Source organism: Nomia melanderi, chromosome 7 (assembly GCF_051020985.1).
Source record: "Nomia melanderi isolate GNS246 chromosome 7, iyNomMela1, whole genome shotgun sequence".
Classification (NCBI taxonomy): domain Eukaryota; kingdom Metazoa; phylum Arthropoda; class Insecta; order Hymenoptera; family Halictidae; genus Nomia; species Nomia melanderi.
Genome location: NC_135005.1, coordinates 150,591 through 294,769, shown reverse-complemented (window position 1 = coordinate 294,769; position 144,179 = coordinate 150,591). Strand labels below are relative to the sequence as shown.

The 144,179-nt window shown below is 34.1% G+C and overlaps 7 protein-coding genes and 7 long non-coding RNA genes across 22 annotated transcripts in view; 7 read left to right on the top strand and 7 right to left on the bottom strand.

Annotated features, from left to right (window-relative positions):
• The window catches only part of LOC143174675 (uncharacterized), a 5,247-nt gene extending 588 nt beyond the window's left edge, over positions 1-4,659 (top strand). The window contains exon 3 of the long non-coding RNA XR_012998890.1: positions 3,171-4,659. This is a non-coding gene — a long non-coding RNA (uncharacterized LOC143174675). The remainder of the gene's footprint in view (positions 1-3,170) is intronic.
• A 10,130-nt stretch (positions 4,660-14,789) lies between these two features.
• LOC116428891 (uncharacterized) lies at positions 14,790-18,186 on the bottom strand. Of its 2 annotated transcripts, none has more exons than XR_004235380.2 (5): positions 17,965-18,186; positions 17,266-17,846; positions 16,983-17,144; positions 16,594-16,723; positions 14,790-15,536 (listed from the first exon to the last, which is right to left on the bottom strand). It is a non-coding gene; the product is annotated as an uncharacterized LOC116428891 (long non-coding RNA). The 2 variants fall into 2 exon arrangements; XR_004235379.2 differs by having other exon boundaries at positions 16,594-16,720.
• Positions 18,187-30,600: 12,414 nt separating this feature from the next.
• LOC116428892 (monocarboxylate transporter 9) lies at positions 30,601-54,283 on the bottom strand. The gene is made up of 4 exons (XM_031981095.2): positions 54,132-54,283; positions 51,646-54,008; positions 42,031-42,316; positions 30,601-35,307 (listed from the first exon to the last, which is right to left on the bottom strand). The coding sequence occupies exons 2-4, from the start codon at positions 53,956-53,958 to the stop codon at positions 35,129-35,131; spliced, it is 2,778 nt and encodes a 925-aa protein (XP_031836955.1). The 5' UTR covers positions 53,959-54,008; positions 54,132-54,283; the 3' UTR covers positions 30,601-35,128.
• Positions 54,284-76,038: 21,755 nt separating this feature from the next.
• On the top strand, positions 76,039-79,179 carry LOC116428901 (uncharacterized). The gene is made up of 3 exons (XR_012998975.1): positions 76,039-76,439; positions 76,700-76,933; positions 78,996-79,179. It is a non-coding gene; the product is annotated as an uncharacterized LOC116428901 (long non-coding RNA).
• A 14,301-nt stretch (positions 79,180-93,480) lies between these two features.
• On the bottom strand, positions 93,481-97,853 carry LOC116428898 (hydroxyacylglutathione hydrolase, mitochondrial). 6 transcript variants are annotated; one of them, XR_012998973.1, is made up of 6 exons: positions 97,665-97,806; positions 96,980-97,095; positions 96,558-96,900; positions 96,386-96,489; positions 95,437-96,306; positions 93,481-95,344 (listed from the first exon to the last, which is right to left on the bottom strand). XR_012998973.1 is itself a non-coding variant. In XM_031981104.2 (5 exons), the coding sequence occupies exons 2-5, from the start codon at positions 97,025-97,027 to the stop codon at positions 96,034-96,036; spliced, it is 768 nt and encodes a 255-aa protein (XP_031836964.1). In that variant the 5' UTR covers positions 97,028-97,095; positions 97,702-97,851; the 3' UTR covers positions 93,481-96,033. The 6 variants fall into 6 exon arrangements, 5 of the variants coding, with proteins under 5 accessions (XP_031836964.1, XP_031836961.1, XP_031836962.1 ...); XM_031981104.2 differs by having other exon boundaries at positions 93,481-96,306; positions 97,702-97,851; XM_031981101.2 differs by having other exon boundaries at positions 93,481-96,306.
• LOC116428899 (uncharacterized) lies at positions 94,808-95,913 on the top strand. Its single transcript, XM_031981106.2, has 4 exons — positions 94,808-94,956; positions 95,031-95,101; positions 95,253-95,598; positions 95,692-95,913. Exons 1-4 carry the CDS (start codon positions 94,858-94,860, stop codon positions 95,800-95,802), a joined length of 627 nt encoding a protein of 208 aa, XP_031836966.1. The 5' UTR covers positions 94,808-94,857; the 3' UTR covers positions 95,803-95,913.
• LOC116428894 (ATP-dependent DNA helicase Q1) lies at positions 97,732-100,317 on the top strand. 2 transcript variants are annotated; one of them, XM_076369260.1, is made up of 2 exons: positions 97,732-97,883; positions 98,206-100,317. In XM_076369260.1, exon 2 carries the CDS (start codon positions 98,265-98,267, stop codon positions 99,945-99,947), a length of 1,683 nt encoding a protein of 560 aa, XP_076225375.1. In that variant the 5' UTR covers positions 97,732-97,883; positions 98,206-98,264; the 3' UTR covers positions 99,948-100,317. The 2 variants fall into 2 exon arrangements, with proteins under 2 accessions (XP_076225375.1, XP_031836957.1); XM_031981097.2 differs by having other exon boundaries at positions 97,864-98,014.
• A 158-nt stretch (positions 100,318-100,475) lies between these two features.
• TBC1D16 (TBC1 domain family member 16) lies at positions 100,476-104,446 on the top strand. The gene is made up of 6 exons (XM_031981096.2): positions 100,476-100,697; positions 101,418-102,371; positions 102,468-102,807; positions 102,886-103,311; positions 103,388-103,681; positions 103,777-104,446. Exons 2-6 carry the CDS (start codon positions 101,489-101,491, stop codon positions 104,198-104,200), a joined length of 2,367 nt encoding a protein of 788 aa, XP_031836956.1. The 5' UTR covers positions 100,476-100,697; positions 101,418-101,488; the 3' UTR covers positions 104,201-104,446.
• Positions 104,447-104,585: 139 nt separating this feature from the next.
• On the bottom strand, positions 104,586-109,140 carry LOC116428896 (transmembrane protein 104 homolog). The gene is made up of 6 exons (XM_031981098.2): positions 108,720-109,140; positions 108,429-108,550; positions 108,226-108,355; positions 107,496-107,870; positions 107,238-107,415; positions 104,586-107,172 (listed from the first exon to the last, which is right to left on the bottom strand). Exons 1-6 carry the CDS (start codon positions 108,756-108,758, stop codon positions 106,466-106,468), a joined length of 1,551 nt encoding a protein of 516 aa, XP_031836958.1. The 5' UTR covers positions 108,759-109,140; the 3' UTR covers positions 104,586-106,465.
• A 726-nt stretch (positions 109,141-109,866) lies between these two features.
• On the bottom strand, positions 109,867-114,742 carry LOC116428897 (actin related protein 1). 2 transcript variants are annotated; one of them, XM_031981099.2, is made up of 2 exons: positions 114,598-114,742; positions 109,867-111,952 (listed from the first exon to the last, which is right to left on the bottom strand). In XM_031981099.2, exon 2 carries the CDS (start codon positions 111,931-111,933, stop codon positions 110,803-110,805), a length of 1,131 nt encoding a protein of 376 aa, XP_031836959.1. In that variant the 5' UTR covers positions 111,934-111,952; positions 114,598-114,742; the 3' UTR covers positions 109,867-110,802. The 2 variants fall into 2 exon arrangements, with proteins under 2 accessions (XP_031836959.1, XP_031836960.1); XM_031981100.2 differs by lacking the exon at positions 114,598-114,742 and adding an exon at positions 113,219-113,387.
• On the top strand, positions 114,627-115,912 carry LOC116428900 (uncharacterized). The gene is made up of 3 exons (XR_004235382.2): positions 114,627-114,759; positions 114,954-115,247; positions 115,773-115,912. It is a non-coding gene; the product is annotated as an uncharacterized LOC116428900 (long non-coding RNA).
• LOC143174728 (uncharacterized) lies at positions 115,841-118,361 on the bottom strand. The gene is made up of 2 exons (XR_012998974.1): positions 117,384-118,361; positions 115,841-117,313 (listed from the first exon to the last, which is right to left on the bottom strand). It is a non-coding gene; the product is annotated as an uncharacterized LOC143174728 (long non-coding RNA).
• A 4,121-nt stretch (positions 118,362-122,482) lies between these two features.
• LOC116428904 (uncharacterized) lies at positions 122,483-124,044 on the bottom strand. The gene is made up of 3 exons (XR_004235385.2): positions 123,854-124,044; positions 123,273-123,515; positions 122,483-122,936 (listed from the first exon to the last, which is right to left on the bottom strand). It is a non-coding gene; the product is annotated as an uncharacterized LOC116428904 (long non-coding RNA).
• A 15,781-nt stretch (positions 124,045-139,825) lies between these two features.
• On the top strand, positions 139,826-141,738 carry LOC143174693 (uncharacterized). The gene is made up of 3 exons (XR_012998899.1): positions 139,826-140,145; positions 140,618-141,574; positions 141,638-141,738. It is a non-coding gene; the product is annotated as an uncharacterized LOC143174693 (long non-coding RNA).
• Positions 141,739-144,179: the final 2,441 nt, after the last annotated feature.

Below are 144,179 nucleotides of genomic sequence, written 5' to 3'. Positions count from 1 at the left end.
TCTTCTGTAATCCTTATCTCCAGATTGACCTACTAATTAAATATATGCTTGTCATATATATTTTAACTATTATATGTTTTATTTAGACTTATTCGTTCTACGGTTACTTTTTATTTCTCTCTACTGAATCTGTCTGCTTCCTTCTGGTTTACTTATGCTATTTTTTTATAGTTTATTAAGTCATAATGTTACTTACTTCTAAATCCCTGAATGGGAATCTATGTCTTACTTTTTGATTTTGTATTGCACTTAAATAATCATTATATTATCCAGTAATGGATTGTTTTGGAATTGTGTGTTATAAAATGTTTTAGCTGTTTTTCTTATATACTCTTCTAGATATTCAATTCATGTCTTCATGCAAATCTTTTATTTTTGTGTATATATCTTTATTTAATATTAATCTTAGATATTTATTTTGAAATCTTTGTAGGCTTAGTATATTTGTCTTAGCTGTAGTCCTACATATGAGTGCAGCGTACAGTATAATTGGTGTTATTACGGTACCGGCCGCTGTCACGTACGCGTGATTATCATTCCGATGCTTGTATAGGAATACATATTGATGCTATTTTTAGAGAAACAATTGCTTTCATTGTTCTCCCTTCCCAATTTACCAAATCGTCTTTTGTTAAAATCTTTTAAGCGGATACCTCTTCTATTAGTTTGAAACTGTCTTTTGCTGCCTTCCTGCTTAATCCTCGCCCGCGCCAATCTAACGGCGATGTGATAAATGTGCAGCCGGCAAAGTGTTATACTTTTATAGATTAATTTTCTTGTTTTTACTGTTTAGTTTTGAGGTTTTAACCATTAATGGGTACAAATTTTTTACTACTGCATTATCCTTTTTTATAATATTTTTCTGACTGTGAAATGTGTAATTGTACTTGTCTAGCTGCAACTGTTGCATGCAACAACTGCACATATATTGCTGTATCATCAGTGTATAAAGTGTTAACTGGGTTTTTGCAAATGTTGGCATATCGTTTATATATATAGTGAAAAGTATTGGCCCTGGTATTGAATCTTGTGATACTTTGGCATTGATTGTATTCTCTTTTGTTTTGATTCCATTAATAGTTACTTTGAATTTTCTGTTTGTGATGTATTTATATATTAATGTTATCAATGTATTTGGATATTGGTATTTAATAAATATGTATATTAATCCATCTATCCAAACTTTGTCAAACACTTTTTCGATGTCCAAGAGTATCATAATTGTAACTTTGTTGTTATTAAATCCTGTGATAATATCATTTACTGTATTTATGTATTCTATTCAGAATTATTTTTTCTGTAACTTTGGCTAGTGTGAAAATTAAACTTATGGGTCTATAGCTTTTGGGTTTAGATTTTGGTTTACTTGGTTTTGCTATTGGTATAATGTGTGCTGTCTTCCTTTGTTGTGGAAAATGGGCTGTTTTAAACATTGCATTAACTATATATGTGAATTGAACTATTGCTTTTTTAGTGAGATTTTTTAGAACTATATTTTAAATTTGATCAGGTCCTACTGCTTTTATAGATAGTACTTTTTTGATTATTTTCATTATTTCCCTTGGGGATGTAACTAATTTTTTCCAATCTTCTGTTGTTTCTTAGTTTTCCCATAAGAATTCTGTTACTTCTTCAATTATTTTTTCTTGTTCGTGTGTGTTGTGTTTATTCTATGGTGTGTGTTTTTTTAAATTGAACTGCCAGCACATTTGCTTTTTCTTTGCTTGTCAATGCTGTGGTGTTGTTTTATTCTAGTGTGGAAATAGGGTTAAATAGCTTGTTTAAGGCTTTTGTCATTTTCCGCAGTGAATTGTCTTTCGGATTTAGAGCGCTGCGTATGTATTCACATGTCCTGTTTCTGTGCTTGTTTATCTCTCCTCTAATTGGCTGTGTCATTTTATTGATTTGTGTTCTAAGTTGTGGTTGTCTTGAACTTTGCCATATTTTTCTGATTTCTTCTTTTGATGAACTCACTTATCTCTATTGGTAGTTCCTCTTTGATTGTGTTTATTTTCTTCTTTTTGATGCTCTTATTCATGGTGTTTTGTATGGCTTTTGTGAATTCTTGTACAATTTTTTTTAGCTTCTCGGTTGTGTTAATTTTATTTTTAATTGTTAAGTTTTTATCCAGTGTCTTTTTGTATTTTTCTCAGTTGGTATTCTTATATGCATATACTGTCTTTGTGGTCTGCCTATTGTAAATACTATTGGTCTGTGATCGGAGTTCAATTCATTTAATACTTTAAGTTGGGACACTAATTGTACATTTTTGTTTAGTGCTATATCTATTGTTATGGGTGTCATTATGTTTGGTGGGTAATGTGTTGGTTCATTTGTGTATAACAAAGTACAATTATTATCCTGTGTATATTTGTGTACTACTCTCCTATTTTTATTGTTGATATGACATTTCCATGCCCTGTGCCGTTCGTTTAAGTCTCCAGCTTTATTACCTGTGCTCATTTTTCTAAATCTGTTCCTTTTATTATGTTCCTTGGGTTATTGTATGCTGTGATTATTGTAATATTATTTTCTAACGTTATTATTAATTTTGTATGCTATGTCTTGTTTGATCAGAAATGCCACTCGTCCTGCTGAATAATGCCTGCATTTTTTTATTGTGGTATTTATTGTGGTCTTTTATTTTTAATTTGTCTATATCTTTGATTTTTGTCTCATTTATGAGCATGATATCTATTTCTTGTTTCCGTATGAAATTTATTAATTCCTCCATTCTGTTTCTGATTCCATTCACGTTCCAACTGTATATTTTTATTGGGTTCATCAATCAATACTATTACATAATTCTACAAAACATTGGATTTAAACATGTTGTTGGTACAATTCGTCAAGTGCACTTTTAACTGTTTAACTGCTTCTAATATTTTTGTTATATTTATGAATTCCTATAGCTTATTTATTTCTGTGGTGAGCTCTAGTAGCTGTGTCATTTCTGTTTTAATTTCTTGTGTGGTATGGCCTTGTATGCTTTTTATTGGTTTTTGTTGCCATGCACTGCTTATTTCTGCTGGGATTTGCTGTGTTGTGTTCTATTATTTTTATTGTAACCTGTTTTTTAGTTCTGAAAATTGTTTGGTATTATTAATGTCTATTTTTAGGATTCTAATCTTGTTACTATTGTTTGAATTGTTTGGTTGGTTTATTTTTAGGTTTTCCAGCCAGGAGAGCCTGTTCAGATATGCCACAGATGTGGTGGAATTTTAGTTGGGTGTGCTTCACCGCAGTTCACAACACATCTGGCTGGTTCACTTTCTGGTTTGGTACAGTCCTTTTGTGTGGTGCCTTGCTGCGCATTTTAGGCATGCTAGTTCCGCATAGCAGTTGTTTGTGAAGTATCCCCACTCCTGACATGTGGCACTGTGTGATTTTTTATTTAGTGATATAATTGTTCCATGTGATTTTTGTATAACATATGTGTTTTATTTTTATCTGTAGCGTTTTTAAGTTTCTTGTCGTTGGAACTGTTACCATAATTCCTTTTATTGTGTTTACTAGAATTATTTTTATTCCCTGTCTTTCTGGCACAGTTTTTATATTTTGTTTTGTTATTTTATTGTGCAGTCCCATTTAACACATATACCCTTTTCTTTTCATCTTTCCTTGTGTATGTATGGAAACTGATTCCTCTTTCTCGTCAACGTTTTTTTCAAACTTTTACAGCCTTTATTGTTTGCAAATTATACTACCACATTGTTTTTCTTATACTTAATGTCAAATTTATCGTTGGTTATATCTTTTATTAAATGAATGGAATTATCTATAATCTTGTACATTACCGTGCATTCATTATCAGTGAGTCTGTTTTTAGTTGAATGCCCCGATTTTTTAGTTTTTTCATTGTGTAATTGATTTTTGTGTGCTCTTCCATTATCCTCCTTTTTCTTCCCTGATTTATGATTATTGTGTTAAATGTAGGGTTGTTAGTAGTTATTAATTCCCTCATCGTTTAAGGTTGTTGCGTTATTTTTCAGGTTATTCTCTTCTATTTTATTTGTTTTGTGTACATTTAGATCTGTTCTTGTTGCTTTCACTTAGTAATACTTGTGTATTTATTTACTACCGGACACACTTAGCCAATTGCGCCATGGAAGCTGCTTTTTCCTTTCCTGTCTCTTGAATTCTCTATCACAGCCGAACACGCATGTGAAGCACAATGTTAGGCGGATGTGATAATTAGATGAGTCGTAAGGCATTCTGGTACATCCATGCCTTAGACGCTAGGATGAGTGGAAGGAGGTTTAACGGACTTATGTACAAATTTATGGAATGGAGCTAGTAACGGGAAAGGCCTACTAGGGCGTGTTGGCCCTCTGTTAGCGGATGACCTCCAGATTTTTCTTCTTTTTTTTTTGTTTAACATCGAAAAAATCTGCAATCAGAAACAACCGACCATCCGGGGAAGCGGTTCCTCCAGGCCCGGCCGGCCAGTTGCAATAACCTTAGGTTTCCCCAGTACCTGAAATTTTATTATACTATTATGAGTAGACAACAGAGGTGACAACATGTCTTACCGTTCCCTTTGGTTTTACTGTTGTGTTATTTTTGGCCGCAGTCGCGTACGACTGGGCCATCGTTTTCTTTACCTCTTTCCTTTTGTTTTTATTCGTTACTTCGGAAGCTACCTGCTTCGAGTTTGGCGAGTTCCTCCTTGAGGTTCTCGTTTTCCCTCTTTAGTTCTGTGTTTGCCTTCGTTAGTTCTTTATTACATTCTTCAAGACTACTTATTTCGTCGTCTTGTTCAACAAGCTGTACTTTTCGCTTGGCTCTTATGGCCGTTTCGCTCTCGTATGTTTTCTCTGCCTTTTTGATAAGGTGTTTGAAATAGGCATGGTCTAGACCTGCCTTTCCAAACGCGAACTTCATATGCTATGCGATTTCCTCGCAGTACTCTAACAGGGCAATTACATTGCCCCGTCCTTGCCTTTTCACTCTGTTTGTGTACTCTCGGTACTCGACTTCTTCATCGGAGAGATCCTCCTGTTGCCAGTTTCTTGGACGGGCACTCCTCCGAGTCGCTCCCTTTTCCATTTTCGCTCCTCTGTAGGCAGCGTTTCCTGCCTTTCTCACTTTGATCCAACATTTCTCTGTCGTGTAACTCTTCTATGAGCACGAATGCATCCTTAACACTTACACTAGTGTCACTCTCGCTAGTGTTCTCCTCCTCACATCTTGGGCTTTTGTTTTTGATTTTACTTTTTGCCATATTTTTCACACGGGTAGGGACGATAAAGAGGTCGCTCTCCCGGGTGACGCCCTTTCCAGGAGGGAAGGCTAAATACAACGAGGTGCGCCAAGTGCCTCGAGGTTGGTCGCTAAGGGTTGGTGCACTCATCAGCCACAGACCATTGCAAGGACGGCCCGCACCCCATCGCCGCGCACCATAACTTAAGGTTTCGGATTTATTAGAGAGGTTTATCTCCTGGTGGACCGGCCGGTTAAGGCAAGCCCTCCGAACGGTTATGCTTCGCGTACCATCGGGTGGATGTCCCTGAGCGGGAGGCAGCAAGACGCAAGAGCGTCGCACCCTCAGCTGCCAGGGCTACTGGGTCTCGGCAGAAAGCAGCCGTCAGGAAGAGGAGAACGGCCGCCAAAATCGCTGCTGAGGAGGAGCTGCGAGCGCAATTTAGGACCATAGCGACAGCCGACCTGGCGGAAGGAAGGCGGAATCCCCCCGATCATCAGGGGGAATTCTGCGGGAGCGGGGAAAAGGAGACGTGGGAGTAGCCGGCGCCTCCTCATCCAACAATCTCGGACCGGACCCAGAAATGGACGGAGGTCTATAAGAGAAAGATGCATAGGTACCGTGCTGAGAGGGAGACAGTGTCCCCTTCTGGGCAAGTCCCCTCAAAGCGTACCATGCATGCATTGGGGAAACGTGGAGAATTGGCGACCCGATCTCGGCCGACGCCGGCCGCCCGGCTCGCAAAACCCCCCGTATTACCGCGGTCATAATCTCGATCGCGCCGGGGACGGAGCTTACCTATTCCGTGGTTGTTGCGAAAGCCCGGGAAGCAATCAGGCTCGAAGAGCTCGAGATTGCTGACGGGCATTTCCATCTCCAACGCGCCGTTACCGGGGGCCTCATTTTTGAGGTAACCGGGGATAACGGGAGAGATAAGGCCAAAGCGTTGGCGGATGAGCTGGCCGATATCAATGATCCGGCTGGCCCCGTCAAAGTTGGGCTGCCGGTGAAATCCGCTGAGATACGGGTCACCAATTTGGACGCCTCTGTTCTGCCAGCGGACATAATGGCGGCCGTTGCCTGGAAGAGGGCTGCCGTGCAGGCGAAGTCCGCGTGGGAGAGATCCGCTGTTCTCTACGCCGCCTCGACTCTGCCTGGGTACGGTACGGGGGGACGCCTCCAGGTAGGATGGTCTGCGGCGACGGTGAAACCGTTCGAGCAAAGGCCACTACAGTGTTCCCGCTGCCTGGCATTTGGCCATGTCAGCCAGCGGTGCACTGCCGCTGTGGTACGTGGTGGCATCTGCTACAGATACGGCGCCGCGGATCACCATGTGACGACTTGCAGGGTTACGCCCGTGTGCGTCCTCTGCAAGGACAAAGAACTTGCGGCCGGTCACCGTATGGGGAGTCCGGCCTGTGTAGCGGCCCAGAGAATGAGTGAGAGCCGGAGCGCAAAGCGTCGGCGTCAAAGGAAAGCGAAAGCGCGCGAAATAGCAGCTGCGGCTCCCGCCGTGGAGGTGGCTACCGCGCGGTACTGGCAGCGGCGGTGCTGCTACGTCAAGGAGGGAGGCTGGTGGCGGTCCATCTGACCACACCAGCAGTTTAGAAAAAGAGACTCCATCGCTTGATGCTGGCAGGACGGAGTCGGCTGGTGTGGAATGCTCTGGTGGGCCCCTGCCCAGGGGGGAGAGCGTAGGACTTGCTTGATGTGGCAGTCTGCCCGGTTTCCCCCCTTGCTCCTTCCTGGGGTGGGGAAGGGGATTCGTGGGGGCCCTCTGGGGCGACATTCTGGTGCTACCTGTGCATACCTGTGCTACCTGGCCTAGAGCATCCGCTCGGCAAGAAAACCTTTTCTGCGTCCCGTTATGCTGCCACAGTGGCCCTGATCCATCGTCCAAACTCTGCTTCCTAATTTTCTCTCACCCCGCCTCCAAGTGGTGGTCCCCGGGATTTTTCCCTTTTCTGGGGGATGCTAACAGAGTGAGGAGTCACTAGGGGAAATAGTTCCAATGATGTGTCAGGCTATATCAATAGGTTCAACTATGCCGGGTTGGCTGACACGGAGGAGTGAAACCACCAAGCGAATCAGTGGTCTTGGTGGTTTGGTTCCTGACTCCTAATACGAAAGGCCGGGTTTTTGATTCCCGGTGAGGCCGATTTTTCCGAGTTGGTTTTTTCTCTCATTGCAATGATGGAGCTTGATCACCTAATCACAGGGAGGATAATTTCGGCGAGTTTCGAGGTTCCTCGGAATTTTAAAAAATTATTCTCTCAAGTCGACCATCCCTACCGTACTGGTACTCGCCACCCTACCCTACAAGCGGGACTAGGGTAAAAGGGGATGGTCGGACTAACACATATGTATGTATGTGTCTGCCGCTTGTGTGGCGGAGGACCTGGCGCAGCAAATACTTGATGTGTGCCCCGACATCATAACGCTACGTCAGTGTCAAGGCGTTGGTGGGGTGTGGCGGCCCACCGAGCGGTGGTCGGGCACCCGCCTAGTGAAAAAGAAAGAGGCATGAACATCAACCCCTCCCTATAAGCGGCCGTGAGTCCAGGGTGGGCTTTTCCCCGCGGTTTCTGAACCCACGCACTGTAAAGAAAGGGAAGTATTCATGTAAGGGAGGAGGATTCATCCTACTCGGGAACGGTGCCGGCAAGCCGACTGAGTTTTGGGGGAGCCGCCGTTGTGTTCGCAAAGAAATCCCGTAGCTCCCCCAAAAAAGAGCCTGTGAAAGGTCGTTGCTTCAGGGCTTCCAAAAAAATTTTTTTTGGAGTGAAACCACTCCTAGTGAGGATGGGACACTGGTACTGACTTTGACGACCTTTTGCATAACAAAATATAACAGACACACCAAAAAAGAAAAAATGTTACGGTGCAAGGGGTGTCGGTACCCCCCGTACCGGTGCGGACTAGAGATCTCGCGCAGGCCCCACCGCATCGTCATCAATCGACTGCGGGCCGTCCGGGATTAGCCACTATGCCCCAGCGGCGGAAAATGCAAATAGTGTGCTCAAAACGACTGTCAGCCACCGCAGAAGCCACTCACGAATTGTTCGGCTGGCCCCCGCCTGGTGAAGAGAATCGCCGTATTGATGAGCAGTTATGACATCATCGGCTGATACCTCTGCTGGCCAGAAAAGGAGAGCCGATCCAGATTGGCCCCCAGAAGGAACGAGAATTAAGTGGAGCGAGGACGACGTGATGATGGACGAAGCCATGCACGTCTTGAAAATAAAAAAGAAGAAAAAATGGGATACCCTATCTTCAGAGCAAGATCTGCGAGAGGATATTCGTGACATGAATCGGGGATACCTTCTTGCGAGAGTACACGAATTACAAGATAGGGTGAAATACGTGTCGGACCACTCGCACAATCTCAAGGACACGTTCGTACGCGATTTGAGACTCTGCAGTCGTATAACGAAGATCGCGTGCTCCGAAATGCACGATCGTTCCGTTGGGCCGTTGGACATCACGAAACTCCGATCCGAAAATGCCAATTTATTAGCGCAGGTGGCGACCCAGGATCACACGATTTAACAACTGAAGGAGACGATCGAGCAATTCAAGACAACAGTGGATGCCCTGCGGCAAGAGGTCCGGAAACCGTGGCCTCCGCAACGAACTGAAGGCCATGGAGGACCGGATATTGGAACAAGTGAAGGGAACCATGGAGGTTCTCTTCAAAGAATATGCTCAGGACAAGAGCCAGAAGGACAAGGTTACACCACAAATAACGGCGATAACCACATTACCTAAAGTGATGGACATGCCATCCCCTAGGAAGAGATTAGCGGTAGCCCAACAACGGCAATTTCGCGGTAAGAGCAGGGAATCCGCAGCGAGAAGTCTTTCATTTGCGGAGATCGTCAAAAGGTCTGGGTCAAGTAATGTCATGGTTACCTCCACTTCACTGGAGTCAAGGTAGAGAAGACAGGAAAATAGAAGATTAAAACCCCTGGAAAAACGAAGAGAAAGAAAACGAAGAACAAACCCTTGCTTCGCCCTTTTGAAGAAAAGATAAAGAACCCGAAGTTGGGGAGGGTTCCCTCGACTGCTGCGGTCACCCTAAACATCCTACCAGAGGGGAAAATCAGCTTCACCGAAGCAATAATTAATGCGAGGCAAAATATTGACTTGGCGAAGGTCAACATTGCACCAGGGGAGATGAGGGTTAAAAAAGCCATTACGGGTGGTTTGGTCCTCGAGATTCTTGGAGAAAACACGAAACGTAAGGCCGCCGAGTTGGCCCAGAAGATGAAATCTGTACTCAAAAAATACAAATGTATTCTGTGCACTGAAAAAGGGTTCCCTGTGGAATACCGAATGTACGGCGCCATTTGCAAGGCTTTGGAGGAAAGCAGGAAAAGAAGAAGCGAGAGAACAATAGTTCCTAGTTCTCACAGGATTACTAGCACAACGGGCGAGGCAGGAGTCTTTAAAAAACCTCATCTCCCTGATAAAACGGCAAAGCTAAAAGAATCTGGTCGCATTATATGGATGAAAATGGTCCCAGAAGTGATGGAGTCTTCATCCGGCGGTGATACCACCGTTGATGGAGTTATTGACATGTCTACATGGGGGGGGGGGTGTTGACCAACAAGCTACGGCTTTCTGTCGGGGGTTTCCCAACGGAAACCCTCCACACCACAGTTTCTAGGCCAAGGCAGCTCAACTTCAAGGTCAAGGGAGGACGCGTAGCGTGGTGTTCCCGCCACGCGTCTTGTACCGTAAGGAATTAATGCATGAAGTCTTTTCCATGCACATTGTTGCGAATGAACAAGGGGGTCGAGTCCTTGTAGCAAGAAAATGCACGGAAGGCCCCCTGAATTGTCCGAGTAGGAACACCGTGGGGGTTTAGCCGGTAAGAATCCGGCACTGTTCCCCGTCCCCCCAGGGGAAAATTATCACACGTCTTAGAACAAAGCAGGGTCTTTTCTGTTTTTCAGTATTCTGTAATTTCATCATTTCATAATTGTCGTTATATTGCTAATAAAGTATTTAAATTTATCTCCAATTATATGCAAGATATGTAACTAGACTAGTGAGGTTAAAAATTATATCTAAAGTTAATATGTATAAATAATAGATATTAAAAGAAGTAAATAAATCTACCGTGAGTCCAATTCTTCGGAAAAGAATTCAACTATATCACACTATAAAATTGTTCTCTTCAGATATTTCATAAGATGCTTCCGTAATGAAAGCACAGAAAATAATGATGTACAGATGATTTCCCGCACATTTGGATAGTTCTTATAACAGCCACCACTGTACCGTGGCGCGACCGCGGTCGCTGCCGGGTGCTCGAACGCATCGTGACGCGGTACAGAAAATATTCTCCAGAAAAAAGGAGGAAATTGGGGCAAGATTTTTTTGTATAATAAAGAAAAATCTTTGCTAAATGTGGCAGTGTTTGAAACAAGGCCGGATCTCGCCGTACAACATATCAAAATCATTCATGAAGTATTATACTTATAAATACTATCGTTGCTCATAAATAATGCATAAATATAAACAATTAAAGAAAATCCTGTGGTTCTAAAGTAAAAAAGGCAGAAGGAAAATCTTTTACCTCCTTGTACCCGCCGTGAAGGCCCAACAAGGAAGGCCCCTATGAACGTAGGATAAGGCCCAATCAGCTGAGGCCGAAGTCTTACCATCGTTGTCTCCTAAGGATGACAAGTCCCATGGAAATAGACTGTTGGTAGCGCCGAATTTCCGTCTAAAGCTCCTCTAGCTCCCCAGGCTACTTTCGGAGCACGCCACATCTATAGAATATTTGAATTCTATTTATTTTTATTTGTGATTAAACAGATTTATTTCCAACTATATTTATCGGCTTCACAGTATACAAATGGTAACTTGGAATGTGTAAATTGTGCGCGGCAACTCGTGCTGCAGCCTGCCTTACTGGTATATGCATGGTGTACTTCCTTCGGTGGTCGGATGGAGAAGAAATAGAAATCCGCGCGTGGAATAAGCAGTTGTTTCCTCAGGTGGCATGGCGATCTACTCATTACATTGGCACGCCGTCTAGTGAATGGTGACGAAGGTTGCAAGCTCCCGGTGGACAAATCAGCCGCGTCGGTAACTCGTTTTACCGTTCACCGTAGTGGAGACACCACACATCTATTCAGAACCGTGACTACGCGCTGTATAGATCTGGACCCCGGTCACTTTTTATATGTACGTATAAAGTTTAATTGTTTTATTAATTTTCATAATAATTATAAGAAAGCTTTTCACGACCGTTCTGTTTTAAATAATTTGCTGCATCCGTTACCTTGCTACCATCTGTTTTTTCCTCCTGTGCGATATGGTCTATTGCCCTTCCTATCTTTGCTCTTACTAGTCGCACCTTAAAGTTATAATCTATTACTTTTTGCTTTATCGAGGTCTTTGCATTCTTTGTCTCGATCATTTGAACATTTATTTCGGTGCCCATCTTGTAAACCTCCTCTAACATTTTATATACGCTTTTTAGTTCTCCTAGGGTAGTAAGATCGCTCTTTGGGAGGAACAGGGCGCCTTTACTTTTGGTGTCCAATACAGTCTTGTTTGTTGTTTCAGAGTTTTCCTTCTCAGGACAGCCCCTCTTCAGTATTTCCCCGACAGATTTTTTACCCACGGTCGATTTGTATTCCTCCTCTATTGTTGAGTCTCTCCCATCGTTTGTAATTTTAATTCGATTACACTGTGGAACAAATTTTGACCTATGTCAGTTTTTGCAATAACCACTATGTGATTCTTATAGAGTTCCTTACCTTAAGTACGAATCCGAAAACCAAATTCAGATCCAGTTTTCGAAAAAACAGGGGTTTTGTAAAAACGGTCGAATTTTTCAGAAAACCAAGTGTTACGTGAAAACTAAAAACGATAGGCAGTTAAAGTTTGTCGCAAAAAATAAAGGAGACTTGCTCGATCACGTAGCTATAAAAATTTTGAATTTTGCGTATCATTAAATGTTTGTAAACGATGATCAAAGTTTAAAAAAAGGTAGATGCGATATCTATTACCTTCAAGATATTAATAATCGAAAGATAATATAATTTATATCGGCAATCTTGTCTGATTCGATAGTTTTAGTGTTAATCATCGTAAGAATATTACTCGTACATGTGTATTCACATATTAAACAGTAAATTATTTAAAACAGAACGATCGGGAAAAGCTTTCTCATAACTATGATGAAAATTTATAAAATAATTAAACATTATATATACATATAAGAAGTGACCGAGGTCCAGGTCTATACAGCGCGTAGTAACGGCCCTGCATAACTGTGGCCGGCGAGCGATGGCCGTGTGGCGCGAAAGTTCCTTGCACGCGCTATTCGCGGACATTTTCTTACCCTGTCCCAAAGAAAAACGGATCTCACGCTTCCCACAGGGGGGTTCCTCTTCAGAAATGTCTGCAGAATCCAATGGTGCACAGCAAATTCGTGCTGGCCAACCCACTTATCGTAGAAATGTAACAGAAGTGCATATAAAGTACGCGCATCTACCCTTTTTTAAACTTTGATCATCGTTTACAAATATTTAATGATATGCAAAATTCTAAATTTTTATAGCTACGTGATCGGGCAAGTCTCCTTTATTTTTTGCGACAAACTTTAACTGCCTATCGTTTTTAGTTTTCACGTAAGACTCGGTTTTATGAAAAATTCGACCGTTTTTACAACCTGACCCAGCAATTTGGTTTTCGGATTCGTATTTAGGGTAAGGAACTCTATAAGAATCACATAGTGGTTATTGCAAAAACTAACATAGGTTAAAATTTGTTCCACAGTGTTATCTCTTCTTGTGGCCCCTTTCATAGGACTTCTCCTCAGAGCTTTAGAAATCCCAAATGGGTCTGAAGGTTCTGCTCCAAGCCACTGATTTCTCGTACTGTTTTGTTGTGTTGGGTCAACGCTTGTTCGCGACTCGAATGTTTTCACGATTTTACGTTGACCGCACATGTGATGCCCACCAAATTAATATTAGGCACCGGAATCCGTCGGTGGAGCAGTGGTTGCGTGTTCGGGATACGTTTTTGTTCGTAACGAATGATTCGAATGGGCGACTTTACCCTTAAACTTTTCAGTAGGGAGATTTTCGTGAGCGAGTGTTTCGAGCGAGTGTTCGAATCCAGAACGATTGATTCAAGTGAGTGTTCGATAGGAAATAATCGATGGTAAGTCTTGGTTAGGTTAGATTAATGTTCTTGTTAGCAAGTGTTCTTCGTCCGCATTCTTGCACCCACAAGTCAACATTTTACCCCTCTTTCTGACGTTTGGAAGGAGGTGCTGACGGAGTGGGAGCAAGAAACCGACCAAGTTTTCGGGAAAAAATGAAGTCTGGCAACAGCGGAAAATCCCGCTACTTGACCCACGTGCGAATGTGTACTAGGTACTGCGCGAATGTTCGGTGAATTTGTGATATCGGGGCAGTGAATGAAAACCCGCTATTTGGGCCCATGTGCACGTGCCAACCTAAGTACGGGACGCATCCAGGGCCGCGGGTGATCCTCGATGCTGCGCGAGAATTTATCTGGTTTATGACAAGGGCATTTTTTTACGGTACACCTTATCCGAAGTTTTATCTTGTTTTTGTGTTTTGTCCATGTCTTCGTCATATTTCCATACCTGCGTTTTGTTTTTTTGTAAAAGTCATCATATTCATATAGGGATGAGGTCGATCTTCTGGACACAATAATCTCCTAGCGATTGTCCCGGCTTCGTCTCATACAGGTCCGCCTCGCGCAGCAATCGCGAAAACAGCATCGCCTGTCGAAACTGCACCACCAACATACCTTTCATTTCGCCTCGCGTAGACTGAACGGCGTGTCCACATAGATTTGTTGCTAAATGCCAGTCACATCACGCAGCGGTCATCCCACGCGAATCGGTCCGCCAACTCGTCCACGCGTCAGACCTAGTTCCCAACCGCGATGTTCTCCTTCGTCAGGTCGTAGATGGGGATCAAGTGCTTATTCCTTGGTCGTGCGTAACTCGACGACTTCGCGCGCGAGTTTGTACTGTGCGAGCTCAGCGATTCTAGGATCCTCTCCAGACGATCCCGTCCGTTATCGCGACGCGGACTATACGATCGGTCGCGAAAGTCTCCTTCACGCGTGGAGCCTCGTCGAGAGCTCGCTCTTCGCCTTTCCGGTGTTTGCGAGCGCGTCTTTCGGCATCGCGGTGTACGTGATCTTGTTTTGCGTTCTCACCTTGCAACGCTCGAATGCACGCGACGATGTCTGTGATCGCCGCAGAACCTCCAACTACAGCCTTCAATCGTTGAAAATGCGATTTCGACGGGTCTTGCGGTTCCGAGACTGCATTCTTCGATTCACGATTCACCGACGCGTGATCTGCCATTTCGTTCACGATATGAATGTTCTAAATCGATAAAACTAGTCCAATTTGAGTCATGTTCGGACTCATTTTAATTGAAAGATGTAGGAAATACTACACAGTACTAAAAGAACAGTACTAAATAATTGTTATAATAACTTACATTTTAAAACTATTTTATACAAGTGTTTAGACTTTATTTAGGGGTTTACTGCTGGTCGGATTATGACAAGTAAATTGCTATAATAAATACAACCGTTCAAAATTGTAAACCTGAACGCGTAAACATGTATAGGTCAATATAGTTTTAATTTATTGCAGTATCTTTTAAAACAGCGCCAAAAACAGGATTTTTTGGAATTTCCGAATACGTCACGCCACGACTGAAGATGACCGTTACGTTAGAGGTGTGAAAACCAGAATCAACCAATTAGAAATCATCACTCCGCCAAGCACAGCTTTAAAGAGAGCTGTCTTGGGCCGAAATGCCAAATATTCAAGGTCGTACCGACGAACAATAGAAATTTCTCCAGATGATTCATGTAATATTGACGAGACGATTCTTGTATATTACGTGGTCACCTGTATACACGTATTCTGGACGAGAAACTTTCGATACATCAAATCAACATCCACACCATTGTTATCCTTGTGCTGCTGTTAAGTTTGTTATACTTAGAATTATATTGATTCATTACACAGTATACCACGGGTTATTTATTTAACATTCCTTGTGTACCAGCAAAAGATTCTTCGAGCCGGATCTCAAGAAACAAAACACAGCGTACTTTCGATTCATTGTAACGAGTCGCACAATGCGCCACCAACAAGGCTTCGTATTTTGCATGCTCTATGCGAGGACTTATTCGTACCGGTACGATTAAAAAAATGCGCATAATTCTTTTTTTTATCAGGGGGGACATGATTGGGAGTTACCTAAAAATGTGAGAATCAAAATTGCCTCCAGTATGTTCCCCGCAAATTCTGAAATAAAATATAAGAGATATTAAACAACTGTAGGGAAGAGGTTAGGTTAACAACCCATGCATGAAGCAAGAACTTGCAGAAAAATTTGTAAAACACCTGTATGCATAAAAAAAGAGTGATGAATGCCAACACAGGGTGTACGTGCAAGAATAAGGATGAGAACCTTATATTCAGAGACAAGTATGAGGGTTTATAGTTTGTTGGGTTAAGTAAGATTCATGGTCATTGGGACCTTGATTTTATACGGTATATTGTTTTATCTGTAGAGGCAGATGTCTACTATCAGTGGATTGGTGTGAGATGCTACATTATATTTATGCAGCAGTTTATTCAGGAAAGTTTTAATCCATGGAAGTTCTGTTTTTGAGTGGATGGCATTTGTGAAGTGCTCCATTGGGAGGTTCAGGATGGTTTCAACGCCTTGTTTTGGATTATCTGTATTCTCTTGATATAGACTTTGGCGGCCACCAGCCATATATAGAAGCTATAAGAAAGCACTGGCTTAATGCAGGCAATGTAAATTAACAGTTTTACCTGGGTAGATAGTTTAGATTTGTGGCTTAAGAGTATGAGAGAGGCTCCGAAGGCAGCTAGAGCTAGGGTACACATGCATTTATTGCAACTTTTAGACCATGGTATATTAGTGTTGTTGATAATGATGGAGGGTATAGTAATTTTGTTTTTCTTACACTCACGTGTAAGGAACATGGCTTAAGTCTTGGAAGTATTTAGTTTTAGTTTCCAATTGTGGAAGTAGTCTGACAATGAGTTAAGGTGCGATTGTAAATTTTTGGCAAGTTGTTTGGGGTCATAGAAGGTAACTATGATGGCAGTGTTATCAGTAAATAGTGGCAGTGAGATGTTTGTTTGTTGAGACACATCATTAATAAAGAGTAGGAAGAGCAGTGGGTTCAAAAGATGAAGCCTTGAAGAACACTGTGCAGCAATAGAATTTTTAGAGGATTTTCATTTGGAAACTTGGATGTAGAAAAAAATTATTGCTGGGGTAATTATTAATCAGTTTAAGGTAGGACTGAAATTATTTGTTACTAACTTGAACAGAAGGCTCCTTGTTTATACAGAGTCGAAGGTTTTGTTTAGATCCAAAAGTGTCATGGCCAAGCATCTATTAGTATTTAGATGATGGGCATGAAATTGGGAGGTGTGGTCCAGTTGATGAGCTGCTGAGTAGAAAGACAGAAACTCTAACTGGTTCTTAATCAGAATATGATTTTCATTAGTGTTGGTAAGTAAAATTGCTCGTATTATTTTTTCAAATAATTTTGATAGAGTGGATACTAGGCTGACTAGTGGAAAATTTTGGGCTGATTCATGGTCTTTGCCAAGTTTGGGTATGAATATAATTTTAACAGTTTTTCATGCTGTCAGAAAGTAAAAGATTTGTAAACAGGCTCAAAATATATAGTAGATGGGGGTGACTACCATTGTTCAAGCAAACTTAAGACCCTCTGGTGAGACTGCATTATCTGTTCTGTAGGTTTTCAGTTCATGCATTGCAGCAGTTATCGAAGAGCAAGAGAATTTTTATGTGTCGTTAGCAATTCCTCCATTATTGCTGGGAAGGTTATGTTTTTGGGCAAATGTCTGAAAATTGAAGACGTTGAATGCCTCATAGCAGTTAGACGTAGAAATGGACAGTTCATTTCTACTTCTATGAGGTATTGCGATAACAGCTTAGGTTACTTGGTATGACATTTTGACATACTATCATGGTTACTGGTTCCCGCTGGTGTCCGAGTCTTTCTAGACTCGTAGATAAATAGCGGGAGATGTGAGCACATTTTTCGTGCACAGCGAGTGGATGAATTGTAGGAACCCGGTTGATGTTGCCAGTTCCCTGAGGTTTGTCTCGCTGGTCCAGAGAGAGACGATTTTGATAGTTTCTATTATTAGGCTGGACAGTGGTGACCCGCTAATGATTTTCTTGGCGTATTAGATTCGGAATTTTCACGCGCACTGGTAACTTGAAGAGTGAACTTTACTGTTGCGGTGTCGGAAAGAAAATGTCTCTCTCAAAATTTTGACAAGAATGTGCCTGAGTCCTCTCCGTTACCCCCTTGGGGGGGGGGGGGGGGATCAATCCTTTGCATATCCATCCTCATCCTCGCAAGATCGCTAGTTCTCCCTAAGAACGTCGACAGGAAAAGTCTCTTCGCTCGCATGCCTCGACTATCCATATTTTCACCGATGTTCACTTTCAAGATGTTTATTGCCTAGGACCCTCTCGACTCCTAGCCAGTTTTTCGATGTTTCGTACAAAAAATCTCAGCAACCCATTGGTTATACCTATAAAAATAAGGTTAAAAATGATTCAAAACGAAATTTTCTCTCTTCTGTGTTCATGTTTGTTCAGTTGCGATATAGCTTTGAAGTATCGAGTCTCGATCGTCGCTGCCTGACGTACTTTGTCCATCTCACTTGCATTCGTTATGTTTATTCTATCACTTCGTCGAGCCGTGGTCGAGTCAAAAACTATACACTACACACGAGCATTTCGCTACTGGCTCTTGAGTTTTGTGAAATTTAAGTCAACATCACTGTAACTGTATTATTTAGTAAATATTGCAATTCATCAAAGCGTGGTTTTTACAAGACTTCTGTCGCAGACAATGGGTGTATCATGAGACGGTTGATACCCAATTGGCTACCGGGCCAGCTCCTGGTGGATATAGCAGAGCGTTTATTCCAACTAAGATACGCTGTGAAGATATAGGGCGACCACCGCAGATGATACAACTGGCATATTTCTATTAATCGTATGAAAAATGTGTTTCAATTTCTTTATTTAGGAAATTACATTTATATCAAAATAATTTCTTTATTAAAAAATAAACATACATTTACATATACATACAAGACAATATCTCAATTATTAATGGCTATGTTGTTGTTTATTCACAATAATACTTTTGAAGTAAGACTCTATCTTAAAAGAGCCACGTGTAAGTCATTGCGTGCATTCAAGCGATTTTTGGTTTTCGCTTCTATGTGCAAAAGTCATGAAAATCCCATTTCACACAGGTGAGTTATGGAAAATGGTAAACATGTGCGCAATGCTGCTTTAGCCAGATGTGGGTAAGGTTTTAACTGTGTATACCAGAATTGTTCTAAGTCCAGTTTTTGCAGTTCTATTTGAATATGTGCATTGGTTTGTATTTCAAGAAAATCTTCTTTTACTAAATTGCTGTAGACTATTGAATCTATATCAAATAGAAATGGATCCAGTATCCATTTCTGAACTTTACTAATGTTTTCCATGGTAAAGTACCTATGAAATGATTCACTCAATTGTTCAAGGTGTACTGTAATTTCAGGTATAATTATTATTCTCTCATTTTCTAGGACGACTAAATCAACTAAAGGAAAGTTTGCAAAATTCTGATTTTCAACTTGACATTTCTAAATTTTTAATTTTTCATTAAGTATTATTATGTTCTTATCAAATCCTTGCATTGATATGTCTAATTCATTCAAGTGGCTAAATATATCTTCTAAGTAGACTAATCGAAGTATTGCCTTTCTTTCTTCGAAAGCTTTAGCTAAATCACAATTCTGATTAATAAAAAACTGTATAATATCCTCATGCAGTTCAAAAACCCTGCTTAGCATACAGCCCTTGGAGAGTCACCGTATTTCACTGTGATAAAGGAGCACAGTATGAACAGTACCAATTTTTTCACAAAAAGCATGCAGGATACGATGATTAAGAGCTTGTCCTTGGATATACTTTATTACATTTACTGCAATAGTTAAATGTTGTTTTAAATTCTCGGGCAAAATTTTCTATGCAAGTGCATGATGGTGCAACATGCAATGCATTATCATAACTTGTGGTATTTCTGTCTTGATATATAAAAAGAATCCAGAATTTTTACTCAACATTGCATGAGCACTATCAGTGCAAATTGAACCTATCATATTCATAAATATTTGATGTTTCAAAAAAAGTTTTTAATACGATTGAAAACATCAATTCCTTTGGTCATCAATTCCAGTGACTCACAATATAAAAATTGTTGCAACATTTCTTTTTTCTTAATGTATCATACAAATACCATCAGGTGACTGCAATTATCAACACCAATTAACTCGTCCAGTTAAACACTCACTTTCAGAGGAGGATCTTCTACCGCTTGCAATAAAATATCACCACTGAGATCTTGAGTGCGCAATCGAATCAAATTGTCCCTTACGCTTCAAAACCCAATACAATTTTTGCAATTTCAAGTGCAGGTGGTTTTATCAATTTCTTGGCTATTGTATGCTTTCCCTTTCTTAGTACAGATACACCACTTTATAATAAGCTTCTAACAAGGGCTTTTGAACTACGCAATGTCAAATTTTGTGATTGTACCACTGGTATCAAATCATGCCTTCTTAGACATCAAGATGTTAAGAGAATATCTTGAAAATTCACCACTATGCTGATTGTTGAAATGCTCTAATAACTTTGACGATTTAAAATTGGAGTTTGAAAATATTTTACAACATAAAATACATTATGACCATTGCATACCATCTTTTTCTGTATAAATGAATCTATAATCAACATAATCGTCTATCCATTGGCATTTTTTTGGCATAACGAGAGTTATTACAATCAATAAAATAGTAATTATAATTTTTCAAAATTTGCAGAAAATTTTTATGTAACCAACTAATCATATCCGATATGGGCTTTAGTCACTGATGAATGTTGGTAAATTAAAGGAAATTAGTATTTGTTTTGTAGTAGACGATTAATGAAACATAAGGTAACAAAATAAAATATTTATATATTTAAACAGTTACACAGAACATCTAAGGGAAGAACCTCGACAAAATCGCAAGCGACATGCACCCGTGTCGTGAAAAACGTACGCTTTCAAGAAGCGTTGCTGATCAACGAACATTCGACGATCGTTTTATTCGACGCTCCTAGTATTTGCGCGCGAAAAGAATCTGACCCACTACAGTTTCTGCGTCAAACCATCTCGTTAACACGTTGAATGCCGCACGATTTTAAGGTGCAGAATATGCGAAATGAAAAAGATACAATATTAAATTATTTCATTGAATTGCGTTGTTATTATCGCAGGTTTGTTTTGCTGAATGTCACTGCATTAGGTAGCATTATTTACAATATAGAAATGTCTTCAAATAATCCATCGTTTCATTGAGGAAATTGCAGCAATCGAATTTGGCCTGGGGTCACCGATCCCCACGGCATTCAACGTGTTAACCCCTTGCCTTACTTCAACAAGTTCAACTCGTGATAAAAGTTTTGGATCGAATATAAATGTCACGAGTCCGACTCGAAGTAACAACACGAGTGAGATATCGGTCGCCATAGTTATGGCCCGGATTTTGCCCGGTTAAATGGTATAGCAAGGGGTTAACGTTCGTAACTACACAAGGTATGCGAACACTACTGTGCAGAGCAAATACGACAGAAGTCCAATGGGACGACACAAGGGTAAGAGGAGTCTAACTTTTGCGCCGCATTACGCGATGGAGTAGTGTGTGTGTACCGTTTCGGCGAATCGCACGTCAGTCGTAAATGCGTGAGACAATGGGCCGCTCTCCCTCCACTTTGGGCCACTTTGCCTGCATTCCTTATTTGAATGACTTACTTGTCAAATCGATTAACTCCACCTTCTGAATTTTTTTTAAGTATTAGTGTCAAATCACTTGATTCATTCCTAACTGTTTATATTTTAAACAAATTTTTTTATTAATAAGGATTAACACCACTAAATGACAAAATTTTGTTGAGCATTGAATGTTAAATTATTTATTTCAGAAGCTCATCTAAATAATTCCATATTCCAATTTAAATCTTTGCTAATTTTATTAATACGTGATAAAAATTAATTAAGAATTTTTTAATGTAATAATGTAATACGAAAGATAAAAGTAAATTGTTTATTGTTGTTGTATTATCATAAAAACAAATAAAATGTGAAAAATATTTAATGTGTTACAGGCAAACTGCCACTGAAACAATTACTTGTGAATTTTTAAATAATTGTTCCAATTTGAGTGTCCATTTTTAAGAAAGAGAAAAAATCTTCAATGTAATATAGAAAGGTCAAAATTGAATTTGATCTTTTCTTCACTTGCCAAATCGATTAATTCCCTTAATCATACAGAAATTGTAGTAATAATAAGATCACTCCACGGATATTCTATTTTGTACATTTTATGTGTCGTTAGATAAAAGATACATCGGTAGTAATGCATTTTACTCTGTTTATTTGAATTTATAATTTAAAAGGAATTTTAGAAAACAGTATATTATTTTATCACTTTTTTTCACCTTCTATTTTATGGAGTTAATCGATTTGGCCAGTGTGCCATTCATATTTACCATCTTTCCCGTAAATAACAGTAGAGAGGGTAAGAGTGGAGGTCCGAAAAGTCGACGTAGCGTTCGCTAGCTTCTTACAGGCGGTCAGGTAGTACTTACAATCGAAATAGAAATTTCTCTCGCATCCCGGAAATAAGTAGGTTCAAGTAGCAATGCATATAATACAAAAACAATTAAATAAGTATATAGTAAATTTAAAACTTGTGGGAGTAGCAGACTGATTTATGATGTACTTTAGCCCTTAGCAGCCCTATATCGAGTCAGACTCGACATATTCTATTTTATTGCAACCTCTACCCATTTTAACAATTTTTTCTATATTTATTTGTAGTATCATAATTGTACCATTTAAAGGTAACATTTCAATGACTCCCAAATATTCTTGAATAAATAAATAGAGCGTCATATTAAGATGTAATTGAATGAACTAACGTCGACGTGAACCTCAAAGTGAGAAACCAAGAGCACTTCAGACCGCAAAGGGTTAGGGATTTCACGTTAGCCAAGCCGGCCTATGACTCAAACAAAAGTAGAGGGACAAAGGGAAAATCTTTTACCTCCTTGTACTCGTTGTGAAGGTCTAAGAGGAAGGACCCCATGTGTTAACGGAAATATGAAAAACAAAAACATAATAAAAGAACTTTCAATACTTTTTAATAAAAAAAAAACATAATATTTAGACTAACAATATTATTATTTATAGTTATGAAGAAACGGAATGTAACAATTTCGTGCGTTAAAGTAGATCACTCCGAAGTGATCTAGAGTTAACTCCGAAGAACACGTTATTTTTTATTAGTTGATGGTGACACTATTTCGGTGACAAACTCGGCTGTCCTTTCTTGATTTACATTTCAGAAATTTCAAAACGGTTCTGTTTTTCCGGGAAGAAACCTTCCTTTAAATTTCCTCGGTGAAGAAATAGCGATGGGGGTGAAAAGCGCCGATTGGTTCGTTTGGATTTTTTGGAATCAGTGAAGGGAAGGCAGTCGGTTTATTTCATTGGTTAAGGGTTGACACAAGTCTTGCGAGGTAACCGCCTCCAATCTAACGGTTGTCCTCAGGTAGTACGAGCACCGAGGAGTGACGTATGCGGAAAATACTCAAGGCCTCGACCCTAGCAGGGAGTACGTTTATGATACTCTTTGAATTTACCAGAATATGCCAAATTGAGGAAACTACCGTAAAAATACTAATCCCAGTATAAAGTAAAAAAGGCACTGTTGCCTCTAGACAGACTGTAAAAAAAAGGAATGTTTTCAATGGTATCATAAAGTTATTTCTGCTATGGGTCAGCTTCGCTAAAAACGTTCGGTTTATCTGGGGACTAATTTAAATATTGATTTTACGGATCTTCCAGGCGCAACACACGTAACGTATTTTATTTTTCATATTTCCGTTAACTTCCAGCATGTGCCAATAATTTTGTGACTCACTGTATATGTCTAGGCCGATGACACAGGCCGATGAGCACCCGGACCCCGTAGTGTACTAAATATCGCAGGTCTATTGGCGGGACCTGTTTTGTTTCTTATATAAGAATAAACAATATCTCTCATATCTGGGCACAGTGCGTTACTGGCGTGAACCCAGCCAGCCTGTGGCTTAAAAGTGAACATGGGCAAGGGGAGACGTCCACTCGCGGCGCTCGGTCCGATTGTTATGGCGGCTCAGTTTCGGCACGTCTTTGTTATTGTGCGCATTTTTCGTGTGCGTTTTTACCTTCCGCTTTTTTTTGATTAACCATAAACTCACGTCTAAACGAATTATACATGTTTATTTGTTTAATGTTATCTTTTGTATTGCATCATGTTGATCGCTTCTGTGCCTTCATTACGGTTTAACTCTACTCTGAAATACAAATCAATGAAACTCATTTTCTAGTAATAATTCGATTACATTGAACAAAAAAATTTATTTTCTCCTTTTTTTCTCAAAATTTATCCTCAAAATGCTACAATTAAAATAGTTTTCCTGAATTTAAATCTGTGATTGCAATAGATTTTCAAACCTGTAATCTGATTTGCTAAGCCACGCGTTATTTTACACTGTATTATAATAATATTATTAATCCTTGCGCTTGCTCATAATAAAGTAGAAAAAGCACAACAGTTATTATATCGTACTATAGCTAGAACACTTCGGTAACTTGAAAACTCCAACGTGTTTAAAATTTTCTTAGTTCTTCAAAGATGAAAATAAAAAACATTACTAAAGAATATTTCTATCCTCAAAAACTAAAGCATTAGTTAATACTATTAAAATAAATGGAATAAATAAAGAATTGAATGTCTATAAATCTGCAGAATTTCAGACTTTCCTTTTTCTTTACTTTGATAAGTATGTACATTAAATAATTTGTTGAACACTGAGGTGAATTTCCGTGGAATGTTTTCTACATAAATAACTCCAATTCTAAAGTTTTTTTTACTTTTTTTCAATTTCTAAAGATCCTCAACATAAAAATGAATTGTGCTACCACACAAACTTATTGGAGTAATGTCTTCTATCAGATCTAACTTCTTTTTAACCCCTTGCCCTACGATTTACTTCTCCGCTACGATCGATACAACTACTTTTTTCATTAATGATTTATTAAGGATAACAGAAGAATAATATTTAATTTGAATTCAAAAGGATCGAGCAAACCTCCGTGCTAATTCAATTCTGCTTGAAATCTGCACCACGTGTCTGACAAGGTTATTCTAAGGCAAGGGGTTAATTGTTAAATCAAGCATTGAACGTGATGGAAATTCTTGTTCTTCGTGCAGTAACAGTCTTTCCCTGCTTAGTGTGTTTTCAAAATACTATCGGCAACTTCTTCAGAACACTTTCCACGCCCTTTTTGATACTTGTTACACACACTGTATATCTATACTTTTCGAAAGCATTAGTAAGTATTAGGAAAAATTATTAAAACAATGACTGAACTTTTCTTCGCGACACCATTTTATAAAATATCTTTCTCCCAAAAACTATATTCTCGTAGAGCTGATTTAACACGTTGAATGCCGTGAGGGTCACCGGTGACCCCTAACCAGATCGAATAACTACAGTTCATTCAATTGAACGATGATTATTTGTAAACATTTCTATATTACAAATATTACTATCTAATGCGGTGACTACTATCTAATGCAACTCAATCAGATGATTTAATATTATATTTTTTCCAGTTTGTGTATTTTGCTCTATGGAATCATGCGGCATTCAACGTGTTAATTAGAAATTCGAGAACATATCTTACAAAAATCTCGAACTCTTTCAGTTTTCATAAAAAACCGTGATGCGGCCCAAACATCGCGAGAGAAAGAGTCGTTTTGCTGCTCGATCTTGATCGCTCGCGGGTAGCCTGCTTTCTCGCCAGGGCCGTATTTTACATGTATCACATAGAACTTATCCAATGATATTTGGTCCATAAATACTATGTAAATATGTCACCCTTCAATCAATTATCGATTCCTCTTATTCATCTTGAAAAATGCAAAAAGTTATTGCAAACTCATAGATGGCAAGGTATAGTGGGTTCTACGAAGGAAAACAAACACTAATATGGTTGTAATTCATTTTTATTTTAATTGAAATAAGATTTTTTATACTTTTGTACGTGTGAATAGTATACGTATATATGTGAATGTTTGTATGTATGAGTGCCTGCGTATAGTCGTGTAGTCGTGTGTTACAATGGAACAAGTTGCCTGTAACTGCGACAGAACCGTTCTTTCAGCTGGACAATCGTAGGCGGTGAAATTTCTAAAAAAAAAATTCACTTAATAACCATTACCGGTCTATTTCTTGTTAGGCACATACTGCTCATTCACTCACAAATAATATAGTTAAAACTGTTATTTCTTATCATAATAACTGAACAAAGAAATTCACGTTAGAAGAATTCAATATAAAATAAGTAAGAAAAACATAGAGTCGATTAGATTTATTATTTGTATTTCAATCTATTCGTAATAATAAATTGATATCACATGAAACTGTATACATCGAATTTCTGTCGTGTTAAAAAGAAACCGCTCACGAAAGTCCAGATAACGAGCGATAACAGGGATCGCTCTTTCTTGGACCACGTAGCAAGCGACACTTGTAGCACGCCTTTTTAATTGTAAATATGTAGAACTGAAAGATCGGCACCGTCCGGAATTCCCTGTTTTACAGCGTGAAAGAAATTCCTGACGCAATTATTCTCTTATCGTCTCTTATTCTCTTTTCATCGAGCATCTTTGCGTAGACATAAGCCACTTACAAACGTTCAAGCGATTGTTTCGAGGTTGTTAACGATCGGTAACAAGACACCTTATTCACTAAGGAAAATCGTGGGAACGTTCTGATTACTGAACAATACTCGAGAAGAGAAATCTTCGAGATGTGGAAAATATTGACTTCGACTTGGTACTTGGTTAAATTAGAAACGTATAGCAAACGTCTGTAAAACTGACGGTACTCGGGTACACGTAGATAGAAAGGATCGCTTGCGTAGTGGCAATTATTTTGTAAATATTCCCGCGCGAATATTCTGTTTTTACAAAAAATCTCCGCCTCGCGTCATTCTTGCCCTTAAAAACTACTTACGCTAAAGACGACGATCGGCCAACCAGGTTCTCAGTTGGCCGATCTAATTTCGTATAATATTGTATTTCGAAGTGCACGATTTCTTTGTTTGTTTATTTGTTTGTTATTTTTTATTTGTTTCCATAATAAAATAGTGCATACGTTTCGTAAACGCCTGTAAGGCCGCGAACCTCGCTGAATCACGCTACCATAAACACGAGCAATTGCGCCGTAGACTAATTTAGCACACCAAAACCGGAGAACAGATTATCGAACGGCAAAACCTGCCAATAGCTTTATACGTAGAGATACGAGGTAAACGGTGATATTCGTGTACTGAGTGTTTCAGAAAAAGGATCCGTAAATTTTTATCTTCCGAACATCGTTTAAATTTTTACATCCTTGTGGAGGCGTCGAGAACCTGGAACTCGAAATTAACTGACTTCTTCTCTGAAGTTGAAAGAACACGTTCATTTCTAACTTTGTACATACAGTTACGTATGTAGGATTCCTCGAGACACGATCAATTTTTTTCCAGCAATCGTAAGCAGCTCGATTTCAATGATTACATGTCACGATCGTGTAAGTGGTTTTAAACCGACTTCTAAATCAATCGTATTGTAGTATTTCTTATTTTTGATATTAACAAAAACCAAGAAAGTCCTTAAACGGGATATATCCTTTCTACTGTTTGAGTTAAAATATTATTAGAATCAAATATAAGATACATACAAATTTCAGTATGTAAATATGAAAAGAAATATACGTACAAAGCAAAGTATGTATCACTTACACGATACGTAAGTTTTGTTATTTGATTTTTTTCATGGGACACTGAACATAGTTGGAACAATTTGAGAAATTTTATTGAGTTATATTCTTTAACACAAGAGAAACTATAAGCTAGGTTTTCATAATTACGAAAACATTATAAATAATTTGTTGACCCATGTTTTCATTCCATACCATGATCACTGCTAGAAGTCAAACTAAAATTAGATTTTTTTTTTATTAGAAATCACGAGTCCCCTTTAAACATATATGATTGTATAAACAGAAGTACACATTATTATGATTTTCTTTCTTCGTTTACTTACTGTTTCACCAAAATAAAAAAAGACATATTTACATAAATACTTAATGCATATACGTATATACATATATTGCTTTATGCCTTGTATTTTATAAATTTCTTCTTTGTTCATCGTGAATTTGAAAAACCTCCGTCTCGAACGTTTATTTTCTGCCATAATATCGCCTAATGTTAGATACAAGCAATTATTAAAATTTACAAATATGTTACGTATATACTGAGTAATCATTCTGAAAAATCATCCTATTTATGTTAAATACTTTTTAATATTCAGATACTTTTTATAATTTTATTGTTAATTATGTTAGTATGTATATATGTTGTTGAATATAGAATTTGTTAAAGATTGAACTTTTTCGCATGTTCGTAGCTTTTCTGTATACTTTCATGAGCAAAATTCTAAATATTATCTTCGTCTTTCTTTTATCTCTTCCGTTTTTAATGTAAGCGAGCTTTTCAGAGAGCCATCATTGTGACATAACTTATTTATTAGTTGATAAATACGCGTTACAATAATTTTAATACTTGTCTATTTTTAATTCCCTTTCTTTGCTAAAGTACTTTTGATTCAAACAATATAACTTGCCTCCAAATTTATTGTTCATTGACGTTTTCTCTTGTCATTCGAATTTTCAATGTATTATATATCTGCTTTTTAACAGACATCATAAATCTTAAAAATCTACGGTGCTTTTTCTGAAAGATTCTGCAAAGATTCATTACCAACAATGAAGTTTCTTACTTTACGGAGGAAAATACTTTTAAATATTCTCGTAAAAAGGCCTCTTTTAAAGTTATACCCTAGACAAGACTCATTAAAAGAAAATTTGTTTAAATGTACGAACGCTTTTGAAAAACTGCATCTGCTTTGAGAGGTTTCACGTACTACTATTCAATTTTAGGGCTTTTAAATTCCACCTATACAGGCTGGTTTTGGTGGCAATTGTTTCAGGTTATAACTCTGTTACCGTTCCAGTTACAGAAAAATGCCAGACGAGAAGAATGGATGGAAACAAGAAAAATATCTGAGTAACTAATAATTTTGTACCATTGAACCACAATACTTTTTACATCTAATAACGAGGTCAATCTGTCTAAGTACGAAACAGTATACATTTCTATTTTAAAGAAAATAATACAATTGCAAGTTGTGCATGCACCATTTTCCTCCTATGATGTTTTACTGTAACTAGAACAGTAACTGACAATGAGTTACAGGTTGAAACAATTTTTCGCGAAATATCCAAAGTAACGCTGAAAGAATTTCGTGAAGATCAATTTAAGCACATGAACAAACAATCTCTATTATGTAGAAAAAGAGTAGGGGTAAAGTATAGGATAACTGTTGGAGGAAAGCGATTTTGCATAAAGTTTTGTTAGAGTATCCTTAATATTGTTTTCCGTAGTTTCGAATGTTGTATAGCTTCTAAATTTATAAAATTCCATAACGATATTAAAAGTTGCTATTGTTTCAAAATCGACGTAGCCTCGAATTTCGAATGATTCAGTGAATGTTTCATATCGTATCACATAACTAGACTACGAATTGTATGACTCTGAGCGGTATTCAAATATTCAAAACACTAAAATGAAGTGCTTAATAAAAGATCTATAAAATCTTTATTTTATCTTCAACCTCTCAGGGATCTTTTCTGCCTTATTGGTCTATGTACCTAACAGAGGAGCATGCCAAAGTGACAACCATCAATTTTAATGGAACTCGGCTCTGAAAAGTATTTCTCACAAAAATCCTTAACAAACACACCTTTCCCCACCGTGTTTGTTATTATTTATAGCAAAGAATTAAAAAGCAGTCGTTAATCTTAAGGGTGAGGAAAATATTAATGGAGTATCTTGAAACTGGAATTAAAATAAAGTTGTAAATTATAAAACTGCGTATTTTTTTAATAAGAAATCCAGCTGTGCAAGATGATTAAAAAGCCTTTTTATATCTAAATAAAACATTAGAAAAACAGGATCTTTAAATAACCTTTTTAATAAAATGTTCATTCATTTTTCCAACATTTAAGCAATAACGTAACATGGTTACTTAAAGTATCATGGAAATTTCAAATTAAATGCAAAACTAGAAATTTTATATTCAAATATATACTTTTCACGCATAAACTTAATGGGAGAATAGATATTAATATTTAAATTACATAATTAATCGAAACCTTCAACTTTTTAATACACTATTTAAATAAATGAACATTTTTTAATTACCTTATACAACCAGATTTCTTATTGCAAAATATATGATCTTATCGTTTGCAACATTTTTCTAGTTCTAGTAATTTCAAGATGACGAAACATATTCTGTACTCTCAACTTTGTCATCTGCTGCTACCTCTCCAATAAGGAAAACGATTAATAAAAGAAAGTACACGTGAAATAATCTTGTAATAATATCACTTGTTATCAAAGTTCGATCGAGAACAATAGTTGTCGCTTCGGATACCCTTATAAGAGCGTTCCCTCCTCATTTATACCACTACTTCCACACTTCCACCGCTACTAACCACAATTAACGTATACCAAATGGAAACGCGAATCTCGCCAACCTTCGAGCAAATCTCGTACATAGAATCAAGCAGAACACAATTAACCACCGAACAATCAACACCCAGGCACACGAAACATTTGTAACACACGGACATCACACTTCGTTCTAACTATTCAAGTATAACTGTGTCACTCATTCCTATTATTCATCACAATACACGTATCTCCAACTAGCTCCGCAGTATTGATCTATCGACGAGCATTGGCTTATTGTGAGCGATCTAGGGAACGATCCAGCATTCCCGTACGTGAGCTGTGCCAGAAGAATTTTGTGATAATCAAAATAGATTTTTCAGATATGAAATGATTACGGAATATAGGTATTATATTCGGTACTATGGAACAGCATTTCTCAACCTTCCTGGATAATGTGACACTTCTAAGAACTTAATAGAACAGAGTCTAACCTTTTTATAGTACATAAACGAACGGAATTATACATACTTCACGATAAGCTTTACACGTGAAAAATAACATTCAGTAACATTTCTACCAAGAGCAATTTAAACCAACTTCTAACAAATGCTTCCTACAATTTCGTGTTTTATTATTTGAATTTGTCTATGGATGAATGGAACAGCAACGATTTTAAATAGGACAGCTTGTTTCAACACGACAAAAATCATGTTTTAAAAATCTTTCACAAATTAATCAATTTTTTTCTCTTCAGTAGCTACCATCAATTTGCGATTTATTAAGAAAACGAGATTTGATATCGAACCGAGGCTCCTAACTTGAGAAACGCTGCTATAGAAGTGCTGTTTTTCACCTCTTCCGTCATAGCAGCAGCCTAAGGTTTAAAAGTGCACAAGGGCAAGAGGAATCGGTCGCACGCTACTTCGATCCTTCCAAGAAACATTGTAGCCAGGCCTCCGTGTCTCCGAGATTCGATGAACATAAAAAGCTGTCACCGCCGCGCAGAAAAGAATTTCGGCGCCAGTATGTTTCACTTCATCGCGTTTTGCTTCGATTGTATTCTTTGTTTCCCGACTCGACCAATAACAAAGCGTACCGAAACTGAGCCGCCATAACTACCGAGCCGAGCGTCGCAAGTGGACGTCTCCCCTTCTCCCTGTGCACTTTCGAACCTTAGACCGCTGCTACGCACGGAAAAGGTGAACAGTAATTACATACGTGTTTAAATATTTATGTTTCAGATTTCTCTGAAATAGAAAGAAATAAACTGCAACTAACTGAATAAGTAAACGAAAGGTCAATACGAGTAACTGTAAAACTGTCGCACAATCTATATAATTAAACATTATCCGAATAACAACGTATTTAGAACTGATTTTTCTAAAATGATTCCTAGTGGATTCTTAGTGGAAAATTAGGAAACTTCATAATACATTATTCGTTGACGCACGCGTAAGAATGAAAACATTTAAGACAACACGTGACTCCTCTCCTTTCGTAGAAAGATGGACCTTGTTAGTAACTATCGTGAATTATTGAGGGACTTAGTCATAGGTAATCCAGCTAGCGGCTGCACGAATTTTTCGTACAAGATTGTAGTAAAATTTCATTTTATTTGAATATAAAACGCTAAAAGTATCCTAATAAACTCCCTATGTATAGTATCTTTAATTGTAAAAGACAGCTATTCTCTGTAATAAACAAAATCATCCTTTTCGACCCACGGAAAATCATCAATTAATTTTACTTTACGCAGAATCAACATAATTATATTAATATACTCGATAATAACTGGTTACCGCTTCAAAATTTAATCACTTGGGTTGAAAGTTAATCAACGATCGAATGAACCATGTGTGTCCGTTTCATTTTTTGAAAACAATTAAATTGTTTCTGCAGTTATGAAAGAATAACATTATATTATATAGAATAATAGGGAATGACGAGTAGAAAGTTTTTGAAACTTTTAAACGAAAATTTCAATCATGCGTGAGAGATTACTCCAAACCAAATGATTAAAATCCAAATCTATGTTGTATTTAAATCCCATGGAAGCTCTGTAGAGCATGTTGGTGTAGCGTATTTTTTCTAATAATCGTGTAAATATTAGTATAATCTGACAGTGAAATCAGTTATTGTCCAAGTACGGGGACAACACAGAAGATCTGTCATGAAAACCTTATTCGAAGTATGAAAAGTAAGATTAATCAAATAATCCGAAATAGCGGCCATCCGATCGATGAGAAAACACAAAAGCACCAAATATAATAGTCAAAATAAAATATATTTTATTTCGGTTTTCCATGTTTACGAAATACTATTTTAGGTCAGTATTTATTCAATAAAATGTATCGTCCATGTTCGATTATCGTAATTTACTTTTCTTACCATTAAATTTCATTACAAAAATTCAGCTGCCATATACGGTGTATCCTCCACCGAAAATTCGTCACTCGATTTCCTAGCGATGGATACAACTAACGCGCGCCGCGGTTCAGGACAGACAACGTTACGTTATTTAGCAATTAAGGCTGTGTGACAGTTAATCGAAAGGAAAATTAATCGTTGGTAAACGCGCACTTTGTTCGGAGCGCTGCTTCGAAATTTCGGGAGTCTGTTTCGCTCTTCTTCTTCGATCGATGGATCCAGACGATCTTTTAGTCGCCGGAAGTTTAAACAATGATCACTAACAATCGCGCGTATTTAAACAAAAATAGAATATAGTATAGTATCCGGGAGAGAACATTTTTGGTTCAAATTTGTCATTTCGGTTTTTGAATCGCTCAAGTCGAGAATCAGTCTGTTTGTATGGAAATAAACTTAATCCAAATCTAACTTGAATCTAACCTTAAGGTTAAAAACCTAAGGAATCTTTTGATGTGTGCTGTTTTGTATACTCTACATAAGACGCGGTCGGATCCGCATATATTGTACAATCATTTTGGCAAATGAGACGTTACAGCTGAAAAATCATGTGACTATATGCAAGTCTCCTTCCATTCTGAGCAATTAGACCCGCATTCTTTCCAAATGTCTTATTTTTACCAACACACGCTTCAAATCCAAACCTCTGGAAAATTAACAATTAACTGCTATAAAAAACGCCTGCGACACCGCTCATTATTTTTCTTAGATAATTTCGGATCCGTTAGAATTTAATAGTATTAAAATAAATAAATAACTACAATAAGTGAATTTATTTATTTTAGTGACGGTATATTAAATCCTAGTCTAAGTTTAAATAAATTAACGGTGTGTAAGGTTCTTTGTGACAGTTACGTAAGCTTGAATGTCTGTAGTAATTAAAAATTCAAATGCGAGCGTGTGGATGAAGTCTTTCCTGTTGCATCTTCTCCTAAGAAAATGTAATCCAAACTCAAACAATCAGTAAATTGGTCGACAGAAAAATGGTCGGTATAACGATCTAAAATACCACCGAAATGGCACTTTCAGAACAAAAAATTTGATTAGTTAGATTCGAAGTTAGATTAGGTTCATTTCAGTGAAAAAGATTGTCATTTCCAGTTTCAACGTTTCAAAATGGCCCCGATACGTTAAATTTGAATGAAATATTTCCGGATACTGTACCAGAACTAAAAACTTATTACATACTGTAATTGCTTCGTGTTGCTCGAGCAAACAAAATGGCGGTGCGAACGAACTGGAAACGTGCTTCGGTGAGCATGCACGCGCGCACACACGCACACTGTATGGAAACGGAGGTATTAGTCTGTTACTTACAGCTCGAAAAGTTCATAAAATTCAGATTCATCATCACAGAAAAGCTATATACACGTATCGTATATACATATACGCCTATTTACATTCGTGTTTTCCTCCTCCCTTTGTGTTTTTCCTTTCTCAAACGTAATTTGCACGCACGACCACGCACACGAACCAAAAACGAAACGGAGAATTCAGTGAGGAACGCCCGAATGAACGTGGTTCGGCTCATTATTTCATCAGTCACGCTTATCTTTGCCTTTGTTAGAGACTGGAAGAAAAGAAAAGTTAACGAAAAACCGCATGTACGTACGTGTGTTTAACGAAACACGCGCGTCACACGATACCTTCGCGACGATAAGATGGGCGTGAATGTGACCAGTGTGCCTTCTGATTAATAATTCATAATTAACAATAAAATTAACAAAATGAGAAAAATATTTTAACGCTACATTATTCGAAGTAACACCTCACCACTATCTTCGCGTGACACACAACTATTTACAGTGATATCTTTGGCATTATTTTGCAAATAACCTGTCAGATTTTATGCTTAAATCGAAATGAATGAATTTTACACAGAACAGAACGCTTCGAGGGAAAAATAGGCAAAAAATATTACAAAAAAGAAAAAGGAAAAAAGATGGTAGAACAAAAATTTAATTTCTTGAATATGTAAAACGGATACCACTTGATCGATCATTTTATCAGTTTCATCATTCGCGTTTATCCTGAGATTCAAAGTGTTTTCAATGTTCAACAATTGAAGACCAAAACGAAACTCTTCGCGAACGATGCTCGAACTTAATGATCCCCTAAAAGAGATCAACGCATAGCTTCTTTCATCTTGTCTATATATGATTTCGAAACAGATGATTCTATTCACTCGTAGATTGGGAACAAACTAATTAATTCTCTTTGATATTTTTATTTCTCAATCATTTTTTCGAATCCGATAGCTTCCCATTAAATTTCGTGATCGAAATTAAAAATGGACATATTTCCGTAGTAAAAAACCGATGACTCGAGTACGTTTTTTAACGTTTTCGTGGGTCGATCACATCGAACACATTAATCGATCACGCTTACACGCGCAATTCGCTATACTACGAAGGAACCACAAACGTTTTAATAAAATGTAAAACCGTCGTGACTGTTTTACAGCGGGATGAAGTGAACGGCCCCCGCGGTTATTCGAAACGAATAGTGCGGTGACGAGTTGCAATTCCTTTTAGTTTTCATTGGAAGTGTTAATTCCATAAATTCCGTTGGATCAATAGTAGTATATCAACAAGCGTATATTTGGTTCGTCGGTTACAGTTCTTCTTCGCTCTGGATCGATCCCGACGAGCCTTGGCTAATTTAAACGCTGTTCACGCTCGAAAAATCTTTATCGGTTTCTTCTTTCTTCGATCCGTTTACGCATTTTCGATACAGGCTAATTAAAGGCATTGCCAGCAGCAGAATTCCGCTCAGCGCGATGCAGAAGCCGGCCAAGTAAAAGGACAGATCGTACGAGCCCGTGATGTCGTACAGCCATCCTGAAACAATCGAATCGAATACTATTTTACTCTGTTCCTGGAACCTCCAATTTATGCTAATGGAATTTTAATAACGTTTCATCAACCTAATTCCTATAAATTATTTCTTACAAATTATTCAATCAATTTACGATGGAAAATGTAAAAGATTCGTTTATTAAAGTTTGTGGAATTATCGTGCTCGCAAATTAATTAACCAATTTCTAAGATCTGCAACTCTATTACCTGTTTAAAAATAACTGGTCATAATAGCGCAAGTGGCGTACCTCGTCTAATTTCATAAGACTGGCAAATGTTGGTAAAAGTGCATATTTTCAACAACTTTTTCTTCTGACAGACATATCGCTATTTTTTAGTTTTCAAGACAATCGCGAAAAACTTTTGTTACCACTACATTGAAATCTCTATACGTGAGCGTGTCTATGAGAGAACCATAAACATAGCCGCACGTTCGTCAGTTCAGTCTTGGATCTTCTCAGATTTTACGTAGCTACAATGCAGCTCCGACGAGATGGTACGCTATCCGCGAGCGACAAGTCCGGGCGGCAATACACTCGGTCTTTGACGCGTGGTCAGTATTGGCCGCGTCGCAGTAACAAAAGACGGAAGCGAGACGGAATGCGACAGAGTGAAATGTAACGATAAAAACCAAAGTCGTAGTGCCGCCAGCTTCATTTTCTATCGTTACATCTGACTCCGTCCTTTGTTATTGCCGCGCGCCAATACCAACCACGCGTCGAAGATCGAGGCAGCCCGACATCGTGAGTGGAAAAGTCGTCTTGCTGCTCGGACGTGATCGTTCGCGGGTAGCCTGTCATCTCGTCAGAGTTGGACTGTACAATGCAGCTTGTACGTCCCCGACAGCGATCTAAAAGCTAAAAGTGCACAGGGGCAAAGGGAATCGGCCGCACGCTCCAGCTGGATTCTTCCAAGAAACATGGTAGCCAAGCCTCCGTGTTCGCTGCCGCACAGAAACGAAATTCGACGCCAATTTGTATGTTCGTTGCAACGAACCTGACACTCGTCATAGGGATAGAAACAATCGCTCGGTAAGTCCGCCTATCCCTTCTTTGCGGTTCCGAGAAGAGTTCAATTGCGAGTTCGATAATGGCTCCTCCAGCTTTTTGTTACGCGACCCGATTAGTGTGCGCGAGCGCCTCAGCGAATCATACAAGTACCAAAGCCGAAAATACGTACGGCCTTCGAATCTGACCACTCAGACGAGAGTGCCAGGTTCGCTGCAACGGACGGTACATACCATTTACTGTACGCCTCTCGCGTTAGCTCCATCGACCTTCAAGTTAAAAGTGCACAGAAGCAAGGGGACATTATTGCCACGCAGCAGTAACAAGGGACGGAAGCGAGTCTGAATGCGACGGAGTGATACAAAACTATAGAGAATTTTCTTTTCCCTCGTTCTTTGTTATTACCGCGTGCCAATACTGACCATGCGTCGAAAGCTGAGACGGCCCGAGAATCGCGAGTGGAAGAGTCCCCTTGCCGCTGTGCACTTTTAGCTCGGGGGTCGATGGCGCTAACGCGAGAGGCGTATACATACATCTCACTTCATCGTATTCCGTTTCGCGTGCGTTCTTTGTGGCGCGACTCAGCCAATAACAAGGACACGCCGAAACTGAGGCGTCGCTGTTGTCGTAACTACACTTTTAGCTTTTAGATCGCGATCGGGAACCTGAAAGCTGCACTGTACTCTCCCTCACAAAAGTCCCAGAATAGTAAAGTAGAAGCATGGGTTTTTTGCTTGTAGGTAGTCCGTCAAAATGTGAGACCTACTGTATGTACAAAAGTACGTACGACACTAAAGTAACTAGAGAAGATCAATCGCTCATTGATTTAAGCCGCTACCAAAGTGGCTAGCATACGGTTATACTTGTGACTATCTCATATTTACACGGTTATGCATACAGAAGTTAATTACATAGTAGTAGCGACAATCTTTCGTGATTACCTTGGAAACTAAAAAATAGCGACGCTTTTGTCAGAGGAAAAAATTGTTCAAAATATACATTTCTAGCGATATTTGTTACTCTTATGAAAATAGCCGAGGTACGTTAATTGCGCTACTATTACCAGAATATACAATACGTCATTATATCATAATACGATATAAAAACGATAATAATACATATAGTATGTTGTGATATTACAATTGACAGATGTGTATTCCTTTTTCCACTTGTATGATGTCTAGGATTTTATCCATAATGATTCGTCACTTACTTGAAATCAATTAAAACGGAATCAAAATACTTCAATACTATTCTATGTTTCTTTATTTCGTACATTTCCATAAAGTTCTATATTCTGAATTCCTTTATTTTATTATTTCGTAAGTTATTTGCTGAATACATTGCAATATTTTAATCCTTGTAATATTAAAAATTAAAAATTAAAAACTGGAAGTACTATCGACAATGAATGTTCCTTAATTTGAATTGTTTCAAACTCGGCAATTTAATTGTAAACATGTTATATATGCGTTACAATCTAGATGTAAATAACTTTTTCTCCTAAATTTAATATCTATTTCAATCTATTGTAAGATCTGGAATGAGGAATTTTGGTCTTCGATCTTAAAGTTGAAATTGATCGTGAAAACAAACAAAAGTGTTAAAAGAAACAGCGAAGAAACATCGTCGATTTCCCTTTGTGGTACATACCCGCAACCCCATTCAAATGATCAGCACTAATAAACGTTCGAAATATCGAGAGAAACAGGAATACACACTGTTTTTTATCACGATAAAACAATTAAGAGATTCTAGGTGTCTTATATAACTGGAAAACGACATGGTGACCCGTTAAAAAGAATTCTGTTTAAAGTGTCCACTATAATCGGATCAGATTCAATTGACCGCTCAAGGCCACATCCCCGATTGTGAATCATATGAGACACGACTCTTATTATTACGTCATGCCAGCTTGCTTCCCTGTTTACGAGGCTGCGTACGTCTGTAGATATAATACAATACCGGAGCAGACCAAGGGTGAGAACAATCATCCGATAGCCTTCAGCAATCAAATGAATTCAGTACAGCTCCAGAAATTTTCAAATATCCCTGAAGCGGAAGAACGAGAGATTCCAATCACTTCTGCCGCGCCTTTTATGCACCAAACACTAATTGTTGGTGTCCTACATTCGTTCTAGGAACACGGTCATAATCTGCTTCGTCTCATTATTTTCGGGTTGCAGTATTCTCCTGAGAACTCTGACTTTTATGAATTATTTTAAGAACGCGGCCTTTGAAAAATTTATTAATATTCGTTGATAAATTAATTGAAGTGACGTTCATACATATATTATGTTTACCACTAGAGATACTAAATAGATCAGAATGATACATACCAAATTTCTTTGCTTGAAATTTTTCAAAAGATATAAACGGTTTTTTTGAAAAATCATTGAATAAATTGATTTGGCAATAGGGAAAATAAAATATAAGTTAATGGAAATCTTAGTGAATGCACTGTAAGCTGTCGACCATAATCGCAAACTTGTTCCAGATACAGTACCTTCTATTAAATAATGGAGACTTAATTATTTTAAGGAAAATATACATTGTAATACAATTACAAGGAAAGCAATTTCAGTTGATGGTTTATGAAATTATTATTTTGAACAATATCTTCTGCAATGAACCCACTTTTTTGTAATTAACACTAAAATTAAGAAATGGTGAAAATAACTAGTTTGGAATTGTTTAATGTAAATTGAATATTTTGTTTATTGCTCACTGCTAGAGTACCTATCATTGAACGAATTCAAATCGGTGGTATAGAAAATATGCCCGCAATAATGACAACAATAAAAAGCAATTAATTCGTTCTTAAACGAGGTATTGTTTATGAGAATTTAGGTTAAGTGTCTGTGTATAAAACGTTATGAGTACTATATCCTAACACGATGTGTGCATGCGTGTATGTGGAAATGAAAGTACACTCTTACTCAAAAGTCATCTATTTTTTATACTTGCCTGTTTTGAGAAATTTTAATTATACGAAAATATTGATGAAAGAACAATAATTGCATATATTACAGAAATATGCGATTATCCTCGACCAATGTTTGGGCGAATAGCGAATATATTAATTATTCGTTACTCGTATATAACGATCAGATCAAATTTATTTATCATTGCATATTCGTTATTTCGAATAACTTTTGAATAAAGTTCGTAACAATTATTTATAATTATTTACTTGGAAGGCACTATAAAAATATAAGCTGCGAAATGATCAACTCGATTAAATTTTATTCCGATAGGCGAATTGTGTAAAGAAGTAAACCGGAGTGGACGAGCTTTAATTATTATTATTAACGACTTTGGTCAAGTTTTGAATATACCACTGTTAAAATTGTTGTTTTAAACGCGACTACTTAATTATATGAAATATTTCGAAGAAACTAATTTCTCAAGTTCCGATTATTCTTTTTTTAAAATGTCATGAAGTTATGCTAAGTGTTCTATGGCTTTTAAGTGTGAATGTGCGTGCTATGAAGTAGTATATAGGGTTGCTAAGTCTAAGGGGGATGCGCACTAAGTGAACTCATTGACCAATGTGTCATTTCAAGTGGTTTACGATGAGTCAATCGCTATTTTATTGAAAGTTAGATTTGTAGAAAGGCACGCATTTAACTCTAATCGGACTATGATGTGACTATGAAGTCACATTTAAACTTTTTACTTAAATTTTTTGATTATTTCATATTGCATTTCCAAAAGTTTTTTTAGACTTCTAAAATTTTGGTCCTATAAGCAAAAACAATAACATTTTAATCATTTTTTTTATTCTCATAAGTGACTGAGAGTCACATCGTGGTATGATTCGTTATAAAAACACGTGGTACTATTAGGGTTAATGAAAATCTGAGGTAATTAAAAGTTCCGTTTCTCGGTACAGGGCATTTTCCGATTTCTATTTTTCCGTACGTTTTTATGTGTTTCTTTTATTAGTCCATTTATTAATTAACCACAAAATATTGGATTGAACAGTTAATACGCACCACGGGTATTTCTTGGAAGTGTATACTTCAGTGGAAATTAATTGATTGTTGTTGCAGTCATGATATTTAAACATATGAAGCACTCACATCTAGAAAATGCATCTAAATGTTTGCGTTTCAAAGTTAAATGATATATGTCTATCTTATTACACATAAACATTAATTAAAATTATCTTTTCGCTATACCTACAAATGCTCCTTTTGATGAGATATTATTCATATCTTACCCGATTATTAACATTATAAAATTTCAACCACCCCTTTGAAGCTTAATGCCGTTTCTTCATTTCCTTTTTTGTTCATTTACACTTTAATACCTGTCTTTTCTATTTTTCATCTCCTCTTCAATCTGCTCTAAACGTTTCAATTGTTTATAAATCACATTGCAGGATTGTTTTACTGTTCGATCATTACACTTTATTACTTTTAACTACAAATATGTTATATATATTTTTACGGTAAAAAAAAAGATAAGATTTAAGTCTAAGATTTCCTAAATCATGAAACAGTAAATCAGTAAGTAATTAATGAATCAATCAATCAAATTTTATTTAATCAATAAAATATAATCCTACTTATCAGCATATTAATATTTTAGTGCAGTATCGAATGAACATCTATTATTTCGAAAGATATCAAATAGCAATGTCATACTTTTCGATAGCTACATGTTCAATGATATTCAATAAGGTGTATTATAACCTACGATCTGGAATCGATAGTATTGATCGGTATTATTCTGATTACTATAAAGAAGATCAAATTCAATGCAGTACTTGGAATTCCAACTCACTTTTAATAATGAAAATTCGCTTTACTTGCAATGTAATTCGGTCATACACGTTAGTTTTAGGCTCTCAAATAAACAACTAAAGTATTTCTTGCTAATAATACTATCAACAATAAATTCCACTACTCGAATTCTGAATACGAGTAAAATGCGGATAATCGACAGTATCTATCAGATTTTTAATGTATCTTAATTTCGAGAACTTGTAAGTTGATGAAACGTTCTCGTAATAAATTAAACAGTAGCTGATCAGACTTCCATTATACTTGAAATTACCACTTACATTTTTAAGCGAGCAACTCTGGAAGCCTACAAATTTGACAGTATCTAGAGCTTTCCTATCGCCAAAAAATAAAACATTCATGCGGCAAAATGAAATTAGATTATCTTCAGAGAATAGATTTTGTAATTATCTTGAAAAATGTGAAAAAATGGCAGCTTATGAACGACAATGAATGTCTCGATCAATGCAGAGCTGTGTGACATTACCGTTTTGTACTTTTTGATAATAGGAAAAATATGAAAATAAAATTCAAATGTTCTTGAATATTTCGCATAAAAACCTTGGTTTCTACCACATACTTACAGGCAACGAAACATTTAGATACAGTCAATTCTTTTAGGCTTCGAAGATTGCATAACCTCTTAAAATACTTCCAAAGAGTTCGAACCTATCTTATCTAGGTTTTGAGTCTACTTGAAAATGTTATTCTCCGTTCTCGAAATATTCCAGAAACGTTCCAAATGATTCAGTTAGAATCGAACCTATTCGTAATGTACTTTAATCCCACCTGTGGTGATCATTACTATGCAAGCTAGTGTGCCTAGTGTATCTAATGAATGTCATAGTTCCTGTCCCTTAGGTAGCATGTAAAGTATTAGAAAGGTTGGAAATTAATTTGCCCCTTACCAGCCAGCGGAGGACCTACGAGATTAGCAACACCCTGAACCAAAAGCAGCAGGCCATAAGCGTTCGTGAACCTCTCCAGTGTGATCAATTCGACGAGGATGATGCTGGTGAGACTGTAGTTCGCCGAGATGAATAGTCCGAAAGCACCAGAAATTACGCACAACAAGTAGTAATTTCTAACCGCCTTGGGTATCAAAGCCGTTACTGCACCACAGAATGCCATGCACACTGCATATACAATGGACGCGTTTACCCATGCCCTGTCGCCTGCCCAACCAAGGAGAACCTGAAAAGAAACATCAATGGTTTTTCTTACTACTTTTTCAATCACCGATTGCTTCGCAGAAACTTCTATTAATATTTCATCCCCGTAATTCACAGCTGCTAGGGATTGACAACCCAGCGCTTGTAAAAATCCTCTAAAATTCTAACACGTGATTCAATGACAGCAAAATTGAAAAGTCAGATTTTATCACGGTGATTATTTCTCTCGACTATCTTACATCTGATAGCTTCTAATCAAATTATCATTAATTTTGAACAAATAATATTGTGCCACCCATATATTCGACTAACGTGATAATTAATGCTAACTAGAGTATTGTATGAGACACCTTTATAAACATTTTAAATTAAATTTATCAAATATAATTAATGCTTAATTAATACGAATTAAATAGAACATTGTTGGTAAATTGCTAACAATTACGTATCTCTTGCAAACTTGGTCATAAAATGAATCATAATGCAAGAGGTTAAAGTGATAAAGAGAAATGAAAATAGTTGTGTGACGGTTTCATTGGCAAGGACTGCGGTGAACAGATTTTACCATCACTTTTACTATCAAGACACACCGAAAATACCGGTGTCTTTATAAAAAGACGGAAAAAATACATTTATAATTCTTTAAGAATATTGTATTTGCATTAACAAAAAAGTTGAAGTTGTTAAAAAGTCATCGATCGAACCTTTTAATATGGTTCTGCAAAAATGATGCGCATATGTATTTATCGTTAATAATACTGTTATAGAATAATGTGCGAAAGCTTATGGTTATTTGTTTTGCATAAATAACACCAGAAAAAATTTCAATAATAAAAAACTACTACTTACTAAGAATAAAAGCGAAAGTACAAGAAAATTAGTAGTCAACTATACTTTTCATGGGCAACTCTTTCTAGATAATATACCTTTAGAAAAATCTACATTTTAAACGATAAATCTTTAAAAAATTATGATGTGTTAACATCGCTAACAAAGTTACAATTATTATGTTATTCGATATTGACACACGTAACAATGTTGACAGAAATACAATAGTTGTTTCCAGACGTTTCAGTGAATCACGGAAGTAGTCTTCTGTTCTAGAAAAGTGGACAAGACGCATGTCATTCTAGATTTTTTTCTTATTTCGTAAATCAATAATTCTAATTAATAAATAAATAAGTATCAATACTTGTACCATGTCTAAATTGTATTATATTACATAACAAGCACCATTGAACCGTCAGCTAAAGTTTGTAGACTGAGATTTTCTAACGAATAGTTGCCAAATGTTGGCACATTTCGACGTCTCAAGGGGACATTTTCATTGTTGGAAAGTTTAAGAATCCTAAGTTAAAAATACATCTGTACGTTTAGAACTTCAGTGGAAAAACCTGTTAGCTAAACGTCGTACAGTGATTTCCGTAAACAATATACACAATGAAGCGTAAAACCAGACTATTTGTCCACCGAAAAAGTTATTTTTTTTGTAAAGGTCTTTTGAGTAAGAGTTTCTGAGTATTGCTGAAAATTGTAACAGTCTGACGGCAGATATATTTGTAAAATAAACATTTTCCAAAGTGATTTAAAGGAATAAGAGTTAAGTGGAAGCTAATTTCTTCTCCTAAAAATTGTAGTAACTTGGAAATTAAAATAACAGCATTCTTAAATTCTTCAAATATTTCTCCACACTATATTCTGTACATTGATACTTGTCATGCGTACTCGTGAAATCTGAAGTTTAGTAATGTCATAAAAAATAAATGTCAACCATAACAATTGAAATAATGCCGTACGGGTAAGTAAATTTAGAAAGCCCCGGTAATTCCCATTGGAAACGCCTATACAAGATGATACAACTTCAACTTCTCGGACATCAATCTTTCCATGTACAATTTTTTGACTATAAAACAACTTTCGTAACTTTTTGCGCAACAACTGTTGTTGGATGAACAACAATTGGGCATAGAACCGAAAGTAATCACCAAGTTAAATAGTCTTACAATATGCAGTCTACTTTACCTGGTAAATTCATGTGCATACAATTCACTATTTGTTTACCAGTTTATCTAAAATATTTACGGAGGTTAATTTGGCGTGTAAAATTTTAAGAAGCTGAAGTAAATGCCAAGGATTTTGCAACAAACTACATGTTGTTGGTTAAGATTGTAGATATTAGAACGAAGTAGTTCATATTTTCTCGTGAAAGTTTCCTTCGGTGGCTTACCTGTGGAAAGCGTTATACACCAGCTTTCAACCCTCTATATCAATCGGAAGCGTAGTTATAGGGTAAATTTGAATTATTAGTTTTCGTCCTATTTTCCCCATTTAATGGTACGTAAAAACTGTGAAAAAATTCGGAGACATTTTTGGCATAGCAGTGTATGGCTGAAAATTTTTCACGATTTTTCTGTTCCAAATCATTAGCATGAAAAATGAAAAGCTCCAAAAAAGTAGAAAAATGTAGTTTCACAGTGAAGCTTCCGAGCGACAACCTTTTAATTTTTACAGTAGCGGACATATTAGTATCACAGTCATTCTCAGGTTCTTCAGATTTTTGGCCTGCTACGCCATAGTTAAAAAAATGAGAAACTAATTTTTAGAAGCCTTTCTGGCAGTACCGTAATTAATACTTTTAACTTCTGCGGTGTGCTTTGTATAGTATCTATATTATGTGACTTTTAATATTTTAGAATTCTATAAAGCCTCATATTGCTCAAAAGCTTCAATGCGAAGTCTACGTGTTTCTACTTGTTTGGAGTTTTTTTTCACGCTAAAGATTTGGAGCCGGAAAATCTTCAAACATTCTCAGCTGTATATATTGCTATGCCAAAAATGTCTCGGATTTGTTTTTACGTATATAACTACCCTTAAAGTTGAGAGGGGGGGCTGAAAATTAGTGCACGATATTTTCTATGGATAAGCCACTGAAAGAAACTTTCTCGAGAAAAATCGGTCTAAGGGTACTTTTCACCCCGCCATCCTACTACTATGCCCTTTGATGTGCTTGATGCATCTCACGCATGAGTTTCATATCATTTTTTTCAGAAAATATTTACTGCTTTTCAAATTCCATTATTTCTAACGTAATAATATATATGCAGTTATGGAAACTAATTTTGTTTGTAACTTTTTATTTTTTTAATAAACCAATTAATTGGAATTTTATACAGACGAAATTCATAAGTTCACGTTGGTTTTAATATACATTTATACATGGACATATTTCTATTGAACTTCGATTTCCCAAATAATAATCGGTATACTCATTTCATATAGTTGAAGTGTGTTTTATCTACGTCCACTTGGCTCGAGGCAACATCTGAAACACGTGATTGATAACTCGAGCCAAAACAAAATTACACGTTTCTCATTTAAGGTCATTTTATTCGCGTGCAACGTAACTTTATTCCATATATACCATAATATACAGTTATCGTTGTATCTCCGATTTATCTCTAACCCAACATTGCAAAATTAAATTAATCGAATAAATTCCAAGCCAAGCGGTTGAACCCTTTAGCCCATAAAACTGTGTCAGATTCGTGGTGTAGGGTACAGCCGAACAGACATGGTAAAAGTGCCCGAAATATATAATTTTATATATCATTCGATGCCTTTCAAAGAAAATCTTTTGTACAAAATATTAAGCCGCTACGTCTGCTGGAATGTTAACCCCTTGCCCTACAATATCGTGTCAGACTCGTGGCGAAAATTTCAAATAGAATTTAACAAACACAAATATTATTCAACTTCTTTAAGTGCAAATTACATATTATTCCCCTATTATCGATTATTACATCTTCAAGCGCACGGTGACACGTAATGAGGTTGGAGTTTTCTCTTATTTTCGATAAATTATTAATAACAAAGTAGTCAGATCGATCTCAGTAAAAAAATAAATCATAGGGTAAGGGATTAATTACCGGGTAAACCGTAATTTACAGTTTACGATTCATTTCTTTCGTCCTGTTTTATAGAAAATTATTTTTTAAAAATCAGGAATATTTTGCACATCAGCCCGTATACCTCCGAATTTTTTTACAATTCTGGTTGCATTATTGGTGTTTAAAAAATTAAAAATATTTTAGAGTGCTAGATTTTCATTGAAGTTATCAAGTGTAGCTGCAATTATATTTTTAATGTTTTAGCGATTTATTATATTATAGTTACTTATGTTATTTTCTCAGATTATTTGCGAAGGTGTATCATTCCAACTTTTCCTTTTTTAAGGAGGCAGAGAATGCGTTTACGCGCACTTAAAACGAGTCAGTGTAAACCGCTCGAGGCAGTGTGGCAGAATTCATTAGCTACAAACTATGTCAGGTTATAGGTTCTTGTGGCTTGTTATGATTATTAACATCTAATTTTTCAGTTTCCTCAAAAGATTGTCATACATGAAAAGATAAAAATGGATATTTATTTATATTATTACCTTGATTATTCTTCTTAACAGGTTAATTTTTTATAGTTTTACACTTTATTATGATTATTAATACACATATATTTTTAAGATTTTTTGCGTAAAAAGTATTATGTAATAATAACCATGATAAACTACAAATACGGTGCAAATATAAACATTTTAAAATGTAAAAAACTGTTTCTATGTATAAAAAAATTGTGAAAAATTATATGCAGGACAATGGACAAAACATTCATGACCTTATTCATAATTTTCTATAAAAAAGAACGAAAGAATTGAAGCTTCAATTGTAAATTGCGTTTCATCCCGTAACTATTCTACTAGTAAGTGTTTGCGCGAAAGGTTTTCTTCGAAAACTTTATCGAATGATATGTACCCCGGTCAATTTAATTTGAAGGCATTTTTACCATGCTTATTCGGCTATATAGCTTTTATAATTGGACGTAACCAATATGATTATTTTTAAATTTTCTCATATTGAAATTAAATAGTGTTATTCTATCATCAACATTTAATCTTCAAAGTAAATGTTGCTTCACCATGAACATAGAACTCTTTTTTCCTTTAACAAATTATTGACTACAAGTATTCTTAAAGAGCGCAATTTTGAAAGAGATCATGAACTAAAAGACTAATGTCATGTGGATCCAATAATCACTTTTTGTATGAGAACTGTTAATTACTCTTTTGACGACTAGAAGAAAGAGTTTTAAATTTAAAACTATAAATTATTTCCTTTCTTTACTTACTAAGTTACTGAACACTGTACAGGGTACTTCAAAAATACATATTAATACTGTAGTAAGTAAATTTATACACTAATAAAAGATAACTGTAGAATTTTAATATAACTGGGAAATTACATTCTTTTCTAGTGAATTATTAACGATAAACTAGTTCTACTAAACGCAGTTGTGCTACAAATCATATAGAAAAAAATGTTTAAATAATTGCACATGTAAAAATTAATCCGTTGTCCCATAAGTTTCTCAAATGAGTACCAGTTTGATCTATGGGTTTTAGAAATCGTATCTCTGAATAAATTTAACTGGGAAAGTTTATGAAATTTAATGAAAGTGTAGAAAAAACACATGCGATGTTTCGATTAAAAAACATCCATACGTACTTATTTCTATAAAAAATGATGCAAAATCCACGTTTTTCACCGATAGAAATGAGATATCCCTTTTAATGTTCACAATTGTTTAACCAATCGTGACCGCCAAAGGATATAATGCACCAGGCACTCGGTCAAAGCAACGACTTAAACAACATATGTCTAAGACAAGGTCATACGAGCAGTTTCCCTTTTTCTGTGTAATTACCATCGGCTCTGTTTCCCCAGATAAATTTTTACAAATAGATTTAGATAACTAAGGCCGAGCGACAGTAACACGTATAGAAAAAAGTTACTTAAAATCATGCCCTTGACAACATATTTTAAGCTCAAAGTCATCGGAGCTACCTCCCTTAAAGTGAATATTTACCAATATTTGAATAATCCTAGCTACCGTTAATCATGAACTCATCCATAACGTTTGCCCCTCGAGAATTAATTCTCCAGAACTCATTTATAAATCCGTAGAACAGTATATCAGATTTCAACCGAGATTTATTAAGGTTAAAAATGTATTTTCCAGCGTAGAATCGATAGCGAAGGCATTCATTTCCCAAGAAATGCTTATACGTAAATCTCTTCAACACACACGTCGAATAATCCTTGCTTGACGCAAGCTCAGGGTCGAAGGGAGTTTACAATCAAATGCGATCAGAAAGGGTGAGAAGAACCCGACGTGCCGTGTCACTGGGTGACCTAAGACGAGACTGACGTAATACGGACGTTTAAAGAGCTTCCAGATTTAACAAAGTATTCAATCTTCCACGTGTCATCGATCTACGATAAGAGCGTTATTCAGCCTGAGACTTTTAAAGCGAAGCGATTTTTGCAATATGAATTCCCCAAATCTGTAACGAAATTTTGATAACAGTTTGGATGAATCAGATTTTATAGAATGCATAAACACGTGAACTTTAAATGTGAAAAGTTGTATCACAGGAGTTACTAAATTACTGTAAAAAATTCTTAAAATTTCGTATTACCTGGAGTTAATAGTTTCGTAAATATTTTATTCATTTCAGCTGTCATTACTGAACGATTTTCTCTTTGAATGAGTATTGCTAGGACTGTATCTATTTATTTATGAAACTGTTGTAACCGAATTTTTCATTACAGAACTAACTAATTATTTAGTAGCTACTTTTACTTTCACTACATTTATAAATCACCAAGCATTAATGAAATATTAAAAGTTCTCTTACTTAACAAGAAAAGAAGGTGATGAAAACGAAATGTCGTGGTAACCAAATTTTTAGAAACTTTGTACACAACGATGAGCATGCCTTGAAGAAACTGTCTTCGTATAGTGGCAGGTGGAAATAACGATTCTTCAATGACCGATAAACAGCAGTGGAGCGCACTAATATCGGACCGCATAAAGGAACAAAGTCTGCCACGTAGGAGAATCAAGTGAACAATGAACGTCGATATTTGAAATTATCGATGTGTCACGTTACTGGCAGGCGAACGTTAAGTAAAACGAAGTGTATTGTGCATTTCTATCGCGGGATGTTAAGGTTAATGTTTCTACGGTTGTTATATATTCACAATAACAATTACTCTGTGCTAAGGAATTCTAAGGACTTTCTATAGGATGATGATTAAACGAGAAATGAAGGAACATAATTTGTTATTACATTTAATGGCGCAATCACTAGGCATCTTTAGTGATTGTATTTTATAGTTAACGTAGAATAAAATTTAGCTGTACTTTAAGTATCTAAATTGCTATAATAAAAACTAGAAAATAATTTCTTGTATTGTAAATAAAAAAAATATATATTTAACAATTACGGCCAGTCGCGATACTTTTCGTCCTTATTTTTCCTTTAAAGATCAAATACTTGTAAAAGTTGAGGAAATGTTAATAAACCTATTTCTTCTAAATATTTTAAACTGGTAGAAAGAAAAAATCTTGTTTTTTCTAAATGTTTTAATAAATTGAAAGGAAAATACATTTTTTTTAACTATCATTGATCATAATTAACCATGTTACTCGGATTAAAGATGTAACTTACATTAGAGGAAACATAATTCATTACAATGAATCACTAAGTAAACTACAACACATGAATCTACGGATATTGTACTAAATATTTAAATAGAATACACTTTAGTCGTACCTAGATGCATTAATGGAATTTTATTCACCATCACTCTAAACTCGATAATGTTATGTATTTTTGATCGCCTACATTTAATTCTCATTTCTAAATCAGAAAATTAGTCATTTTGAGCAGACAATTAGTTAAGACCTACCAAAAATACAGAAATAACTAGAAAATCCCTATCTGGAATGTGCTTCCAACATGCTACAGAAATTTAAAGAAGTTTTTAACAAAGACTTTACGATTATGTAAACAATTCACCTTTCTTACTCAGATATTGCAATAAACATTTAAAGGGTGTTAAATTGACATGTATGTAATAGAGCCAGAAAAATCGTTCTTTGAATTATTTAATATATTTTTTCGTAGTAATATGCTTGAAACATATTCACTTATGATTTCATTAAAGAATTTGCTGAAATAATAACGTTATAGGCATTCGAAGTGAGGCATCCGGGTGCGAGTGAACAGAGGCCTTAATCAAAAATCATTCCCACCGGAAGTTTTACAGAGATTTACATTTATAAAGATCTAAGTAGAGATAAGTATTTCATCGTAACCTTGTATCGAAGGATGTAACAAGGAAAATAATGAGAATAGGAATTACTTGAACTGACAGATGCTGCCACAAAGACTCTACTCTGGTTTAGCAATATCTGAAAGTGTAGCCAACATTGTTGCTTATTTATTTCATGAAAGATCTCCGATTTTATCGAAAATGTTACAGGCAATTAGTATTATAGTATATAAAATTCAATACTTATCAGTGAATTTTCAGACAATACAGTCGCTGTATGAGATTTAATCAATACAGGAAATAATTGAACGAAAGAACAGAAGATTCAGCGCAAAGAGCAAAAGAAGAATAACGAGAAAGTTTTCCGGTGCAGAAGTGATACTGCATAAGGTAAAAATGAATATCATGTGAAAGTTTATTGTTTGCACGAAATTACGAATAAATATGAAATGATTTATTTCTTGTTATGGAATTTTGGTGATTTCTGACTTATATCAGTATATTCTATATATTTAAAAAATCAATGTTTAAATTGATATTCCTAAAGTCGGCTATGAAAGAAAATAACATTTTATAACTTTGAAGGTAATTGAGCTACTTTTCTTAGAGAAAAACTAGAGGATTGTATAGAATATGTCTCTTCTCGTTGTTACGCCATGAAGTTGTTAGAAAATTGAAAAAAAACCACACTCGATAAGATGACTAGACGACAGTCTCTTTCTTATAACTTAAATCTAAAATCTAATTTGTTGGGGCAAAAACAAGTTTTTGCACTCCAATTGCTTACCATTTCCATAATAATTAAAATTTCGAAAAAACTGTACGCTATATTTTAAATAATATTTTTAAATTCGAATGTTTCAATTGTTCGCAAACGATGAATGTTTTATGAAAACGGGTTTCGAAGCTACCGAAGAACTGCGACATTTTGTAACATTTTGATTTAAAAAGAAAAATATAAATGCAAAACAGAAGGCTTCGGTTATACACTCAGAAAGAATCAGAAGTTTTCACTTCATTGTTATCAACAAAGAATTCCTAAAGTTTACCTATACTTAGGCCGTTTCTAGGTGTCTCACCTCAAGAAAATTATACTACTTCGTGTAAATAACTGCTCAGAAGAGCACAATAAGCAATATATAATCTGCAAAGAATTGAAAAATAAAAATATGTTTTCTCTTACCTCGCCGACAGTATTGGCAATCCCAATGACCGATATCAGGTTGGAAGCATCGGTCTCGCTGAACCCCATCTCGATCGCGTTGTCCGTCAGGTAGACGTAAGGCACGTCGTACCAGGTGTGCAACAGAAAGTTACTGATCGCGAACAGTAAGAAACGCGAGTCGGCGAAGTGCGAGAAGTCAAGCATATCCATGAGAGGGTCCCAAAGCCCAGCATACCAAACCAGCTTCGTCTTCGTGATGGTGGTCATCGAGTTCCTATAAATATCCGGACAACTAGATGCCCTCAGCCTATTTATATTCAACATGGCACCTCTGTAGGTGAAACTATGCCTGTGCACTTTGATATCCTTTGGAAATGCCGCGGGCAGCCTCTTTGGGTTCTCCGGGGTGCTGGCTCTCCTCGCATTGTCCTGATTGTTCTTCTTCGACCAGCGTAGACGCCACGCAGAGTCGGCCTGCTGTTCGATCTGATCGTAGTTCAACTGTTGTTGAACGAGGTGTTCCTTGTCCTTGCTTTCCTCAGCTTTGAGATCGCACAACGAACTGGGCGTGGCCGTGAATCTCGCCGACGGGGTGCTAAGTTGGTCGTGAAGTGCTCCAGAATCACTGAAGCTCCTCGAGGATATCAAAAGACTGGGATAATTCTGCAGCAGCACGTTATAAACGCTTTTCCGCGTGCTGAGCAACTCCAATACCTCCGAGGGGACCTTCTCGCCGGTCTTGACGAAGGTTGGCAGACTGAGCAGACTACAGAATAGCTTTTCCTTGTCTTCTTCCTCTTGCAACCGCAGATTCTCCATGATAGTAAGAGTGTTCAGCGAACTGTTGGCTGAGAATGATTCCACGCTAGAACTTTGTATCCTACTTCTCTTCTTCTCACGATTTTTCCGCCTTTCTTCGGTCTTCGCCTTCACCCTCGTGGTCGTCCATTCCGGATCTCTCATCAGACAACCACACACGGCTAACTGCAGGAAAAGGCCAGCTAAAATCAACGTCGTCCCTCGCCAACCATACTCGCCGAGAAGGTACTGCGTCAATGGGGCGCATATGAACGTTCCAATACCGCTGCCACAAACAGATAAACCTGTCGCAAATGATCTCTTCTTGTCGAAATAATAAGCAACGATGACCACCGCTGTAACGAAGCAAAGGGATAGACCAAATCCCGGCAAGATGCCGAAAGTGAACACCAGGACAGCCATCGAGTTCGCGTAGGATGTGATCACGAAACCTGTTGTGGCTAGGATGCTACCCGCTATGCACACCCGTCGGCAGCCGTACTTGTCCGTCAAGAAACTTGCTACCGGACCGCACAGCAACGGCATCGCCATAAATATACTGCCTATCCAGGCAGTCTTGAACTTGCCCTCGCCGAAGTAGTTCAGAAATTCGACGTATATCACACCGAAGGAAAACGTGACCCCGTCCCCTATGAGATTGACCAAGAAAGCAGCCACGACTACTACCCATCCCCAGCCCCCATCCGGTGGCGTACCTTCGCACAACTGACCCAAGCTAGAGTTATCCTCGGAAGTACTGATGGCCGACGTAGGTATCGACGGGGTTGGCTGCGACCTGTCGTCCCGCGAGTATTGCTTCTTCGAGTCTTTGTTGAACTGCACATGATGCTGCTGCTTGTCCTCCCTGGGCGATCTTCCGTTGACGAGCTTCTCGATGCTGTTCTCAGAAGATAGCAGATGCTTCGATGGTAGGATTCTGGTCGGGGAGATCGAATTCCTCACGGTGAACACGCTCTTGCGTTTTTGAGGGCTAAACGCGTCGTCCTTGTGCAGGCTGACAGGCCTTTTGAAACTCTGCGATAGTTTGCTCAACTCCTGCCTCGCCTCCTGTCTTATTCTTGAACCAGGTTCCTCAGACCCGTTATACGTCCTCTCCAAACACCGTATGTCCTCTTCATCCTCGGACTTCTCGATCACCACGTCATTCTCGTAGCTCTGATCGCTCAACGATTTCGACTGCTCCTCGAACAGAATACTAATTTGGTCGGGATTCTTTTGGAACCGTGTATTATCCTTCACTATAGAATTTAAGACTGTCAACGCCGTCGTTTCGCCACTCTTCCGATGTCTCGTATCAGTCGATGTTTCTTGCGAGGCCACGCTCGACGAGCGTCTCATCTCGATCAACAGCTCCTCATCGTGCTTCCCCCGCGCGATCTCACCGTTGTTCAGATCACCGCGCGACTCGTCGCTACGATCGTCGTCCCTGATGCTTTCCGACTCGATCGTTTCGTTCGATTCAGTCAGCTGCTTCTCCTCGCCGTTGAACTTCACACGGTCCCACTCGGCCATGATGACGCCGCCAAGGAGGAGGAGAAGGCTGGCCGTTCAGGTGCGATTGTCTGAGAACCAAGGTAACGACATTGAACTTGCCGTAGATCCTCCTCAATTCTAGCGATATTTCGTCTCGCAGAACGGACTACTACTCCCTATCCTCTTTCTTCGATAACAATAGAACGAGTTACCTATACACGTGTATATATACATATATTTTTGATATATATATTTTCCTGTTGTCTTCCTTCTTTCGATTCGAATTCTTCTTCTCTCTCGTAGCACTCGCAACACGCGAACACCAGTTATACAAACAGTTAAATCGCTCGAATCACGATCGAACCGATCCTGGACCGGTTTAGTTTCGTCCTTGATTTAAACAACGGTAAGCACGGCCACTCGTACAGCTGTCTGGTGAACTGACGGCGTAACGGCAACAGCAACGCTGAGGACGTGAACGATTTAAAGTTCTTTGAAGGCTGGTGAATCGCACCTGGACCGCCACCATCGCAAACGTGGCCCAGAATGCGTGAAGTTTTCCTTCTTCCCGGGCCCTGGTTAATCGGGACCGCCTCCTCCTCCGCGAAACGATCGTTAACCCAGGCACCCATGCGGCGAACGATAGTGCTTCGGCTTCTGAGGTGTATTCTGGGGAAAAAATAATGAAGTCAGTGGGGTGTGTTCGGAGTTGGATTCTTTTTTTATTCGTGTCTCTCGTTAACCCTTGTGTTACCAGCTAAAATACTTGCGTCCGTTCGAACTCAGGTATTATCGTATCTTCGTGTAAATCTTTCATTTTCAGAGCATAAATCGGTCCAAAAGTGAACAAGAAATTATGATTCGAAGCAATTTAGTGAAATTTTTACGAGAATATAACGAATTATCCAGAAGAATATTTAAAAATTGCTACTCTAATACTCTGTTGCTAACATAACGGTTAAAGGCAGAGGAAATTTTCCGATCACGGGAATAGGCTTAGTCATTATTAGAATATGAATTTGTTGGAATAATAAATAACGGATGAAATTCTATTGGTTAATCGATTACAATTCCTTCATCGTTTATTCATTATTCGTTCAATGTTGTTTCATATTATTTATTCGTACATCTGTTATGATACTAAACGGCCAATCGTGAGATGAACGTCCCCTCGTTTTATTAGTATTTCCCAGAGATTCATGAACAACGAAGAATTCGAGGAACTACTCAAAGATTTGATTCTTCAACACAACTATTAACTCAGCACTGTTTGAAAATATAAAGTAACTATTATAGAAACTAAGCACGAAAGAGTTCGATCACGGAAATATTAATACAATATGACGCACAGGTTAAATATATTAACTCGTTCGCGGACAGTCTGAATTCACACAAGGTGTTAATATGAACTCCCTTTCTAAAACTTAATTTTTATGTTTGTAGGTGAATTTTTTTTTTTAGATAAATTCTCTATTGTTATTAACAATAGAAAACGGGAGTCGAATTCTTACATATATGAATTAGACAGATCATTTCACGTATAAGTTTTTCCATCGCATTGACTATAATAATTAAAGATATATCATAAGTTGCATATGCATATTTAAAAAATCAAGGTGACCTTGAAATCTCTAAAAAAAAAAAATGGCAGAACAATAGAAATATTTTTGGTATCATATGAGCCCCATTAAACCATTCAACTTTGTCCTTAAGACATTTGACGTATCTGTAAAAACAATAAAGGTATTTTAGGTGGCAACGTTAGGTGCCTCACCATGTATATATATTTATAATAATATAGGTAAATACTATAAAATAATATAATAGTGTATATGTAATGTCCTGTAGTGTGTACAAATATATATATATATATATATATATATATCAACAATTTGAAAATTTTACACCGCAACGTGTCTGTTTTGTTCTTCTATCGTCAATGCATATAAACTATTCACTTGTCAAAGTGATTAACCCCACAAAACGAAAGGTAGAAAATTTTAATATAATTACACATAAACGTAAATCCAATTAATGTTCCACCGCTAAAATTTGAAAAATTTCGAGAAATAGAGTCAGTCACTTTGACCTGTAAACGGCTTGTATATTGCTAGCCTTTTTGCGACGATCCCACCCACATCGTTTCTACAGTAACTAGACAGTGTGTTGAAGCTTACTAAGAAAGACGGAAGGAACGTATTATATCTCATGACTGACGGATGACGGATGACGGATGACGAATGACGAGTCGTTGACAAATTCGAAATATTTTTACACCAAACCTAAAACGAAACGCACGTACAAGAAAATACTTACACTTGGTACTAAATGTACTGCGACCAGTCAAATGACCGATTTGAAAATTTTGATTTAAAATTATTCGTTTTCTTTCTTCGTTTAAGTTTATATCGATTCCGACGTTGCCCGAGTAATCAATTTTTCAATATTTATTTCTCCTTCTGTTTCTGTTTTCAGTAAGAAAAATTTGTCGTCTAAATGGTTTACTTTTATTTTATAACTACTTATTTGACTGGTTACGATGAAAATGGGTATATACAAAGTCTCGATGCGTTCAGTATTAAAAAGTATCTTAAACTCAAACATTAGGTAACACGCCATAAATGGCTTGTGTTAAATTTTTCATTGCTCTTTAAAGAATTTTTATGTTAATTTCTAAGAGAATATTTCAGTTGTTAACTAATTTTTTATCTCTTACTTTACTTATAACTATTGCTATCGAATCGTTTAATATCCTCCTATTAATTTCTATTATATTGTAAAGTAATTAAAATATAAGTTTAAAATTGAGAATAATATGAATGAAAAATTCGGAACATTAACATATTTTTTCCAATTATGTAACAGTAAAAGATCTATTCGCCGTTATTTGTAAAACTTATAATGGATAATGATAGCGCCAGATCCAAATCAAGACTGTCTGTTGAAAGAAGACGTAAGAAATTTAATGAAGGCGTATCACTCTTACGAAATTATTATTTAATCTTAAGTCTGAGTTTCTTTTAAAACCTTGAAAGCTGCAAGATGTACCTAGGTACAATATAAACATTTGAGAACAAGTGCATAGAATACAAAGAATATTCAAGTTTTCGGGGTCAATTGGAGAAGGGCGGTCGATCATGAGCTTTGTTTGTTCTACTCCTATATCTATAAAACATCTATGAAAGATACAAATTTTGAAGAGGAGAAATCACGGAACGCACAAATATTTTAATATTTTTCAACCTTTCCAAAACATAAATCACGGAACAAACTTGTAAAATAGAAATATTAATAAGTAATGTCTAAAATACAAAATTAATAAGAACAGTCATTACGACTATAGCAAATTGAAGTTTATAAGATTAATAATTATGAAAGTAATCATTCTTTTGTGAAAGTGATTTTTAAACTAACAAAACAGCACTTTATGCATCCGTTCTCCTATTTTCACGTGAACGGTAATATATCTCAATTAGAACAATGGTTCTAGATGCTGAATAAAAAGCAATCGACGTCGCGTGGAATGAATGAATTACCCAAGAAGAAAAGCCCACAGTCGAAAGGAGAGGTTCTTTAATGAAACCTAGCACAATATGTAGGGTCTAATAATCCATAGAGAATGAATTATCGAACTTAACGATTTCAAATTACTCATTTAATCTGGAACTGCAATTGTCTTACACCTCACTTTACAGGGTCTTTTCTTTCTCTAAAAGTTTCATTAAAATCGGTATATATATATATATATTCATTCATTCATTCATTCAATTCCTCTTGTAAAATAAATAGGACTCTCTAATTAATGAGAATAGTGCGGACACTGAGCATGGATGCCATTAACAAAATTCTCATATCGTCGACTCGAATTCGACGTTTGCCAGACAATACGCGTCAACGTTGAGATTTGCTTCTGGCATTTCGTAACCAGCTGAAGTAACTCGAGTTAGAGCCGGCGATTATAAATGAAGTTCATTGTGTATGAGTTGCTATCAATTTAACAGTGTCCACGATGATCACGTGCATATCTCGCGATCCATTGGTCTTTTCTTCCGCCAGGTCTTCTTTTTCTTCTTCTGCATCATCATCTTTTAAATCCTCTCAGCTACTCTCGAACTTCACAAAACAAAAATTTCATGCCCGGTAATCATACTCTGATTACTCTGTGTTAAACTGTTAAAGTACTGCATACTGGTATTCGTGAAAGTGCAATATATTGCAAGATTTCGACAGCTGATCGAGCTTTTTAACCCCAATGTCATACGATTTGTTTCATGACTACGCCTGTTAGATTTACATTACTATTAGTAATTTACGAAATCGGAAAGAAGTTTTCTGTTCATTGTTAAGTATATATTTACCTTGAAGATAACATATATTAATAATCTCATCAAAATAGTCTTTCACTAACACTTTACACGCAACGAAATTAAATTGATTCTTATCAGGCTGAGCTGGAAATCCTTATGTTTCTCTTAATAAACATAAATTCAACAGTAGCCCTCTGCGATCAATCTTTGTTGTAAACGTAAACGCAACTAAACTGCGAACAATAATTCAAATTGATATTTCTATAAATTAATTGTTATAAATATAAAATCAAACATTAATTTATCTTCCGACTAATGATATCTCATTAGACAGAAACACGTATATTTACATTGTTTTCCCGTACGTTCTTAGGTTGTACGATGTGAGCTATATTCGACATCGGGTGGCGAAATATCTCGTTAAAAACATCAAATATTCAATATCGTGTGGCGAGATATCTCGTCCAGAGCCGCCAAGGGGTTAACGACACCGTATCGCCATCAAGTAGTTTTGATCATAAGTATTCCACATCCGTAATATTAAAATAAACAAGAGGGTAGGGACAAGACAAGAATCATTACACCTTCAAAATCCAACTTCCGTACAACACAATAACGAGTTTCGATTCCTTCCGACAGAAAGCGTGGTGCAGCAACTTCGCGATTGGGATATTTGTATGCGTAATCGTCCTCTTACTCACGATAGCCACAACTCGTTAATAAATTAATGACGCGGAGCTGGTTTTGATATGTTTGATGCGATGTCTGAATTAACTAGACACAGTTTAGTGACACAGTTAAACTGTTAATAGATACGACTATCTATGTTCGTGCTGTAAGATGGTGGTTTGTGTTCTATCCGTCTGTTTGCGATGGTTGAACGTTAGTAGTAATGAAAGGAGTAATCTAAAGAATGAAAGTGTTAGAAAAGGTGCATTGAACATTGAACTTTCCATTCAAAAGTCGAATAAGTACATTGTTTGTGGGATTCGTGTGGATTGTTGTCTAACACTTTACATTCTCATAATTCTTATAATTTCCTACAGAAAGGTGTTAACCTGTCTACGCCGCAAACCCATGACAACTGACAAAATTCCGTTTCAGACACTTTTCAATCAACGAATAGTTCCAGAACTAATTGCATTTTTAGATTAAAATGAGACACTCTGTATATTCGACGAGGAAACTTCTCGAGAAAGTGCAGCTTCTTCGACTCTGAGCTATCGCGTATTCTATATTAAAACGAGGAATAAATACAATGAAATAAACATCTTGATTATTTACAGTTCATTTGCAATCACTAACTATCACTAGCACTTCTCGGAATATAAAAACTTGATTACAGTTAAACGCCACAGTAATCTGATTCAACTTATCATGAACATGCTCAGTCAAAGAACCTTTGACAACTAAATGTAACATAATATTCAATTACGCCAGAATAGAGTATATCTACCGATCAAATTACGGATGTTCTCGGACTCGTATTTCTGTGCACCAAATAACTTTCGACATATTTGTTCACACCATACACAAACATCTTATTTGCATATTTAGTCGAAATTATTATCTATTATATTATTCTAGACCAGCATACTATGCGATATCATCGTGTCACGTATGCAATTTACCTTATAAAAAAAGAGAATGATTGTCAAGATTTCAAGGTGATCATCTTTTTACAGGCGGAGTCATTTCGTATATCGAAAAGTAACCATACTTTTTCTTTTTCAAATAAAAATATTACATAACTAAAGTTTGATGCTCACTGTTAAGGGATGTACGACTCTTGATATAAGGTTATTTATGACCGACTCATTCACTCTATGTAACCGATTCATTCAAAGATCAGTTTCAGTTTTCATGAAATTTTTCTTATACAAGGTGGAAAGAAATGATTGTATTTCCTTTTCGTGGTGTGATTCTACACCTTCGGTTTGACGGAGATAGAGGTAAAGAAGCTGCCGCAAAATTCCCTTTGACCTTGAAAAAAAGGGTTAAAATTTTGTATCGTACCCTCGTACTCAACTCATCGCGGAGGCAAATAGTCTCGAAGGAACCACGGGTAAAAAATGAATAGTTTTCTTGTAAATCGCAGTTGCATTTTGCGTGAGAAGGTAAAATAACACGATATCAATTGCCTTTTCGTGATACACTCCGTCTTTAAAGAGAGTGGGATCGACATTATTTATCAATCGGTCCGTCGCCGCGGCGAGTGGTATAACCGTTCTCAGCTGGCCAGCGGTGGTATATGTATACTCGTCAAAGGCAGGTCAAATGCACCTATAACATATTCCAACGGAAAGCTAAAGCAAAACGAAGAAGAATTACGTGTTTATCTGAAAAATAAATAATTGATCGTTGAAGGAATTAAGTATCATTTTGATTTTAAGAGAGTGTGTCCGAAAAGAACACTCGATATCGCGTTCTTTTACTCTCTGACGCAAAATTCAGCAGCGGTTTACAAGAAAACTATTCATTTGTACCAACTTTGAAGGTCGTCTAAAGTTAACCAATAAAACAACAGAAAAGAAATGAAATCCACGAAAGCCCCGGAAGACAGAGTGGTGTATGAAGCCTGAACTCTCTCAAGTGAGTACATTTCATAAATCTGAAGTATAAAAGAAAGAAATCAAGTATTGTTCATGACGCTTGTCACTGCAATAAAGTCACTGCAATAAAATCGTCGAATGTGTGTGCTTGGACGGAAGGAAAAACGTTGCGAGATTACGATCTTCTTAATTTGTCCAAATAATTGAGGGTTCAGCGACGACCTCGATCCAGACCGCGAGGAAGAGAACGATTTACTTTTTACGCGAACCTTTATGCTCTCTGTAATCAACGGCTCATACGTGTGTACGAAAATTCCTTTTATTCCGAAGCTTTCTGTTACTGTAACTCTTTGTTTTGGACAATTTTCACACACCATTACTATATTGCACGATGCAGAACAGATGGAATGCAAAACATGTTGGTATTTTTATTCAGCATAATATTTATATAATATACAGATACCAGTTTTAATAACTTCATTCGATAGAATGAAAACAAATATCGAAAATACTTGGAATGATTAATTTACGAATATTACGAGAAACCAAAAATTCATTTTACTTGTTTGAAGCTTCGTTAAGATAAGTCTATTTCTACTTAACTTCATATTTTTCCATTTTAAATATCAAACAGATAAACATCTTATTGTTTACAGCTTACATTGAGCATTAAGGGGTAAGTAGAAAGAAACGTTAACAACTTTGGAGCATTCTAATATCTCTGGGAGATATTGATAGAGTATTTTAGTAATAAATGTACTCCGCGTACAATGTTAAAATTACTTATAAATTTATTGATATAATTACGATATTTCTCTCATATTATACTGGATTAGTGTGCAAATTTTGGAGTTTTTTGGAGCAAATAAAAATATCACTGGGTTAATTTTTCTCTTCGAAGTCACGAACATTTTTACAGTGAAGGAATAAATAAGCTCATAGAAAGACGGGAGAAGGTAATAGCAACCATCAGAAATTATATAATAGATTAAGCCGATAAAAATATTTGAGAAATTCTTCTGTTTATTTTTGATAAAAAATGTCAAAACTTTTGCATCAACTCAATAGTAATACGAATAGATGGCCATTTATAAACTCTATATGATATTACACTTTGCAAGTTTAATCCACATGTTGTTTGTTAAAAGTTATAAACCCTAAAGGCTTAATTCTTTTCGTGACGAACAACGATATATGTATGTACGTGTCGTTGTGTATACGACGGTGCCTGACTGTCCGCGTCGCGAGAACTGTCTCAAAAACAAATTTGTAAAACGTTATAAATAGTTAAACCTCTCTTGAGAAATCCCGTGCGAGATGTTCCACGAATTGAAACAACTGTTTACGGGTTTAAGTTTCTGTTTTATATATTTATATATATATATATATATATATATATATATATATAAATTTGGCATTAATTTATTCTTCCTTCATTTCGTAATATATTCCTTTCTGAATTTGGTAAATACCATTCTTATTTTTACGTTTATACTTCTTTTTTCTAAATCTTACTAAATTAGATCAACTTGGTTCGGTACTCTTCGCTTGAAAGGTTGTGAGCATTCACATGTAAACATTATTACAAACGGAAAAAATTACTTTTGTACTAATTAATTAAAATGTAATTAGACGTTTGCGTATTCGATCAAATTTGAAACATGACTTTTCTATATTTTTCACTTAAAGAAACAAACTTGTTTATTAATTTCATATTTGAATCCAATCCGCTTATAATTTCAGTACAATAATAAGAAGAAAATAATTAAACAGTTTCCTGAACTAACGAATCTTGACTAATCAATAATATAAAACCTTTTCTATAATTATTGTTTTAAAAAAATTATTCAGCTAATTTTTTATATAAGAGAGTCATTGATAAGCTTGTTAATAACCAGCGTAAAGTATTAAAAAGAGCAACCTGAAATAATAATCGTCTATAGCGACCACTTGTTAAGATTATCGCGAGAAACGCACGAAGAAACTAATGGACGACCATTATAGAATAATACGAGAACTTGTCAATTGAAAAATACGGAAACCGTAAAACAGCTGCCACGGCTATTAGACAAAATTTTGTACAATTCTAGCATCGAGCATGTGAATTGCAAGAAAAGTATATAAGTAGCAAGGAAAACAAATTTGTTGAGAATCATACCTCGTGACTGACAATGAGTATATATACACGTCTACACATATAAACGTAAGTTGGTATCCAAAACAGTTATTGAAAAAACCTCAATGTTATTTTAAAAAAATGATTAAATAGATGAATTTAGTAATATATAAACCAAAATATGAGTGAGTCAAGATCTTAATAGATCTTCTCCTACAATTTGTACAAAAAAATACAAAAGAATGTGTGCGTGCGTGCGTGCGTGCGTGCGTGCGTGCGCGCGCGCGCGTTTGTGTGTGTGTGTGTGTGTGTGTGTGTGTGTGTGTGTGTGTGTGTGTGTGTATTTACAATTATTTAACCGATAAAAAATTATGGTTCTTTATAATAAATAAATCTTTATAATTTTTAATTTATTTAAACGTTCAGTTAATTTTCATACATTTCGTTTATTTATATCGATAACCATAAACTGTAAAAGCTGACAGAGTATAATCTTAAGAGAATCATTTAGAATATGTATTTTATGTTCATTTTACTTTCATTATTAAATTTATTTGTTTACATAGTATTAACTTTTTATTTTCGTTTCAAATTTCTTAATTTTATATAACGTGATTTTTTTAATCGATATTCCATTATTTTATGTTCTTTTTATTAACCAATTTTTAATTCTTTATTATCGTGTAAAAGAATGTTTATGTGAGTAATAATTATCAGCGAGGTCTATTAAAGGTACGCAACAAAATAATAACATTACAGGTAAATAATGCAAACATTGTAACATTTAAAAAAGTTAGGGTACTATGAAGCCCCACGGTAGCCAAGTCCTACCGCGTTGGCTCAAAACTGAAGAGTCCCCTTGCCCCTCTTCACATTTGAACCAAAGGTTGGCTTGGCTAACGTGGAATCTCCATTGTGTACAGTGAATACTGGACGTTCAACGGGACTAGAAGGTTGAAATTATGAAAAAGTAGAATCGAATCCACCCCAAAAAATGAAAAGTTTAGCATGGTGGACGTAGAAAAAGATAACGCGTTCGGCAACATTAACCCTTTGAGGACGAAGAAATTTTTGAAATATACAAAACCGTCAGCGGGTGAAGTTAAATTATATATCAATTGCTTAAATGATAGAAAAAAAGGAAACTACGTGCTGATCTCTTGCTGTTTGACTAATTGAATCATCTGTTTGCGACTTGGCCCTCGAAACGTGAAAGTTTCATCTCGCAAACTGTCGACATTCGTCCGCAAAGGATTGAATTCTCACGATGAGCTTCAAACCTCTAACTCAAAAATCTCACCTTTTTATTTTTGACTTTTGATGAATGCAACTTTCACCGTCAAGTTTGTTATGTTTTTCTGATTAAAATGACATCAAATACAGTAGAATTACGACCATAATTGTATGTATAATAAGCGATTGAAGCTTCGGATATAGAAAAGGACTGCGAATAGAAAAGAAAGAAACGTTGAAATCGCCGAGTTCGGCAATAGTCGAATTATGTTACACCCTCCACTCGCGGCCAGTCATCAAGTCCTGTGGTGTGTTAAAAGGGACCTAGTGGAATATGGTGGAGATGACGATGTTGCAATTGTGAAGAGATCCCCGATATTGAAATTGTTCAATATGATGATTTCATTGAAATTGTTTCAATGAAAATTTCATTGAAATAAAGTTACCCTTTTATTTAAAGGATAACCGTTCAACATCCATGTACTTTCTACATTTTTTAAACGTCTTTCATTAATGTTGCGTAAGTAACGTTCGAAGGAGTCTTGCAAAAGATCATAAAAATGAAAGCAAAAAGAAAACATTGTAGAAAATACGGTGCGACTTTTAAAGGAGACCACGAGACGCAACAAAACGTTTCTCTCTGAAGCGTTTACTTTTTACAAGGCACAAAAGATATTTTAATACGTTCAGTCTGAGTGCGCGTGGATATAAAAGAGATCGCGTGCCTGTGACTTCATTGCAAAGAGGCGTTTCAGTCTGGAAAGATCATAGTGAATCGAAATCAGATGAAAGCTCAACAAAATGTTTATTGAACTCTGTTGATTGATTAAAATCAGAAAATAATAGAATTTTAAATTTCTTTTATATAGCCTGTGTAATATAGCCTGAGCCTAAACAAATTGATTTGGATAATAATTCTTTTATCTTACAGTAAAGTCAGTATAGATTTTTACTGCTATTACTATCAGAAATACAAAATTTATGAGAAATGTGAACATTAAATATTTATTAACTTATAAAATAACTGCTCATAATAAGGAATTTGATTCACATTGTACTTAGGTACAACTTCCTTGAACTGCTTGTCCGTTAATATGTTGGACTCGTCACAAAGACTTCAAACAATATAAGTGTCATTTAATTTTATTGAGCTTTCGTTTTCAAGATTCGTTAAAATGAAATATTATTTTCCATTTCTCAACTGTTAACCTTTAAACATAGTGAAGAACAAGCATGAAATTTTTACTTTACAAGAAAGTGTGTTATACACTATGTATAAAATTACCGGATTACAAGATATTGATAAACAAGTCAAGCGTTTCAGGAAATCAAAGATTAAATAGAATATTAAATCATAAAGACATCGAACATTAAACCATGAAACACTTAGCGTTATAGATTATCAAATTCGACTTTGAGGTAGTTATTGTGTATAGCCAAATAAAATAGATATATCATTCCACTTAAGAGAAACAAATTTTACCACCGTATCTCATTAAGTGTTTCCAAAATAATAAAACTGTATTCAGTAGACAATTTTTGCAAAAATACAATATGCAACCTTCACAAGAATCATTTCAATGAAATACTGATTACAACAGAAATATATCACATAACTAGGTCATGTAAAACACTCTGTATAACAATTCTGGACCTAATTGTATAGGTTATACAAAAGTTTATTGCCTTATATACACAACCAAAAAGATATTCTGTTTATAATTAGTTTATTACAATTTTCCTTTTTTGAATATCTAATTGTAAACACTTTACAATACAATCAATATGCAAACTGTGACCCATAAGTTTAAAGAACACAAACTTTCTGATTTCACCTACTTCAAACACTCCAGTAACCGTCAAGTTACTTATATCTCTTTCTATTTCAACAAATTCTTATAGTACAACGTTACATTGCGTAAGAAAACCAAGGGTAGATTCTCAACGTGGAATTCACTTTTGGCTCGAAATTTTAACTGCGCGTGGGAAACGTTATTCCAAGACAAGCTGTTAACTAATTGTAAGTACTCCGCTGCACCTTGAAATTTACGATACGTCAATTGCTACTACATCGGAAGGATAATTGGCCAAAAAGTCAATTTCTGGGATTTAATTCCGAAATTAATTTGCCAGCGGCTGCAAATCGATTATGAATGGAAGCCTGAAAAATAGCGAAACGTCTTTCTCGCAAACCTGATGTTAAATATCAAGTACTGAATCGGTCTCAACGGAAAAATGAAAATAATTGAAGCACATGGTTGTTTACAATATTTTCACAAGAACATATCGAATTTTCAGCAGAAACATGGATAAGAACACTGGATTAAATGTATTTCAGAATATAAAAATTACTTCAAAAAAACGTCTATCTTGTTATTGAACCTAACGTAAACAATCGTTGACTTATTACCGACTATCACAAATGAATGAATTCGAATTTGAAAAGTTTAAAAAATCAAATTTCACAGTGCCAAAATTGAAGTGTACAATACATATAATCGTTGTACATAGAGAATTGCTCACTACTTTTGCTCTTTCAATATTAACCATAAATTTTATTATCTAAGCATGATTATGTTTAATCAATCGTGCAATCGATATAAACATTCATTGTGTGTATTGTTATTTATTAAATTGCAAAGAGAGCAATGTTTTGTACGATACTCACGATGGATTAATATAGATAGCGATATCTTTGGAAAAAGGATTCACGTTAATGTGTGCTTGACAATGATGAACGATAAAAGTGAGCCAGTAAATATGTAACGTTTACTACATAAGCTATTTGCTTTATCAGTTAATTTCGGAAATGTAACTAAAAATATGACGACCTTTTTGGGTATTCCTTTTAGTATTTTTATTAAAAGAATGTGTGAAACTCTCAGAAAAAGATCAAATAAACCGTAACATGGAGAAAAATAAAAGCATCAAAAGCACCCAAAGTAGAATGTCCAAGTGATTCGGGATAATAATTTTTAGTGGAAAATAAAATTCCAAATATACTCGGGATCAAGATCTCTATCATTTATTAGATCAATAGTTTTCCAGACAAGAATCATAAAAAATCACTGTCTCTATTATAACATTATCGTTGATAGCCGTCCAAGACTTAGACTTACACTTACTGTCGCTAGCGAAACTGGTTACTGGGAGCATTTGAAACGTTTATAAAATTCAATGATTCACGATCGCGTTCTAGGAAGTCGTGGACCACGTGGCTACAGCGTACGACAGTTAACCTTTTATCAAAGTGCCTAACGATTGGTCAGAAAACTATGAACCTTTGTTATCAACGTGCCAGGAGAATGAACTCGTAGAACCATGTGCTGCGTTTAATCATCGACTCTTATCAATTCAGAGAGAAATATCAAACTCGTGTGAATGTTGAATAGATGGAGAGAAAGCTAGCGGCCATTGTGCAATTGTTCGGATGTTATGAAGAAAGACGCGAAGCGGTTCACGAAAGTTATGACTAGACTGTGGATCTTTATGCGAATTCAGATTTATAAGTATAACTATAATTAGACAAGTAAAATTGTTAACAAAAGTAGTTTCTTATAGCAAACATTCTAAAGGGCACTACACGTTGTACAATATTACACTCTCAAATTTCCCATAAATGTATAAGAACCCGCCGCCAATTTACCATATTTTTAACATCTATATATATTTGAAATTGTGACAATAATAATTTGCATTTATATATATTTATACATATAAAACCGTAAATAAATGTTTCTTTACATAAATTTGTTTATCGATACCTCAAATATAAAATTAGTGTAGTAATAAAATTGATGATCTACATTTCCACATCTTTGCCTCAAATTACTTCAATCTCTATCTATCTGGCATTGATATCATCGATGTTAGACATGTAATCTTAACAACTGACACAATTCTCTAATCAAAAACAAAAATAAATCTTCATGATAAGATAATGAACAATGTAAAGTTATATAGGGCCTATGTTACTTAAGAAAGTTCAACAGATAACTACAATCATAGATACGTGTAAAGTGATGAGTTTTCGTATCACTATATACAACATTTTTATTTAATAATGATTTGATAAAATATTCAATATTTTAACACAAATTAAAATGCAAATCTCTTCAATGTTTTGACAGAAAGGGAAATGAACCTAGATAGTACTTAAATACGCTGTTTTCATAATAAATCATAAGTCCACATAGTGCCGCGTAAAGTTTTATCCACCACGTTTCTTTTTCTGATGAAAGAATAACAAACAACGTCACATAGCAAAGAATAATTACTGAAAACATTGTGAAAGTTAATGATACATTGTAAAATAGTACTTCCTCAAATTGCCCCTAGTTGGATAGAATTGCTTAAACTGCCTCCTCTGTCGAAAGAATTGTTGCGAGACAAAACCAGGCATAACTCGGATACAAAGTCAAATAGAACACATGTTCATAAATATTTTTTCTCATTTTTCTAGATCATATTCAATGGACATAAACACACGTAGTAATTATGCTTAAGTACCAATATTACAAATGCACTTTCGATGTATGAAACTATGTTTCTTGCATGCTGATTCAGAGTGAAAGATATGCTATTATGACTAAATGTATTTATAAAAATATGTACAAAAGCTGGTATCTTGAATTCATTAAACATTGTCTTTCTTATATCTGGAAATTATCGGTTCACATTATACATTATTAAACAATTGATAGCAGATATCTGCATATGCACACATATACATATGTATTTACTACGAACATGACGTATCTTGACTTCAGCCTATCTCTGAGATTTTATGAGCAGTCGACAATGAAATCGCTTTAGTGTCGAGGTTCTGGACCGACTCCACTCGACTTCCGATTAAACTGGAAAGTGTCAGCCTTCCCGAATGCTTGTGTATATGTGCAGAGTATATCTAATAGTAAATAAGGCAGGCTGTAACTTTGTTCCGGGTGAAGTTAAAAATGTTCAAGCAAAAATCTTAATTCAAAATCTGAAAAAACTGCACTATTTGACAAGCTCTGTAACAGATATTACAGCACTGCTTTCTTTACATAAATCGATGTTTCGTGTCACTTTGGATAAAAAAGATTAAAATCTCTACCATTGAAAACTCAATATTTTTCGAGGTATTTCACGTTGAAAACTCATTTTCAGTGTTATGCGAATACGTTGCTGTATTGGAATCATTGCCATGCGGTTTTATTTACTAACAGCGTTCTTGCAATCAATGTTCATCAATTTTCATCAATTATTATCAAATTGAGAGTCGGAATCTCAGAGACACACGTGTTTGCTAAAAATATGCAGAAATAAAATAAATTAAATTCTGGCAGTCCAACCATGCCAATTGCTTATATCAAACACTTCACTCTGCCGAAATTTGTATCTTCGACAATTAACATTTGCAGTTCAAAACTCTTGGAAAGATTGATTTTCAGTATATTGATGAATCACTGTTTACTTGTTTTGATCAGAATCATATAGATCACTAAAATCATATAGTTACACACACTTTAATCACTGTGTGTTTTAGTGTTTTACCGAGAAGAGGACAGTCTTATTCTCAATAGTTAAGATAGTCATTGTCAATACACGTAAGATATGAATTTTAACCTTTAGCACGGATGATTTCATTTAGGAAATAATGGTTTACAAAATTACGGTACAGGGAATGTTAGTCTATTGACTTCTCATATCATTCAGAGTAAGTACATAGTAATAATGATCTAACAATGTTAAAAGTATAAAATTCATGTTATTTTTTAGATTTCGTTAATGTTTTTAGCACAAAATGTTGTACTCGAACTACTCAAATTTGAAAGAAAGGCAGGTGTTATAAGAACTCTATATTTATCAGTAAACAATTTATATTGCACTAATGAATAAAACATTACTTGTTCTATCGTTAATATCTAGTGCCAACGCTTGTCTCGCAAACTTCAGTAAAAGATGGAGTACAAGATATACTAGGGAATAATTTACGTTTTTGTATATCGTATCTATGAATTCAAAAAGTACAAATTTTCTCTCTTTTCTTTGAATATTACATATTGAATGATTGATTTTTTAGACCTTTGGTGCACTTATTATTTACATTTTTAAATGATTTTCACTCGTCAAAAATTTGTCTAAAATATATTTTCATATTTACGTATTCGCAACAGTGTAAAAAAAGATATTTTATAGTAGCGTACTTTCCAAACAATACACATGAAAATATACTGAAAAAGACATAAGGAGCAAGTTTTGCACATACTCGTACCTTTACAAATAAAATTGATTTTTTTCGAATTGAGCACCGCGCGACCAGACGCAAAAACTACTGGCGCCGAAAGGGTCTACTGAAACTGCAATGTAACGTTACTCGTTCTTGTCGTCGTGGAGTATCCACGGGTGAGTAATCTTGACATTTTTATCAAAAAGTATATTTCTCAGCAAACTCATCGCTCTTCTGACTTGACTTACTGCAGTGAATTTCTTTTTCCAAAAACAGAAAACTAATTTCGTATACGCCACTCGAGTATTGCAGACAATACTTAAAAGACGTAACTGACTAATTGAAAGCATTATCAATCAAAGACTTTCAGCATTGTTTCTAAGTATAGAAATAACGTTTCCAACAAGTCGTATCTTTTCAGAAGACCTACATTGATAGCGACGAAGTTAATTTGTAGATAAATTGACAATAAAATTCAATATCAGTTTCGTTACTTTTCTAGGAGACACCTCGCAATACAGCTACATTCGCTGAAAGAATGCAACGAATCAGGTATATTTGTATACCTACATTATTTATACAAGTATCCTCATACAAGTAAATTATATAAAAGTAGGGTGTACAATAGCAATTTTTAATAATTCATTATAATACCCCGCGAGATACGTCGTCATTCTTATTTAAATGTAATGCCTCAGTACAATTTCAATGTTTCTTAAATATTCCTGAATAAATTAGTGAAGTAGCATATTAAAGTACAGTTAAATTGAGCAACGTTGTCAGATATTGCGCATTGAAAAATCAAGAATATTTCGGATCGTAAAGACTTAACGTATCGCTTCATGAACAATGAATGTTGTAAGTTATTCAAGAGACTTTTCTTTGAAATGCGGGTGAAAAAATCGTGAGAAACGAGTAATTATTAATTTCTCAATTTCTTTAATTACAACGGTGGTCGCAATAAATAGTTTCTATGTTTTTCTATAACTTTTACGAAATGTAACATACGTCCGTCTTCCAGATATCCATTCGAACATTGTTCGTTATTCGCCGAGTTTGCTACAGGCTACTCACTGTTCACAAAAGTATCCACACTACTGGCTAACCAGGTTCACGATCTGTTCGCGATCTGTTCGCTAACTGTACGCAGACACAGGTATGGACTCGGCATAATAAATGTTGTAATTCAATTAGATATTGCGGCATGTGTGTGATATGAAACCAGTTCTCCCAAACGAGATAAGGAATCGACATTGCATCGAAAGTAATAGCTGCAGTCTACCCAGCGAGTTCGTGTACAGCAATACGTATACATACCTAAATACCGTCTGCATGAAAATCTTGGAATATTTTAATGTTCCGTTCCTTTCTCGACGGAACCGTATCAACAGATTATCCATTTTTTATCGTCGTTTATGATTACTTGCAATATTTCGAACATACAGTTCACTAATTTAACATTACGGCACAAAAAGTTTCCGCAACATAGTTAAAAATCATGAAAATCGTCAAAGAAGTAGTCAAAGTAGCAGTTTTCCTTGAAGTTTTAATTGTTCATAGTATTGATTAGTTTTGTTCTAAATAAAGAATCTCGTAATCGAATTTTACAGAATTCGATCGTGGATTCGCCAAACAAATGAACGAGCAAATTAAATAATTAATTACATTAACGGTTTCTCATCGAAACAGTCACTTTTAGATACATATGTTGTCAAGGTTATCATTCTCAACAACTTTCGTTTATACGTTACTGCCGTTAGACCTTAGCTTTCGAGATATAAGGAAATATATTTTTGTACTACGTATTTAATGTTTCACACTTTTCTTAGAGTTTCTGGAGGTTAAACTTGAATTAAATTGGCGTAATGCAATTAATTGCAGTTTGACTTGTATTTGGGTTTGACGATAACCGAAATAATAACTACAATTTGGAATTGTGCAATTTACCAGTAACTCGCGCGGAGTAAGTCAACCAACCCAAATGCGTTCTACAAAGTGTGGTATGTAATATTGAATATATTTTTGCTTGTATCTCTGAAACTAAACCCGAACAGCAGTTATGTACCTTAAACGTACACTATACGTTTACATTAAGCTGCACGTTAAAAGTATTAAATATCCAGAACGATTTTAAAAATAAATAGTTTCACTCAAGTACTATAATGAATATCTGGAAAAAACCCGAAAAAAAATTGATCGTTACAATTTTTATATGGATCGCATATAAATCTTATTTTATTTGAGTTATTATTTGAGTCTGTAAGAAGGCGAAACGTCTAAATAATTATTCAAGTATTTTGGAAATATTTGGGAAACTAAAGTCGAGCGACAGTGACATTTACAAGGGAAAACTTTATCGGTATTACGTTTCTGATCATATACATCAAGATCATTAAGATCGATGGGGAATCTCCAATGTAAATAATCACCGAAAATTGTTCGACAAAGACAACTGTAAACGTAAGTAATCCTGTAATATACTGAATATTTCAAATCTATATGAAATGTTGAGAGAAAAGAACCACACTACAAATGAGAGAACAAGATCTCATTAAAAAGGAATTATACTTTGATCGTTTTTATAATGATATTCAGGCACGATGATACGGACATAAAAAGTTATCTCAAGAATTTAATCGACACGATAAATCATTGTAGTCCAGATCACTGTAACTGCTTTAGAACCACTAGCTGTTTTTCGAATTCGCGGCAATAATATAAATAATAACTTAAAGTACAAATCCAATTTAGGAAACGAAAACATAAAACTCTCAAGAAGATTCTAACTCCAGCGCGAAACTTCAAATGTGGTCTCCGAATATTTACGGAATTAAGATCATATATTAAAAAAAAAATAAAGAACTGTATAATACTGAGTTAATTACACATCCTATTGTAAATACGGGAATGCGTATTTTCAGGTATATAATATATTTGTGCAAAAATATAATATATGTTTGTACTAAAAAAATGGATACATACATTCATTTGAAAAATCTATTTTTATACAATTAAATCAATTTCTATAAAACAAAACAGCCAAGAAAACTTTTCCATCGGAAATTCTCTATTTTAAGTAGAAAAAAATAAATGAAAATAAATGAAAATAAATTAAAATGCATTAAAATAGAAACTAAATTAGAAACAGTTTTTAATCAACAGCAGCATTTTAATCAATAAGCAAGAGATAAATATAGGTCATAGGAGAACGTGATCGTTATTATATCACTATCAGATAACAGTAACAATACCGTACAATACATTCAATTAAAATTTTTATCAATTTAGAATGAATCATTCCGTTTCTGTGATAAATAACGTTATAGAATATTAAGTAGATCGATTTTCCATAAAAAAAAAATGAAGTAAAATGTGCTTCTATGATAGCAAATAAACTTTCTCTTAAATTTACACAAAGACCTAACAAATTTATATAGTATTAAAACGTCATACCAACACTAGATGTATCAGCATTTTATATGTATATATATTTACATGTAAGTACTCTTATCGTAATCGATCAATTGACCGATTATGAAATAAAGGTCGTATTTTTTCGAAAACAACACAGGTAAATGTCAATTTAACTTTTCGCGGTCAAATACCGCAGCAACGGCGATTTCAAGCTTTAATATCTAAAATCAACAGCTGCAAATAAATAATTTGATTATTCAAATAACAAGCGATTGATACGTATGTATAATATTTATATAGTTTCCTTTTCTTTTAGTATTTACGATCTCATAATTCAGTTTTTTATAGAAACAATTGGTAAAAGTTTAAACAATTATCGTCTACATAAGATTAATACAAGAAAAATAAATTATCGTTTAGATAACAAGAAAAATAAAAATACACGTTCATTTTCTTTTAACGAGAACTGGGAACAATATAGGTGACTTTTTTTATTTTGAAATGCCAGGCATTTGAAAGCGGGTGGTATGTTTAGTGATAAAGTGTTTTACTAAACTTGTTACTAGAGTGCAGATCTTTATGCAAATTCAAATGTTTCAGATCTAATTAGAATAACAGAATTACTGCAGAAAACTGTATTTTTTTAATGAAGCCTATAAGAAACATTACAGTTTGAATGTTTTCTATAATTTTCAAATACTTAAAAATCCGCAGTCTACTTATTACTAAAGCTGGGATGTTACGTATTGTCACAGTATTACCATAATATTGACACTAGATAAATAATATAAACAAAGGGAAACATACCATGGCGCACGAGGACTCCCGTCCCTCTAATTCCAGAATAGACAGCCGAAAAATCTATGGAAACGCGAAGACGTTCTCACGTGCCAGAACGTGCACTGCGCACCACTCGTCACGTCCCGTGTGTACTTGATAAACCCGAAATGATTCTTTCACGATCAATTTCACCGTATCAAAAACACTCGAGATTAATTTTCTGACAAATCGACAGTTTAGTTTTCCTTAAAATTGTAGCCACACCTCATACGAAACAAACTTTACCGATCGATTCGAATAATCGAAGGAGCTAGTCGTAACTGAATCCTCTTTAAGCTCCTACAATCTTGACGCTGCCATCCGAATTTTTCTTAATCAGTGTTCGACGTCCAATAGACTCCCCGAATTCTCTTTTAATTGTATTTTTCTGATTCTCCTATGATTCGATTCTTCCAAAGGTGTCCGTAGTTCTTCCAGCTGATCGATGTGACTGGACAAGGTGAGTGAAAGAAGGGGAAAGAGAACGGTTCGTCGTTATTTAAGATCGAGTCCTGTGGAGCGACTTTTCGACGTCCTGCGAAATCTCGTCGCCAACATTGATGCGAGAATGCGACACATCTCACGGAATTTCAGCTGCCACTAATCCTCGACGTACAAACTACCAGAATCGGTGTTTTATCATGAAAACAAAGCCGAAACGATAAGATCTCTTGAAATCGTAACACGAAGCTTTTCCGGCTGTTTCTCTGTGATTGCCCTGCCACACTGATCTCTCTCCGTACGCCTCTGCCGTTCCGTTCGGCCGGAATTCCGTTGGCAACGACCGATCGAACCGAATGTTGTGTTTACGCGCTGACACGGTTGCAGGCAAAAAAGAAGTGAAGAAAAAAAAATGGAAACAAGCGAGTTGCGTTCAACGTTCGTCAGAAGGACAGGCAGATAGAAAAAAAAAGAAAGGAAAGAGGGAATGTCACTCTTGGTACGGCTTCTCGAATGACTTAGATCGAATGGATTACAACAGCTGCGCGCCCGGAAGAGTTGCGGCGAGGGAACCTAATTTAATTCGGTTATTTATCTTTACGTAGCGCCGCGGCACTCGACGTATCGTCTCGTTTACATAATATATCGATGACCACTGACGAGCGAATATCGTGAAGAACCGTGCCGGTCTACAGGGAGGAACAGTCGTCGAATGTATTTCCCGTGGTGTCAGAGAATTTTCGTTTAAAAGAATCACGTTTGGCGATTACTTTCTCGCGAACGATGCACGCTGGTTTCACCAATCGGCTTCTTAGACAGTGCAGGAACGAACGGAGGCATTACCGAGAGAACGATACGCGCGTAAACACGGAAATTCGGTGCGTCTCGTTTTTCGTTGCGAACGAGACCGTGGTTGCGAACGGCGCTGCGCGGAACAGCCTCAGACGCTCGCGCGAGGACAGCCGAACTAACACTGATAGCGGCAATGCTCTCTTGCCAAACCACGCGGACAGTTGCCACCAAGATACCGGAGTTCTTCGGCTCTGCCTGTTAACTGCATGTTCCCTTTATATATACAATCGCGCTTTCTGTGCGCCAGTTGAGGGGATAGCTGGCCGCGTGGAGAGGTGCAATCGCTCTGCTGTTTACAAATCGAATCTTGTACACAACTTGGTCAAAATACTAGACGAATCGTAGGATTAATCGACCACCGACGATTACACCTTTCGACTAGAATCTTTGAGTACAGTTTACGATTAAATTTTCATTCTAACCGTCAGTTGTGATTAGTGAATAATGATTGATGATTGATGGTTGATGATTAAAATGGAAATGAATAATTAATAACGGTTAACGATTAACCGACGATTAACTCGACAACGATATCATGTTTCATCAACAGTGGCCGGCAATATGGATCTTTTCTGGTCAGACTTGATTTCTCATTGCTCCAATCAGATGGTTTCTGTAAAAATCTGAAAAATTCTAAAACACTCAGTGTAGTCCCTAAGTTAATACATAAATAACCCTTTATCCGAATCTTCATGTAATTTTGCAATAAAAATTAAAAATTGTAGTAAACGAATACTAAAAATCATTATTTCGAGATGTTACTCAGAAAATTATAACATTTGACAAAAAATATGAAGATGTTTGCGAGCCCTTGAAACAGTATAATTATTTTCAGATCTCAATTTTCAAGATTTTCGAGTGGACTGTATTAGTGAGAAATAAAGAAAGATATGAAAAATAAACAAAGTATACTACTGAAAGAAGCAATCTCAAAGAGGAGAGTTGGTGTTCCTCAAGACCACGGCGGATTTAGTGACACAACAAATTTTTCAACATTTATAAAGCCGTTTGGAACAAAATAAACACAACAATGTAACAGTAAAAGCTTTTCGCTTTGAAATGAAACCAAGTAAATTATATTTTCTTTACAAAATTATGACAATTTAATATACTGTTATTAAAACAATAATATACATAAACAAATTATTAACAATATTTTCGTATTGTTAATATACGCTTTATAACTTTATTTTTAAATATCATTAATTCAATTCTTTCTTTAATCGGAGGAAACACTTATTCTTGTATAAAGAATAACCAAATCATTGATTTCTCAATAAAATTATACGATCGTAATTATTCGTCGGAATACCTATTGTTTTTAGTACTCCAGGTTCTAATACAGTGGTTCTTAACCGGTGTTTCGCGGATACGAAATGCATTTTCTGCAGTCAACAGATCAAGTTATGAGTTTTCGTTACAGAAAGACGAAGAATTGATTACGTTGCCAACGGATCGTACTCTCAAAATGAAATTTCCGAAATAACAGTTGAAGAATATTGGATTTCTGTTCAAACCGAGTTTAAAACCACTTTTAAAAAAGTGATTAAATTTTTATTACAATTTTCAACATTGTACTTATGCGAGCTTGGGCTTTCAACATTAACGAATTCAAGAGAAGGAATCATGGAAGGCTGACAAATATATTGTAGAAGAGGAAATGAGAGTAGTTATTTCACACATAAGGTCAGATACTGAAAACATTTACATTGTAAAAGTCACCAGGCCCAAATCTCCCGCTAAGAAAATTGTTATTCAATCTAAAAAATATAGGATAAAAGGACCAGTAGTTGACCAGTTCAGATAAATTTTCTGCGTAAATAATAGTACACGCTTGCTCCTTTATTAAATACAAAGACACTATGCGTGAAAATGTTATTTGAACTTTGTACATTATGTAACAAAGCGAACTTTCTTGAAATAATTGTATTATCCAACTTTTATAAACATTTTTGAATATTCAATATTTGCGTTAGAAGTTGACCATCCTTGAAAACGCGAGAACTATGTAGTAATTGAGCATATGTTAATTAGCAATTGACCTCTTATAGTAAAACCAAAAACACTAAAGGTAGTTATTTTAGTTTGCGACGATTGTGACAAATTACAATTAAAAGAACAAATACAAATGAAAAGAAATTCGTTCCATGTAAAATCTGATTCAGGAACAGAGTAAATGTTTCGAGTTTTGCTTGATCTAGTAGGCACATTAATACGAGAAACTATATCTTTCGTATTTCCTCAGGAAAATATTTACCTTTGTATAAAAATATTACATATTCATTTTCAGTCCTCTTAATAGGTAAACAGTTATAGTTGTTCAACAATTCATTTTCTTCCGTAGATTCTTCGTTATCTTCGCTTTTTACATAATCGGAAATGCGTAAGTACAATACATGCACTTCAATATTTTGTTGATTTTAATAGTATTACCTAAGTATTTGTTTAACAAATGTATACTCCATTAAATTGAAGCAATAACTGAGCATAGTTTTAGTCAATAGTCGACCATATGGTCATCTACTAAAATGCATTATACTTCAAAATCGAGAGTTCTGTTCTTTACTTCTGATGAAATTACATGTAAAATGAATATTAATGGATATTAATTAGTTAATAAATTTGAATAATTTATGTCAGTAGTTGACCATACCTGTCAACTTCTAGGAGTGACAATATTCAGTAGTTGACTCTACTGTCATTTATGTTCTTTGAGGTTCGAATAACAAAAACATGACATTTATTAAACATAAAACTATCACAATTCAAGTAACGAAGGATTCAGTCATAAAAAATTAAAAACTTAGGAATTTCCTACTTTTAAAAATCTCGTTTTTCACGTTTTCCTGAAACATAGTCAACTACTGATATATCAGGTTAATTGCTGGTGCCTTTACTTTATTATTTTATCTTACGACCGTGTTCCACAAAAAATCTTGTAAAATCTGTAAATTTTCTGTGATTCTGAAAAGGTTAAGAACCACTGATCTAATGCCTGGATTTTTCCATGAATCGTTTTTAGTTTCCATACATGTCGAGGAAAATACCAATATAATACGTGGTATTTACCAATTCGGAGTTCCTTTCAACATCTTTATGTAATCATAGAGTTTTTCCTGCAATGATTCCAGAAAATTTCAACATACCTAAATACGCGACACGATTCATTTACATAAACAAAGGAATCAAGACAATGAATCATGGATTTGACACAATGTTTACGATGCACTTTTCACGAGTTCCCGATTTATACGCATTATAATACTCGTTCATACTTCGTGATCTCAAGCAATTATTCTGAACAAATGACCTACTTTTCCATTTCTGCTTAATAAAAATATTGAAGAAACAATGATAGCACTAAAATATATTGAAATTTGAAATAAAACAATTTGATTATAATTTATGGAACATGTACCGAATTTAAATAATTTATTCATTTCAATCGCTTGTCCATTATGTTATCCCAAAATATTGCAGAACAAATAAAACAATTTTTACGAAAACTTTCTTTGACCATTTGATAAACAAATATTATACATTAACCATCGAGTTATAATTAGGTGAAAAGGAGGATAAAAAGGCCGAGCTGTAAGGTTTCCGCATCAAATACAACAGGTAAAATTAATCTCTATTCAAATTAAATGCAGCAGAACTTCCATTGTACGATTTTTCATTTTCTGATTTTGTTTTTGTTCAAAACAAGAGTAAATTAGAAATTCACGGCAAATATTTACGCAATTTTACTATTTTGGACTCTAGTTTTTAAAGCACATTAATAAATAATATATATTATAATAATGAATGTAAACAATAATAATATATAATAAATACGCATGTATAAGTATATAATAAAAATAATAAAAATATATTATTTCTTGACATTACAATTTGTATTACAGGTATTATTCCCTTGATACTGAAACGTAACTACATAAGTACTGTGAACTTTTAATGCCGTCTTTATATATTAGTTCTTGTATCTACAAGAATATAACAAATATAACAAATTCGTACACATGCGTAGTGTGTTAAGGCTACCGTAAGAAGTAATACTTCTACACTCTCGAGCAAGAAGGCAAAAGGAAACTTTTTTTCTTAAAATACAACTAAGGTTAATAAAAATGTGTGATCATGCACGGACATAGTACACTCTGTGTTACATAAAGGACTTCATAAAAATCACGCAAACTATTTTTATAATTAAATCCTGCGGTGTGTACCATATATCCACTAATAACTTCTCACACAAGTTTTCAGTTAATTCAAGGTTCAAGTAACTTATGTGAAAGTCAGCGGATGAAAAGTAAGACGAAGAAACAGATATATGGAAGTAAAGTATAGTAAAATATTCAAATTTAGACACATTTACATAAACCGCTTTAGACCTTCGCGGCGGACTAATAATTGAAAGTAACCGTACAGCAATGTTTACATGCGTCGCACGATCGCGACTTTGGACCAACGCGTGTTTTAATGAACCCAGAAACAGTTAGGCAAAGGTTAAATCCAAAATCGTTCATAATTATGCGAACATTAACCCTCAAACTGCCAACAGGTTAATACATTTAAAAACCTAATAAAACATTTCAATTAATTAGTTTAAACATCCTAATGGTAGTTATTTATCTTCTCTCGCCTAATATTTCTGTTTCTATTTTTAAATACAAATTACGCCTGGTTATTCATTTTAACTTGATTTTGTTCTAAAGTGAAACAAAGATAAGCTCGGTAGACTAAGAGTAAACGTTGGTTTTAAAAATATTATGTCCTAATCTTCGCCATGAAAAAGAGTCGACCACAGTAAAATTCGGAAAACGAACTGACCAATTTGCCGTGCCATCAGCTCCGATCCATCGTTTAGGAAATTTTCTGATCCGAATAACACACTTGCTTTACACGCTGGGTAACCGTACGTTGATAAATGCCACTCTGTATCTGCTCTTTGAAATTCAGCGCTCCTATCAATTTTATCTTAAATCACAGTGATCGTTGACAATCCAATGCTAACCAAGATCCTGCTCAGAAATCCCAATGTAGTTCCTATCCTTTTTATTATTCACCGCTATAACTTACAGTAGAACCCTGTATAACGCGATTAAAATAGTTTGTATTACAAGATGTCATGTTTACGAATTTCGCGTAAAATTCCCCTCTTGGATACCGGTTCAGCTTGTATTAAGTTGGTCTTCTGTTTGTATTAATATCTTATAAAAAAATCTCACTTTCATAGCTATTTTTCGACGAATTTTTAATCGCGTTATAGGGGGTACTACTGTAATTTCTAGAATATAAATTATAAACAAATAAATTTTTAATATCGCTTATTACTAGTAAAGAATATCGATTACATTTTACCTACATGTGCTAAAGGCCACCACACCACTGATAGAATAGAGACCAGTAAATCTGTTTGCGATCATACTGCAGCATAAATTTACGCTATACACACACTGAATTTACATTTATTATAATTAATGAGGATTTTTATTAGATGGATAAATTTCTTCGTCAATATTAGCTTTTAAACCTCAAATGACCACTGGAAATTTCTTTATTATTATAATGTAAATACGTTATTCGAAGAACACGCAATCATCATCAACACGCAACAAAAAGTTTTACTGTCGAAAGTTTTACATATTCATTTTTTGTAACGCCTGACAGTAATCACCGCAAATTTTTAACTTGAGTTGTCAACTAGTTTTTGAGATATAGGACGTCAAAGATACCGAAATTTATCAAAGCGTCAAAGCATAGTTTTCGTTGTACTTATCGTTTATGTTATCCTGATAATTAAAAGATCTGTTGCCGAAGATCTAGTCATATGCTAAAAACAAATTTAAACTTAAGTTTTCAAACTTTACATATAAAGAAATTTTATAATTTGCCATAATATTCGTCATGTAGTAAGTACATTGCAAAATGAATTCTGAAAGTTTAAAATACATATCTGAATATAAAAATAATATCTGATTTTAATAATTATGGTTGTAAAATGATTATTGTCAATTTGTGCAAGATATTTATTCTGATTGATAAAATATAGATACACTATACATAGTTATGCTTGGGATTGCTACGGACCGCTTTATTCTTGCAAACGAAGGTGTGTAACTACAGATAATTACTTACGAAATAATTGTTTTGAATTGAAACATTTGTTTTGAGTACATTGAATTGTTTTTCTATAATCTTCAATTAATTATATTCGAGGGTGAAATTAATTGTTTTATATAAATAGGCGATATTATAAATTCTTTGCAAATCAATTCTCCATAGAACAACTTTCAGAATATATTGATATATAATATTATAATATTATATATCAATAATATATTGATTGTTATTAACACTAGATTTACGAACGTTTATTCTACACTTTATTCTATTAGTTCTAGAAAACTACGTGTTCATTTATGTAGATTGCAATGTATATTCGCATAATTGCACGAACCGAAAGCGACTTGAACTGCTACTAAATAATATTTTAAAAAATTCAGTATCCGTCAAATTGAACGGATTCGGTAAATCTAGTGTTAAGAATTTGTGCCAAACATCCAATGTGGAAAAACAAAAATTAAGCTCTATTCCACCAAAAAGTGCCTTGAAAATCATACATATCAACATCTTACAAATTTAATGTTAATGTACCTAATCCGTCTATTCCTAGAAACAGAAATAATTATCAAAATCGATTTGCATTTAGCTCTGAAGATATTGAAAACTTGATATCAATTCCAAATGCAATTCTCCATGAATTACTTATGAATAATAAATTCTTAGCTAAAAATGATACCGTATATGTAGTAAACATATGGACATTACCATTATGCAGAACACCAAAAGAGGGGATTTCTCTCATTCATAAGTTCAAATGAAACACCAAATACAGAGAAGCCATTCTAGATTGTACAAGGAATAGGATTTACGTAGAAAATCATTGATTAATTAATAGTCCTATGCGAGATCTTGATACTGCAGTAGAAAACTTTACTAAGTTTTCATACTTTCTGATAAAGTATACTTTTTCTTAAATATATCGTAGTATTTATATTCAACAGGACATTGTTAATTTTGTAAATTTAAGTGCAAATCTGTTTTTAACATAAGGTAAAGCGTTTAGAAAATTTGTTTAATTACCTTAATTTTCGTATTTGATTGGGTGCATTTCTGTGTGATCAGAGTATCAAAAAAAATCGACACTATCTGAAAACTGTATAAAATGTATTACTTCTTTTTTCAATCATTTTTCGGTCTTCTTCGGTCTTTTACATTGTTTTTTTGTGGTCGTTCCAGAATTAAAAAGTGATATATCAATTTCTACTTGTCATTCACGACTGCTCATACTTCACTTACCACTACTTGCCACCACCCATTCGCGAGAAACGACAAAATAGTGGAAACTATCCCTATGAGATTCTTCATATAACGAAAGAATGAAAATACTGACGGTACAAAATACGCAAAACAGTGGGTTGAGAGAAGTATACATACATACATTGATCCACGGAAGTATATAAAATATGAAAAAATCATTAACCTAATAAAATCATTCTAGCTAAATTGTAAATATATTGTTCGGTTTCAATGAAATTTATATACATAACCCACAAATACAGTAAATACATATTTACCTATGCATCACGTAATTTGAAAGTGTCTATCACTCTGCAGATTTTACGTTCATTTCCATTGTATGTCATATTTTCAACACTTTCGTAAACCAATGTATATTGCAATTGCGTACAATTTGACGGAAATCAATATGAGGATTGTTCATCACTCTACCTAGATCAACATCTTGATATGCGGTACTTGTTTTTGGTCCTTAGTGATTTGTCACGATCGATAATTGATTTTTGGAGTATTTCTATGGTGTTCAAAAATGTCCTAATACGTACTATTCTGTCCTAAAAGAAAGTTTTCTTAAAGTTTAAATTGTTTCTGAGGAAATATAATTATACTAAATTATTTTCAATATTATTGTTACGAAGACGTTTGCAACAATATTATCTTTACAGATTTTTCGCAATTCATAGAGTTCAATTTTTTCACGTCACAGAGTTCAGGCTTATCACGGCAAAGTTTAGTTTATCTCCTCAATTATCAGCTCATCGTAAAAAAATCACGGAATAAATTGAGAGATATAAATGTAATTTAATTAACAACCTCATTAAGACCACGATCAAGTGCCGTGCTCACTATACAACGCTCTCGCACACACTCAACTCGATGATGCTCGAAGGTTGCGCGCATTCAAATAAGTAAGTGCAACCGCGAGCGAACATCTCATCCCGTGTGAACACTCTTGTTTATAACAAGATAGTCATTTGTTTTGTTAAGCGTGATCATCGCTCGAGTACTGTTCCCAGTAAGCGTTACAAAGATTCAAGTTATAAAATGTGAAAGAAAACACGAAAGAAATATTAATATTTTATTCTGTACAGCTGAAAAATTATTATATGATAAAAAAAGGGATGTATGTCTTAGTAGGTTAATACAGATACGCAAAGCACGCAAAGTCATTACAAAAGTTTCGTCTATTTTTACGATAATTATATCGTTTTCACCTTTTTCATTCATTTCTCCATCGTAACAGATGACGTAAATTTCAAATAATAAATTATAAATAAATTTCCGAAGTTAGGAAGCTTTCCCCTGTCTTTATCGGGATTCCCGACAGATCGGAAAATTTAAACGAAAATCAGAATATTCTGATTACCAAAATTCTCTTAATTCATCGAAACCAAACTTAACGACGTCAGCATTAAACATAAATAATTCACCCCGCCCCCCTCTTTGAATGTTCACTTTTGTTTTCAAAGCGATAAAGCATGTATAATCCAATTCATACATCAGCAAACATCAACAATATCTTTTTTAACTCTGTGTAAAATAATTCAACCAATTTTTTTATGCGTATAAAACAACTTTAAATGTCACTTTGGTTAATAATAACCATTCAAAATAACAATGACAGTTTAATCGTAATGGTTTACATATTTTCGAATTAATCAAAATTTCAAATTTCCTGTAATCTTCTACAAAAGTTTTTTGTTAATTTCCAACGTGTTTTTAATTTGTATACCTCATTAATGTTACTAACTTTTGATCGCATTTAATTCTCTAAGATAAACATTACATGTTTAAAGTTACAATATTAAATAAAAATAAAATTGTCTAATAAGTAAATAACAACAAATCTTAAGAACAGTGTATGCTCTTCAAACTGAACATCTTTAACTATTATTCCTTTATCAATCTCAAAGGGGTCGAAATCGAAGTACTGGTTTCGAATTTTATCTACTCAGCATATAAGTTCTTGTAGAACAACTGAGTATGCGATGATTCATGAGTGGTATTTCATATAATTATTATACTACCGTATTATTGACAATAGAGATAGAAAAATTGGTGAATATATAATGTCAAACAAGATCTCAGTTAACGTTGCAGAAGGTAAATTCGATGCAACCCTACAAGGAAAAATGAGTCAAAGAATTATTACCTATACACGAGACTGAAATCCCATTTCGAAACACTTTGACATTATGATTCTAACGACGTAACTAGGTGAACATCGGCGCATAATTAGGGTGCAACGTGAGAATATTAGAAACCTTTAAAACTACTTTTTCCCGGCGGGAAGGGAACATGAAGATCCCTCAAGAAGACTGCATTGCGGACCTTCGTATCAGAGGGAACGTGTATCCACATCCTAATTCTTTCTTGTAAGTACTTTATTTTCATTTTACACAATGGAAGTACCGTGTAGCAGTGAGATTGTAACATGTCGTGTAAATTATGGTGTTGAAGATGATGTCAAACGGAAACATTCTATCTGTAACAGGGGAAGGTAGTCTAATTCAGATCGACTCCTAAATTAGACCATAACTTTTTTTCATATGTAAATTGATTTTGACGATATCTTTTACCGTGAAATTATAATTTGTATACCGCTAAATAAGGACACGGGAAGAAAAAGCTGTACGTTGTCCGTTATCCGTATCGTTAATAACGTTCATATCCATTTATATGTATTCTCAGAAGAAGCTGAATCATACAGAACCAACAAAATTTGCCATTATACCATTTATTTCGAGCACGGAAATAAATCGTTTTAAACAACGAAAATATCTATTAATTTTTAACTTCATTTGTATAGTTTCAGTTACTTGAGGAAGGATTTCATGGCGTTTATAACTTGAATAAATTAAAATTAATCAAAGAATGTGTTCCCTCGGCCTTACAATGCTTGGCATTAAAAAAATTGAAAATTAATACTACACTACTCTATAAGTCTATAAAGATTACAAAAGTGCATTTTTTCAATTGTACGCGGCTTTGTTTTTATATCCACGAATAAAAGGATTTATAATTATATTATTTTTATAAATGTTTAATACTTTCTGGTGAAGTTGTCGATCTGCTTAGCCCTCTCCGATTTTAACGATTTTCAAATATGTTGTTGGGGACATGATTTTGAACACCTTTTTCCTTCGGGTGTTGTCAACGGAGCGAAACGGGCTGTATACAACGGTTATGTACAAAATTCAGTGTAATAGTGGCAAAAGTTCTTCGCGATTATCTCGGAAACTAAAGCCTTCCGTTGACAACATACGAAGGAAAAAATTGTTCAAAACCAACAATATATTTGAAAATCATTAAAAATCGGAGAAGGCTAAGCAGATCGACAACTTAACGCAATTTCTAGCCAAATACACTAATTATAGAACAATATTTAAAACTAGTCATTTTCCACCAGTCTAATCATTATAAAATTAAATGTGACATCACTTGAAACATAAGAATTCTTCTATGGTTTCCGTGACAATTCTATAAGTAATTTATCAACTGAAATGTGAAACATTTTTAAGATTTAGAATTTGAATTTAAATTATTAACAAACAAAAATTCGTATTTAGCTATAGAATTGTTGAAACAAGATTTACCAATATTTTACCTATAAAAGGACTTCTAAATAAGATGAAAAATTACTTTTTTATAAAATTATGTTTATGATAAATAAAAAAACTTATTTTTTATATAAAAATTTAATTTTTACATAGAAGTACTTATTATATGTTAACTAAAATAAGTACTTTTCGTAGACTGCAATATAAAGTGCAAATATATACTAATCCGAACGAACGTTACAAGGCTATGCGAAATTTATATGCGACAATGCATTAATTTACCTTATCATGATCAATATATATCCTCAATATAATTAACTCTCCAACCGTGGGGAACGTGGAATTCGCGTTTTAAATATTTTGTAAAATATTCCCGCTTAACTACGTGTTAACCTCTTTTGAGGCTTCTATTAGGCTATTGTTACTTATCATCTGTCCCGTTATTTATTAACCCGTTAGTTAGTTAGTTTTTATCTAATTCTTAGGGCGCATCTGCATGACAAATAAAACTAGCCCACGATTTCATACCGAAAAATCAAAAATTCGCCCGCGGTTAGATTAAACACCTAATAAGAAGCAAGCACTTAAATTTTTTCCGAAAATTTCATTCAATGATAATTTACTTCTGTTCTTTCCTTCACAGACTTAAAAGTAATTACGAAATTTTAAAAGATTATTAGTGGATTATTACTTTTAAGAAAAGATATTCTGAAGATAAAGATTATATGGGTTAGAATAATTCTTTATACATGGTAAATTAACAATTTGAAGTAGTTTTATTTAAAAGATATTTTATTACAGAGATCTTACAATAGTTCATATAACAGTTCAAATGTATTACTATGAATATTATGAATATTTGTTTTCAATTCAAAGGACTAGAAATGTCTCTATAAGAGAATTAATGCAGTGAAAATTACACTTAAGATTACATTAAAAATGACATCATTTTACGCGTCAAAATAAATATGTATTTCATTCTTATTACAATGCATACGGGGTATGCAATATAATATCATAATACACTAAGGCAGAGGTGCTAAGTAACTTATTCCCCTCGCGCTAATAACTCGGAAACAACGCTTCCCTACTACCTCTGCTTTAGTAGCTGCCTAAGACTGTGTATGTGAGCAGTTCTATGTAGTTTTCGATACAAATAGGTAAATGTAGGTATGGAGAGGGTAACTTTTCGCGAGGGAAGTGTCACTAGAGTGCACGCGGGCAATGATTTAGACACCCTTGCACTAAAGGACAAAAAGTATATTTTACTTAAATGATTCTTCGCCCATCACATTTACCCCGTACATCGGTACAAGCGAACTAAAATTTTAACTTCTATATATTTTTTAAATTCAGTAACACACCCAACGTCTTTCACAAATATTTGTGTAACTATATTTATACTCTGAATTATTTAAATAAAACAAGTACAAGTATTTTTAATAAACCTTATATTCTGGGATACTGTGTTTATAGCATACAAAACGCTCAATTTTCAATATTTCATCGTAAATCTTCACGAAAGCTGAAAATTACGGTTAGCTTTGTGGGCATTAATTATAGTAAGTTAATACATTTTTAAAATATTACAACAACAAATTGATTACGCTTATTGTTAAACTAAAACCTTACTATTTAAAAAGAAAAATTACATAAAAACTGATTACTTGAAATACGCACAAGACAATTCTTGCAACTCACGCAACATCGATTCGAGTAAAAGAAATCATGTGGGATATTATTATCGAATCGATTTTCTCCGTGCATCACTTCAGAAATGTACATCTCGAGATAACGATATACAGTAGCTCATAATGCATAACCGAAGTGGTAACCCAAGCGGAAATATAAACCAAGTTTCGCGTAAAATATAGGTTCATACATACATACATACATACATACATACATACATACATACATACATACATACATACATACGTATACACCGCAAGCAAAATACAGCGTAACCCCTTGCCCTACCACGTCTTCCACAAGTGAGCTCGTTAAAACGGCTTTATCCATAATAATTTCTTAAACAAAAAAGAATTCCATGCTCGCACTAGAGTAATTCCGGGTGAGATGGCCTTACGAGCAGGGATTTAAACAGTTCTGATGTCGGTTTCAGTTCTTGAAACAGTTACGAAGAATCGAAATAAGTCATAAGTGTTGTTCGGTATATCGGTTCTGAGCTATATCGAGTTCGATTCCGGTTCTTCAGAATCGATGTATAATAATGATAAATCATAAATGAAGAACTGAAAACTAACAGTTACTGAACCGACATAATAATTAAAATTATGACTTAATTCGGTTCTTCATAACTGTTTTAGTCGGAAGCGATATAGAACAGTTTCAAACAGTCATCTCTGGAACCTTTTTAATTCTTGCATGCGGGTGAGATGGCGTGATCTCATTTTAATTGTAAAATGTCTATATTTTCAATTATTTTTAATGATATATTGAATTTTGTGCACAGATCTGTCTAACTATTCTTCTTATTTGTTTTCATTTGAGAAGCAACGTAAGTTATGCATAATGTAACTACTGAATACTCTTAAAAATTTTCTTTACGTTCTTTAAATCATAATTAACTAATATTTGATCGAAAGAAAATAACTTTTTCAGAATATAGTGTGTTAATATAATGTTTTAAGGTTACGATTACATTCTTATAACGAGATGTCATCATTACGGAAAGAAGAAGTGAGTAATCACTCCTGGACTTCGGGTTAGATGGCCCGGTATTTTTAGGGGCTGGTCCATCACAAAATAGTGTATAATAGCTAGTATATGTTTCTCTACAGAATTATGCCAATTGAATACAAAGAAAATGCTAATAGTAGATAATTATGGGGACACGAAGAATTGCTAGATGCAGTAGAAGCAATTCAAAATGTCAAAATGAACGTCGATACAGCGTCGAGAGTTTTTACATTTCGGCATTTCTTATTAAAAGGCAAATGAAAAATAAATGACTATTCAAAGAAAACTTTAGTGCCATCTTCACACAGTGTTAGGTATCCAAAGTAAAGAAAAACTTAAAATACACATTAAAAAATTGGCATACAATTTGACTGAAAATTTGGAAATAAATCCAAAATTTTGCAAGGAAAACGGATTAATTGAATATGATGGACTACATATGTTTTTAAAACGTCATCCAAATCTCAGTGTCCGAAAATCGGAAGACGTTTCTTTGTCTCGGTATCAGGATATCAATGGATTGGAAATTCATTCGTATTTTGAATTATTATTAGAATAAATATTATAAGAAAATAATCAATAATGTGGAAAAAATTTACGTAAAAACAAGAAATAATCCATTTTTCGTAACTTAAAATATGAATTTTTCATCTGAACCACCTAACCCGGACACTCCTAGTAAGATAGCCTTTATGTAGCCTTTATGTTCAAGTGTCATTTCCTTTTTTTTTGTAAATTTATAATTGTTCATTTATTTTTATTATAAATATATATTAACTTCCATAAATATATATTTTTTCCGAAGCATCAATGATATTTATGTTGTAATAAGTCATACCCTATATCTATGTACATATACCTACTCCAAACAGTTGATAATAAAAAAATAATGTTCCATTTCAATAAAAAATTTTTAAAAATCGATTGACATTTACGTTTTCTAATTCCTGTTTGATATTTTCATTGCAATATTATACGGCAAAGGAGTTAATACAACAGGAGGTTGTTTTAAATGCAGGCAATGTATTCATTTTCTATTTACGATAATTCCGTTTGATGGAAACAGCAACTCGTCCTTGAACTGTGATCCGCGTAAATACCCCTAGGGTTTTAAAAAACAACCCATCAGGGTCCGAAATGTTCTCGGTTTTTTACTCCGGAGATTATATAAACGTTATTTCATCCAACAATAGTTTAATACGACATTTTTCTAATATACTTGAAAATATTTGACTAACACTGAGGTTTTGTATGTCACAATTATGATATTACAAGTATAAAAATATACAGAGAGTATAAAGTTAATGGTTAAACAAGAAAAATGCACGTTATATAGAAAACACTTTGAACCCCATGAAGTATAAGGACAATTAATCAAATGACAAAAACCATGAAGATCACTTGAATAAAGAGTCAGAAGACTTCCTTCGTTATAGTAAACTAATTAGTAAATTGTTTAAAAGAACGAGAAAAGTAAAAGATACAAAGTATCATCCTTTTAAGAAAAAGTTATGATGCATAATTTTTAATGAATAATTTTTTAAACCACCCTAATTTCAAAAATAAAACCAAATTTAAATGCTACAAATTATACCAAATTTTTCTTTCTTTTTTTTCTACAAATCGGTAAAGGTTGTGTACATCGGAAAATTTCTGCCGGCAGTACGCATTTACGAAAAAGACGATCAAGATGAGCGTGTAAATGATTTTTGAAAACAAGTTTATAAATAAAAAGAAATGTTTACTCTTACTATTAAAAATTATGATCTTATAAATTTCAGCGAGTAAACAAATTTAATAACGTGAAGAAATTTAAATGAGGATTTTCTATAAAATATCACTTACATGGAACTCAAAATCTCAACTTCGAAGCAAGCGTCCGTTTTTCACATGGTACGTCGCAATTGATCATTTTTTTAAATAAGTCTATATCAAGATAGCAATTTCGCGTATCCTTTACTGTTTAGTAGCAAATATGAAAAATTCTTTCTAAATCACAGTACCATATATGTCACTGTATCGTAAACAGCAGTATTTCGACACGAACTGAAAACTGACGTATGGAATTCATTCGCACATACCTAATAGGACAATGTTTACATTCCGTTCTGAGAAAATTCCGCAAGTTCAATACGATCATGCAAACTGACACAAGCAGTACTTTTATACGTATGTATGTATCACTGAGCTCAAAATTACCATAAATTATCATTATTTTATTTATTAATCTTGTTTATTACATATGTGTTGTAACATATTAATGTTACAATTAGAAGAATTATCTGATTTGTTGAAACCAATGAAAAATACACGAGTATTGTACTTTAATAGAAAGAATTAAATTAGTATTCAAAATTTAAAATCCCAGTATTTCGAATGTGAAAACACATGACTTATATCGTTTTGCGTTACTACCACGGATAGAACGCGTCTAAACTTAACAAGAAGCCGCTAAATGTCATGCAGTAACTGCTGCAGTAACGCGACTGTTTATTTCAAGCGTTGAAATCGTACTGATGATGACTGTTTCGATTTTAATCCGAATGGTTCCAAACTGTTGAAAAATTAAAAAGAACATTGCTACACGATGAAATTCGTCGAAAATCAAACGACTGCCTAAGATAAAAGGCAACGCAATGCATCTTCTAACCTAACTTCCTTGATTTACCCGCTAAGCACGTTTCAAGAATTATTCGGTTAGATCAGTGCTCTCTTTGTCAGGATATCATATCGAAATAGAAATGAAAAAAATGAAACTTTTTAACAAATATATATTTTTCCTGATTTGGTTACCGCAAACAATTACGTTACACGCGTTCAATTACACGCGACAGTCGCGACAACGAGGCACAGTTGTACTCCTCACGCCTGCAAGATACAATGTACTCCACCATTGGAAATCATATAGTGCAATGCTAAATTTTGTAAACAAACTAAGCATCAGCTGATTGTGTTACCATAACCGCAATGGCTGCTATTGATCTCGTGAGCAAGCTCTTTCGCACGCGCGTGCTACGTTGAAAACCCCTTCCTACCCGTTCCACACGCACGCGATTAAATCTCGTTTAATGTCTACACGCCTCGAGAACGACAAATATTCACGAAGAAAGTATCTGCTGTTTGTACTCACCAAGTATCAACCTGCCAATCTGGAGCGAATGCTAAAAAACTGCGATGCACTGCATTGTACGCACGGAAAACAATAAACTTGCAAATAAATTAGCCGAAAAAAACAACACCACAGAAAATATTTAATCGCGAGTAAAAGAATTATTGATGCAGAGGATATAAGAAGTGACACACATACGGAGAACGTAAAGTTTCGAGAGGTAGGAAAAGAAAGTAATAATGCAACGAGGAGACCGATACGTATTTTGACCGTGTCTCAAGTCCAGGGTGAATTGTGATTAGTTGCGCATGTGTATCGACGCAACCCTTCTTTCAGAACTTTCATTGGTCGCGTTGAGAGACAGGGGCGACACAATTCAGGATGCGAAGTAGGGAAAAAATAAAAATCATTATACTTAATGGAAAATAACATTCTTTGTATTTTCCTTTTTTTTCTTCTTCGCTTCTCTTTTTTAATATAAATAATATAAAACTCGTCACCTATTTATTACAAATAATAACGACAGATTACAGTATATTTAATTATATGATTAATGTCAATGTTATTGTAAATAAAATCAAATTTTTCAAATTCTTTTAATAATGTTATATATTTTGCATATCATATACCTACGTAAAATATGTAAACTTATAATTCTTGTAAATATAAATTATAATTCCTCTTAAATGCTACATCTCATTAAATGAACCGTTTATTTTGAAAGCGGTACAAGTCCGCATAGAAAAGATTAAAAAACTATTAAAGTGTTAAAAGATTATGTAGAAAAATGGACTTAAGCCACTTTCAAAATAAACGGCTCAAATAGCATTAAAAAAATTTTTCTTTAAAACTAAAGATTTCAAACGTGGATATTATAAAAATATATTTCCCATTACTATTTTATATTTTTATTCTTAACCATATTTAAAGTAATTTAGATTATACAGTTTGATTTAACAGCATGATTTAAATCAAATAAAATCTTATGCGTTTGATTATACGTTGCGCGGCAATATAACAACGCGTCCTATAGGTTTAATACTTTATGCTAAATACAAGCGTTTAAAATATTCAAACCATCTTATTATTACATATACGGTTATTGAGACTTCGGCTAACAATTATTTATTACATATATCCAAATGAAAAAATTTCACCAATTGTGCGCTTGTACAGGTATTAACAAATTGGCAAAGAAAATATTATCAATTGAGCTAGAATTAAGTACTGTAAAAGATCAAAATAAAATATCTATCAAACAGTCAAAGTTATATTAATTTAACACGTTAACGGCCATGAAAATTTTAAGTGTTTTACACAGCACTTATTCTTTCGTAGCAAAGATAAATAAAAATAGTTACTAATTAATTAACTTACTTAAGTGATTAAACATTTTGATTCGATATTAGCCATCTTACATATTATAATTGTTTTCAAACAATTCAGAAGCGTCGGTCATTAATAACCACTATGACAATCAATGTATTAAGAAATATATAAATAAACAAATACACTACATCAATTGCAAGTGAAAATGTTTATTCCTGGAAAATAAGCGTAAAAAAGATTATTTCGACCAATAAACAAATATTTTAGAGTAGTTCTCGAAATGTCTTCATCTGAATATTGTATATAAAAATAATGTATATAAAACTATATAAAAAAATTATATAAATCACTTTTAAACGTTTGATGAATGTTTTACAAAATAAAGGACTACATAATTTGAAATATCTTTAATTTTTATTATTTTATTATGTGCTTAAATGATAGAACTTTTTCCCCTAATTTTTTATTGTAATAGATTGTAAATATATAATCAAATTCTTTAAAAATGAATAGTCAATAAATTCAGTATGTAAAAATTATGCAAACATTACATAACATTAAATTGTCTTTTGTCGCGAAATATGGCATACACATTTAAAATTTGTTCATCGGTTTTACTACAAAATTTATAGAGAGTGTTTCATTTCCGAATCCGCTAATACGACTTGTCAGTAACGCTAACCTAGCAAACTCTGTTCTAGACGCGTCTTTTACCGATATGTCAATTTATTTATTATCTTTTATCAAATAAATAAATCATTTTTTTCTTCCTTTGAAGTTACGTACAAGAGGTACTATCAGAAATTGTAGTTACTAGCGTCACCTGTGATACTAAAGTTTTATTACTGTGAATGAACGTGCGTGAACTGTTGACACTGTATGAAAACAATGTAGAAAAACATTAATTCAATTTAATTATAACATATTGTTAAAATGTCAGACGAATCAGAATACGACGTAGAGCCAGAAGAAATTGATGTTTACAAACGAAAGTACCAATTATTGCTAGATAGATGTGAAGTTCTACAACAGGTTCATATAATTTCTGTAATCAAAATTTCTCATATCTTTTTTGCATTCCCTTGTTAAATTATATTTAATTGCAGGAAAATGAAAGGCTGGTTTATCGAATTCAAAAAGTGAGGAATCTTCTCAAACGTACAAGGAAGGAAAAAAAGTTAGTTTGATTTTTAGGTTATGTATTTAAATATGCCACTGACATGTCACCCGTTATATTAAAGTAGCCTAAAACCAATCTTCTTTAGTGAGTAATCACCTATAATGGTTTTCATATAATATGCTTAGAACAAATATTTCATATGTTACAGATTTTTAATTGATCGTTTAGATCAGCATGGTGATCGCTGGCGAGAAGCACCTATGGGAGTCCTTGAAGAAAATAACGTTTTTCAAGCCACGTCTAAACAAGAAAAAGGCACTAAAGCCACTGCTCACAATTCTAAAGATGAACGGACCAAAAAAGGAACCAAAAGAAAAGGTGCAAAAACTGACCCAAATGCACCAAAAAGACCAGCGAATCCATTTTTCCAATTCTGTCAAGAACAAAGACCTCGTGTAATGGAACGTTTAGCTGGGGAACCAGAACCAAGCAAACAAGAACTCACTAGACAACTTGCAACTACTTGGAAGTCTCTTAGTTCGGAAGACAAAAAAGTTTGTATTAGAGAAACAGTTATTTACATTTGTGCATATATTATTTTTTTAATGAAATTTTGAAAATTTTGAAACCATTGAAATTTTTTTCAGGTTTATTATGACATGTATGAACGATCCAAAGAGAAATATGTTGCTGAAATGCAAATTTATAATAAAAAATCTGAAGATGCACCAAATCAAATGTCTTTAAATATAACGTAGTACTCCTATTTAAGATAAATGTAATTTGTAAATACGTAATTTAGAATTAAATACTTGCACATATGCCAATATTTATGTATAGCAATTCAAAATAAAATATAAGATTAACAAGAGTCTGTTCATGTACTTTAGTACATGATAGGAACAGAAATTTTGTTTAGAACAAATATTTTGTATTGTCAAATGAAACAAATATGTAAATATTGTTGTCTCTTTTATGACAGTAATAAATTATGCTTTGAAATTATCTTTCTCCTGTCTAAGGATTGCCATAGTCTGAATTGGATCGTTTTGTTTAGTATGATCCATTACTGACTGTTCGTGTACCCTCATAAATGGATTTGTTAATTTTTCTTCTAGAATAGTACTGGGCACAGTTGGACAAAACTCTTTACGCTGTATGCAAACTGATTGTATTTTTTCATTAATAGCTTCATTTTGTGGTTCTACGTATTTTCCAAACTTCAAATTATTGTCTGTATATTCATGGCCACAATATACTTTCTGCGAAGTATCAAAATATATTTTTTTTATATAAAAATATTGCAAGTATGAAAATAGATATGTATGTCTGTATGCTTACAGTTTCATCGGGTAATGATCCCAAAACCTGTATGAGTGCTTTATACATTTGTTCTGCAGTTCCTTCAAAGAACCTACCACAGCCACCAGCAAACAGTGTATCTCCTATTCAGTGATATCAATTACTTTTTAGTACACTTACATAAAAATTAATATGTAATTTATTCATTTACCAGTAAATACTGCTGGAGGATCTTGATCTCCTGTAATATAGTAACAAATATGTCCTGTGGTATGACATGGTGTTGCAAGACATTGGACTTTAAGTCTTCCAATATTGAAAGTATCATCGTGTTTTACTAATTTTGTAAGTGCACCTATTCTATCATCACCACCATACACTTGCAAGTTATTCATTTGTTTGAATAACTTTACATTTCCTCCAGCATGGTCCCAATGATGATGGGTTGTTAAAACCTTTGTTAATTTTACATTATTTTGTTGAACAGCAGACAAAACTGCCTCAGGATCTACAGGATCAACAATTGCAGCTTCCTGTGTCGCTTCATCAATAATCTTCCAAAATTGAAACAGAAGGTTAAATAAGTAACAATGAAAAAATTAAAAAAGTAAAAAGAAACAAATAAATACACACAAGATACATATAATTATCTTGTAGCGCTGGCAATATTTGAACCTTCATATTGGGGTGTTGAATTAACGTGGCACGTCTATGTGATGCATAAAAACCATTCGTTGATATACTTTTTGCTATAAAAATAAAATAGAGAAATTGAAATTTTATCTTATATTACAACAATAACGGTACATTTATCTTGCAAGAAAACCAGATGGTTGATATTAAATGTTTAATAGCTAAAAGTATATCACTTATTATTTTTATTAAAGAGATTAATTTATATTATTTTTAATAAAAAGATATCTGAAACATTATTGCATAAAAAATAATTACATATACCATATGTCATGATATATTATAAAAGATTTTTTGTGCAAAAATATTATAATAATTTAATTTTAAAAAACCATATTTTAACTAAATCGTTAGTTTTCACAATTTAAAATAGAAGCTGATAGAAAATCTTAATGACAACTGAAAAAATTCTATAAAAAAGGTTAATTATTCAGAGATATATTTCACAAGGTCATGAAGATATAATGGAGCAAAAATGCATGCAACGTGATCAGTAAAATATTATAAATATTGACAACCTCCGAAGTACAAAAATGTTAATGTATTTTCAAGCCAAGGACTTGCACGAAATATTGCAGTCAACATATTCGCTAGTGCGTTTATACTTAATCAATTTAAACTCAACTCCATATGTCTTTTACGATTAATGGTTTAACACCAACCAGAACGTGGAAGACTTCTTGTCTCATATACGTAGTACTGTCACGAGAAATGGTCAACTGAGCACTAGTGTACGATACGATGTAATACCGGCAAAAAGCATAGGTTATGTGCAGCGCCGTATCTATCACTGTTAATATATGAATGCATGTTATGTGATACATAACAAATCTAATCTATATTTGTAATTATTTATTAGTGTACTAGACTAATTTTTAATTTAACATTAATTTACATAAAAATTGTATAATTTATTTACGATGTCTGCGAGTAGTTCGAAAGATATTATAACAATAAATGATGACGAATATCAAGGTCTGTCATTAAATTTAAAATAAATATATAAATTACAAATATGAAAAATTCTGTAAATGATTATTGATATAGACATTTCAAATTAACGTATCTATAAATTTCTAAATGAATTTTTTTATTTTGCATTTCTAATTTCCATTGTATTCATTATTACAGCTAAAAAATTATATTTATTTAATTATTGTTTTCAGCTACTGAAGAAGATGAAATTGCTGCTATTGATTATGAATTAAAGCAAATTGAAAATGAAATGCAAAAGCTTGAAGACCGCAAAAAGATTTTAACTGAACGCAAAGAGAAATTAAGAGATGATGCACTTTTAAAGAAGAGTTTATCTATATCAAGAAAAGACTGGTATAAAGAGAATTTCAGTTGGTCAAAGGATCTTAAGACAGCTTTAAAAGATATTTTTAAAATTGAAAAATTAAGAGAATTACAATTACCAACAATGAATGTAGTCATGTCTAAAGAAGATGTTATTTTAGTTATGCCCACAGGTGGTGGTAAAAGTTTGTGCTATCAATTACCTGCTGTTATTAGCAAAGGTATCACAATAGTAGTGTCACCATTAGTATCATTAATGGAGGATCAGTTGCATGGATTGCAAAAGATTAATGTGAAAGCTTTGATGTTAAGTGCAAAAAGTAATAAGGAAAATGTAAAAGTTATAATGAATGCACTTATAAGTAAGAAGTCAGATCTCAAACTAATTTATGTTACTCCAGAATACATGGCAAAGTCTAATCGTTTTATGAGCAAGTTACAAAAAGCTTTTGAACTTAATCAATTAGAATGTTTTGCAATAGACGAAGTTCATTGCTGTAGTCAGTGGGGACATGATTTTAGACCAGACTATAAATTTTTGGGAATTTTAAAATCTATGTTTCCAGGGGTACCAATTCTTGGATTAACTGCCACTGCCCCAGCAAAGATTATTGTAGATGTTCAAAAAATTTTAGATATCCAAGGTTGCTTAGTTTTAAGAGCTACATTTAATAGGCCTAATTTATTTTATGAAGTTCGTCGTAAACCAGCAGATAAAGATGCATGTTTAGCTATGATAGGAAATTTATTAAAAAACAGATTTAAGGATAAATCTGGAATAATTTATACAACAACCATTAAGGATGCAGAACAATTGACAACAGATTTAAGGTCATTAGGTGTAAAAGTTGGATGTTATCATGCAATGTTGGAGGCAGATTATAGATCAGAAGTATATTCCAAATGGATATCTGGAAAATACCAGGCTGTAGTTGCTACTATTGCCTTTGGATTAGGTATTGATAAACCAGATGTACGATTTGTTATTCACCACTGTATTTCAAAGTCAATGGAAAACTTTTATCAAGAAAGTGGACGTGCTGGTAGAGATGGAAAGAAATCGGCCTGTATTGTATTATATAGACTACCAGATGTATTTAGATTAAGCACAATGGTATTTCAAGATAAAGTTGGTTTACAAAATTTATACAAAGTATTAGCATACTGTTTAGATCAAGTTTCATGTAGACGCAGCTTAATTGCAACTCATTTTGAAGAAACTTGGAACAAAAGTGATTGTGCGGAAATGTGTGATCACTGTAGGAAGCCTAATGAGAAAAAAGAAATAAATATAGCCCCATATTGTAAACATTTGTATCAAATACTAACAAAAGCAGTACAATGTGAAACAAGATTAACTGCTTTAAAACTTATAGATTCTTGGTATGGTAAAGGTGCACCAACATTACGAGTATCTTCTGTACCAATACCAAAGTTTTCAAGACAGTCAGGTGAAGCTATAGTAGGATATTTACTTGTAAATGGTTATTTGCAGGAAGATTTTCATTTTTCTGCATATTCTACGATATCATATTTGAAACGTGGACCCAAAACAGCCTTAGTACTTGATAATAATCATGAAATACCTTTCAAATATGAATTACAATGATGTATATAATTATATTAGTTATTCTGTGATACAACAAAATCTAATTTCATTAATTAAATAAACAAGACTGAAAACGACTCAGGATGTAAGACAAAGGATTTAGATGTTTTTAACTGTCAGCGACACTATAGGTCAAAGTACAACTTTATTTGAATGCGTACTGCAAGAAAAACATAGTTCTATGTTTTTGTATTAATGATAATATTTATCATAAATAATACATGTACTTCCAAGATTATAAAGGTTTTTATAATTATAAAGGACTGTACAGTGAAAGATATTCTAAAAAACTCAATGATCATTTTTTAACATGTATTTGCAATTTGTAAATATTGTATCAGATAATTCGAACAAATCTATTGTATTCTAAATAAGTTTTTAAATATGCTAAATAAAATGTAAAATGAAAATGTGAAGTACCAGTTTATAACTTGTAAATTACAGAATTGGAGAAAACGTGATTCAAACTTAATACGGAGAAAAAATCAATAAAAACAGCGTATACAACGCTGAGCAACGGTATGTCGGTGGCTCGGATAGTAAGCCACCCACCAGGTTCACGATCAGATGGAAATATTGATCCTGGATAAGGGGCATCTGTGTTCCGTCTGTTGGCAAACACGTTTTACTACATCCTCATTGAGCAGTGTGACTTGAAGTGATATTCAATAACTAATTTATTTATTATCGTTAACATTTTTCTCACGAGCGTGACATGGTGGTGGTCTATTACCAGTGATCATACCGAAAGTTTGTATTTTTTGAACGTGCGTTATTCCTGTATTCATAATTCAATCGCACATACATCGAATAGTGACGTGCCAATAATATTTTTATAATTCATGTTTTTATTTCAATGGAACATGACTTTGGAATATTTTCTTGGAAATGTTAAATATAATGGAATTTTATTCGTCCCTAAAATTCATCAGTATTTGACGAAAGTTTAACAATATGTTACCCTCGTAACAGAAGGGTGACTTCGTGCAGGTAGAAGCCAGGAAGTCATTCATTGATGCATGATTCTCTGTATGTGTACATATTATTATCAGTTCCGTTTATGTATTAAGGCTAATTGGTACGATAAGGCTCGCACACTTAGCAGACCAACAGTAGCAGGAAATATTACGAAAGAAAGAATCAGTTCATCGTATTATTTTGATGCAGATCTATTCGCGCGCTTCTGCGCGACAAAGTTTGACCTCTGGTGTTTCCATGCTGTGTAGAAACGTCGAAGTATTCCATAAAAAGCAACGAAAAGAGCAGAATGTCGTTTTGGAACTTGGTGTTTTAAGTTGTCGCGTGTATATTGTACTCTCAGTTATAAATTCAAAGCAGATCCGCACGGATACGTTAATGAAAAGCTAATTGTACACGATGCTCTGTAATCACTGCAACCATCGTCATTCGGGTCTCCCTGCAAGCCCGTGACAAATGAAAGCTCTGTAACAATTTTTTGACTTCTTATAGCGAAAATCTCCTACAATGTTTTTACAAAATTAGTCAGATGACCTAGATGCGCCAGTACGCTTCAATCGAAAATGCCTCTGCCAAACATCCTGAAAAAGGCAAGCAGTTACATTTTAGGCGATTGTAGTCAGGACAATCGTCGCACTGTGTACCAGGATGGCGAGGCGTTGTTTTGTAAAAATAATGTCTGTGTCCACCCGCCAACGTTGATGAGACAAAACTCCGACGTGGTGCATCATCCTGGATATATGGCGATAACCTGTAGATTCAATAAGAATTCAAATATACCAACGCTGCACCTTAGTTGGATTCCTAACAGCACGCTTCGGAAGCATCCTGCAACATTAGAAAATATAAATGCGAAGAAGCTCGATTCTGCCACACATCGGGACGGTGAGATAGGCAATCACCCATCCCAAATATCCGAAGAAAGCTGTAATTTAAAGAGTGACTATGAACACACCAGCGAGAAGGTCGATGTATGCTTAGAAGTGAAGGAACCTGTAAGTTGTGGAGATTGCGAGCGCGTTTGTTCCGGTGGATTTCCGCGAAATACGGAACCGGAAGCGGAACCGGAACCGGAATCGGAACCTAATGGCATCAACGTGACGAATGATAACAGAGAATATTTGTGTGACGAGCAAACTGTATTTTCATCGGAAGACAAAGAAGCGTCAAACACTGATGATCTTACTCAAAAAGATGTTCAGCCTGACGCTTCACCGTCTGCTATACGCGAAGAGAGCGACTGTAGTATCGGTTTAAACCGATTACGTTCTGAATCCGTGGATGAAAAACACGATGAAAGTCACAATAGCGAGGATGAAAAAGCTGACAAAGTACAAGAAGCTGATAGGAAAAGCGTGGATGAAGAACTTAGATATCCATATTACGATGATGGTAGTCTTAAGAGTCGTAGTATGTCGTTAACTTCCACTTGTAGTCTATCTGTCGGTATGTCGTCAAATGATACTTATTTAATTATATCGACAAATGTACTTCAACTTACATTTGCTCTAGTGCTATATAATGCTGTATCATTTCTTTCAGCTGAAGAAATCCCAACATGGATGAGAACACCCGAACTATTGGCATTGCAGCATAACCTTACGTTTCCTGAAAGTGCTACAGCTTCTCCTGTTACCTTACGTAGAGCACACAGATGTAGGAGGTTTTCTGTTGATCTCAGTGAAATGAGATCTTTAAGGTTGTTCTTTGCGGATCCAGCTTGTACCTCTGGTCAATTAGTAGTCGCAAGTAGAGAGAGTCAATACAAAATTCTGCATTTCCATCATGGTGGTTTAGATAGATTAGCAGCAATTTTACACCAGTGGCATCAGTTACTTTATCCAAGATTGAACGAGGATACTGAAGAAGGCCTTCCGTATAGGTATGATTTGTTTATTAATACTAAAAAAATATGAAATATTCATATTATAAAGTGTTCATTGTTCTTTTTATATTTTAGACATTTTATGGTATGTCGACCAGAGGTAAGTCGTGATGAACTACATCCAGAAGAGGGACAAGTACCAATGATCACCTCATTAGCATGGAAAGATTTATTGAATGAAAAAGGTCAGGTAGAAGATGATCTTGCACTTCGCAAAGGAATATTTTTTGGTGGATTAGAACCTGCATTAAGGAAAATTGTATGGCCATTTCTTCTTCATTGTTATTCATATCAAAGCACCTACGAAGAAAGGGAACAATTAGATATCATTCTAAAACAAGAATACGAGGAGATTCAAAAACATAGGACAAATATGAATCCAAAACAGGCAGAACACTTTTTGCGAAATGTGGTGTGTATTGTAGAAAAGGATGTTGTTCGTACAGATAGAGGAAATCCATATTACGCAGGAGAAGATAACCCCAATATTGAAGTAATGAAGTATGTTCACATTTAATGTAACAATGATAATGATTTTTAATTCTGTCTACAATATTGGTATATCTTTTTTTTACAGAAACATTTTATTGAATTATGCAGTTTATAATTCTCGCTTGGGATATACACAAGGCATGTCCGATTTGTTAGCACCATTGTTGGCTGAGCTCAATTCAGAAACAGAAGCTTTTTGGTGTTTTGCTGGTTTAATGGAAAGATCTGTAACTGTATGCACGCCTACTGATGTTGATATAGACAGAAACTTATGTTATTTAAGGGAATTAGTTAGGATAATGGTACCAGACTTTTATGCACATCTTCAAAAACATACAGATGCCTTAGAACTTCTATTTTGTCATCGATGGATACTTCTGTGAGTAATTAATCTTAAAAACTAATTAATCTTATAATTGCTATAATAGTAATTGTGTACAATTTTATTTCTAAAACGTATTACATATCTTACAGATGTTTGAAACGGGAGTTTCCAACTGAAATAGCATTAGTAATGTGGGAAGCTTGTTGGGTAAATTATTTAACAGATCACTTTCATCTGTTCCTTTGCCTTGCTATAATATGTGTTTATGCTGAAGATGTAATAGCACAAGATCTTAGAACGGATGAAATGTTATTATATTTTAGTTCTTTAGCCATGTATATGGATGGAAGTCTCATATTGAGAAAGGCTAGAGGCCTACTACATCATTTTCGCCAGCTTGTTCGTCTACCCTGTACATTAGTAGGACTTTGTCGTCCGTATGGTCCAGGAATGTGGGATTGTACTCATGACCCTGTTATAGAATGTGTGGGTCATGAAATTGCATCATGCCCGCATTTGTTACTGCAATCAGTATACGGCCGTACTTTTAAATGCTGTTCTTATGTGAAATAAATACGTTACAGACATTTCAGTTAACTAAAATGTTCTGAGTAATAACAGAAGTTAATGAAAGTAATATTTGACTCATATTCTATTTGTATGAAAAAATTCTTAATCAATTTAACATACAAGAAGGAAATTATACATTTGTATTATCAGGTTCTTATTTGTATATCTTATCAATTTACAAATGCTGATCTTAAGTTACCTGCCAGGTTAAAGTTGATTATAAATAAAAATCAAAAAGATACATTCTAATATTCAATGTTTTACAACAGCTCCTACGAAATAAATATTCTATTAAATAATTAGATAGAACTCATATGACCGTAACGAGTTCTAATTGAAAACCTGTAGTACAATTAAAGACTGATGACCAAATGAGAGTGGAGTAGTACAAGCAGCCTAGCTTTAATATCTCCAAACAAAAAAGAAAGCTTTCCATCACATAAACATATTTGTTAAATACAATTAATAAGGTGCCATTTTACAGCTTGGTACAGATTTTATGAGCCTTAATCTGAAAACAAAATCTAATCTGACATCAACAAACTAAATCAAATATTTGATATAAGGATTATAAAAATATTTATTACATATTCATTATATTTCTTGGTCAATTAATAATACACGTGTGTTCACTTTAGAATGTTCATCTATACAGTGTTTTCAACATTTCTTTTTTTACAAAACAATTTTTAAATTAATATTAATTGCACATGTTCACTGTATACATTGTATCATTTTCATCTTTAAATGTACCTAATTGTTTACAAGTGGAAATTTATAAAACCAGAATATTAATTTACATAAATTTCTATAAGTACCTTGCTGAACAGTTTCTTTTAATTTTTTCTAACCCATAGTGTATTTATTCTAATTCATTTACTCGGAACAAGTTATTATATAATATAAAAGACACATAAAAGAGTACTTCTTTTTATATATCAAATTATTTCATCGGTTTTCAAATATATATTTAAGTATTCTGTTATAAAAAATATATTATAGAAGAACGGTTGAATAGTTATTTGTATGGTAGTTTACAACTTCATGAACATGTGAATGAATTTCATATATTTAGTAACAATTTTCAATGAAGTTGAAAGACTTCATACAAATAATTAAATAGTTTTACTATACCACTTTATGTTGTTAGAGTATGACAAAGAAATCTATTTGTGTTAACAATTGACAGCACATCTAAGTAAACATAATATATAAATATAAATAAACAGAAATATGTATATACGTATAAAAATAAATTAAAATAAGCTTATATAATTATTTATTTATCTTTATTCGTCTATTTTTAGAAAATATATGTATACACATCTTATTTACTGTATACTATACTTGTACAGGTACACGGTATGAGAGGCATATTGTGAATACTTTGTTGGCAGTTTTACACATACCATGTATCAAAATATGTTTTGCAATATTCAAATTATATTTATTTGACTAATAATATTCATTTCATATATTTTTTTGTGCGCCATATAAACTAAACATAAATATTAGAAAATCACAGAACTGAATTCGTTTTTTTGTTTTAATGAGAAGCGCTAAATAGGCCATCCTCATTTTTTTTTGACACTAAGTATACATATTAATTACAAACTTATTCTCTTAACCTTCATACCGACTAATAGTTGATAGAACATTAGTGTTGGCCACCAAAGATTACTTATTTGAAAGACATTTTCTATACAGTAAAACCTGCATCAATAACAATATATACAAAATAAAAAATATAGAAAAGATAAAAGATATATGATACAAAAATTAACTTAAATTAAGCTTATTCATTTGGCTTGTACCTATAGTTAATCCCGACTTACACCAGTGTATTGTCAGTTTACTGTGACACATTGTGCTACAGTATTATTCATATTATTATTATTATTATTGTTGTTGTTGTTGTTATTATTATATTTTTTATATGAAAAAAGGATAATTTCTAATGGTGCTAAGAATACTGAAAATAAAATTAACATATATATTACCACAAACTACATTCATTCATCTATATTAATATATTCTTCAAAATAATTTATCCCTTATTTTAAAAAGGAAATATGATATAATTGTTTAAAAACATATTTTTTTCATGATATATCAATATAATATCATAATTTTAATTATGTATGTACTGTAAACAATCCACTTTTCAAAGGTACTAGATTTTCAAAACTAAGAGAAAAACTAATCCTGCACCATTATGTAATCCTTTTTTGTTTTTACGTTTTTGATTTCATACTTTGCAACTTTTCATTATAAATTTATACCTGTATACTGCAAATGTATTTGCATAAAATTGACAGATACTAAAATCATGCAAGCAATGGCCCAAATTATAACAAAAACGAGCCAACAATTACTAGAGAAAGGACTTGCAAATTTATTTACAACACCGAGACCTATAACTTTGTTTGTTTTCTGCCTGGCATAATATACCAAAAATGTTGGGATCAAATACTGAATTCCAGCTCCAGCGTAAGACCCAGTGATTCCAACTAATATTGATAAATCTTTGGTGCTCATTGCAATTAAATATGGTGGCAGTACTGCTAGTATTGGGAAGACCACTTTACGAAGACACAAATATGATGTGTCCTCACTGAGGAACAAAGATTGTAGATTATTTCTCAGAGTAATAGCTATAATGGGAAAGCTAGTACTCAAAGTAAATACTGGAAATAGCGCCAAAAAATATTCTATAAGAATGATACAAATATTGGTACTTTTGGAGCAGTCTCCAGATCCACGGGGACTAAAATCTAATGTGTAAAGATCATCTAAATGTTCAAAAGCGAATGTTCCCGTTAATGCCAACAGAAGATAAAAACACGCTATTATAAAGTAATCCAATGCTAAAAATCGATTTAAAGTAGTCTTATTTGCAATTGGAGCCACCAAAGCTGGTAAAGAATGATGACACATAAAAGAGTAAATACAGGCACCAAATAAACTAGGTATACCTGAAATATTATATTATATTCAATTGTGCTTGTTCAGATTCTAAAAGATATATAAGGAAACTTACCAACAATATTTGCTGCTGAAGGATTTCCTTGTGCGCCATGAATAATTAGATTTTTTAAAGCGTATACAATCATGATAGTAAATGCAAGCCATCGCATCGTTGATGTTAATAGTTGGAGATATTTTGTCTTCTGAACATTAACGAACACAAAAGGACCCAATAACAGAACAAATGTAGTCTAAAAGTAATATTTGGATTACAGCATAAAAATAAATTGGTTATTACAATATATATTAATACTTTTATATTTAAACATACAAGAAATATCCTATACGCGTCAAGTCGATTCAAAGCAAATGTTTGCCAACAAAGTTCAGTATCTGGTATTGTGTCATTGCATGTTATATTTATTGGTTGATAAGTGCAAGCAACATTAGCCAGGGTTTTTGCAACAGCTGCTCCATAAATACTCAAGTCTCCATAAAGGTAAATAGCAAAACACAGATAAAACAAGGCTGTACCAAACTTATTAAAAAAAATTGACGCCATCTGACCCATTTCTATTTTATCACGAATCACATAATATCTGTAAGTCATGTCCGTTTGATCAGGACTAATTGAAAATGGTGTAACAAGTGGTGTATCTTCAGAGTCCGAATTTGAAGGACCAGACTCTCCTAAGGTTTGAAGTACCTGCAATTAAAAGCAGCGAATAATATAACCTACTCTAATCGAAAAGCCACATTAAATGAGTATTTAAAGGACGGAACAATATTATCTTGCTGCATTTAAAAAACAAACAGATACACCGTCCGTTACATGAAAGTTGGCAAATGGGATGGCATAGGGGCAAGAGAGATTGCTCGCTGTGTGCTTTGTTTATAGTTTTGATTGGTTATGTATAATCGCATTGATAAATAGCAAATTAGAATTGAAAATGAGATGGGAAAATATAAAATCTGACCAATGAAACATGCATTTTAGATTCTTGCCAACTCTCATTTGATAGACGATACTTATAATACGAGTTATAGAAAAATCTAAAAACCTCAGATTCTGACTCGTTGAAAGATGAATCTTGAGAAAAACATACTCGTTTTCGATGTTGAATATGCCGCCAAGTTACTATAGCATTGGCAGATGCCATTACTTCAATAACAAATGTTACTGTAATAAAGCTATAAACGTGAAATAAAACATAAATATACTTTGTAATTAAGATATTTAAAATAAAATTTAGTAATATTATACCTTATAAAAGCTAATATTAAAATAATACTTAATCCCAGAGCCCATCCTGCTTTGCTGAAAACTGCGGGCAATGTTAAAGCTCCTGTACCAACAATCAGGTTGAAAATATATATAAGACCAACCTGAAATAATGAATTGATGTATGAAACTTTGTATATAATGGACAAAGAAAAACTACAATACAAATAAATAGCATAGTCAGCAGTTAGGAAAAGGTCTGTTTACAGTCGAAGGTTATGTGATATTATTTACATTATATTAAAATAACCTCAGACTAAATTATTGGCTTACCCATGTTGAATATTGGTCGCTTGAGTTTTGTTCAGGCATCTCGATTCAAGTTAGAAATTAAAATGAATCAGTCTGTCCGAGATCTCATCTACTGTTGTTACATATGTCATTGACCTAGCTATCGCTGTGTACTTTTCCAGCAACGATTGGAGAGCAACTGCTCTGAGATCACACAATCTTCATACAATGTCAAATTGTTTTTCTTTTCTTTGATTTGGAATGTCTCATCGACAATCCATACGATGAAGATAATATTATTACAGATTTTGTTCACATTCTTTAAATAATGTTAATAAGTTATAAATATATCGTACAGAACATGCAATAACCAAAATTTTAATTTAAATTTATATTAGATATTTGAATTAAATTATCTATGATGCGCGAAGGGTCTATGAATAGAAAAGATGTATTGTGCTGCCATCTATTCATATGTTAACCGCGTCTTGCAAATGATAAACAGTTGTCGTATATACCCAACCAATATGTATATTTAAATATACGTGTTTATGTTTCAATTCGTTTTTGGAAATATAATGATTAATTTAAATGAATTACTTATGATCTATCTTTAACTGATGAGGATATTATGGATGTGTGAAGTGTTAAATATATTTGATATATCTGGGATTTTTAACTAAAAAAATGGTATATACATTACACACGAAAAATATTCGGCAATTTAGTATAAGTTATTTTTCAACTATTTGACAGTAATGATTCTTAATAAACTGATGTTTAAGTACATATGACTGAACCTTAGGTAAATGAATTGCTTTCATCTTCAATTCCATTGTATAGTTCTAGAATTCTTAAATAATGGAATTTTCATAAGAGGATTAATAGATACCATTTCATTGAAAATAATTTTTATTCGACTGAAAATATAAACCTAGGTCTTAGAGTAATATAAATTTTTACCACAAATCTTACGTTACAATAATGAAAAACGCCAAACAGTACAAAAGCTACGGTTGTGTATAAAAACTACTACGTGAATTCATGCTAAATGAAACGATAAGTGATGACCGTTTTTTTAGCGCATTTTAGCTACAATATATACTAAACTGGAAATCAAGGACACGCAATTCCAGTAAAAGGGTATTGGAAAACTGCAATTTTTAAAAAAACACAAGAGTCAAAGCAATAATGTTTTTAAGAGTTTTATTTTATAATCCCATAAGTCTAAAGTAGTCTTTAAGATGTGTACGTGAATGGTCTTGCACAATACAATGGGAATAAATTATAATACTTTGGCTACGCTTGCGGGGTCAAAACCGTGTCTTTTTATCATTTGTTTGAGCGAACTTTTGGGATACTTTTCTGAGTCAGCGGCCTCCCCCATTATTTAAAAAACAAAAGAAAGGAAAGAGCCATCTTTTCCCTCAACGATTGGTAACAGTAAAAAAAAGGAATAATTAATAAATCGAAGGCCTATCTCCGCCGGGAATGATGAATTCTCAAAATACTGACAACAAGTGCCTTAAATACCACGGAGCAGAGTAGCGGAATGCATTTAATAGGAGAATACAAAAATTAATAGAACCTTTCGTACAGTAAAAATCCTAACTTAACAGTTTCGTCTTGCATCGAACGATGCTACAGAAAATAGTTTACGCAATGTTTTTCAGCTCAAACTCGCGACTACAAATTGGCAAATATAGCATACATGAGAAAACAATTATTTCATCGATCATAAAGGGTGGAAACATCGCGATGACATAAAAAAGATGTTTTCGTGAGGGTGGTTAGCTAAAAGCTACCGTAGGCATGTTATTTGAATATATAATACAAAGGATTCGATAGGATAGGAAAGGTGTTTAGGAATTCGGGGGGTACGTTTAAGATACAATAGTTTCTAATTAAATGATGAAAAATGAATGGAGCAAAGATGTTTAGGATTGCCTCTGTGCTAATTATGTCCCACGTACATCCGAATCGGAAGAAGATACCTTCGCTCCGGAAGAACCAAAGGACAATTATTATTGCGGAAGTTGATGTTACGTCCGCCTGCGAAACGAGACAGAGGCCGCTCTCGGGGATCGGGGAATGATAGTATGCAAGAGGAATATCAAAGATGTGCTTAGAAGCACTTCCTGTGGACGATGGATGGTCCAGACTCGTCGTATTCTTGTTTGGAAATCCACATCTGTTGGAAGGTGGACAACGATGCAAGAATCGATCCACCGATCCATACGGAATATTTCCTTTCAGGCGGGGCGATGATCTTGATCTTCATAGTAGATGGAGCTAGGGCAGTGATTTCTTTCTGCATTCTGTCCGCGATTCCAGGATACATAGTGGTGCCACCAGACAGGACAGTGTTGGCATACAGATCCTTACGGATGTCGACGTCGCACTTCATGATGGAGTTGTATGTGGTTTCATGGATACCACAGGCTTCCATACCCAGGAAGGATGGCTGGAACAGAGCCTCAGGACAACGGAATCTCTCGTTACCGATGGTGATAACCTGACCGTCAGGAAGTTCGTAACTCTTTTCCAGGCTCGAGGATGATGCAGCGGTGGCCATCTCTTGTTCGAAATCAAGAGCTACGTAGCAAAGCTTCTCCTTGATGTCACGGACAATTTCACGTTCGGCCGTGGTGGTGAACGAGTATCCTCTTTCTGTGAGGATCTTCATGAGGTAGTCAGTCAAATCACGACCGGCCAAGTCCAGACGGAGAATGGCGTGAGGCAAAGCGTATCCTTCGTAAATCGGAACAGTGTGCGAAACACCGTCACCGGAGTCCAATACGATACCGGTGGTACGACCGGAAGCGTACAGTGACAGCACAGCCTGAATGGCGACGTACATAGCCGGCGTATTGAATGTTTCGAACATGATTTGTGTCATCTTCTCTCGGTTAGCTTTGGGGTTCAGGGGAGCTTCGGTAAGGAGTACTGGATGTTCTTCGGGAGCCACTCGAAGCTCGTTGTAGAATGTATGATGCCAGATCTTCTCCATGTCGTCCCAGTTGGTAACAATACCGTGTTCGATAGGGTATTTCAGAGTCAAAATACCTCTTTTCGATTGGGCCTCGTCACCAACATAGGAATCCTTTTGCCCCATACCAACCATGACACCCTGGTGGCGTGGTCTACCGACGATAGATGGGAAAACGGCGCGAGGAGCATCATCTCCCGCGAAACCGGCCTTGCACATACCGGATCCATTGTCAACGACGAGTGCAGCAACTTCTTCGTCACACATGTTTGGTTTGTTAGTTTATCTGTAAGAAAAACAAAAGTATTTTCAATACCATTTCCGCGATCGTTCATTATGGCTCGAAAAGCTTATACAATATTTTTTACTTTAATTTACATATAGACCCAAATAGTATATTTTTTGGTCATTCAAGTACTTTTCCAATCATTTTGTATTCACATTTTAAGTAAACCGAATATGTAAATTATCTTTGGTCCACTTAAAATGTACAAATTATAATTACTATTTTTTTTATTCCGATTACAGTTTGTGATTTTTGTGGAATTCAACTTTAAATTGCTGTAAACGTACTTCTGTTATTTTATCATTTACAATTCAAATAATCCTTGTCACTAATAATATACAATCTCTTGTTCAGAGTTGTGCTCTAAAATTTTATTACATTCGGATACGGTAATTATTTAGTTTAATGAAAAAAAAGTAACAATTTCTTCATTGTTGTTTATTATTCATAGCAAATTGCTGTATAAACGAAGTGGCACAATCGGCAAATGCCATGTGCTGCAGATCAACATTTCAAACATTTTCAAGATGGCGTCAAAAGAGACACGTAGCACGTATATATACTATCGTATTCAAATAGCAAATGTTCGATGCGAAAAAGTCATATTTTGTTCGATAGTATGAAAAACGTTGCTGCATAAAACCGACTATGAGTTTTCTAGAACGAATAGAAATATTCTCCGAAAGAGAATCAATTCAGAAGAAATGGTGTCGGCGAAGCCGCCGTTACTGGAACCGCACCCTACCCTGCCCCGCCCTTCCCCGGCGTTAAACGGTCAATATCCGGCATATGCTTCCAACGGGTGAAATTTGACAAATTTTCAGAAATCAGAAGTCAAAAATGTAGCGATCAACGGAACTTGGCTCAATAATCAAATTACGACTTTGAATTCGAATAAAATTGTATTCACGCAACTACTCGTTCGTAAAACTCTTTGTATCGCAGAAACCGGTATTCTCGCATGGAAAGACTTTGCTTTTCTGCGGAACGAAAAGCGTCACTACAGCAATTTTCTACAATTTTGATATAATACAGTTACATCGAGACTCGAGACTTCAAGCACAAAACACTCTAAATACGGCACCAGTGTATCTCAAGCCTAACACCACCCACTTCTCGATTTGGAAATCCACGCTCGATCGTGCAAGCGATTCTCTGGAGTTAATTATCGTCCGCGCACTGTTTCGAATCAATTGCACTACCGATTTAATTTTAGTAAAATACATTGTATTGCGAGATATCACTGAACTTAAGTTGCTGACTTACGTTTTTCGTTTAGTATAAAAAAAGGTATGTACAAGTTGGGGAGCTTGGGTCTTTAGATGTGACACTACCGCACAACCGACCGATCTAGCACCAAACACAGAGTGTAGCTGACAGCCGGTTTGCAGTGTATTATATGAACAGAGTCGTTGTTCAGGACCCCCACTACCTAGCGATCGGCCAATAAGGACAGGACACCCTCAGCCAATCCTGGCTTTCTTTACCATATATGGAAGTGCCCTGTTACGGGGGGTTATCCCTCCCTCCCGGCCCACGGTGACGCTCGTCTCCCACGCCCTCTGCCAACCGTTCGAAGTACATAGGTATGTCTCACTACCCTTCGTGGATTCATCCACCAAATTGACTGAACCGCGCATCTTAACCGTGCCCACTCTCTTTTTCTCTCTCTCTCTCTCTCTCTCTCTCTCTGCCGATATATAAGTCTTTTCGATCGCATTCAATGTTAACCAATTTTTCTTCACTCGAATAATAAATAATCGTTTCCGGCATACGGGAATGCATTCCTCGCAGATTTTTCTTGGCAAATAAAAATCTAAGTCAATTCGCTTTGCACGACCGTTAAGACTCTGTATACAAGTGTATCGCTGAACGTTTTTTTTATGAACAAAGTAATTAACAAAGTAATTAACAAAATAATTATATATATTCTTCGCAAAAATATTAACCGAAATATTAACATTTCATATCGTTCGACATACATCTGAATAACTTTAATCGTATTTTAAGAAGTATACTGATAATAAGAAATCTTAAATTGCTCTTGTTTTTTATTTATAGAATATACTGAAGCGTGATTTCAATGTTAAATTGTCTGGATTTCATTTTTATTAGTGAAATTATAGAAAAACATTTTAACGTACATTTATATAAAGGCATTAGACAGACGCTCGGACATTATACAAAGAATGAACATTGAATAGCCGTTTCTGTAGGATTCCAATTCTTTAACTGATGACTCATTTACGATAGGATTTCGTGGTTCGAGCAAGCATAATCGTAGGTTAGTGCTGTAACACACTTCAGCGCACTGCTTGCTATTAATAAACGACAGCGTCGCGACCACCTGTGTTGTACCGCCTATACGTCAGAAACCACTTGACAACGACAACTTGTCGGATCGTTCCGCTACATGCTCTTTTCGCAAAATAATCTTAAGGAACAGAACATAATTTTTTTCCACGAAGGAACGCTACGTCACAAGATTCAAAGGCACAGAGAGCAACGCCCTGCCATCATGGCTGCTCGTAAACCGGCATTTGTCCTCGATCTTTTTTACCGTTAAAATTATGACAGATGATAGCGAAAAAAGTTAATTTAGTATCGAAGTTGAATAGAAAAGATTATATTGTGCAGGTACCCACCTTTTGGGACAGAAACCAACTGCAGAAACCGTTGATCGTTGATCGACAAAGGGACACCGCAAGGATACTATCGGCACGACGAAGCGAGACTCGACAGCCGCGAGTTGCAAGCACTGTGAGTGAGATCGTGGCCGGTACCGTGTTATGTGGACTTGCCCGAAGGTGTGGTTCGCATACACGTTAAAATTCTGATCGATCTCATTTATTTCCTGTTTTTTCATTATGTTTTCTCAATATATCCATACAATATCATTTGCCGGGTGACAGAGGTTCGAAACATTGAACATTTGACAATTGTTCGTTTATTTTAATGTTCATATTTCATAATACAATTTTGCTAAACACCCCTATTTCAGAATGGATTCGTCCAGCCGGCTTTCCCCACCACTCGGATTCACAGCTCTTGCCATATATGGGCATAAAACGAAAGCAGCTCGCTGATTGGTCTGCTGGCCGGCTGCCGGCTAGATTCTCCAAATGCCGCTTCAAACTGTACGATACGGGGAGCATAATGCCTTCTGGAAGCGTACACTAGCGTAAGGGCTTTCCTGACTAACCGTCAGAGCTGTTGTGGTAGTGTGCGTACAAATGTATGGAAGATTACAACCATTCTTTGAATGTGTAAGCGTGCGAACCAGTACCGGCAGTAGGTATGAATCAGAAAAGTTTTGTTCCATACTTTGAAATTATCAACATTTTCCTTTAATTAATGAATGCCATGACACTCGTCACGGTCACGCATTTAACCTCCATTTACAAATTTTCGACTTTAACGTTTAACTTGAAATTTTATTGAAATATAGATAGTCTCTTCCCATCAATTTCATATACATCATTTCCTATGAACAACATGTGATTAAGCCACAATTTATTATATTCTGATAAATAGATAGGGTCTTTGTTTTATCTGAAATGTATTCGGAATCTTAAGGAAATGGATGTCTTTTTTACTTTAAAGTATTCAACTTATGAATCATTCTATGAAGTCAAATGCAATATTCGAATTATTTAACCGTGTAAAGTTTTATACTTACTTTACTGCATTTAAAATTTACAAATCCTGATCATTTTTAAGTTTATTAAAAAAGAAAAATCGTATCGATAGCTATATTTCACGCTAAATTCGATGAGTAATACTCAAAAGATTCCAAGAATTTCGTCTGCCTATCTTTCAGGTATACTCGGTTAGCTAGTACGGCATATTTGAAGAGTGTGGACTCAAAGTAAATAATCGAGTACAAAATTTTAGCTTTATCTTTATATTTACTTGTATAATTTCTCCCAAGCAATTCAATCAAAAAATTATATCGTCTCGAGGTACATGTAAAATATGATTGATTTACAATAAATCGAATTTTGAACAAAACTTGAAATTTTTATAATCATTCTGTCAAGTACTGTGCTGGCTGCACTACATTTAAAATTTGTTCCATGGAATTATGGTTTACAAGAGCAGTCTAAAAAAGTTAGTGGGTCAGGTCTGATTACCCGCGCACATTCATCCATCAGGTTTCTCTACATAGCGGGACAGATGACGTTTCCTATATAATAAAACAATCTCTAATTTCCGAATAGTGAAAGAAGGATTCAGATTGAACGAGCAAACCAAATCGTTGCACATCCTCCCACTTAATATGTATGTGCTGTGTGCCATCTCGGCCGCCTTTTTCATGAAACAAGAGCTAAAAATAGACTCAAGGGCGCGGATAAGGGTGCACTGGACTAGTCCACGTCACATAAGCCCTACGCTACGATCGTATCGCTTAGTGTTCGTGTCCATTAGACACGAAAGATGTCCTAGTGTATGTGCGTGCAATGCTGCTGTAAAATCGATAGGCGTATTCACATACATAGTCTACTATGGTAGGTCGGACTTATGATGAGAAACCACGTGGCGATGAAAACGTCAAAGTCCGAACAGTCGTTCCGCGTGCAGTTCCTTCTGCAAAATACTTCGCAGACTGCATATTTTTTCCTGATTCCTTATTATTAAGGAGACGTCCACTGATAAGTACGGATACAATTTTTATAAATAAGTGAAAAATTCATCAGAATTTGCTTTACGGTGTATCTTCTATAAAAAGTTGATCGCTTAAAAAATGTGCGAATTCTAATACCTTCTCGAAAGATAATAAATTTAGAAGTTCTTAAATAGCTTTGCGATGAATTCCTTAATTGACCCGATACAATATTTTCGAGAATATCGGGGTTTCTCGGAATTCGATTTTTTATGCAAATTGACTATGTAATACGTACGTAGTTGTTGCTCGTCGTTGTTTAATCAAAAAATAATTTTAATAAATATAGAAATTGCAATAATATGATTTTGCAGGCACGCCTTTTCGATGAAATAGTAATACTATAACGTAACCGATGAGTCATTAGTGCTTGACGAGAAATTGTTGCTGGTTAGTGCACTCGTTTCTTTTCCGCGGATTTGCCAAATTTCGAATTCTAATTTTACACATGTATATGGAGGTTCACTTATAATGTTTCGTATGCTTACGGTTTTTGAAAGTAATCGTCATACGTGATACGCGTGTGAAATTTAAATACATGTCGGTGACTGTGTAATGTGTCACATGTGTGGATAGGTTGCTTCACTTATGTCTAACCTAACCTCAAACATTCAAGTCAGTGGTCAGCTGTCACATGCGTGCGATCATTCGATATATGCAGTTCGATTATCGTCAAATTGGCTATTCCTTTTAACTTCCTGTAATAAAACGCTTTAAAATGACCGTCGCTTTGTAAAAGTAAATACAAATAATTGAATACCGCCTTACCGGACAATAAAATGTTACTACATAAATTCTGTTTATCATCAAATACACAATAAAACGTTACATTTATTACTGTCATTAACGAGATCAAATACAATTAGAAAATGTTCAGTGGTTTCGAAGAAATGATAAAATTAATAACTTGGAGGAAATCCGTTTGAAATTATTCGATCCATCGGACAACACCCAGAATTTAGTCATCCTCGCACACCGGAACAAAGTAAAGAGTAACACGGGTTTTCGTAAGCCGAAAAACGGTTACGATATGTTTTATTGATGTACATATGTAGAATAACGTCATAACACACGTTGACATCAACCTTCGTTGACCGAACCGGCACCACACACAGAGACCGTATTTACCTTCGATATCGAGGGCTTAATTATCGTGACAAGACCACAATAGGAGGAATTATGTCCAAGTAAGGTGTAGGCGCATTGTGACCGGCCTGAAAACCCAATGGTCCGCGAAGCCTCGACCTTGCTTACCAAATAAGGTCCCGTTCAAGGTCTTCAAGGCCTTGCGTAAGTCTCCGGCAGTGCCATCGGCATAGCGATTAACCGATTATGTCGATGCTTTAGTCATCGGTCGTTTTCAGTGAAAGTGGTGCAGGTTTTTCCAACGGAAATGACTTCTTCTTCTGGGTTATCTGGCCCCCCCCCCCGGAGTTCAGTCCTTTCTTCTGCCCTACGAGGCGGATTGGGCGTGTCTGTCCTACGCGGACACGTGCTGTAGGTAACCGTCTGGCTCCAGTCGCGCAGTGCCACCGAAATCAATACGGAATGCGACGGTAAGTTCAACGCACCCACCCAGAAGAGTGCTTAAGGCTCTTTCTCATCGGACTAGCTGCGTGCGTTCGGCCCAGACAGTGAAACTATCGGAAATCACCATAACGAGGTCAAAGACCTTCCTATCAGCGAACCTTTCGCGAATTTTCGAATCGCGAGAACAGATGGGATCAAGGCTGAATTTCGTTCACAGCGTACTCGGATACTTCTATGTAGGTACATTCAGCGGGTATATTTGTGTCAGCGCCTGTCATGAAGAACATAATCATCGTGCGATCACTTTTAGTTTGAATTTGACGTACACGGGTCACGAATGATTCAGACGATCAGTGATGCTTACCGTCATCGAGGCGGTATCGGCAACAATTATTTTACCGTTGCGTTTAAATTGCGGTGATCGTTGGTGAAATCGCAGTTATTTAATCAAATAGAAAATGCTTGGGATATTGATTTGCTGTACGCGGTTAACGTTTTTTAATTAATAGTGTTTACCGTACCCTCTTTTTATGCTTTATATAATTCCCTTTTCTTCGTTTACTTGTTGATATATAAGACTTCATCTGAGGGTCTACATTTGTAACTTTAAGTTAAAATTCGAATGTGTAAAAACTGTGAATGTGAAATTAAAATGTGCAACATTTCTGCGTACATGAGAAATCTTTAACGTCCGATTAAAGAAGAAAAGCTGATTAGAATTAGAGTATTTATAAAGACACCCATGTTTGAATGAAATGTTGATATGCAATGACAGTGGCGATAGCATTAAACAAAAGACTTGACGAGTCATTTAATTTGAAGTTTGCACGATTAAAGAAACTTTTACGTATAGAAATAAATATTATTCGTAATTTTACGGTAAGAGGAGTGTCAAATGTAATTCCAATCTTTTAAACAATTTTGTACAAGAAGCACTACGCAAAACATACATGTATGTATTTCACTACGTAAAATATAATGAAATGAAGCATTTAACAAAGAAAACAATGTTTTTTCAATACATTGATTGTTATATTGCTCTGGAGGTATTAAAACGAAGTACGTGAATTTTCCATCAGTCAGTTTTCAATCTGTAAACGATTCACAACTATAAGTTAGAATCTTGTGAAGTAGAATTATGATTTTTTCGAAATCGCACCTAAAGCATTCTTCATAGACGTTTCTTCGGTATCTATCAGTGAAAAGGAAGGAGTTCCTTTTGAGGTAAGTAAGTACTTCGATTCTTCTTATAGTACAGTTAAGTCCCTATTCACGCGTAGAACTTGAATTGTTCTCAAGCAAGTGGTGACAGATTTCCTATACGTATATCGTTTTATCTCAAATACGACTCCATAACTTTTTCATTAATTAATGAGCTTTCTAGAAGCTGCATTAATTAACCGTATGAAATGAAATATATAGATGATAGATTATTATTATTGTACATCATTATGTACACAACAACATTCTTATAAATTTAATCTTAGTTTTGTGTCAACAGTGAAATATCAGTTTTATAATTTATTGTATGAAGCAGCGTTTCCTAATCGGCACGGCGCGCCGCTCAGTGCAGTACAAAACTCAATATTTACCTTAAAAAGTATATAAGTGATATAAGAAAATGTTCCAGACAAAAGTTTTAAAGTATAGAGCTAAACATATGGTGGTTATAGTTTTTAAGATTATAGAGATATTATGAAGTTTCTTAAATGACGATTTCAATGTTATATGAATAGAAAAACGGAATTTATTTGCACAAAATTATTTGAAATCAGATCTACATGCTTCGAAGAATAGATATAAATACCTGGTAAACTCGAAATGTTTGTAGGACAACCTTTAAACGTGTTAAACAGTGGTTATTATTTATTAATTTTTGGAATAAAAATCATTTTGTCTAACAAGAACTACTTGGCAACAAATTGGTAAACTTCAGTTTCGTTATGTGAATAATTGAGTTTTTGGATTTTGACCACGTGCGCCGATTTTCGAATCAGTGCCTATCCGTTAAAAATTGTTCCAGGTTCGCAAAGAAATAACAGTGTTTTTTTTTCTCAAAATATTATCAAACGAATTTTTCTACTTCTAATTAATAGAATAAACGCCGAATAAATTTATTCAAAGCCGGCACGATACATCTTATTATTATTTTGTCCCGAGCTCTTCAGATTATAAATCTGTTTACTTTCGTTGTTATAACGAATGGACATTCATTTATTTCAGTTTGTCTTCCTTCAGTGTAAAAGTTTATTTATTATGATATGATTCATTTTACAAAATGTTTCTTTTTTAACTCCGTACCTTACCGGCTCGCAAAAAATGCCACGTTGTTTCGGTGCGAACGAAAAAAGTTGTGAACCGGTGGTGTAAAACACGTAAAAATAAAATTAAGATTTTTAGAGATTTTGGGAGAATGAAGCGCATCATCCTAGTTTCTAGAAATATCGAGTAAAGAACATACAAGAAATCTACCACTTTTGGAAAAATTATGAATTTCCAATCGAATCATTCGTACTTTGTAAAAAAAGTAAACATAAAGTATATTGAAATACTGTTCATCCAAGTTGAGGAATTAACTTAATTCACAAATGTGGATTATTGTTTTATTGTGCAATTTCAATATTATTTTTTGTATAAAGGATTTTTAATAAACTAGTTAAGGAAAAGAAATAATTTAGATTTTTATGAAAATTTGGATGAAAAATTTTGTTCGAAAATGAACAAATTTAGTATTTCGTATGAAAATCAAAATCGGTAATGGTCGGTAAACATATAATTTCCATACCTTGATCCTCTCAAATTTTTCTCGAACTATTACTTAACATTCATCCATAACACAGAATGAATTGCACAAAATACTTCCCCTGTAATTTCCATTGTTAGTGGTCTGATGAAGATTATTTTGCCATAAACACTATTTATTTCTTACGAGCAGTTACTTGTGTATCGGTTAACGATTATTCAGGCAAGTTCAATGGGATTAACAAGAAAATTGTTTCATTTATAGGAATGATATGACAAGAGAAAGTGTTCAGGGGAATGGTGAAAAGTAATTTGGGGAAGATAACTTCCATAGATTAAGCAATACATTTGTGGTAACGAGAATTAACAACCACGTTTCGGTGTGGTACGTTTCTTCACGGTTAATTTCTGGCCGTAAGTAACAGTCCTCGTTGGCGATTGTGAAGTATGCAAGGAATCCGGCCGGAGACGCGTGATAATACGCGATCACTATATTTAGTGTTGACTTACAGCTCGTCAGATTGAGAAACAGTGACGTTGCGCGTCGTTCCGAGCAGCTGACGATAAAGAAAACGATAATGGTCGGTGCCCAGACTGTAGACCTGTTATTCGCATACGACTCAACTTCGACTGGGAATCTGACGATGATTCAAACCACTGGAATTACTCTTGGAATGAATTCCGTTGTTATTCGGAATCTGTTGTTACTCGTTTATCGTTAATATTACTTAGTCACAAATTCAGTTTTTCTGCGTCTGAGTAAGGCAGAAAGTTTTACATAACTTCTTAATCATATTACTTCGCTTGGCTCGTTTTCAAGATAAACACGAAACCGTTTCTTTAATGACATTATAACTTTCCAAGTTTTCTTGGTTTAATCGTGATTTTAATTCTTTACTTTCTTCTTTAAGCCTGAAAAACGTTTTTATTATTATTTAATACAAATGGAGTAAACATTAGTTTTCAATGAAACCATATATCTTCATTGTCAAAAATACAATATGTCCATGTTAAGCTTTAAATAATCCACTGTACCGATGTAGAAATATAAAATTATGAATTTATGTATTGACACGACAATGCCTGTAACTTATTTATGTAGTAAGTATAATTCATTTACATATAACAACTTTAGAGTAAGTGTTAAGTTTATTTGCTAGTAAACGTTATTAAAGTCAATAAACTTCTCCTAATATAATTGCAATCATTTCTACGCAATCAATTATGGTTGAAGTTTTATACATGAAATCGAGTACTTAGATAATAATATTTTTTAAAGAAGTTTATTACAGAACATTAGATACATGCTCTAGAACTATGTAACTTTACAAATACATATTTGTGTTATTATGGAGCCTATAATTGAAAATAAATTAAGATAGCTAACATATTAATTTTCATTTGTTTATAACAGGTATGTAATTTGAACTGAATGATTAAACAATGAAAATACATTAACAGAAGTCAAGAGTAGAAAAACAATAGAAACGTTTCTTGGTTTATAATAAAAAGTTCAATCAGCTTTCAACTAACACAAGGATTTGAATAAGCTTTCCAAATCCAATCCATTGAGATTAATATAATCATTGCATCACGAATCATTTACAGTTTGAAAACAGTACGACTTTTTAAAAAAATTTCTTAAAAAATCATTATTTCACGATAATTTTCTTCCGAGTAAATAATCTGGTGACGTATTTTACCTTAAAATTGTTGGAATTTAATAGTAAAAAGGTTGCTTAAGATATCTCCACTCGCAGAAATCATGTCATTGAAGCCTTCTTGCTTCTTGCTGGCGATACTCTTCCCGATGTCGATAAGATAACTGTTAGATATCATGGATCGAAGGCGCTTAAACTTTTATAAATTTCTAATGTGTCATCCTAGCGTGGAAAGTTCTTTCCAGATAAAAGGATATCCAGTGATGCCCACTTATAATTAGTAGTTACGGGTCTGAAACCTTCCAACGAACACTACGGAGGAAAGCAGAGTTCCGAGAATGACCGCCTGTCTTCTTTCACCGATTCGCCTGCTTCTGAATGGTTTTCACTGTAGAGTGGAAAACACCGAATGCTAATGAGTTACGAAGAGGTTGTGAAGCTAATTCTAAGAATTATATCGTAGCATGCGGCAATTAACTGGGCAAGAAATGTGAACATTCAGCGGGCAGCAATGTATTCAGGAGTTAGATATATTCACTAAGTAATTATTTATATAAAAATTAGATATTTTCATTCAGTAATTACTTGATACGATTGAAAGTATTGAAACGTTTGCTGCGACTGATTAATCAAAACTTGTTTATTTTTCGTATACGAAGACACTTGAAAAATAATGACGGTGCAACGTTGATACTTGCATGAAAACGGAGCTGAAAATACATACCAGTTCACGCAATTAACGTGGAAGTAATCAGCCATGTACACCTCATGATAGTTGCAATAAGACATTCCTCCTTCTACCATCGCTTTTTAATTCATGTGTTCGCTTTTTGATCATTATTGCCGTACAATAACGGAATGTAGTCGACGAGATTTGCTTGCAAATTATTGAGCCATTAATTAACATTTCTCTAACATTCCAAATCGATACTGTTGATGATAAACTAGCTAGAATTCATTCTGAAAACTTAAATAGTTCCAGAGAGTCCAATAATTTGATATTTAATATTTCATAATATAAAAGAAGCCAACAGTTCTGCCGAACCATCCACATTAAGAATCATATTTTCTGATGGTTATACTTTCATTAACTTTCTAAATAAAATTATGCCGAACAACTGTGACACCATAAAAGTAAGTAGACTTGATAAAAGGATTTCAAACAAAGATATCATATCTGATTGAGAGGAAAAATGACTATGAAGAACACATTAAAATTTCAGTAGACCAAACTAAGCGGCAGAGGAATTATCTTCTTGATCTAAGAAATCAACTAATTTCTGTCAACGACCCGCGCTTACTTACCATTCGTTATAGAAATAGAGTGCCGATAATCTTTCGGAGAACCGCTGCTGAGACAACAAAAACGACGTCGTCTGTTTACATATTTCCAAAACGCAAGAGGTCTCCGTACCAAACTTTGCGAATTGTCACTTTCGTTATTATCGTCCTGTTACAGTTTTCATGTTATTGTGCTGGTGGAGACACGGTCAAAAATTGACATTTTAACCGCTGAACTAGCTCTTAACGGCTATTCTGTTTACAGATGTGACAGAAACCCAACGAATAGTTCTTTCTCGAGAGGTGGTGGGGTACTAATAGGTATTAAAGACGATTTAAAATTCTCTTTATTTATCAGTATATTAAACACTATAACACATTTTTTTCTTAAAATTCGACCAAGAGATAAAATGTTAATTGTAGGTGGTTTACATATTCCACCCAACTTTCCGCCCTCTCCCTTTATCATGAACACTGTATCGGCCTTGATGAAATTATGGATGAAATCAAGTCAGTAAATGATGATCCATATGTATTTAAAACCGGTGGCGACAATCTGCCCAATATACACTGGCATACAAATTCTCTTAATATATTATATTATCTCCTACTTTAGTCATCATGTAAACAATAATCTTATTACTGCTCATGCGTTAGCTGGATTTTATAATATACGTAATCTAAAGCGATATAATAGTACTAACAGCGCTGATGGTAAAAGTCTACATCTACTATTCGCTAATTTCCAAATTCCTGAACTCTCCGGCTTCACAGAATATTTCTTACCTTCGGGCTCATATCATCCGACTTTCTCCTTTTCTATTAATACATCAGAGTCTGATATCAATTACTCTTATCGCTAGAAACGGAATTTTAAAAGAGCTAGCTATCTGGATATTTTGAATTATTTTAACGCGATTGATCGGGATACTAGCCTTACCGATCTATCGGTCGATAATGCAGTTAACCTTATGTACTACCGCATTAATGGCTCTATTTATGAACATGTCTCCTGTGTTAAGATAGTTAACGACCACTTGACCAATCTGGTTTTCTACAGAACCCAAAAATTTAATATATAATAAAAATATAGCTCATAATACTTGCCAACAATCAAATAATTGTGAAGATTACCTTCAGTTCTTTTATTTATGTGCTAAATGTAAGCGTCTTTTAAGACAAATTATTCAAATTGAATGTATAATGCAGAAAATAATTTATCGTCGAATCTAAAATCTTCCTGGGAAATTATAAATTCTTTTAAATCACACGATCCCAACCCTAAAAGGATGCTCTTTGACAATATTGAACTTGAATCTGATCAGAGTATAGCTGACTCCTTCATTTTTGTTCCTTATTCCCATATACCATTACTCAAAATGATTCAACACTGCACCCCTATCCCGAAAAAACTATTAATACCAATCTCTAAATGAATTATCTCAATGAACTTTGAGTTCACGTATTGTAACGAACGCAATTTCAATAAATGAAAGTGAGGACGAAAATTTCTAGTGTAATGCAAAATTTTAATGTTCATTACTTTGGAACCAATTCTCACTGCCAAAAAATTTAAAGTCGCGGGTGTACAGAACAACAACCTTAACAACATACGTCAAGATCAAAGTCGTACGGTGGTTACTCTTTTTGTAAATAAGTGTGAAAACTCCCGTATTCCCGGACATATTTTTGCGAATATCTGGAAAACTAAGGCCGAGAGGCGGTAACACGTATAGGGGAAAGCTGTTCGGGATCAAGTCCCCCATAACATATTTCAGGGTCATCCAAATCGGTGAGAAATCAGTGTTGTAAATAGTTATTAAAACTAATTGCTGGGTGAAACTTCAAATTTCAAATTTCATTTCCTTTTTGCTTATTATTTTATTACTTATTGTATTATATTGCAAAACTCTTGCTTTGTAAACTCCTTACGCTTCACTTATATCTCCTCCTTTTGTATACTAACGGGCATTAATAAATAAATAAATTAATTAATTAAGTAATATAAATTCGTTAATTAAAGAGGTTAACGGTGAACAAATACATTACTCTATAAGTATGATTGTGTATATAACTTTATGGTTACTAACTACTTAAGCGTATCTTGACTTTTGTAGTATAGAAATTATAATATCTTGTTAAGTAAAGAATAAGTATATAGAAATTACACACGAAAAAATAATTATATTTCATGTTACGGAGAATCGATTATTTATTGATAAAGTTATTCTGCACATTGTTTTCCATTAACACTTACACTTCCATTAAATGTTTGCGCTTCATATTTGTGAGAATCAACCACGGGCATTAAAAAAAAACAGTATTTAATATTGTCCAAAGAGTTGCTATTTATCAAAAGAATAAATTGAGAACCGAGTTTGTTAGGAGCTCAATGGCAGAATGATTAAAATATCAAAAATATTTCAAGAATTAATTTCGGAAATTTCGAATAAAAACTGTAAAATCCAATTGACCGTTTGAACAAAAATCCTATATGTTACTTTCTTTTTTGAACAGATTTTGGGGAACGTAATTTATTATATATACGTAAAAACACGAAAACGATTTTATTTGTAGCAATAATGATCGGGTTTGGTATTTAATTAGCCAAATTTCCATACATTGACCAACTCATGGAGTCACCGCGTGTCAATTTAAATAAGCGGAAGGACGAAATCGTCGTTTTTGGTAATCCTGACAGTCCACGACCGTGTTCCAAATCCTTGACTTCGCGTGAATACGCACACAAGTATGTAAGGAAACGGAGTCAAGAACGCAAGTAGCCGGTAACACATATGAACACATTCGTTTTACCGGTTGTCTACCTGTTCTGGGTCAGTCGCGTGTGCAAGGTCAAATCCCATGAATCTCCAACGTCACTCGCGGAGTTGAAGACCACGAGTCTTGTGCCGCCCAGAGCAGAATTATTCTCGAATCATTTTTCCCTTCGATTCGCCGACTCATCGCTACAATTATGTTCCCCCTTTGAGGCGAATTTATTGTTCTTCATTCTTAGTATTATTGTACGAAAGACGGGAGAGGTTAATTATAATTTGCACGAAAACTAAAGGATATTATTTTATTAAATTTCAAGATGAAACATTTACTGTACGTATCTTGATAAATCGAATTGTTTACACAATTCTAATTCGATGCGTCGTCTTTTCAATTGTTAAAAATGAAAGGAACGTATATTTTTATTTAATGGAATAATATATAGTGTTCTTTATTTATTTCAAAATTCAGGACTGCAAATAGCGAATTTAATTTTGAGGAAAAAATGTTTCATGATAAAAATGATTACTTATGAAATGCAGAATGTAATATTCGCTGCGTTCAATCCGAAAATACAATAGTAAAAGTATTCAGAATAATAATTCTCTAAAATATTAAGTCGGTGCTTTGCAATCTGTTTCTCTTACCAAGAATAATATTTTATACATCCAATATATTAAAAACTATTTACCCAATTGATTTTTCATAATAATTTTATTGGAAAAAGTAGCATGCGGAAAGTAGCATACATATAAAATCTATCGCTAATATGTATTAATACGTATTGTAAAGTGTTTATAGAATTATTATCCTTTTAGTGTTTTACTTTTAACAATCAAGCTGATACCACAGGGAGCAGAAACGTATATATTCATCTCTTTCTTAACTTGTGTTTTCCCATTTTATCCCGTACTGTGGTACGTATGTGGAGCAAGATAGACTGAGGAGTAAGATGAGACTGGTGAGGAATCAAAGCAAAGCATGCTTTATTATTTACGTATTATATTTATTGAATATATAGGGTTATATTATAAAAAATATATAAAATAAATATATTCATACATACATGTACGTTATACTGTACAGAAACAGACAATCCTTTAATATGTCGCTAATTGCTTTTTTCATATTCTGTTTTCTCCACTCGTTTCTATTGGTTTTATTGGTCCTATTGGGCTCTACCTCAAACTTTTAATATGCATATATAGTACTTAAATCGTTAGAGATTGTTTCCTATGTTCCTATTGTAACATGATCTAGAATTTCTCGCATTTCGTTATGCTCAGACACAATATACCCATAGGTTTAGAAATTTTAATAATTCACAAATAATGTAAGAAAAGGAAATAAAAGTGTTTGTGTCAAAGAAGGACTGACACACTTTTAATTTACCTACACAGTATGTAGTATGTACTGTATGTTGCATCGAATAGTCCATTTTTAAGTATTAAAAATTTATTTATTAGTATTGTATTGTCATTTAGAGAGAATATACGTATTCGAGGTATAAGAATAATATTAGTAACATTATTAATATTAGTGATATTATATTAACCTTTTCCGATACATTTTTTTCGAGGTCTATCGATTTATGTAAATCTAATCTTCCAAATGTTAACCATATCTCTTTGTTCTGATCACTAATGGATGCTATTGACTGTTTTATTGTACGAATCGATCGACTATTTCTTATGCTTTGAATGTTAGCAGTTTTTATGCATAATAATGCGGATTGTGATGTATAAGTGAATAAACTTTTAACTCTTACAAATGGATTTTCCGAGTAATAAAATATTATTATTTAAGTATTAAGATGCTACTTTTTATATAATACTTTCTTTTTAATAAAGTAGATAAGAGTAAGATAACTATTGGAAGCAAATAGTAAATAATAATGATTGAATCAAGCATATGAATACAAAGCGGCGTTTATTTTTTTCTACACGGAATAGTGGCAAAACACTACTCTTCATAATTATGATAATTGCAGAAAACAGAAAGGTGTATAACTGGTAAATGTCTTAATCTACTTTTCCTTCAGCATCGATTTTCTTTAATTTTCTAGAACACTAGCGTGTAATTGTTCATTTTCAAGCTTTTAGTAATTAGAACGGAATAATACAAAATGGCGAGTCAGTTAAATTTTTATCTCAGGAGGACATGGAGAAATTATAATTTTTTATATGTGTATATATATTTAAATTTAAAATGGACGTTATAAAATGTTCACCTTACCAGAAATATTCCCGTATAGAATTTCTATTTCTCGGTGTCTTCATTCTCGTCTGTCTTCGATTAATATGTAAAAATGTCGGTAACTGTTATTTTCAATGTCGCACGAGTGAAACTGTTAGTCTCCATAGTCTAATACCAGGGAACGTATTAGGTTCTATACATTGTCAACTTTTTAAGGCTTTGGAAATTTACACGCATGGATGATACTATTTATTTCTGTTGCTTTTTACCGCGACGTTTATTTGTTCCATGCAAGAACTTTATTTCAGCTCTTCTTCGTTACCGTTAGTGTCAAGTTCTGCGGTGAAACGATGGTCGACTCTTGGTCGCGCGATTTGTTCCTTTTCAAGAAACTTATACGCTTGGATATAACGCGGCAAATAGTCACTGTGAAAACTTTGAAATTCTATAATATATTACTTGTGCTACTTCAACTCAACGTTCAACTTCTTTTTTGAATACTTCTTCCGCTTTACAGTTCCTTTCAATCTCATTACTTTTCAATAGATCAATTTACTTAGGAAGATACAGGAACTTTATTTTTACAAAAGATTCAGTAATTTTATTTTCATAAAATTGTATTTCAATTGTAATTTAGTTTTTATTATATTAAAACTTATACTGTATGATAACACTGAAAGAAAACAGAAAAGAGTACAGAAAATTAATATCATAAGAGTATTCGAGAAAATATTATATTTAAGATAATTTAACATACTTATTTAAAATATACAATTCGTATATATATGGGCACTCATCTTGTTAGTAGCAATTATTGTTTAATAAAGGAATCACGTCTTATTGATTGCAATGTGATTACCAATAGATAATGTAATATATTCATATGAGATTAGATTTTACCAAAGAAGAAGAATATATCCATATACATGATCTGTGTGAAAAAGAAATAAAATAATAAGGAAAGTGTCAAAACACTTTGCAAAAAGAACGAATATTCGATATTTTTTGGAATATTATTTCGATTGTACAAATTTCTGCATTGTGCATGTCGTTTAATTTTCTACTTTTTAATCAAGTTAATTGTTTGAGTAGACTTCAAAGGAAAAGGAAAACGGTGAAGCAAGTCCTTAATTCGCCAAGCACAGTTTCGCGTCCTACATTTTACCTCATGAATGTCATTCTTCTTGATGAAACTTGAAGGAGCACAAGCCGAAACAATCATCATCCGCTTTCTGTTCTCACAGCTGTACATATTCTGCCTGGTGTCGGATAATTCAAGGAAAAGTGCAATCTTGCAAAAAAGCTCGAATGGAAAGAAACTATTCCACGAGGTTTACGCTCACCGTAGTTTTCCTGTCTGTCTTGCTTTTGATCGTATGTAAACGCCTACAGTTCAGATATACAGGGCGTACTAAAACAATAGTTAACAGATCGAAAACCAAATAGGTATTACACATGAGAAAATCATTTATCATAAATTTCGCAACTCTACTTTCACGTAAACAAGGATTAATTATTTGTTGTAAGGATCATTTGAAAATATAATTCTAGAGTAATACATTTCAACTGGAAATCATGTAAGATAAGATAAAGACAGTGTGATGCACGGTAGACGAGACAGACAGGAAGTCGGAAATACAAAGAAGATAATCGACGTCAAACAAAACCACAGTAGTTTAGGAAATGTCATGGTGAAAAAAGTATTTTCTTACTGAAAACGTTAATTTACGATTTATCATGATATAGGCATATACCTATGTAAATACCGATCTTTATATTATACAATGTGTTAGACTGGCAAGAGTGTGATAGATATTTTAAGCGATAATTCGAAAAACTATTCTGAGATGAAAATTAAGAGTAACGAAATTGTTATTAGAAAGTTAGTACATGTACAAAATTAGTACATCACTGTTCATGCTAGTGGTGACCTGTGCCATCATTGGCGGATCATCGTAGTTGAAGGAGATTTTCAATTGTCAATAACTTTACAGTTTGAATCGTAATTTCCTCACTCTTGATTCTTGCCTTATTTTGTTATGTGGAGTCATTCTTAAAATATTCACTAAACGTAGTCGAACACCCTGTATAACAATTACCGTGTATCGGACCATCGCGTTTAGTATTTATAAATGTTCGAATGATCTTCTTCCATTTCTGGGCATTGACCGATAACTTTGGCACGTCCTGTATGCGTGCATGTGGACGTTAGGCCAAGTGCACCGTTCTGGTTGCATACGAAAGTGGGACGACTACGCTGTTAGGATAGTATATTGTCTATAAGGCAAGACGACATACCGGCCTTGTTGAGAAAACCAAGGTCTTTCCTTATCTGTGCAACTTTGGCGCTAGTTAGACATTTATGTAGCTGAACGAGGCCCCTTACCGGTTATTCACCATCAACGGAAATATTAAATGCCTTGATGCGATGACCCACAATTTCGTTCGCACAGGCCACACTTTTAAAACTCCTTGGAAATATTAAGTATAACTTTCTTTTTTGGAGACCAGCAAAGTTTCGTTCAGATACATGTATAATACGTAACGAGTATATTGGATAAAATATCAACACAATAAAAAAATTCTGGAGTACCATTCCTTTCTAGTTTGAAATGAATAAGAACTTAATTAACTGTTTAATCAAATTAGGTGTATTTTATGTAGTCTATAATTTATGATATTGCTACACTTGAAAATTATCTTCAGGTTGCAACACAGTAAACAGTAGGTATTTAAATACTTTTTCACGTAGATTCCTATTTGTCGTTTTAAATATTTTCTATCTTGTAATAATATTTGCATTTTTAAGATTTTTATCGTTTAAAGCTATGTATTATAAGTATATATTAATGACAATAATTTTTTTATCTTGATATTTGAATGCTCAAAATATCTATTAATAATTTCATTGTTAATTCTTAATCATTTTGTTGCTTGCTACTGGGAATTCAAACCTGTAACGTCATTAAGAAATATATATATATATATATATATATGAAATATGAATTTCATATATATATATGAAATATGAATTTCATATATATATATGAAATATGAATTTAAATTAAATTTGTATGTGCGTCATAAATAATTATATTACATAATCATTACTTGTAGTTATTCATCATTATGATTATTATTTTTAGTAAAGAGTAATTAGTCTAATATATTCGTTACAATCCCGCTAATACACACTTGGGAATACATACAAACTTTATATTATTTTAACAGATTATTAGATAACGTGTCTAATTTGTATGTAGCATAACGCAGTAAAAAATTAGAATTACACAATATATAATTAATATAATTACATGAGGTTTTTAACCTCTGAATAATTTGTTGAAATTTCTGAGATTCGCGGTTGAAGGATCCGAGAATTTAAAGTTTCTTCAAAATTATATGAAATATTAATATTAATTAAGCCTTAAATAACATAGAAACAACTAATTATGTTATTTATAATTATATTACAGTGTTTAGCATGAATATATAGTCGAAATTCTGGCGATTAAAGTGTTTTTAAAGATTTAATTAATTTCCTTTGCTTTTAGTATTTTCAAGAATTTGCTTTACCACCAAAGTTACCGAGCATTTGCTACAGTTAATATGTAATCCCTATAGAAATTGTAACAATAGATTATTTTCAGTTTCTTCTGACATTCATTATAGTATTCAAGTGAAACTATTTATTTTCAAGGTCATGTCAAATATTCAATGCTTTCGAGATATCAATAATTACGAAACCAAAAGGTTGAAATCAATCATTTTGATTGGTACGATAGTTCTGTTATTTAAAGTAGTATCTCAAATGTATTTGTTTAAAATACTATCTAACTTTTCACGAAGTTATTTCACAAGTATGGGGCCTTAAAGTATCTAGCTACGGCCCTACGCCCTTTCTCCTCTGTCCGTGACTGTCTCGTCCTACTGAGGATGTCCTGAACGGCGTATCCAGCCATTCATCCGGCAGTTTTTGTCTGCCAACCTAACGAACATGCACTTCGTTCCAGTTCCATTTAACTCTATTTTTTGCCACTACGACAATCGCCTGATTACAAGACTATCAGGAATGAATGAGCAGGGGGACGAACGGGTTTCGTACAAGACATTGAGACATAAAATAAAATTGTAAATCGCTTTATTACATTATAAATTTCTGTTCTTATAAATCGACTTAAGACAATATTTATTATTTTGAATGTATCTTATTAAATTCAGTTTTCATTTTTCGAGGACATCTACACGTTATATCACTGCACTTATTATTGTTTTATAACGATCCCCTCTATTTTTGCAGAAGAAAACCGTCAACAAGAATTCTACATTGTTTTTAGATAATATTATATAATAACATATCTTTAGTGAATTTGAAATTTATTTTATTTTCTATATTTTAATGTATACGATTCATGTATGTTTGCAGTTATTTAAAGTATTTATACCAGATGTGCTATCTTGATATTCTCAGTATACAAATACTGTTGTTTTTCTCATGTTCCTTTACGTATGAACTTTTATTGCTTGCCATACGGACTTCCTCCTTAATTTTATCATCTTTTAAACCAGTTTGGTATTTGCCATTTTCTTTCAAATTAAACTAAGAAATACTAAAAGAATCGAATAACGGATTTATCGTAGTGTACATGTAATGCACCAACACTAACATATCAGGTATATAGTCTTCTATATCGAAGATGCCGAATATTTTCAAAACAATTAGCATACAAAATCTAATCAAGATTTTACTGCATGTCCGTCCTGTTGAAATCGAAATGCACGGAGGGTAAGAAGGTCGTTGAAGTAGATACCGGACCCCGTCCTCTGACGAAGCTGAAGAGTCAATCGATCCTGTCTACCTGACGAAGCGGAAACAGCTATTTATAACCACGAATGCTTCTTGAATTCTTATTTATAAGTTGTAAGAAAAGCCAGTTAGGAATATCTTGTGCTACAACGAGCGGTGCCACGGTTCATTCGAATTCAGTAGCCTCGGATACAATTCGTTTCCAAGAAATTACGAATGCACAACGAAAGCTTAGTCGAGAAAAGTAGAATATTATCTATAATGGTACAACTTTCGAAAAATACGATTCTCTTATATTCAGACAACATTGTCGACAGAAATGATTGATAATTTAAAAATTGATCTTTTCTCGATATTCTTTTACTGTTAGTCGACAAACTATTCACTAACTGCATTTTAGTCGCTATGTGTTTTAATAATATCGCGTGTTTCACTGTGTGTTTTACATATGTTGGAAGTAACTTTTCAATGCAATTTAATTACATTACGTTTAGGTAGAACGCAAAATGTAGAACACGAAGGAATTATTTTTATTTCGGAATGACTCAGGAAAATTATTTTATTTCATATCAAGGCCAAATAGATCAGGTTTGTCTCCAGTCGCTGTATTACATACTTATTTTAATTGTATTTGCATATTGCTGCTAAACATTTATCAAGTGTTTTTGAATAGTTTTAGCCGGTAGAGTTTGTACGTATTATACAAAATATAAGAAATGTTACGTTATTGTTTATGTTAGGTAAGAAGTGTGAAGTATGATTTAGTATGTTGCGGTGAATGTAAATAATTCTGGAAACAAAAGGATCAAAATGTGTATTTTGGAATTCATTTTCAAAAAATTGATTATAAACATTTTTTACATGGTTGACTTGATTTTTGATATTTAAATGTGAACTTTTATTCTTTTTTATATTTGGAGTACAGCAAAGGTTGAAGTGTATATAATATCGTCTGATACGAAGGAAGAATAAATTAGAGCTATCACAGAAACGTCTAATGCAATGAAAGAGTCATACAAATAAATTTTTAAGTAAATAATGTTTATTATTTATGAGGTCACATTCAAATAATTTTAGAAGAATATTGTATGTATATAAGTCAGTGAAACGAATCAGCATCCATTACAGTTTCAAAAGAATCCGTTCATTTTGACGGAACGACTAGAATTTGAAGGAAACCGAAAACCGAAATGGAATACCAAAATCTGTGTCTAAATGTGAGATACAAAAACGGCAATGTATGGTCTGGGGATGAACGAGCGCAACCACGGTGGAGCATACATGTTGAACCCATTTATTCTGGTAACCAAAACGTTTGCAGTCATTCAAACTTTCATATTATCATATTATAACTTTTTCATTTTCAAAACGGAAATCAATCTAAAAATGTTCAGAAGCTGAAGATACAGACAGAGAGTCTTTGTTAAATTTTTACGAAAACATAACGCAATGTACTGAAAAAATATATGATTAAAAATATATATATATATCTACGTATAACTATAGATTTATAAATTTATATATTTCCCCATGAATTTGTATAAAAATATTCAGATTCTACTACAAGTAGAATCGAAGTAAATAATTTGGATTTTTCGAGGTATTGGCTTTACAATAACATAATCAGCTAGTGGATGTGGCAAGTAAGATGAGGAAGATATTATTACATGTGTGTAAGTAATACCCTGAAACATCTTAATGTTTACGTAATAATCGAACAAGGAAAAGTCTTTCCAATATAAAATACTTTTGATGTGAGAGGGTAATATTCAACTACCTATGGTTAACATGTTAGTCAATGTGACGTTGAAAAGGATGAGGGAAATTATTAAAGTAATAGGGATGTTGGTTGATTATTAATTAAATAGATATTGATAATCAATTTATGTTTAAGAAAGTAAGCTTTTATCTTTCGTAACTATCCCTTCCTTCTTAATCGTTAAAACATAAATGTAAAAATCTTTCGTTTGTACTAACAATATCTAACAATCAGACACACATTCTGCTATGAAGTAACATAAACAATATTTATTCGTGTATCTAGCTTGTACATAGAAATTATACAACGGTAAGTCAATTCTAAAATGCTATATGAATAGTTTTTTAACTAACTGTGAGTACCTACTCTTTGTGTCATCGAAGAAGAGGTGTTTGCTTGGCGAGTCGTCGACCCACATATTAGCCATGCTTGATCACACTGATAGAGAACTCTCACATGTATAGGGTGAGCTAATTGTAATCAACTGCGACGCGTGTAAGCAATGCTGTAGAGCGTTTAAGCTCTGTTCCGATTAATTTCAGCTTCCTCGGTGTGACACAGATATTAACCATAACGACGATACTCGCACAAGGTCGTAAAAGAAATTTCTATATTATTCGTAATAATATATTGAATTATACCTTAAGAAACTACTATTTGTTACACTAAAGAAAATAAAAAATTTTCATTTGTATTTCATTTATTATAATATTGTTACATTTAAGAGTTTCATTATTATTCATTAAATTTTCCCACCAATATCGTACACAAGTAAATGTAATCTTTATGTTCAGTATTCAAAGAAAAAGTCAAAAACCATTTAATTCTTTTTTTCCTATATAAATTAATCCTAATATTTTACCAAGAGTTGATCTACTTATCTGTGTTATACCAAATGCAATTATAACGTGGATAATTTTCTCATAAGCATTTCTTTAAGCAATTTATTAAATACTTTTACATTTGTTTTGAAAAATCCTACATATTGACAGCCAAAAACAATATTTCCAGATATACACTCTTAAGGTACTAATGTTTTCTCATGAAGAATAAAGTTAGTTATACTTTAGAGTTGTACAATGGAATCCAAAAAATGTAACTTTTAACTATATGCGGACTTAAACCTTGATCAAAATTTAAGGCAATTATATATTAAGAGAAATAAATATACAAAATTTAATTAACATATAAATATTCAATGATTTAATGTAGAACATTTATTTACAAAACGAGTTCGTTTTTATATTTTATACCCTTATATATACTTCGAATCTAATAATTTACACACCTTTAACAAATCATACACGATTAACAAATCTTATAACAATATTATACAGAGATCTTTATGGAATAGCCTGAGAACGAGAGTTGCGAAAATTTCGAATGAGTGGTGGTAAATATGTAGTAGTGGGTGCGGTGTTCATAGACGATGGACAGTTTTATTACATACTGCCGACCTTTCTGTTATATATACCTTTGTCCGCATTCAGCTAGGTCGCTTAGCGTAGAAAGGAAGAATAGAAAATAAAGGGAGCTAATGCGAGGAAATGTTTGTCCACGGACATATGTTCGAGACAGACTTAGGTACAGATGTGAACGAATTCGACGCTGACAATTTCAGTTTTCGATGTGATGAATCAATACAATAGCTTCAGCTCACATTCCGTGAAATTCTACATAGTAACAACGTATTATTATTATTATTATTATTATTATTATTATTATTATTATTATAATAATATATATATATATATATATATATATATATAAAACATATATAATATCATATATTCTAATAATTTATTTAATCATTTTTAATACTTTAATATTTTAATGTTTAAAGAAAAAAGGAAATATATTTATTTATTTGTTTATTTATTTCACTGTAAATAACAAAGAAAACCATGTATTCACCGATCACTATTTTATTATCGAAATATTTATTAATAAGTACGACTAATACAATTTTTAGATCGTTTACTAATAGAATAACAAAGCTGAAATAATTATTATAATACTGGAAATATAAAACGGTTAGTAAAAAAACAAAAATAGGTTAATAAAATGTATTAGACTAAATGAAATTTTCGTTATAATTTTATTATGAATATTGACGTTACACTTTCGAAACTGCTTAATTAGAAGATTAGAAAGGCTAAACAAATCTCAATGATCACATCAGAAAAAAATATTTATTTTTAAACGATCAGACTCTTGTAAGTATGTATGTATTTACCTAAGTGTCTTTAACTTAAACGCCTATGTTCCGTAATGAAGTCAGTTGTTTTAATATTGAACTGCTGTGTAAGTTCTGTCTACATTGTTTATATAAACCGTTTACCAATGCATCACTTAAACCAAATTCGGTTATCATGTTGTTTTATATTATATCAACATCCCGGAAAATTTTAACAAAAATTGCGGAAAGACCACTCCTGTTGAATCAAAAAGGTGCAGCGCACTTTTACGATAACACGAGATTATACTTGACGACAGCAACGTAGAAAGGATACATCAGAATTACAATGCGAACTTATATCGTGTCTATCATATTTGCGAATTTTGACGTCGATAAGTTTTCACTTTTTCCGATTACAAAATGTATGTTGAGATGTGAGAAGAGGAGCTTTAATTTTGTATAATTTTAATAACAGAACCATAACACCTTTCTAGGTACATAAGAAAATATTAGAAGCAACGATGGAAAGTACACTGTTCGAAACAATTATGAACTAAACATAAAAATCTAATTTGTATAAAACGTGTTACAGCGAATAAAACTTAATTGATTAATTATATGGCAACCTAACGTGTATTTTCATAGACGATATACCGTGAGTCGAAAATATCGTGGCTAGTTTAATACCGTTTGAAACCGTTAATGCCTCGCAGCAATCGCTTCTCAGCGACCTTCATAGCAATGGTCGAGATTTACTGGATCCGATTTGTGTAACTTTCATATTATCAACTTCTCGTGAAAATAGCACGCGCGATGCTGACTGGCGTGATGAATCTGCGTTAAAGACAGCTGGTACTATAATTTGTTATAAGATGTTCAGAATGTTCTATTGGCGTATATATTAAAATACACATCGCTTATTTAAAGAAATATGGAAGGATATTAATTTTTAAAATATGTACAATAAACTAAGTTTTGAAAACAAGGAGAAAGTCTTTCGTAGCTATGAAGACGTACAAAGTGGTTGGTATTACTAAAATTTTTCGCACAATCGTGAAGGTATCCCTCGTGTGTAAGTAGGTGTATTAGGAATTCGGATATTTCACTGATTGTGGGTAAATTGAGTTGCTCCATCGAAACGAATCCGCAATACGACGGATGCTGAAATTCTCGACTTTCTCTAAAAGAAATAATCAACAGTATAAAGGTTATTCGGTAAGTGGCAAACATAAAGTTTCGCGAGAATAAATACAAAATACAATAAATGTAAATACACCGTCACGTAGGCATAAATTATGACGAAAGGAAACGCGAATACTCATTGAAATTATCTTTATTATTCCGATTTATAGCACAGTATAGTGCTTCTGTAGTCCAAGAGCAAAAAAAATAATGAGTTGAGCATTAGAAGTACCTACATACTTATATACATTTATATTGTCTTATTACATTTTTTTTTCATGCATAAACCTACATTATTATTGTAACGTGAAATTTAATATAATAGTCATTGAAGAATTTAAATAATCAGTAAAAAGGAACGGGATAATGTATCCCAAATTAAAAGAAAAAATCTTTACAGATCATTACCAACGTGAATAATTGAGGTGATAGAAAATAAAAGTGAATATAGGTCTCCATTATTAATCATCAGGTAAATTTTCTTTTTCTAATAAATACATATTTAAAAAGTGCAAATGTGCTATCATTTCGTACTCAGAATTTATATATATTTATATAAATATATAAATTATATATACATATATATATATATATATATATATATATATACAATCTTATATATATACTTCAATATTAGTAAAAATGACCTTATTTATTAATAGGTTTTAAAGATGGCACATGTGCGCTATCATGTTATCTGCGACTGTATATAAATAAATAAAAGATCGATTATTTAAAAGTTCTTACAGTTTAAGGTGTTATAAGCATGTTAAAGGTGTTGTAATCCATGAACTTGTAAAATCATTCAAGAACAATTCATGTATATCTCTACCGTATGTAGTACTTAACAGATTGTTTGTTTATAGTTTAAGTCATATCGATATCATATCGTTAACATGCATTTTATAACGTTGCTATTCATGTTTCTATAAATAATTTACATTACGCTGATTTAATTAATTTCCTTTGCATTTCTATTTATTTTGTCGCCAAAGAAACTATGTAATTACTTCATTTCTATAATATAATACCACATCCGGTTGCGGCTATAAAATGTTCTGAACGTGGTTAATACGGTGAAACGGATGTTTTATTGTTCGAAACTGGAACAAAATGTGTGCATTTGACGGCGGAACTGTTTTAACGTGTCAACAGGCCTTTCGTGCTAAAGGAACCGGTGTAAACTCATTACAATTGGCGGTAATCCAAAACTATTCATTGAGAGCTGTGTCTTGGGCCAAAGTGACAAATAGACACATACATTTTGTAATCGTAGACTAATGCGCTTTTACGTTTCAAGTTTGTTGCTTTTATGAGAGTGTAAATTGTTTCTGGACAATAATATCAGTAATTTACTAAGGAGGATACACGGCGTTTGTTTCACATTAACGCCGACACGTGAACATCTTAATTGTTAAGTAAGTGTTGAATGAAAAATTTTCAATAGTTCCCTTCAAATGAAATTATGTCATAACCGTAATGTCTATATTACTTTTTCAAGTGTAATATTATCTATAAACTTTGGTTTCCGTTAATAAAACGTCGTTACGGACTTTTCACCTTAAGTGTTACCAATTCTATTGGTTCGCAACTTTAATTGGAAAATTTTGCAAATGAATTGATATGAAATAAACAATTATTATTATTTTCGTTTCTTTTCCGCTTCTCGGTTTTGACGCGGTTTTACTACATCCGTACCGGTTTACACCAAGTACGGATGTGTTCGTATCTATGTTGTGAAATTCAGGAATTTCCTAACTATTGCGGAAGTTTTATTATTATTATGAATATGTGTATGCTTTATATCATCTAACGACTGTTTCGAATGTTGCATGTGCTTCCGAATGTTTCGAAATATCATTGAAAATTATGTTATCCTTCTCGACATAGATGTTCGGATGATCGAAATTTTACTCTGTTGCGGAACTCTACTTTGCCATAAGGTACAATCATTGACGAGGATATTTTGGATCGCGAGAACTTACGCGTGTGAAAGAGATGAATCATGAAATGACTATTGTATTTTCCCCCGGAATTCAAATCATCCGGTTTATTTGCAAATCCACGATGTAACATGATAAAAAAGTTGCTACCCGAAGTTCGCCAACCGTTCGAGGTACTATTACAGCGCTATAAACGTATGTTTGCGGTAGGTAATAAAGTTCGTCCTGTGAACCATTGTTTCAATAAAAACCAAGACGGTATAGTATCAATCACGTCGCCTATTCTGTTTTTCGACACGAGGGGAAGTCAGGAAATATCTTCGCGATTTACGATTAATTTTTTGCACTCGAAGTGATGCTCACAGGCACTGCCAAAGTTTGGCGTTGTACTCGAAGCGTGCCTCTGAGGCACACCAACAGTATACTGCACTGAAGGTCAAACCGTTTAAATTTACAGTTAAACTTTATGCGCATGCGATTTTGTTTCATTGGTTTCAGTGTTTAGTCGTTGATTTGAAGAAAAAATTTCAAGTTCCAACCAAGTTCAGAAAAAATATTAGACATTTCATTTAAAAAACTGAAGGTAATCCTAATGTTTTACTAAAAAAGTGAAGTGATAAAAAACAAATTAGAGCATTGTTTGTCACCTTAGATATCAAGCAACTTTTGTTTGAAACATCTTTTTGTGCTTTTAAAAGAAAATAATAGTGAATAGTGAGATTATTGAATAGCGAATAGAGAACTTTTATATTTACTAATGTTAAACAAGTACGCTAATTTATGTGTTTCACCGTTTATTTCTGGGAATTTTTTATCGAGTTTGCTGAACATGTTGCATGTATGTATAATATAAATTAAGGAGAGTAAACGAATTGCAAGTATCGACTGGAGAAGAAAATAAATCGTGAGAATATACATATTACTACATAATTACTTGATATTGGGTCTATATTTTATAATTTTTCAGCTGTTATTTGAAACAGAATTACATACGAATGTCAACTGTACTGAATATGGAGCTATTTCGTTTCAAAGCATTGATATTTTCATTATAAAATTGCAACAGATTGTAATGTTATACATTTATATATTATAATTTATTTTACTCTAATGAGAAAAAAACGACAGAGGATCGTTAAACATTATCATACAATACAGAGCAGCATAAAACAGTTTCTATACAGATTTAACAAGAAATGAATAAGTGTTGAATTATTGCAGAAATAAAAATCATGACTGTCGGCGTAATAGTATAGTATACTTTGAAGCCTTCTTCCTCTCACTTCTTCAGTTGTTTTCATAAGTTATTGTTACTTCCCTTCTACTCTAGCACTTTTTCCTTCTTTCCATTCATTGAACTTGTTAGTAGAGAATTTTATGGTATACTGAATATAATAATCAATATTTCTATAAAGGGAAGCGTCTATTGGCATGAAATTTCAGTTGAATTCTCAAGAAAGGAAAAAATAACAAATTGTAAAAATACTATTGACTTCATATTGATTTCATGCAATTTTAATATGAAAATTATCATCACGCAATGTTTTTGTGTGTTTTTAAAAGTATAACTTTAAATAAATGTTTGTGCATACTTAATTTATTACAAAATATGTCGTCGACGAAATTGAAATGAAATTCAAAATAAGAACGCTCCAACAAAAGTGCCATTAGATAGACCGCAACTGATTAATCATGGTGTGCACATCCGCTCTGCCCACATCATGAATCCGGGGCGACCAGAGTGAATTCTCAGGTGATTTCCTCTGCCGTCGTCTTTCCAGGGTCTTCTCTGGTGTAACCTCTAATTGAACTTGAACTTGAAAAAATATAGTGCGGACATACTCGGCCACCAGACGCAGTGTACCCGGACGTCCAAGCAGTGTGAAGCCGTGGAACTAAAATTAATCGTGTAAAAGACTTTACGTTTTCAAATTGACATCGAAGCTCAGTAAAAGAAAGTTACTAAACACTAGTACCAAAAATCCTAAGTTCCACAAAAAATGCTTAAATGTGATAATTAGACGTTACGGATCTTTATGGAAATTCCAATGTTTAAGAATATGAAAAATAGAAAAATAGAATTAATATGGATATTAATATGGATATATATAATTTGAAAGAAAAATCGCTTCTTGTCAATGGTTTGTCGTTTTGACTTACGACTATAGATACAGTACAGAAATAACAAAATTGTTGGTGTAAATATAGAGAAGTTTGAAAAATAGAAACTTTTGTTTTAATTGTTTCATTTATTGTACCATTATATTATGTGCCTTTAATACTTCGTTTTATTCAACAAATTAGCAAAATTCAAAATTTTACAAGGTTTTAATTATTAACGGGACAACATAAAATACAATATATATATGATAAAAACATCTTCCATGATAAAAACCGCCAAAAAATTAAAACTATTGTATTCGAGTATAATTCATGCAACATGTGCAGTACATGGATCAAATAGAATTGCTGAAAAGTTACGTTTAATATCTTTTATGAGGAAAATATTTGCGGAAGCACCCTTTCAATTCGAATGTTTCCGTTTATAACGCGATAGAGGACACTTCAGGTTGTAGCATTTTACGCTGTACATTTAGATAATATAAAAGAAATAATTCAATCGTTTAATGCGAAAGATGCAACTGTAATTAAATCGACATAGAACGCACTTCAACAGGAACAAGTTAGTATTCATAAAAAAGAATTTATTTTGAAATATTACGAATTAACATGAAAAAGTTAGAGACGAGTGATATGCCATTAACTCATTTCATTAAATTGCCAAACAGTATTGAACAAAATTTTAAAAGTATACCAGGAAAAATTGAAAAAAAATGATTATTTCAAAATAGAATGTCATCTTACAAAGAAATTCTGAATACAAATATAGTATCGCAAATTGCTCAAATTTTAGGAGGTAGAATTGTTTTTAACTCATTAGTTTTTAGTAGAAATTAAAGATCGAGTTATCATTTTCTGCTTGTACGTTGATTTGAAATTATAAACGTTATCACGTAGGTACTGACAGTTAAAAAAAGATGTTTATAGTTTATTATAAATTGGTTTATAATCATCGGTTAATTAATTATTAATATAATAAATGGATTACGAGTCATATTCAATAAAGTTGTTATTCCTATTACACATTTTCAATGTAATTATATATCTCACATAATTCTTACATATGTTGTTATATTTTTGCGTATTTACTCTCATATTTCACATATGTTATTTGCATATTTCAACGTATTTTAAGCTCATAAAATTGATCTGTCTCTGTAAACGAAAAATAAGTACTATTTATTTTTGGTAAGATAAACAAAGACTTCATTATAGTCAAGTATATATTTTTAATTTCCACAGAAAGAGTTAGAACAACTGGTGAAGTATCTGGGAAATTTATTTTCATTTTAAACGATTTTGAACTAGAAAATTATAAGTTGTGCAAAACTTCTTTCGATCCGAGTTGTACATAGCTAAAAATAATGTTTAATGTACGCTGGTATGAA

What these genes read in the sequence shown, in the direction of transcription:
- LOC116428892 (XM_031981095.2), bottom strand. Translation starts at nt 53,958, where the DNA reads ATGGCCGAGTGGGACCGTGTGAAGTTCAACGGCGAGGAGAAGCAGCTG. An exon ending in TTGCCAATACTGTCGGCGAG is followed by an intron (nt 42,317 to 51,645) that starts GTAAGAGAAAAC and finishes GTTTCTTTTCAG; the next exon opens with GTTCTCCTTGGTTGGGCAGG. An exon ending in CGTAGGTCCTCCGCTGGCTG is followed by an intron (nt 35,308 to 42,030) that starts GTAAGGGGCAAA and finishes CGATTGTTTCAG; the next exon opens with GATGGCTGTACGACATCACG.
- LOC116428899 (XM_031981106.2), top strand. Translation starts at nt 94,858, where the DNA reads ATGTCAGACGAATCAGAATACGACGTAGAGCCAGAAGAAATTGATGTT. An exon ending in GATGTGAAGTTCTACAACAG is followed by an intron (nt 94,957 to 95,030) that starts GTTCATATAATT and finishes ATTTAATTGCAG; the next exon opens with GAAAATGAAAGGCTGGTTTA. An exon ending in CGTACAAGGAAGGAAAAAAA is followed by an intron (nt 95,102 to 95,252) that starts GTTAGTTTGATT and finishes CATATGTTACAG; the next exon opens with ATTTTTAATTGATCGTTTAG.
- LOC116428898 (XM_031981102.2), bottom strand. Translation starts at nt 97,624, where the DNA reads ATGTTGACTGCAATATTTCGTGCAAGTCCTTGGCTTGAAAATACATTA. An exon ending in AAGATAATTATATGTATCTT is followed by an intron (nt 96,901 to 96,979) that starts GTGTGTATTTAT and finishes CAATTTTGGAAG; the next exon opens with ATTATTGATGAAGCGACACA. An exon ending in GATCATTACCCGATGAAACT is followed by an intron (nt 96,307 to 96,385) that starts GTAAGCATACAG and finishes GATACTTCGCAG; the next exon opens with AAAGTATATTGTGGCCATGA.
- LOC116428894 (XM_031981097.2), top strand. Translation starts at nt 97,960, where the DNA reads ATGTCTGCGAGTAGTTCGAAAGATATTATAACAATAAATGATGACGAA. An exon ending in AAATGATGACGAATATCAAG is followed by an intron (nt 98,015 to 98,205) that starts GTCTGTCATTAA and finishes TATTGTTTTCAG; the next exon opens with CTACTGAAGAAGATGAAATT.
- TBC1D16 (XM_031981096.2), top strand. Translation starts at nt 101,489, where the DNA reads ATGCCTCTGCCAAACATCCTGAAAAAGGCAAGCAGTTACATTTTAGGC. An exon ending in CACTTGTAGTCTATCTGTCG is followed by an intron (nt 102,372 to 102,467) that starts GTATGTCGTCAA and finishes CATTTCTTTCAG; the next exon opens with CTGAAGAAATCCCAACATGG. An exon ending in TGTCATCGATGGATACTTCT is followed by an intron (nt 103,682 to 103,776) that starts GTGAGTAATTAA and finishes CATATCTTACAG; the next exon opens with ATGTTTGAAACGGGAGTTTC.
- LOC116428896 (XM_031981098.2), bottom strand. Translation starts at nt 108,758, where the DNA reads ATGCCTGAACAAAACTCAAGCGACCAATATTCAACATGG. An exon ending in GCGACCAATATTCAACATGG is followed by an intron (nt 108,551 to 108,719) that starts GTAAGCCAATAA and finishes TCATTATTTCAG; the next exon opens with GTTGGTCTTATATATATTTT. An exon ending in TCAACGAGTCAGAATCTGAG is followed by an intron (nt 107,871 to 108,225) that starts GTTTTTAGATTT and finishes TTTTAATTGCAG; the next exon opens with GTACTTCAAACCTTAGGAGA.
- LOC116428897 (XM_031981099.2), bottom strand. Translation starts at nt 111,933, where the DNA reads ATGTGTGACGAAGAAGTTGCTGCACTCGTCGTTGACAATGGATCCGGT.